The sequence below is a fragment of the Leopardus geoffroyi genome, chromosome C2 (genome assembly GCF_018350155.1).
Source record: "Leopardus geoffroyi isolate Oge1 chromosome C2, O.geoffroyi_Oge1_pat1.0, whole genome shotgun sequence".
In the NCBI taxonomy this organism is placed as follows: domain Eukaryota; kingdom Metazoa; phylum Chordata; class Mammalia; order Carnivora; family Felidae; genus Leopardus; species Leopardus geoffroyi.
In genome coordinates this window covers 39,807,309-39,951,487 of record NC_059333.1, presented here as the reverse complement: position 1 = coordinate 39,951,487, position 144,179 = coordinate 39,807,309, and the positions used below count along the sequence as shown (strand labels likewise).

General features: G+C 36.3%; 1 protein-coding gene and 2 long non-coding RNA genes across 3 annotated transcripts; 2 read left to right on the top strand and 1 right to left on the bottom strand.

Moving 5' to 3' along the window:
• Positions 1–45,409: 45,409 nt before the first annotated feature.
• Positions 45,410–122,414, bottom strand: LOC123610739. The gene is made up of 4 exons (XR_006718272.1): positions 122,334–122,414; positions 61,251–61,329; positions 46,722–46,876; positions 45,410–45,592 (listed from the first exon to the last, which is right to left on the bottom strand). It is a non-coding gene; the product is annotated as an uncharacterized LOC123610739 (long non-coding RNA).
• On the top strand, positions 66,989–68,172 carry LOC123610737 (40S ribosomal protein SA-like). Its single transcript, XM_045501684.1, has 2 exons — positions 66,989–67,762; positions 68,018–68,172. Exon 1 carries the CDS (start codon positions 67,126–67,128, stop codon positions 67,531–67,533), a length of 408 nt encoding a protein of 135 aa, XP_045357640.1. The 5' UTR covers positions 66,989–67,125; the 3' UTR covers positions 67,534–67,762; positions 68,018–68,172.
• Positions 105,407–130,111, top strand: LOC123610740. Its single transcript, XR_006718273.1, has 3 exons — positions 105,407–105,733; positions 124,959–125,032; positions 130,051–130,111. It is a non-coding gene; the product is annotated as an uncharacterized LOC123610740 (long non-coding RNA).
• The last annotated feature ends 14,068 nt before the right edge of the window (positions 130,112–144,179 follow it).

Sequence of the window (144,179 nt, the reverse complement as noted above, 5' to 3'; positions counted from 1 at the left end):
TCATCTTTGATGCTTTATGGAGGTGCTTTATGGAGACCAAGGAGTCTTTCTGTCTTTGCTGATTAATGAATCCCAAATACCTAGATAAGGGACTGTTTTGAATGAAGGAAGGAATGTTGTTAAAATATGTTTTGTAAAGTATTGGGAAAGCTTGTCCATCAGTGTTCTAATAAAAAAAAAAAAAAAAAAAAAGGAGATGTTGATTGATATATTTGTACCCTTAGTGAAATAGTAATTATGCTTAGAATATCTCCTCTAGCCTGGAGATCCAAGTTTGCCTATAGGGGTTTAGCTATAAGTCTAGGAAAAACCCACTGCTGTCCACCTTCAGTGCTCTTTAAACCCCCTAGGATCAAGGATCCTGCGATTCTTTGAAAAGTGACTGACTCTTATTTTCAGAGAGAAATCTGACAGCAGTGTGGGCACATGAGACAGTCCCAGTGTTGTTAAATTTATAAAGAAATAAACTAGCGTATAAAAACAAAAGTCTCCATTTTTGAGTGGGTGATAGAGTATCCATGTATTTCCTAACAATGGCTCTAGGCTTTAGAATATACCAGGTCTAATTGTGAGAAAAAAATGAAATAAAATAAAATCCATGTCAAAAGTCTAAGAACATTAGTAAAGCACAGTTAACAAAAAACCTAAATGCAAGAAGTTCCTGGGGCTTGTGTGTCAGTTGAAAAGACAAGTGGGTAAACATATGGTTGGTATAGTTGGCTGCTTTTTATTCAATATTATCTTAAAAAAAACTTTAATATACAAATGTATTTCAATCAGACTACAGAATTAAAGGGTTTGATTTTGTAGTTGAGACATTTTAGGTCACTCCCATTGGTGGGAATTTAATTGATAATCTCATGTCTACTTTTTCATCCTTAGTATAGGAATCCGGACTACATAAATAACCCCTGTCCTTGCACCACATTGCTGTTATTAATTTTATTTGCAGAAATCAATCCATTTCTGGTTCTGGAGATAGCAAATGGTACACAGCACTGCCTGCACGCCTACATTCCTAACATGTAGTGACTGCACCCTCTTCCTTTCACAGATGAGGACATCCCTGGCATTCTACAAAAATTTCAACTGGAATCAATCCTCAGTTGGCTCTCTATACTCCACTTTAGTAATACACCCTGATTTCAAAGAAATGCTGACATGTGGAAGATTAGCATGAAGGTGAGAGGGAGGAAAGAAATCATGCCAGTAAGCCCTAAACTTATGTATGTGTTGAATATTTCATGGGTAACTGCATATGGGATTGTGTTTTTTTTAAGTATGTGTAACATCTGGTTCTTTTTTTCACTGAAATCGTGTGCAGTGCTTTTTTTCTACTTAAGAGCAGATTTTCTATTGTTTCATAAATAATTTTGCTATTGTACCAAAGGCATTTGTATTAATTCAATATGGTGCATTAGAAGTGTTGTGTGGAATGGATCTGACCATATTGTTTATTGATCTCTCCACTTACTGGCTTTATGTTCATCTTCAGCCTGCTATCACATCATCTGGATGTGATATTCATCTATGATTGGTATTCATCTGGATGCAGAAATTAGATATAGAAGGAAATCTTTCTTTTCTTCTTTCTTTCTTTCTTTCTTTCTTTCTTTCTTTCTTTCTTTCTTTCTTTCTTTCTTTCTCCTTCCTTCCTTCCTTCCTTCCTTCCTTCCTTCCTTCCTTCCTTCCTTCCCTTTCCATCCTTCCTTCTTTTCCTTTTTTTGGAAGGCTGGAGGGGATGGGAAATAAAGATTTTAAGGCTGCTACATTCTGCAAGAAAGAAATATTTATATGTAAATTTTCTGCTGCTGCTCTCCACTTAACAAAGTAACAGCATTGGTGTGAGGATCTGAGACTTGCCAGTAAGTTCCACTGTGGTTTGCATTTTGCCACACAGATAGACGTAAAACACACCTGAAATCTTTCTGAGCATGTGGGAAGAAAAGCAGATTTAAAGCTCAACTTGTCAGTTTTACAAACCAGAAAGATCTAGAATTTTTTTCAATTTTGTGATAACTGTGACTTCTTTTTATAATCCCAGTCTTAACCTCCATTATGATGCAGGATGAAGACCTCACACCATGCTCAATGATCAAGCTGAGGGCACCCAGGAGATACCATTCTCTCTCTACCTGTAGGTGGAGACTGGAATGTGTCAGTCTTATATGCCAACCTTTATGCTAAATTTCTGTCTTGCCCCTTATTAACTCAAAATAAGCATGCCTAAGGGCACCAGGGTGGCTCACTTGGTTGGGTATCTGATTCTTGATTTCAGCTCAAGGCATGATCTCTCAGTTCATGAGATCGAGCCCCATGTTGGGCCCCGTGCTGACAGCGTGAAGCCTGTTTGGAATTCTCTCTCTCTGCCCCTCCCCTGCATATTTGCTTCCTTTCTCTCTCTCTCTTTCTCAAAATAAATGGATAAACATTAAAAAAAAAGCGTGCCAAAAACTGAAATTAATGGGCGTCCCCCCCCCCACTAAAGTAGTATTTTCTTCAGCCTCTCTTTAACAATGGACCCATCATTTCAATATTTCTGCTGCCACCACACTTTGTCTAAAGCACACGCCTTATAGTTTGACAAATTCAATAGTTTCTTCATTGATCTGCCTGCTCATGTCTTCTAATTGGATCTGATAACTGGTATATTGATTGTGAGATTTTAATACATAGTATCTGCATATATATATTTTTTTACACGTTTTGCCTCCTTAATTTTTTTCAGTGATTCTTTGTCTCTTGGAGGATGATGCATAAACCTTTAAGCCTGGCATGAATAGTCCTACCCAATCCAGGCATAATGTACCCAATAGCACAACTGCTACCACTATAAAGTGATTTTATAGAAGCTTCATGGTTGTGAAAGCAATTGCCACATTTGAGTTAAGTGATAGTCTAGTCTCTTCCAAATTTATGACCCTATAATTCACAACTCTTTGTCTTTAATTCTCACTTAGTCCCACTATTCTTGACACAAACCTTGTGTCTGTTTAATTATGCATGTTGGAGATAACAAATCTTTGGGGGTGTATTTTGTACATATCCAAGATCAGCTCACCAATTAAAGACCATTTTAAATTCCACCTCATGCATGCATTCCTTCTTGGCCAGCTAATCCCACTCTTCTGACTTTATGTTACACTTGCTGTCAGAATCTCTTATTTAGCATTATAATCTGTTGGGATGGATTGCTATTTATTTTTCTATTGATGTGTTTCTTATTAGATTGTGAAACCCTAAGTAAAAAGTGTGTATCTTATATTACTTTGTTTCCCCACATCTTGTACAATCACATTGCACTGTGCATATTACAGACACCCACTGAATATTAGTCGATGGTGTTAATGATCCTTTACCCAGGACTCCAAGTCAGTGCCCAGCTCCAATTTGCCTGTTGCACCAAACCTCACCTGACTATGAAGCCAAAGTCAGTTTTACAATCTCTGAGAGTTCTTTCATACTTTTAGCCAGTTTCTCCTTTTCCTATCACCAAAATTAGACTTATAAACAATCTCTTTCTTCCCCACCCACTCCCTCTCCTCTTCTTTTAAAGATTCTGGGCACATAGTAAGCTCTTATGATAAATACTTATGATTGACCAGTAACTCCTCTGAAAACACCTGAAGCTTTTTCCAATTCACAGATCTGTAGACTTATATAGAAGTGTTAGGCTGTTATACAACTGGATCATCAGTATACCTGGAACTTAACAGGAGTGTATATACAACCACAAAGTATTGTCTCTATCTTCCAACAAAGTATATGTGCATAAAAAGTCAAGCTAAAGGACTATGGGAAGAGCTCAATGAGAATTTGCTGGCCAGATGGCAGCTTGGGGTGACTTCTATGCATTTTAGTACACTACTTCATGCACTCTGCTCTTAAATGCACTGCTTCTGTGCATATAAAGTTTAGCATACATTTATCAGGCCAGCCAAAAACCTGTATAGAGAGGAGATAATTCAGAAACCATAGGACACACTGCCAGATTAACTGTCTCCATTATCACAGTCCCAGGCATCCCCAATGACTAGCCACACATTTTTGCATGACTTCATTCACTGGTTTGTGCCAAAGACAGACAACAGAAGGGAAAGGCCGGTGTAGACAGCTATGCCAAATGGAAATGGCGCCACCATACCCAGGAGTGTCAGCCTTAGTAAACCAGGGCTTAGGAGACAGCCAAGGGGTGGGGCAGCCCAATATAAATATAGATAATATTTGTGGTTTAACTCCCACACAGTTATGCAGAAGACATTATGGATTGGCTTACAATTTGATCTGGTATTTTTAAAAAACACTAAGGCATAAATAAAAACATGAGCTAAATGCATAAATAGGGGTCTCTGTCTACCATGTGCTAGAAAAATATGTCAGGGTCTTAGGACTAAAATAAACATGATTTCTACCATGTGCTAAAGCTATTAAATTTTTCCCAATTCAGAATGAAGCAAAACATGAGTATTAAGTAGGAAAATTAACTTTTCCTCTCTTTCTCATTATAACTATAGGCAAAGACAGGAAAAATGAGCAATTATACAGTACTTTGAATTGGTACATAAAGCCTATCAAGATAACTCATTATAGAAAACAAACTTCTCTCTTCTGCCCTGTACTTTTATGTTGAAGGAGTTTGTATTTGGGGATAATCACTTGAACTTTCCTTTATTTTTATTCTATAAAATCAAATCACCAGGCTTTCTTATTGTTTTAAGTAAAAAAAAAAAAAAAAAAAAAAAATGTTAAATAGAGGAAAAACAAGAAAAACAACTGTTGAAGAAAACAAAAATTCAACCAAATAAATTTGAAGATCGAATTGTCTTTGTGAAGCGATTTATAAATAGGGCAGCAAATAGAGTAAAGTTCCTCTGAGAAGCTGTCCAGTAAATGGGAGGTTTTTATAGGAAGGAGGGTGGGGCAAGAAGTTATTAGCAAAAGAAGAAAAAGAATTGTTTCAGGTAAGGTCACCTTCCCTTAGGGAGAAAAACAGGAAGTCTTACTGGGTGGAGCACTTCATCTTCCTTTGGGAGGAGTGAAGAAGGCCCAAGTGACAGATTACCTCATTGGTGCTAAACAGAAAATTCCAGACTGATTGGCTTAAAATTCCACCCTGGAGAAGTTGGAACTGCAATTAAGTCTTGTTTTGCTGTCCTGGAGGCAAATGACTCCATCTTGGGCTTGTGGCTTTCTTTTTAACAGAACAAATGTTTCCATGTAGGAACTGATTTCAAAAATTTTAAATCTTATTATTGTTTAAATGACCACGACTATTTTTTTTTTCCAAAAGAGAAACTAAGAATAAAAAATGGAATAAATTGAGGGATGAGTCATAGGTATTACTTCAGTATGGTTTTCCAATAGACTAAAGATAAGGATATCAGTATTTTTGAGTTTGTTTTGCTCAGAGGGAGTGAATAAATTCCTTTTCAGTAGGGAGAAATTCAAATTATATATGTGATTTCTCTAAAACAAAGTTACCTTTTCCTACAACATGTGTAAGTACTTGGATCGTGTATAATATGTCCATGGTTATTATTTTTCTCAATGAATCCTCATATTTAGATCTTTTCTACCTTAAAGAGATACCACTGTTTCTTTTGTGGTAACTAGTCTTCACACCTTATCTTTTCTAGGGCCTGAAACAGCACAGCTAATGTTGGTATTTTCATGTAACAGATTAATCACTTACCGCAAAATTGGTATAGTGAAAAAAGAACACGCTTTGCACCACAACAGATAAGAGTTCAAACCGTATGCTGTACCTGTTGGCTATACTTCATTATGCTGCATTATATTTTCTTTCTAATATACACTTCACATTGAGACAGGGAAACTAAAGGGACCCCATGGAAAAAAAAAACCCTTTTTGCTCCTTTTCCTGATTCTATTCTTGCTAGGAACCTGCATCGCCACCTTACACATGGCTTATAATTCAGATAATGTATGTCCTCCTTATACAGGTCAAGGAGTTAATGATTTCTTTGGAGTCTTCCAGGAGCACAATAGATAACATCTAGGGAGTGACCGGATGGGGTCATCGTGAATGTTTTCCAAGCCCACTGACTCACCAACAACCCTAGCTCCAGGGAATAAGTGACTTACGGAGGACATCTAAACACTCATCTTTGCTCCTGGATGCCTGAGAAGATGCGTGCACAGGACCGCAATCCTCAGTAAAAACCCCAGACCCCAAGCAAAGATGAGACTCATTCTTCTTACCTTTCCACATCTCCTAGACGCTCTGTCTGTATCTTCATTCTCTCTGTACATTCAGTAAACCTTGCTCTCACTTCCTCTTGGCTTGAGTTTGATTTCTGTCCTACACGAAGACAAGGACCCTCTTGGCAGGTCCTGTGGGATTCCCCACCGGGTCCTTGGACTCAGCCAGCTTGCGTCAATATTACTTCATTAATTTCGTCATTTGTAGAATGATGATAATTTGTAGTTTTGTTGAGATGATTTGTAAAGTGCCTGGCACATGGTAGTCCTAAATAACTATGAACTCTTATAATGGCCTTTTAACCAAAGTAACCTTAGTAAAATAACAACAACCCTAATTTCAGTTTTTACAACAACAACAAGAACAGAAAGATATTAATAACACCTGGAATACAAAGCTAATTGTAGCAATTCAGTAGGATTATGTTCAAATTCCCTGGCAAATAATCTTATTAATAATATCCAAAAAGGGAAAGGAAGCTAAATGACAAAAGTAGGAAGAGTAAGAAATCAATTATGAAGTTTAAGGCTAAGAATGCATTCTAGGGAGGGAGTAACCCAGTTTTTATATAATGCAATTGAAATATTGCAGAAAAGTGATCCACTTTTTTCTTCCTTGACTTTTCTACTGGTCTAAGATTCTCTCCTCATTTCTTAAGAAAAACAAAGGTGGGGGGGGCAGAGATTAGGATCATGATTATATAAGCAATGCTTGAGAACATTCCTTTCAGAAAAGAAGCAAAGTTTACATCATTGAGAGGAAAAGATGAAGCAGTTTATTTTAAAAAACATTTTTTTTAATGTTTATTTATTTCTGAGACACAGAGAGACCCAGCATGCGCGGGGGAGGGGCAGAGAGAGGGAGACACAGAATCTGAAGCAGGCTCCAGGCTCTGAGCTGTCAGCGCAGAGCCCGACGTGGGGCCGTGACTCACAAAACTTGAGATCATGACCTGAGCCGAAGTCGGTTGCTCAACCGACTGAGCCACCCAGGCGCCCCAAGATGAAGCAGTTTAGACTATCTGTATTGATTAGGGAGGTTTGGGTTTGCAACATGCTTCACCAAAATAAATTTAGAACCACAAAATCTAAGAGATCTTTATTTGCAGTTTCAGAACCAAAATCCCACAAGCAAAACATTAGAAATACAGGCTTCTCTTTCAAGATGAAAAAGATGACTTGCTTTCCTTTTTTCCCTCCCATTTTTCTCCACCAGATCGTGCCAGTATTTCTCTACTTTTATGTTTTGAAAATAGAATTCCATTGAGGCACACATGAGAAAAAGTCACTTGGTAACAATATTCCTTCTCTACGTGTTCAAATAACATGGGGAGAAATATATGAAAATACGGAAAGTGTTCCTAGACTTACAGAGATAAACGGATTGGAACAGTATCCACCCAGCACGAAAGCGCCTCTTAAGCTGAACAGATCATCTTCTAAGAGTGCCTGAGGGAATTCATTCTCCTCAGGACTCAGGCATGCTCTCATACCAATTAAGATGATGGACTGTTTATTTAATAAATTTTCCGATTGTAAAAGAAAGTATATATTATGAGACGACAAATTGCTAGGGCATGTTTTTATTATATTATAAAAAACTTTAAAACACTTAGTGACAATAGGAAATGGCTTTTTGCCATAATTATTTTGAAGTTGTGCTTACTTTATTCTTCTGGGCTGGCACACTGCAGTATTTATAAGAGACTTGCCTTAACCTGTGGGCAATTTATCAGCAGGAAGGGGCTTACAACAACAGTGAGTGCAGCCTTTTACAGGAAGAGATTACCAGCATCATTATTAGCAATACTTACAATATTACTTAGTGTAATAAATATGCTTATTTCCAAACTGATGTGAGCAAAGAGAATCCCTGCGCTGAGGATTCAGAGGTAGGATGCTGTTATTCGTTAGAGATCACATTTGCATGTGGTTTGGGCCAAGTCATGCAAATACTTCTTTGCTTATCTTTCTGGTTTTAAGTATTTTGTAGCCAATTACTTGACTGAAGTGAAAAAAGTCCACTCTTTCTGAATTACCCAAACTCAGTAAGAATGAGGGCTAATTCTGATTGTTTCTGAATTACCATAGTTAACCACTCTGAAAATTAACCATATGGTTCTTTGTCCAATCGAGGATAATGTTGAGAATCCCTGGGGACCTCAGTCAGAATTAACCTGGGAGAACTAAAAGTCATACTATTTCATGCAAACTAGGCCTTGTCCTTTTTTTTTTTTTTTTTAATTTGAGAGAGAAAGACAGTGCATGAGAGGTGGGGAGGAGTAGAGGGAAAGAGAGAGAGAATCTTAGGCAGGCTCCACGCTGAGCTTGGAGCTTGATCCCACCATCCTGGGATGATGACCTGAACCGAAATTAAGAGTAGTCCGTTCAACCGACTGAGCCACCCAGGTGCCCCTAGGTCTTTTGTTACTTTTGTTATGTGTGAAGCAACTTCATTTATATTTCCTTAACTGCCTCCTCTACCAGTTGATCATGTGAATAAAAATTAGGAACTTTCATCTCTATCACTTACTGTTTGTGCAACATTAAGCTCTCAAGTCCTCTAAGCATCTCTTTCCTCATCTTTAAAGTGGCCATAGTAACACAGTGGGTGTCATATAGAAAGGTCTGCTTGGGGTACCTGGGAAATTGCAAGTACTCTACTGATGACAGAGACTATTATCATCATTTACCTTGAGCATCTTCAATTTGGAGCTGTTGGTGATCTCATTGAGCAAACTAGTTTATGAAGGTTGCAGTCATAGCAGTTGGGCAGAAAGGTAGGAGGTAAAACGTGGATTGTGTCACCATAGGAAATGTTCTTATTTTTGCGTAACATTAAAATACTAGAGAAATTAAAAAGAAGAAAACCCTATCGATGCAAATAAAACACTGGGAAATTCCCATTGCTTTTCTTCACAGGCTTACTATCGATGTATTTCCAATACCTGTAGAGAGATAGCCCTTGATAACGCAGCAAGACAAGGCAATGTTTCACCATCACCAATACTAACACCTTTTCCCCCACTCCCAGGTGCTCAGCTTAGAGCCTCACTTCAGCCTGCCCTTTTCTTCTCTTCTGTTCTGAAATTTTTTTATACATTGGCAGTTTTGAATATCACCTTCTATTTTATATATGCTTTTCTTACATTTCCAGCCTCCAACATCGCCAGCTCTAAGGCCATGGACCTTAATATCCCTTCCCTACCCCCCACAAAACAAAAAACAAACAAAACAAAACAAAAGTTCTACTTTAGACCTTTTCTCATTTCTACCCTTTCCTGCTACTTCTACAGTAACAGAAAAATCTGTCAGAAGCAATAGCTTCATGGTTAAGAGCATGACCTCTGGAATCAGAGAGACCTGATTGTTATCTGAATCTAACATAGTCCACATGGTGATGTGGAAATTTATTTAACTCAAGTCTTATTTCTAGCCATAAAATGGAGCTGGTTAAAGTGCTTCATGATTAAGTAGAAAATGCATGACTTAACAAAATACGTAGTGTGTAATAAATGCTCAGAAAATATTAGCTATTTTTATTGTACTTGCTTTATGCTTTATCCTACTCGGTTCTCTGCTTAACAAAATGATGCCTACTATATTTCACATAATCAAAGATCCCACCAATTTCAAGATATATCATTACATTATATACTACTGAAGTGAAAAACACTTTCGTTTTCTGAAATATGAGACATTATAATACATAACCTAATTTTAAAGATGTTAAAATATAAATTAAAAATGTACATTTTAGAATCAGTAAATCTAAGGCAAACATGTCAATGTTTTGATGTGTTAATGGAAGCAAAGTAAAATATCCTTTCTTAAACTTTGACATGCATAAGAATCATTTTAGAATCTTTTTAAAATGCAGATTATGATTCAGAGAAATGAATTTCTGAATTAGATTCTCACTCTTTGATTGAGCCTGGGATTTTACACTTTTAACAAGCAGCCAGGTAATGCTGAGGAAACTGGTTTAGGGTCCACACTTGAACAACAAAGAAGTAAAATTCTGGCGTCCTAGCTAAAGGTCATTTTCTGAAGATAATGTTTTCAATCAGAATGATTAAGAAAAGTATTTCCAAACTACTTGTTCCCCATACCAGAAACTTCCCTCATTTTCCACTACTCATTTCTCTTTGTCTGTCTGTCTGTCTGTCTGCCTGTCTCTCTCTCTCTCTCTCTCTCTCTCTCACACACACACACACACACATATTCATACATGTGAAAACACAGTGAACCACGTTAACTTTAGTTACAAGATGAACTGTTTTTGTAGATCTCTTGATTTGTGTCAGGGTGCAAACATTCTCCCTTTCTTAGAACACACCGGGAAGGAACAATGCACAGAACAGAAAGGAGAAGTTTATTTGAACAATAGCCTCTTGTTTGGTATTCTAACAGAATACGAGGTTTATCTGGAACTAGTCCAGTGAGGGTTAGCAAGAGTCCTTAGCGTTTGGGGGGGAAGATTTTGCTGCTGGTGTTTTATTTGACCAACAGATGGCAGTAGTGGTCTCTCTCTCTCGCTCTCTCGCTCTCTCTCTCTCTCTCTCTCTTTTATTCCTTGTTGCAGTAATCAGAAAATTGAAGCTAACTTGCTCATAAGATCCTTCTAAGAGCACTCATCAACTTTTTCTAGGTTCCTTGCGTTCTTGGCTGATTTCAAAATGTTATCTCACTTTTTGAGCACTGGACCACTTAATCACTCTTATAAAATGTAACCCTATTTTCAGGAGACATGCTACCTACCAAATCCATATTTGCCTAATTCAAATGGAAAACCAGGAGACCGTGACTGTCTCATTTCCAATATGCATAATTTTTTATTTTACGCATCTGGATATTTTGGCTACACTAAAAATGCATTTATTTAAATTAAAAAAGAGAACTCAGAGTTTTGAAAATTACTTATGTTTGCAAATGAGCCAGAGTAAATCATCTTACCCATCTTCATCAAGATCCAATTTTTAAAGCCGTGCAGTTGTACATGTCAAGGATATCCAACATGTTTCTATCTATAGTGTCGCTGAGAATATTTATTTGGTTAGTAAATTTTGACATGATGTGTATCTGCCGAAGCCTGTTCAATACTCCTTTTTACAAACCTTCTATGTACTATTTGGCAGAACTATATTTGAGTATCTTTCTATGGAATTTCAGTTAAAGGATGTGAAAGAAAAATCCCTTGATCCTCATTGTTCTGTAAGAGGGTAAATGTGAAAAAAATTATAGTTTGCTTAGTATTCTTCTTTTTGCTTTTATTTTTTTTTCCATTTTATTTATTTATTTATTTATTTATTTTTATAATATATGAAATTTATTGTCAAATTGGATTTCCATAAAACACCCAGTGCTCATCCCAAAAGGTGCCCTCCTCAATACCCATCACCCACCCTCTCCTCCCTCCCACCCCCCATCAACCCTCAGTTTGTTCTCAGTTTTTAACAGTCTCTTATGCTTTGGCTCTCTCCCACTCTAACCTCTTTTTTTTTTTTCTTTTTTCCTCCCCCTCCCCCATGGGTTCCTGTTAAGTTTCTCAGGATCCACATAAGAGTGAAACCATATGGTATCTGTCTTTCTCTGTATGGCTTATTTCACTTAGCATCACACTCTCCAGTTCCATCCACGTTGCTACAAAAGGCCATATTTCATTTTTTCTCATTGCCACGTAGTATTCCATTGTGTATATAAACCACAATTTCTTTATCCATTCATCAGTTGATGGACATTTAGGCTCTTTCCATAATTTGGCTATTGTTGAGAGTGCTGCTATGAACATTGGGGTACAAGTGCCCCTATGCATCAGTACTCCTGTATCCCTTGGATAAATTCCTAGCAGTGCTATTGCTGGGTCATAGGGTAGGTCTATTTTTAATTTTCTGAGGAACCTCCACACTGCTTTCCAGAGCGGCTGCACCAATTTGCATTCCCACCAACAGTGCAAGAGGGTTCCCGTTTCTCCACATCCTCTCCAGCATCTATAGTCTCCTGATTTGTTCATTTTGGCCACTCTGACTGGTGTGAGGTGATACCTGAGTGTGGTTTTGATTTGTATTTCCCTGATAAGGAGCGACGCTGAACATCTTTTCATGTGCCTGTTGGCCATCCGGATGTCTTCTTGAGAGAAGTGTCTATTCATGTTTTCTGCCCATTTCTTCACTGGGTTATTTGTTTTTCGGGTGTGGAGTTTGGTGAGCTCTTTATAGATTCTGGATCCTAGCCCTTTGTCCGATATGTCATTTGCAAATATCTTTTCCCATTCCGTTGGTTGCCTTTTAGTTTTGTTGGTTGTTTCCTTTGCTTTGCAGAAGCTTTTTATCTTCATAAGGTCCCAGTAATTCACTTTTGCTTTTAATTCCCTTGCCTTTGGGGATGTGTCGAGTAAGAGATTACTACGGCTGAGGTCAGAGAGGTCTTTCCCTGCTTTCTCCTCTAAGGTTTTGATGGTTTCCTGTCTCACATTCAGGTCCTTTATCCATTTTGAGTTTATTTTTGTGAATGGTGTGAGAAAGTGGTCTAGTTTCAATCTTCTGCATGTTGCTGTCCAGTTCTCCCAGCACCATTTGTTAAAGAGGCTGTCTTTTTTCCATTGGATGTTCTTTCCTGCTTTGTCAAAGATGAGTTGACCATACGTTTGTGGGTCTAGTTCTGGGGTTTCTATTCTATTCCATTGGTCTATGTGTCTGTTTTTGTGCCAATACCATGCTGTCTTGATGATGACAGCTTTGTAGTAGAGGCTAAAGTCTGGGATTGTGATGCCTCCTGCTTTGGTCTTCTTCTTCAAAATTCCTTTGGCTATTCGGGGCCTTTTGTGGTTCCATATGAATTTTAGGATTGCTTGTTCTAGTTTCGAGAAGAATGCTGGTGCAATTTTGATTGGGATTGCATTGAATGTGTAGATAGCTTTGGGTAGTATTGACATTTTGACAATATTTATTTTTCCAATCCATGAGCACGGAACATCTTTCCATTTCTTTAAATCTTCTTCAATTTCCTTTGTAAGCTTTCTATAGTTTTCAGCATACAGATCCTTTACATCTTTGGTTAGATTTATTCCTAGGTATTTTATGCTTCTTGGTGCAATTGTGAATGGGATCAGTTTCTTTATTTGTCTTTCTGTTGCTTCCTTGTTAGTGTATAAGAATGCAACTGATTTCTGTACATTGATTTTGTATCCTGCGACTTTGCCGAATTCATGTATCAACTCTAGCAGACTTTTGGTGGAGTCTATTGGATTTTCCATGTATAATATCATGTCATCTGCAAAAAGCGAAAGCTTGACTTCATCTTTGCCAATTTTGATGCCTTTGATTTCCTTTTGTTGTCTGATTGCTGATGCTAGAACTTCCAGCACTATGTTAAACAACAGCGGTGAGAGTGGGCATCCCTGTCGTGTTCCTGATCTCAGGGAAAAAGCTCTCAGTTTTTCCCCGTTGAGGATGATGTTAGCTGTGGGCTTTTCATAAATGGCTTTTATGATCTTTAAGTATGTTCCTTCTATCCCAACTTTCTCAAGGGTTTTTATTAAGAAAGGGTGCTGGATTTTGTCAAAGGCCTTTTCTGCATCGATTGACAGGATCATATGGTTCTTCTCTTTTTTTTTGTTAATGTGATGTATCACGTTGATTGATTTGCGAATGTTGAACCAGCCCTGCATCCCAGGAATGAATCCCACTTGATCATGGTGAATAATTCTTTTTATATGCCGTTGAATTCGATTTGCTAGTATCTTATTGAGAATTTTTGCATCCATATTCATCAGGGATATTGGCCGGTAGTTCTCTTTTTTAACTGGGTCTCTGTCTGGTTTAGGAATCAAAGTAATACTGGCTTCATAGAATGAGTCTGGAAGTTTTCCTTCCCTTTCTATTTCTTGGAAAAGCTTGAGAAGGATAGGTATTATCTCTGCTTTAAACGTCTGGTAGAACTCCCCTGGGAAGCCATCTGGTCCTGGACTCTTATTTGTTGGGAGATTTTTGATAACCGATTCAATTTCTTCGCTGGTTATGGGTCTGTTCAAGCTTTCTATTTCCTCCTGATTGAGTTTTGGAAGAGTGTGGGTGTTCAGGAATTTGTCCATTTCTTCCAGGTTGTCCAATTTGTTGGCATATAATTTTTCATAGTATTCCCTGATAATTGTTTGTATCTCTGAGGGATTGGTTGTAATAATTCCATTTTCATTCATGATTTTATCTATTTGGGTCATCTCCCTTTTCTTTTTGAGAAGCCTGGCTAGAGGTTTGTCAATTTTGTTTATTTTTTCAAAAAACCAACTCTTGGTTTCGTTGATCTGCTCTACAGTTTTTTTAGACTCTATATTGTTTATTTCTGCTCTGATCTTTATTATTTCTCTTCTTCTGCTGGGTTTAGGCTGCCTTTGCTGTTCTGCTTCTATTTCCTTTAGGTGTGCTGTTAGATTTTGTATTTGGGATTTTTCTTGTTTCTTGAGATAGGCCTGGATTGCAATGTATTTTCCTCTCAGGACTGCCTTCGCTGCGTCCCAAAGCGTTTGGATTGTTGTATTTTCATTTTCGTTTGTTTCCATATATTTTTTAATTTCTTCTCTAATTGCCTGGTTGACCCACTCATTCGTTAGTAGGGTGCTCTTTAACCTCCATGCTTTTGGAGGTTTTCCAGACTTTTTTCTGTGGTTGATTTCAAGCTTCATAGCATTGTGGTCTGAAAGTATGCATGGTATAATTTCAATTCTGGTAAACTTATGAAGGGCTGTTTTGTGACCCAGTATATGATCTATCTTGGAGAATGTTCCATGTGCACTCGAGAAGAAAGTATATTCTGTTGCTTTGGGATGCAGAGTTCTAAATAGATCTGTCAAGTCCATCTGATCCAGTGTCTCATTCAGGGCCCTTGTTTCTTTATTGATCGTGTGTCTAGATGATCTATCCATTTCTGTAAGTGGGGTGTTAAAGTCCCCTGCAATTACCACATTCTTATCAATAAGGTTGCTTATGTTTATGAGTAGTTGTTTTATATATTTGGGGGCTCCGGTATTCGGCGCATAGACATTTATAATTGTTAGCTCTTCCTGATGAATAGACCCTGTAACTATTATATAATGTCCTTCTTCATCTCTTGTTACAGGCTTTAATTTAAAGTCTAGTTTGTCTGATATAAGTATGGCTACTCCAGCTTTCTTTTGGCTTCCAGTAGCATGATAAATAGTTCTCCATCCCCTCACTCTCAATCTAAAGGTGTCCTCAGGTCTAAAATGAGTCTCTTGTAGACAGCATATAGATGGGTCTTGTTTTTTTATCCATTCTGATACCCTATGTCTTTTGGTTGGCGCATTTAATCCATTTACATTCAGTGTTATTATAGAAAGATACGGGTTTAGAGTCATTGTGATGTCTGTATGTTTTATGCTTGTAGTAATGTCTCTGGTATTTTGTCTCACAGGGTCCCCCTTAGGATCTCTTGTAGGGCTGGTTTAGTGGTGACAAATTCCTTCAGTTTTTGTTTGTTTGGGAAGACCTTTATCTCTCCTTCTATTCTAAATGACAGACTTGCTGGATAAAGGATTCTCGGCTGCATGTTTTTTTCTGTCTAGCACACTGAAAATCTCGTGCCAATTCTTTCTGGCCTGCCAAGTTTCAAAAGAGAGATCAGTCACGAGTCTTATAGGTCTCCCTTTATATGTGAGGGCACGTTTACCCCTTGCTGCTTTCAGAATTTTCTCTTTATCCTTGTATTTTGCCAGTTTCACTATGATATGTCGTGCAGAAGATCGATTCAAGTTCCGTCTGAAGGGAGTTCTCTGTGCCTCTTGGATTTCAATGCCTTTTTCCTTCCCCAGTTCAGGGAAGTTCTCAGCTATTATTTCTTCAAGTACCCCTTCAGCACCTTTCCCTCTCTCTTCCTCCTCTGGGATACCAATTATGCGTATATTATTTCTTTTTAGTGTATCACTTAGTTCTCTAATTGTCCCCTCATACTCCTGGATTTTTTTATCTCTCTTTCTCTCAGCTTCCTCTTTTTCCATAACTTTATCTTCTAGTTCACCTATTCTCTCCTCTGCCTCTTCAATCCGAGCTGTGGTGGTTTCCATTTTGTTTTGCATTTCATTTAAAGCGTTTTTCAGCTCCTCGTGACTGTTCCTTAGTCCCTTGATCTCTGTAGCAAGGGATTCTCTGCTGTCCTGTATACTGTTTTCAAGCCCAGCAATTAATTTTATGACTATTATTCTAAATTCACTTTCTGTTATATTATTTAAATCCTTTTTGATCAGCTCATTAGCTGTTGTTATTTCCTGGAGATTCTTCTGAGGGGAATTCTTCCTCTTGGTCATTTTGGATAGTCCCTGGCGTGGTGAGGACCTGCAGGGCACTTCCCCTGTGCTGTGGTGTATAACTGGAGTTGGTGGGCGGGGCCGCAGTCCGACCTGATGTCTGCCCTCAGCCCACAGCTGGGGCCACAGTCAAACTGGTGTGTGCCTTCTCTTCCCCTCTCCTAGGGGCGGGATTCACTGTGGGGTGGCGTGGCCCGTCTGGGCTACTTGCACACTGCCAGGCTTGTGATGCTGGGGATCTGGCGTATTAGCTGGGGTGGGTAGGCAAGGTGCACAGGGGCAGGAGGGGCAGGCTTAGCTCGCTTCTCCTTAGGTGATCCACTTCGGGAGGGGCCCTGTGGCAGCGGGAGGGAGTCAGATCCGCTGCCGGAGGTTTGGCTCCGCAGAAGCACAGAGTTGGGTGTTTGCGCGGAGCGAGGAAGTTTCCTGGCAGGAACTGGTTCTCTTTGGGAATTTGGCTGGGGGATGGGCGGGGGAGATGGCGCTGGAGAGCACCTTTGTTCCCCACCAAACTGAGCTCTGTCGTCCGGGGGCTCAGCAGCTCTCCCTCCCTTTGTCCTCCAGCCTTCCTGCTTTCCGAGCAGAGCTGTTAACTTATGACCTCCCAGACGCTAAGTCGCGCTTGCTGTCGGAACACAGTCCGTCAGGCCCCTCCGCTTTTGCAGGCCAGACTCCGGGGCTCTGCTTGGCCGGCGAGCCGCCCCTCCACCCCGGCTCCCTCCCGCCAGTCCGTGGAGCCCGCACCGCCTCGCCGCCCTTCCTACCCTCTTCCGTGGGCCTCTCGTCTGCGCTTGGCTCCGGCGACTCCGTTCTGCTAATCCTCTGGCGGTTTTCTGGGTTATTTAGGCAGGTGTAGGTGGAATCTAATTGATCAGCAGGACGCGCGGTGAGCCCAGCGTCCTCCTACGCCGCCATCTTCCCCCGATCTCTCTTTTTGCTTTTAAAGATTTGATTTTTAAGTAATCTCTATACCCAACGTGGGGCTTGAACTCACGACCCTGAGACCAAGTCGCCTGCTCTTCCGACTGAGCCAGCCAGGTGTCCCAAGCATTCTAAAATTATAAACATTTATGTATGCATAACTATTTTCTATTTAACAGCTACCATTTAACTACCACATGTCTAGTCATCATAATTTACAGGTTAACCTTAAATTTAAACTCAGAATATCATTACTACACTTAGATGCATTTTTATCTCTCCCATAAGTAATCAAATGAATCTTTATAATTCACCTTGATACCTTTGCTCCTTGTTACTTGCTATAATTCCTGGTCAGAATTCAGAGTTAGAAGAATTTTCTTTCTTACATTTTCTATGGGTTCATTTCAGTCATCTGTTTTGCAGTCACATTTGCTTTTAGACTTAACTCAGAAATGCAGATAACAACATAATATTCATAGCCTGTAAATATTTAAAAATGGATGAATGGAAAAACTAAATACTCTTCCCGAAGTTATGACCTGGACAGAATCATGACAGGGGAGGGTGTTGTTACTCATCATTTCTCAATCAGAAAGCTGGTGACTCTGCTAATAGACAGTTTAGAGTTCCTACAGATCTGAAGATTGGATTGCCACTGATGGGGATAGAAAGGTCATTTATCAGCAGCTGTCACTAGAGGCCTCTGTAGTCACTTACAGGGCACCTTCTGGGCACCACACTTTGGCACAGTTCTTCAAGAATGGATCCTCGGCATGTGTGAGCTGAACCTAGCAGACTCTACACTTGTCCCTTCCCTCCTAAATTTCCCCAAATACGCAATCACACAAAAGGCTTATTCTCTTATTTTCTCCTGCAACAAGGTTAGGTGACCCATAAAGAAGAGCTCATTTGTTTATCAAATGTAAGCATTCAGTAATACAAAGCTCTGTATTTAAAAACACAGTTGACGTTTGGTCAAGAAGAGGACCAAGAAAACAGGAGAAATCTCCTTTTCATTCCTGCTCACATATAAAATTGCTAGATGTTAAAAACATTTACAAACTATACACCAAAACAATGTGGGGCAGTATTTTCACTTTAAGTTTAATTGCTTTTATATCAAGAAAAAATATGCTAATAGTAATTGGAATGTAAGAAATAACTGCTAAATAAACTTAGATAAGAGGAACAGCCTCCAAAAAGTATATCTATATTAAGTTCCTTTTACAAAGATATCAGACTATTTATTTATTGTTTTAAAAAAATTTTAATGTTTACTTTTGAGAGAGAGAGAGAGAGACAGAGTGTGAGCAGAGAAGGGGTAGAGAGAGAGAGAGACACAGAATCCAAAGCAGGCTCCAGGCTCTAAGCTGTCAGCACAGAGCGCGACGTGGGGCTCGAACTCAAAATCACGAACCCTGAGATCATGACCTGAGCCAAAGTCGGATGCTGAACCAACTGAGACACCCAGGTGCCCCAGATATCAGACATTTATTACGCATTATCATATTGATGTTGTGAACATGCCAAGAAATAAGTATAGAGTAACTCATAGTCAATGTAAAGTAACATAAGGAAAAAAAGTTTCTTCAACAAAAAATATCTCTCTACTATCCTGTAACTCTTCTGGCAATTTTATCATTCAGTTCATTAGTGTTAACTGTAGCACTGTGTCCTCCCCAAGAAAATAATGTTCTCAGAAATGTTACTTGTCCCCCAAGTTGCTATCACCTGGGAAGGGTATAAACCAGTATAAACCAGCAATTAATAAGTATTCTCAGAAGAATACTTCTGTATAAGAAAAAGAGTAGAATCTTAGAGAAATGATTCATAGGACAGGTAAGTTTGATTCAGAGAAGGAACTAAAAACCATCCATAAAGCAGAAGTGGAATGAACCAATGTGAAGACTTCAGATCTTTGATTCTTAAAATATTTTCCTCGGCTCAAAAAGTTTAAACCTTTTATTTGATTCATATAGGCCAATAGAGAGAAATTCTATAGAATTGCATTTGTTTGCACTACTAAGGGCAACATAGTTACTCTTAGGGACAATTAAAGGAGACCTGTTCAACTCAACAGAATAATTGCTAGTCTTGAAGGTAGGGTTACCAAACCATTTTGCAAAATGCCTATTACAGATACTCACAGATCTTTGGAATTATTGGTTTTCTAGAACTATACTTTGTTTCATGAATTATCTTGATCTTTAGTTGGCTAGGGTTCCTAATTTCTTATAGTTGTGTGTGTGTGTGTGTGTGTGTGTGTGTGTGTGTGTGTGCGTGTGATGATATAGACTATTGTAGATTGTTTTAATTTTAACAGTAGAGGGTAAGAGCTGCATAGTAATTAAAATTTAGGACATATACCTTATAGTTAAAATATAAAACATTCATATATCTACTGCTAGGACAAATATATACATCATGTCTTCTTTCCCTACCTCTCTGAATTTGAGTCACTTAACTAAAAATATACTATAAAGCTAGCCAGAATAAAATTCTTGAGTTATTTAAAAAATGTATACAGAACGTCATTTCAAAAAATGAAACCATGTTTGCAAACCCCAATTTTTCCCTTGTAAATTGAGTAATTAACTTATTGCAACTTCTTTATTTTTAATTTTATTTTTTCCTGGAAAATGAGAACATGTAGGGTAGACTGATCTCAGGGCCCTTTACTCCCCTTTGTTGAGTGGTGGTCAATCCTTCTGAGACCCCTCCGGTCCCAGGAAACCAGGCAGCAGAACAAAGGTATAAAGACTCAGAGAAATGAAAGACGTCCAAGAGGAAAGTGTGAACACAGTGCAGAAGGAAGGATTACCTAAGGCAAACATGGGTAATCTTCTAATCAGATATGGGGTGACTATGTTCCCCTCATTCTAAAATTTCATAAATTTGTTAGAATCTACATTTGGATTTTATTTAATGTTGCGCTTGTGCTTTAGAGTGTCAGATTATCTGTGGATTTAGAGAAAGGAGATTTACAGTTTAGGTCAGGAAAGTTAAAATGGACTTCGATGAAGAAGATGCTGTAAAACACATTTGGGATTGAACTACACAATAACATTAAAAAAAAAACTCTGTGCACATATACGTAAATAGCTCTAAAGCTTTATTTGTATACAGAGAGATGAACAGAATGGATGTTATTGAATGTTTAATTACTAGTTCTAAGAAATGCAGCACATTCTATCTCTGCGTGCATAGGGAAACTGAAGCCAGAAACTACAACATGACTGTTATTGACACCATCAATCCAAGAACTGTGTTGCTCAGGGCCACTAAGGACCTCCAGTTCTCAAGTATATTTTACATATAGTTTGACATTTATCTCCCACGGATAGTGAATCCCTTGGGCATGGATTGAGAAAGGAAGCATATGAAGCAAGGATTTTTCTTGTAAATTTTCCATTTGTCAAAGACAGAAACAACTGTGTGTTGTAAAATTTACCTTGCTTTAGAAACTAGTCAACAATGCTCTCATATAAGCATTTTAATATCTGCTGAGTGAAAATATAAGGCTTATTACCTTAATGAACAAGATTCAAAAAAAAATCTCTTTAAGTAAACGCTTATAGTATCGAGAAGTTTCTTGCTACAAATAGACTTGAACTTCAAGGCTTCAGCTATAACAAAGAATTTGCAAGAACAGTGCATTTTATTGATGATGTGAGAATTTAACTTTAATGTCAACTTAACATCTATAGTGGTAATTAGAAAATACAAAATGAAGGTAATTATGGAGAAAAAGGCCACACAGAGAAGTGGGTAGGCTGAGATGAAATTAAATCTTTCCCTGTCATTTTCTACCTTTTTTTTCTTTTTGGGGTAGGGAAAGTGATAGAAAGGAGAAAAGAAAAATTGCAACTCCTTATTCACTGACAGCTAATAGGTACTTTTATTCTAATTGCACATAAACCCAATTAATCTGGAAATATTAAAAGGTTTTTAATTTGTTAGGAGAATTCTAAAACTAAATGATTTCAGAAGAGCAGTTCTTTCAGAAGAACTTGTGTAACAGTTCATTAGGTTATTATTTGGAAAGGAAGGACTGAAGGGAGGGAAGAAAGGAGAGAAGGAGGGAAGGAGAGGGATGTCTAGTAGGAGACTAGGTGAGTGTGACAGCTTTCCCTGGAGTATTGTTTTCTCTCAGGCATAAATCTCCAGGACTAGAAGTGTGATTTTACACTATTTTGAACATACTACTGAAAAGACTCTTTCTGCATCACAAAATCAGTAAGAGCCAACTTCGAGTAAAGAGCAGGTGAGAGCGTTGTTTAATGATTTATCTTCAAGAGTGCAGTGCGAAACTGTATTGAGATAGGGGCTTTTATTGTGAGAGTATCTTATCAAAGGGATGTCCTGTTGGAAAGTAATTGATTTTCTCTTCCTGAGGGAAAGAGCACCCTCAGCATGAGCCCAAATGCTTCACCTTTGAGCAGATTATTATGGCCCTTATTAATTATGCCCATCTAGACAGGCAAACTTGCCCTAGAGTAAATTCATAACAGGATCTTTTGTTTGCCTTAGCAAACCAGCCTGAAATTATGGTAGTCAGAGCCTTGGGGATGAGGGCACTCAGCTGATATGAGGAACATGAAGATGAGTCCTCCCTCCTTCCCTCTTCCCCATCTCCATGCCCCTCCCCCCATAAACACCCAAAGAAGGCTGAGGGAGATGAGACTTAAGGCTTGGCCCTAGCACCAAATCAGAAGAGGCAGAAGCATGGACTGAACCCTCCTGATACCAGCCTGAATCCCAGAAGTAGCAGGGGCTGGTACCAAAAGTGTTCCTCTTCAGAAAGTTGCACACACAAAGGTGATTCATGACTTCAAGAGTCTTGAGCCAGCTTGACCTAACATAACTTACACACGTTAGTCTCTTTAATGACTATTGCAGCCTGACAAGGGTCTGCCCCTACCCCTCAGGTAGCTCAGACCACACAAGTGTGAGCAGTGGAATAAAAAGGCTTAGAGGATCCTGGCCTCTGGATGGGAGAGCTCTCCCCACAGAGAGTAGACACAGGGAGCATACAAGTTCCCCTAGATGGTGTGTTTTTAGGGCCAACATTTTGCCCCGGCCTCTGTACACTGGGAACAGGTTATAAAGAAGAGTGTGATGCTTTACATACCAAACTTAGAGAATTTATATCCATTTAGTTAACGTAACTAGAAAAGGCTGGATTGTACTTAGGAGCAACAAGAGATGGAATTGAAAGCCCTTGGGGGCTCTGACCTTTCTGCTTCCAGCTCTACTGCTTCTGTGCGACGGCTTCAGCCTCACTCTCTCCCATGAGGCAATTCCTTTATTCCATTTTCCAAGCTTTGTCACACAGGGAAACTGAACATCATTCTCCCATCTTTAAAATCTAAAAGACAAATTCAAAACTTTTTTTTTTTTGTACGTTGATTTTCCTTTGCTTCATTTAACTCCCTGTTAAATTCAAAACTCTTAAGAAAGAGCTCTGACTGACCTTGCTTGATTTGCTTGATTTGTCCTTGACCTAGGCACATTGATGTTCTGGGCCAGCAAATGGTGTATTGTGGATAGTTGCCCTGTGTATTCTATGAAGGTCTACCAACTAGGTATCAATAGCACCCCCTGTCCCTGTCCCCCAAATAGGCTGTGCAAACAAAAATGTCTCTAATATCACCAAATGCCCTCTGGTAGATATAAGTGTCCCCAGATTGAGAACCATTGCTTTAATCACTGTGGTCAGAAATATAGGATCACATTATATCAGAGTAAAGCAGTGAGGTAGGGTTGCGAGGGAATATCAAATCCTTAGTTTATTGTAAACTAGGCGCCACTCCAATTGTATACCTCAAGCATCGTTGCCCTGCTTTTATCATGTAGCTTCCTCTGAGCTCCTGTACTAATACGTTCCCTAGTCTTTGCTGTCCCTTGGTTATCTCATTACCATGGGCGGCTTTAAAAAATTTGGGTGGAGTGAACACTAACAACTAGGACTAGGCAACAATTTTCATAATATTTACTCAAATTGAAACACGATAGCATGCAAATTCAAGCAATTTATTTCAAATGTAACATAAGAAAAATCATTAGCCATAACTGGATTTATGTTTTAATGTTTTCCTTTGATAAGAGGAAGAACAAATTATTCATTGTTTTTCTATTTTCTTTATATCAAGGAAAATAAATTTTTCATTGGTTTAAAAGGGGAGCTTCATAAAGCCTACTTCTTCTTATAAATGTGAAGGCTAAGTAAATAATTGTGAATGTTTCATAGAATAAATAACGATATGGGTATCTATAACTAACTAAACATGCTCATATATTGTTTATATGTTATTTTACACGTTAGGACATATTTATTAAGTACATTTGCAATATTCTACCTGATTTCTTATTCACAGACACTGCAATTGAATCTTAGGAGTCTACACCATATCGTTTCACAGTGTCTATTCATTAGGCCTTGTGACTGTGAACATGATAAGGTATAGGACAAGGTAAGCATGAAAAGTCGGGATCATTGACTTTATAGAATCGAAGGGAAAAAAAAATCTAACCCACCCGAGAAGGACTCAAAAAATGATCAGAGCATGTGTTTTGTCCTTGAAATTTCTGCTATTCTTTTGATTTATAAGCAGTCCGAAGAAGAATCCTATAAATTAAAACATATACTCCTGCATCTTAATTTTCATACACACCCCAGAGGGAGATTTACAGTCAGTCAAAACCTACTCCATCATAATTAAATTGTACTTGTCAGCTTTTTATTGCTGTTCTTGGAGATAAATCCTTATCTTAGAGGTTCCCACAGTGATTATCATCATGGCCTCTTGCTTTTACCGTGGAGAGGGGATTCTGACAGGACCGTAACTCCTGGAGATTTTGTATGACTTACCTTCAGTTTCATCTCTTCATCACCAGACACTAGTGTTTCATTAACTAAAAAATAATCTGATTGCTTTTGTTTCTCCAGAGTTTTTTTTTTTTTCTCACTCTCTTTCCATCCCTCCCTCCCATTCATACTTCTCTCCTTCCTTGTAAGCAATAAAAATCACTGTTATTTCTTTCTTAAAAATAACTTAAGTATTATTGACCTTGTTTATAATCACACGGCTTCCTGTTCTACTGGAAGTTTAATGGAAGTTTGCCCCCATCTAACCTTATTTGAAAGTAATAAATATTCTTGCGATAAATGTGATGGTCTACAGGGAGGGAAAGCATCCTCAAATCTAACCTGCCCTTCACAGGAATAAAACTACCAATGCAATCCCTTAATTCTCTTGTTTCTCCCAACAGATTGTTCTTTTTAAACATAATTTAGATATAATTTCTTAGAGAATCTCATGCGAGAATTATCAAACGATCCTAATCCCAAAAAAGCTCATGTTCATAGATCCCACGAACGAGGACTTCAGCCTATCTTTTGGGTGGACACAATTTAACCCATAACAAACGTTATCTCATGCTGATAATTTAATAATGGCTTTCTGTAAATCTCCTTAGCAATACTCTTTCTTCTACTAATTTCTTGTGGGAATCCAGCTTGAGGAAAACAGAAATGTAAATTAAAGTTATTTGCAACATTATTAAAAGGATTATTTAGAAGGGATCTAAAAGTAAAAAAAAAAAAAAAAATGAGGACTGATTAAGTACTTTTGGTACTTCCCTAGGATGGAATATTATAAAGTCACTAAAAATGATATTTACCATTTTTAAATGTTCAGAATCATAGAGAGGTTGGGGAACATTAACAAATAGCAATTAGGTTACGTTTTCTACTATGAAATTAGCCCCAAATAAAAGAAAACAAACAAACAAACATATACTGGCAAAAACAAAGCACCATGGTGAGTGAATGAGGAAATGGGCTTTATGCTGCTGAGAGGAATGTCAGGTGTTAAAAAGCTTCATGGAAGGTCACTTGGCAATACATGTTGATGCTCTAGCAATATTCCTGTCTTCAGTTTATCAATTCCGTTTCTAAGAATTTATTTTACAGAAATAATCTTGGGTACTCGCAAAAAGTTACGCATGAGACTATCTACTGGAGTTAACTGTATTGAAAAATTATGATCTAAATATTTAGCAGCAGGATATAGGATAAATAAGTAATAAGACATCCAGATAACAAAATACTATGTACTCAATGACATGGGGAGATGTGAGGCATACAATTTGAAGAGAGAAAGAAGCAAATTACATTTTTATAACTGTAAATCCCACCTACGAGGGTCAAAAGGGCTATAAGCTCATCAAGCAAGTATTAAGAGTGGTGATATTGTAGGGCCTACTCAGTGCCCTTGTGGATCAAATAAATTAAAACAACTTTCTGGGCACTTGGGTGGCCCATTTGGGTAAGTGACCGACTTCAGCTCAGGTCATGATCTCACAGTATATGGGTTCGAGCCCTGCATCAAGCTCTGTGCTGATAGCTCAGAGCCTGGAGCCTACTTCTGTTTCTGTGTCTGCCTCTCTCTCTGTCCCATCCCTGCTTGTGCTCTGTCTCTCTGTCTCTCAAAAATAATAAACATTAAAAAAATTAAAAATAAATACAAATAAAAGATAAAACAACTTTCAGAAGTATATCATTTGCTTTCTTGAAGTAGTTCACTGACTCAAAATGGATCTTGTCACCATTTTAATGTTGGAGATATTTTTAGCATTGGAATAAATACTTGAAATATGTTGATACTCAGAAGTGTGGAGGACCTAGAAGGAAACTTTATTTTCTTTATTTTCTCCTGTGCTCTAAAAGACACATGGAATTCAGTCAGGAAATCAGAAATAGGATTTTTATCAGTTTAGTTTTTATACATAAAAATATATATAATAATACAATTCCAGCTGGCATTAAAAAAAAAAAGGAGATTTCTCAGTTGCTAAATATCTGAAAGCGTGAAAAAGGTATTTTAGAAATAAATGGAATCTGTAACAAAGTAAAAAAAAATTATATTTAAAATATGTGAGTTTAAAAATTGCAAAGGGTTTAGGGTTCGGAGTTTACTTGAGTAAAAAGTTGGTGACATGTGAAAACTGTTAGGATATTTTTCTTAGAAATAACCACAAATTGGGTACTGTGCAATATCATCACAATGTTGGAACTTCTTTTCTTGCTCTGTTGAATTTGTGACTCAATTATTATAATTCCCAATATTCTCTACTTTATTTTTATTCTACAGCCTTTTCTGTGTGGTCACGGTTTTAACACTGCTTTCTCATTCCAAGGCACGTGAGTGCCAAATGAACTTCAAGAACTCCTAAGAAGACACTGTTACACCCTTATTCTCTGTTCCTTGCTCTTAACTAATGCAACCCTTTGTATAAAATCAGGAAGCTGGCCATATATATTTCAGGACAAGCCAGAAAAGATCTCAGCAGATCCCTAATAGATTTTCACACTCACAAAGGTTTATCTTATTTTTTCCAACAATTTTTTTTGTGGGCACTTGCTGTACATTTAATGTGTGTTTTTTTTTTTTTTTCATTTGTACATCTCCTTTCATAAAATAAGAACTAGAGGTGAGCCGTTCTCATCGAGCTTGTTAACACTGATTCCTGGCTTAAATTGTCCAGTGAGATTTTTATGCTTACAAGAGGCTTATCACATTTCTCCCAACCATTTGTCTTATGGCAGTTGGTTCTTTGCCACATAGGCCTTTCCATAGGCTGCCTCACATCATGGCAGATGTGTGCTTCTGAGGTAAAGCAATCCCACAGAGAAAGTGGGGAGAAACGTTCCAAGGTAGGAGCCACGGTCTTATCATAACTTCATCTCAGAAGTGACATCCCATCACTTCTGCCATTTTCTGTTCATTAGAAGTAAAGCAGCAAGTCCAGCCAACAGTCAATAAGAAGGAATTATACAAATGCGTGAATTCTAGGAGAAAAGAATCATTGGGGTCTGCCTAAAATACCATCCAAAGTTTGAGAGCACTGTTGGGTGGTGTGCAAAAATCACACAGTCCAGGTAAATCTCTAAGGAGATATTTATGTGGAAGTATATGTTAAGACCCAGGCGGGGGACTGGCCCAAACCAGGTGTAACTGGTCACAGAATGGGCATTGGGAAGAAAGGCTCCTGTGTCTGGATGACTAGAGGAACACTAAAGAAAATACAAACCTAAGCCCAGGCCTAGAACCAGGCACAGAGAGGAGAAGCTGTGACCCAGAAGCCAGCTTAGAGTCCATTTGGATCTGCAAGGTAATCTTTGTTTTTTGGGGTTTTTTTTTGTTTGTTTGTTTTTTTAATGTTTATTTATTTTGGAGACAGAGAGAGACAGAGCATGAATGGGCGAGGGTCAGAGAGAGAGGGAGACATAGAATCTGAAGCAGGCTTCAGGCTCTGAGCTGTCAGCACAGAGCCTGACGCGGGGCTCGAACTCACAGACTGTGAGATCGTGACCTGAGCCGAAGTCGGAAGCCCAACCGACTGAGCCACCCAGGCGCTCCTGCAAGGTAATCTTTGTTAAACTCCATTGCTTTAGTTCAGGAGATGAGTGAAAAAGGAGACGTGAATCTGGGAAACTTCATGGGCTCAGCTCCGAGAACTAGAAAAAAGCAGGACTGAAATAAACCACAGAACAGTGGTTCTCGAACTTTGTTTGGTATCACAATCACTTGGTAACTTCACAAAAATGCAAAGACCCAGGCCTGTGTTACTTTAATAAGCCTAGCCTTTGTGTTTCCCTTTAATACTCTAGATCCTTCTGGTACATACCAAAGTTTGAGAGTCGCTGCCTTAGAAGGACTACTTGTGTTCCCCAAGGAGTGTGCCATTTACTTATTCATGCTAATTAATTCACTAAATTAACAGACTAGCATTACACTCTGACACAGTTCATGGTGAAAATATGAATGTGCATCCTTGTAGGCAGAAACAGAGAAAAAAGATGGTTATAAATAAAAGCATTCCAAGGAAAAGGCCTGTACTTTTATGCTGGAGGAACAAATCATGGCTGGCACTGATTAATAGATTCTGCTCTCTCAGGCTGACAAAATGCAAAAGAATTTTCTTTGCCAGAAATAACAAAATGGACACCAAAGCCAGCATCTGGAAGTCATTCTTAAAGAAATATGGTACTAGCTAAAATTGGACTGGCGGGTCAATTTCTATTTACCCATTTCACTGGTCCATGCCGACTAAAGGTTAATGCAACCTACACTAAAATCTTTATCCTGTTTTTCTTTCTCTTCCTTTTTCTTGTTACATCATGTTTATTTCCAAATTTGTCTGGCAAACCTATATTGGTGACAGCCTACAAAAACTTAGATGGACTGTGGACCCCAATTATTCTTTTATGAAATAGTCTTAACTGAAAGGGATCCTGGTAGAGTGTATATATAATCTTTAAATTTGGAGAGATCTGGTTTTAAATCCAGGTGATGCCATTGACCGGCTATGAAAACTTAAGCAAATGACTTATCTTCTCTGAGGTTCTTTATGTGTACATACATGGATCACATAATAACTTAGAAAGATATTGTTAGAAGTGATGTAGGTAAAATGCTCAACCCATAGTAGGTGGTCAGTAAACTGAACCATTATTACTATCAATGATTGATACTCTCTAACTCTGTAAATATCAAAAGCATTAGAATGACAATTTGTCAGGATCACATGCACTGTGTGCCCATCAAGCTGCATTTCTGATTTTCTGTTTTTAAGTAAAAAACTGCAGTGTAGTAATTAACACAGTTTCTGGATTCAGCCTACCAAGTTCAAATCTAGCTTTGAAGTTCACTAGCGATATATCCTTGGATGATTTACTAGAATTCACTTAACCTCTCTCTGCCTTGTTCTCTTCTTCTTTAAAATGTGCACAATCGTGATGCACCAACTGCATAGGAATTTGTAAGGATTAAATCAATATTTATAAAGCACTACAAGAAAAAGCACTGTATGTGTTAATTATTGTTATCATAATTCCTTTTTTAAAAAGTCCATTCTTTGTTCTGTTCTTTTTACCATATCTATCAATTATGGATGTTGTTTATCAAAGAAAATAATGGATTGAATTGCCTTTTTGTGCAAGTTTTCTCTTTTTGATGGGTTGATGATACCATATCTCTCTAGAGTTGTTAATAGGCCTTGATTATAGGATCCAGCTCCTATGAGAATGTGCACCGCTCATTAGGTGACAGTTACTTTTGGGAATTGCAATTAATCATCTGAGTTAAGGGAGCTCCATTCATAGAATTACTTTGCTGTCAGTAAGCTAATTAGTATCCATGTGATCTGAACCTGTGAAGGCACTACCCAAAATGCCTGACTGGCTCTCAGGGAGTAGCATTCCTTTCTTTTAAAGATTTTTTTTTTTTTTTTTTTTTAATGTTTAAGTGATCTCCACACCCAATATGGGCCTCAAACTCACAACTTGAGACCAACAGTCACACGTTTTACCAACTAAACTAGCCAGGTGCTCCAGGAAGTAGCATTCCTTATGAGAACTTTGCTCAGAGTTGAAGTAATGGGAGAGTGATGCAATTGTATTTTTCTCTCAATGGCGGCACATAGCAGAATGTTTTGTGCAATGGATCACCAACATATGCTATTAATGATAATAGTAAAAATAGAGCAGTATTTTCCCATATGTGTAAGAATTTCATATGAACTCACTTTTTTTTCATGTTGTGTAATAGAAGTGTTTACTTTAAAGATTGCCTTCTTCTTACAATGAAAGTTGTTATACACATATTGATGGGGAGAAAAGCTTATGGGATCATGACATTTGTTGCCATGGCCATTTGGGGAAAAAAAAAATCTCCTCAGGTGACCTCAGGAGTGTGATTTTTCCTGAGTATCCTATTGCTGATGTTCCTCCATTCTCTATGCTAGTGGACAAAGAATCTATGCTGCCTTGGGAAATTTCCCTGTGAAGGATTTTCCCCCTGTGTGTTTTTTGAGCATCCACTTCCTGAAACTTTTTAAAGACTCATGTGTAGCACAAATCCAGTTGATATTAAATATCAAAGTTTTTCTGATGTCTGCATAGCCTTAGGGATAGAGAGCCACTTTGATTTCATCTTGTAGCTGTGACCTGAGCATTTCCAATGAACACAGAAGGAAAGTATCATGTATAGAGAATTGTTTGGATTCCCAGGGAGAGCGCAGTTGTATTCTTGGTGGCTCTCAGAATTCAGAGACTTCTTTTCATGAACACGGTTTCCTAAGGTTGAGAACCTCCTGCAACGCACAGTATGAGAAAGTCTGAGCAAGGAAGTTGAACTGTGTGGGACACATAAGTCACCGAGTGGGAACAATACCTGGAGGTTTACCTGCTGGGGGGCATGTGGCTACAGAGAGTGAGGCATGAGTTAGGGCACAAGGAGGTCAAAAAAAAGTGATGACAGTGTGACAGAGACCAAATATGTGGAAAGAGAAGCTCAAAAGAGAGAAGCAGTAGAAATGTTTCACACTGTCCAGATGTGCAGCTGCAGAGAACAGAAACTATAAAAACAAAGGGAAGAGCAAGACACGAAAGTGTAGAACAAGGGAAGAAGCTTCTTTGGATTCACCTCCAAAACTGCAGGACCCTGGTGATATCCTCACTGGATTTTGAGGAAATACAGTGGATTCTTAATTCTCGGGGGGGGGGGGGGGGGGGACATGCACAGATTCAATAGGGAAGGAGAGTAGAAGACAGTGTTTCAAAAGCAGGAATGACATGTTGATTGGCGTCATCTCTGGCTAGACAAATATTTACAAGCTCTCTCTGTAAAGCCTTAGTGTTCAAAGCTAAATTCATACTTGCCAGATAGGCTTATAATTATATTTAAATCTTTTTTTTTTATTTTTTTTTAATTAAAAAAAAATTTTTTTTTTCAACTTTTTTTTAATTTATTTTTGGGACAGAGAGAGACAGAGCATGAACGGGGGAGGGGCAGAGAGAGAGGGAGACACAGAATCGGAAACAGGCTCCAGGCTCTGAGCCACCAGCCCAGAGCCTGACGCGGGGCTCGAACTCACGGACGCGAGATCGTGACCTGGCTGAAGTCGGATGCTTAACCGACTGCGCCACCCAGGCGCCCCTCTAAATCTTATGTAAAGTAAGCCAACGGTTTATCTTTAGTATATAATTGTCACTTTTTAACAAATCCCGTTTGTTTTAAAGGTCAAATAAACTACTTTATACAAAATGTGTGTCTAATACACCTCGTTTCTTCGTTAGTATGCTTGACCTGGTGGTTGTCAAATGTGCCTATGGTGTGACTAAATGTTAAAGTGTTAGGGTTTGCATGCATCAATCAGCATGAAATATCTGCATTTTTTAAACTTCTGAGGGGAAGTATTTTGAGGTAGAGCTGCTCAATATTACCACAACTGTGGGGGAAAAAATCATCCTTTGGATTATTTGTAGGTTTCCTTTTAATGATTCATCACATCATTTGCATATTGCGAAAAAAGTCCCTACAAAATGTATTATATTCACTATAGAGTCCGTTTTTGAGAGAATATTATTTACGACATTATAAACATTCTATTTATTGGAAACATTTTTCTCAGTACCTGGAAAAGTACTGAGTAACTTGTTCAATTCTATCGTGTGGACGATGAAATCTCATCATTTATTATGTTTCTCCCTTTTCTCGGCTTCTAGAGAGATTTAAGAGGCAAAATTGTGGTTCATCTAGATCAAATTCCCCAAATCCTACTGCGCATATTTCACATACTAACCTCATCTCTGGTTTCACTTTTTTCTGCCCTCATTTTTTTCTTTCTTCTAATTTCCTCTAATTAAAAAAAAAAATTTGGGGCGCCTGGGTGGCTCAGTCGGTTAAGCATCCGACTTCAGCTCAGGTCACGATCTTGCGGTCTGTGAGTTCGAGCCCCATGTCGGGCTCTGGGGTGATGACTCAGAGCCTGGAGTCTGCTTCCCATTCTGTGTCTCCCTCTCTCTCTGCCCTGCCCCCGTTCATGCTCTGTCTCTCTCTGTCTCAAAAATAAATAAACGTTAAAAAAAATAAAAAATAAATAAAAGTAAAAAAAATTTGTTGGGGACCTCTAATTCTTCTTTGAAAGTAAGCTAGGCAATAAAAGGAATTGGTAGATGTTTTTTTAAAAGTATTTAATATGCAGGATGCCTGGGTGGCTCAGTCAGGTTGAGCATTGGACTCTTGATTTCAGTAGAGGTCATGAACTCATGGTCTTGTGATCAAGCTCCACTTTAGGCTCATGCTCAGCGTGGAGCCTACTTCAGATTCTCTCTCTCTGTCTCTCTGTCTCTGTCTCTGTCTCTCTCCCTGTGCCCCTCTTCCCTGCATGCTTTCTCTCTCCCTCTCTAAAAAAAATAATATAAAATAAAATAAAACAAAATGAAATGAAATGAAATGAAATGAAATGAAACAGTATTTCCTATGCTTATTAAAGTCTACATGGGGCCTACCATCCTACCTGAAGGTTTCCTGGTATAGCCGAAGGTAAGGGTTAGGAGCTCAAAAGGGTCAGATCCACACGAATTCTAGTTGTTTTTAGAGCAAATTTTGCTGCTCTCTGGTTACTAGGAGATTGTGCTTCTTTCTAAAGTGAAATATAATTGTGTTTTGATTAGAGAGGCCCTTGATTTCATAGGCATTTGTTAGTGGAAGAGTTATGAAAAAAAAAAAATGAATGCTTCTCTACCCCCATCCTCACAATATATTTAAATACTACCAATGTAAAGTAAGCTTTCTTTTATTGATCAAACCTGAGCATTTAAATTTACCTAAATAGATGTGGATTTGACTTATGTCTTAAGTGAGGAAAAAGCAAAGATTCCTGGGCTTATAGAATAGGTAACTGGAAAAAATATATCTATATATAGCAATAAAATCCACTGGGTGAAGTTGTCCACAACAAATTAAATTAATAATATGGAGTTTAGGTACACATAGTTCAGCAAAAGAAAGTTTTACTTAACAGTAATAGATTTAATGGTAGAATTATTCTGAGAACTAAACAAAACTAGGTTGCTAAAGTATATATTTTTAAAGAAAAACAGAATTTCAATGTGTTCAATTTTACCCTACACAACACTTTTAGGATACTAAGAAAACATGTGCATATGTGTTTCCAGTTCTGGCCTACCACTGAAACTCTACCCTTTTATTTCTAAGACAAGATACAACTTTCTCAATATTAAAATGTACCTGATGGATTCAAGTCCATGTAGTTTTCTCTTGACAAGAAAAATCCTCTCCAGTTCCTTGAGGATACTTTTGTTGTCTACCATGGAGGACAGAAAAGATTGAACTGCAAACACACTCACATTTGGGACAGTACTTCCAGTGGCTTTATCAACAGATGTCTATTGTGTCTCTCAATCAAGTTACTCCCCCCATGTTTTCTGTCAGCGTCATCCGAAACAGAGAGGCTTTTCTGATCTGGCCATTAACAGCCAGGTAGTTGGGGGCTAGATAAGTAAGTTCTTGTTGAAAGCCTAAGGAAGCAACTTGACACTTATACTCTGATAAGTGTAGGCAGGGCCATTTTTAATATGGAGTCATAATCACTGATAGAAAAATGCCGGAGTAACAGGGATTGACTTAGGAATTCAGCAAGCTCGACATGAATTTAAGTTTCATATTTGAAAATATCTTTAAATACCAAATAAAACAAAATTCAAAAGTACTGGAAAATCTGGGTTTTTTTTTACATCCACGGAAAGAGAGGCAATCTTTGTGGAAAGGAGGAAGAGGAACTTTATCTGAGCCGTGTCACCTTCGACGAGTGTCCAAGTACAAGAATGAGAAGAAATGAAAGTACAAAACTATTCAAAACTTGGACAAAGCTATTTTTTTTCAAATTCAAAAACTATCAGTAATCTGATGGACTCTCCTCTGGAGATTTTTTCAGGTTTAATTCTGAGGCCAAGAAAAAAGCATGGATTAAAACCGCCATCTCTTCCCAAAAGCTATGTCCTGCAATAGATATACAGCAGTTGGATTCAGGCCTGGCCTGGATACAGACAGAGATGTCATAGGACAAATCTAAAACCAGGACAGATGTTAGAACCCTTCTTGATTTGATTGAAACTGGGATAAGAGAAAATAAGAACAGAGAAATTACAAGGGAAGGTATATATACAAGGAAGTTTGGGATGGTACCAGATTTATTCATTTGTTTTCCCTGGGGCCAATCCATCTTTATTAATTCAACAAATATTTATTGAACCAATACTATATGTCAGGCACAGTTGTAGGTACTTGTATACAACAAGAAAAACAGACTAAGTATCTCCTCTGATGTTGCTTATATGCCAGAAGGGGAGACAAACAATACACAAATGTTATGAAGAAAAACAAAGCAGAGAGGTAGATAGAAAATGAGGCAGTTAAAGTGGGTGTGGCAAGAAAATCTCTAATCAAGTAACTTCTGAGAAGAAATCAAAAGAAGGATCACACCTTGGGGATATGTGGTAGTAAGAATGTTTCAAGTGGGGAGCACGTTACTATCAGGGCACTATCAATCCTTCAGTAAAAACTGAGCACAGAGGTTTTGTTTGTTTGGGTTTTGTTTGTTTGTTCTTTCCTGTGGGATCATATATGGTCATACAGGTGACAAAACAAAACAAAGCAAAACAAAAATCTGAGAAATCTTGCACATATACATATTTGTATAGATTGTCAATCAAAAAATACAGTCAATTTGTTTTGTTTCTTTTTTAAGTGTATTTGTTTATTTTGAGTGTGTGTGTGTGTGTGTGTGTGTGTGTGTGTGTGTGTGTGTTCATGAGCAGGGGAGGGGCAGAGAGAGAGGGAGAGAGTGAATCCTATGCAGGATCCATACTGTCAGCACAGAGCCTGGTGCAGGGCTCGATCTCACAAACTGTGAGATCATGACCTACCAAGATCAAGAGTTGGATGCTTAACCAACTGAGCCAACCAGGTGCCCCAGCCAATTTGTTTTAAAAATGAAATTTCTTGAAAGACAATCTTATCTAAGATGCCATTTTATCTCTCCAATCAGCCTTTTTAGGTCCTGCATTTCCAAATGTATGAAGTGATAACACAATTTACAAAGATAGGAGCAGTAGGAAAGGAGAATTAGTACATGTGATATTCATGATTGAACATTCCCATTTTCAAATTCTGAATAAAATTAAAATTCTGAATAAAATTGAAATTCCGAATAGCAACATCACAAAATCTCAAAAGTAATCTTCAACTATCTTCATGAACATCAACTCTTTCAGTTGATCCTGGGGAATAGAACAAAGGCCCTATTTTCTTTCAGTGACAATGAACATGCAGAGCAAAGTCACACTGTACATGTTGTATAGAATAATGTAAAATGCAATTCGGTAAATCTAGAATTTATTTCTACAACTCATCCGATTCTTCCATTCTTCTTAAACCTAACTAGTTGAATGGGATTATCTGCAGGGGCAATGCATATATATATTATCGTTTGCACAGTGCATGCCTGGGGATAGGAAGAGGAAACCAAGCAACAGATATCCTTGTGTCATAACTTACTGACTTTGTTTTTCTGTTTCCAGGAAGACTGATGGCCATGTCTCTTTCATTCCTGAAAGTGGGGCTCCCACATTTCAACAAATCGGATATCCATCTGTCAAACTGAGTTGAAGCAGATTTCCATGATGTGGAAAAAAAAATGCTCAAGAGAATTGTAGATGAAGCCATCAAAATTACGTTCCACCTGTGGCCATAGCCAAGCAAAACCTGCCAATTTTATCCCACGGCAGATCTAGTGACAGCTCTCATCACTTGGCTTCGCCTGCTTAGTTCTGCCTTACTAAATTTCACTCCAAGCTAAGTTTCCTTCAAGACCTTATAGGCTCAAACTTCAGGTGAATCCAAATGATGGGAAATTCACTGAAAATAATCTGAGCCTATTTCACATGCATAATTCACATTTGTGATGGTTTCATTCAAGTGGCTTATTGAATTCTTCTTTTAAATATTTTAGGGTTTTTGTGTGTGCATGCCTTGACAAAATGGATTTATCTTACACTACATAAATACCCTGGATAACTACCAAAAATTGTCTCAAATTGTCAAAAATAATTTCTAAAAGATATATTGTTAAGTTTTGAGAGAATATAAAATTTTCAACTTGTGAATTTTGCTCTTTAATTTTATCTTTCTAGAGTAAATTTAGAGGTTTCATATTTTTTCTTTCTATCTCTCATACTATATTAATAACAACAGAAAGGTAAGAAAGTTCACTATAGTTGTTTTATAACATATTGAAAATTATAAGGATTCCAAAACTCTAAGGTTGGAAAATTAATTCAAATGCAGAACTCTTTTTATTAATGAAAGTATGTTATTTTATGTATATGTATTATATATAGAGAGATAAACATATACTCATATATATACATATATAATGTATATATAGTTATATGTGTGTGTGTGTGTGTGTGTGTGTGTGTGTGTGTGTGTGTGTGAGGTCAGTTTGGTTTGGCATGTGAAAAGGAGATAGACATCTTATCAGTATTTAATTCCATTTCTGTCTTTAACACTAAGCTTGCTATTGACATACCTTAACTGTCAATGCCTTATGTTCTTATTTTGTAAACCAGAACTAAAGAAATGGAGTGCTATTGTAGGGGACTTAGTAATTTTACATAGGCATAAAAGTTGATAAATATAGATGGGATATTTTACTCACTATATTATTATGTATGAAGTGCCTATTGATTATTCTACTGGTATGAGGCTGAATCTTAAAACTCCCAAGTTGAAGAAAATCCAAATGTCATCATTTGTTATCTTTAGGTAAGCTTCAGCTCACTAATATTGACAGATGCAATCTTAAACTCTGCTGGAACAAGGAAGAAAATAAATAAACACATTCACAGATAGAGATCTTACTGAACTTAAATGAATTTCAGGCAAGAGGCCAACTTGGGAATTGGACTGGAATTGACAATATGTCCCTGATAATGTTAATAACTAACATTTATTGAGCTCTTACTATGTGCCAGACACTGTTCTAAATGCCGCATCATGTTAATTCACTTAATCCAAATAAAAATGCCTATCCCTATTTTATAAATGAAGAAAGTATGGACTTGAGAGATTATGTAACCTAAGTTTGCCTTCCTAGAAAATAGCAGAGCTTTGGTTTAGAACTAGGGAGTCTGGGGCACCTGGGTGGCTCAGTCAGTTAAATGACTCTTGATTTGTCATGATCTCACAGTTTGCGAGTTTGCCCCCCACATTCTACACCCCTTTTGCTGCCAGCACAGAGCCTGCGTGGGATTCTCTCTCCCTCTCTCTCTGCTTCCCCTGTTCTCTGTATCTCTCAAAAATAAATAAAAAATAAAAACATTTTAGAACTAGGGAGTCTGAGTTCTAAGTACCATTCCTACTTCCAGGCTAGGTCATCATCTACGGCTAGATTTTAAATCTATATTTTTCTCTGTACTTCTAAGATGTTATACTTTTAGTCAAGCCGTTTGGCATCTAACTCTGAACTGAGTATGAAGATTTTGTGTAATATCCCTGAGGGCATATATTTTTGTTGCTTTTATTTTAACTCTTAAATTTTCAAGGACTGGTACATAATCAATGCATACTACAATATTTGTCTCATAAAAAGCTACTCACTGTGGTCATGTTTTCTATGCATGAGCTACAGTGTCTGGGTTCTAATCCTGAGCTTACAGCTTATTATACACACAGCCCTGCACAAATCACTTAATCTCTTTAACTTCGGTTTTCTTATCCATAAAATGGAAGGAAATCACAAGTCTTCTCTAAGATTTGAAAGAGATAATAAAGATTCAGGATTCTAAGGATTAAATAATACTTACAACCACTTAGCACAGGAAAAACAGTTTGAAAAGTTCCTAATATACGCTTACCATATGACCCGATGATCTCATTTTATGTATTTACCCAAGAGAAATGAAAATATAGCTTAACACAAAAACCTTACCCCAATAAGTGCTTTATTCGTAATCATTTAAAACTGGAAATAACCCAAAAGTGAATCGACAGGTAAATAGAGAAATCATACTATAGTAGTTCTTGCCAGTGAAAGGAACAAGCTATTGATAAATGCACTGATATGGAAGACAATCAAAACTGTTGCATTAAAGCAAAGAATTCTGACAGAAAGGCTACATATGTTGCAGAAAAGTTACATATGCATGAAATTCTAGAAAAACAAGAACCAATAAGTACAAAAGTCAGATCACTGCTTGCCAGGGTCTAGGTCTATGGTTTGGGGGAGGGAATTGATTACAAATGGGCACAAAGAAATTTTCTGGTGTGATGGAAATATTCTATACCTTAATTTTAGTGGTGGTAACATGACTATATATATTTCTCAAAACTTAGAACTTTATACCCAAACAGGTTGACTAATGCTCTATATAAATTAAAACTGAGGTTAAAAGAGAATATTTAGCAAAATTCTTAGTATATAATAAGTACAAATATAAATATATGTTAATTAGTTTTCTTTTATATTTGACCCTTCTTTTAAAAAACAATATACAAAGACTGGGTCTAACCAGAGTAAAACTGTTTTTTTAAATGAGTAGCTTTTTTTTTAATTTTTTTTTCAACGTATTTATTTATTTTTGGGACAGAGACAGAGCATGAACGGGGGAGGGGCAGAGAGAGAGGGAGACACAGAATCGGAAACAGGCTCCAGGCTCTGAGCCATCAGCCCAGAGCCCGACGCGGGGCTCGAACTCACGGACCGCGAGATCGTGACCTGGCTGAAGTCGGACGCTCAACCGACTGCGCCACCCAGGCGCCCCTAAATGAGTAGCTTTTAAATGGCAATGCTTTCTACGGCACTTAGTATACTTTCGACAAGCACAAATTGACTTCTGATTTGATTTATTGGAAGTTCGGCCTTCCCTCAGAATTTTTAACTGTATTGAATGGTCTCATTGCCTGATTTTTATCTTCAAATGATGAAGATGAGTGTTTTCTCAGACTGCACAACACATTGATATTCTTCAGAAAATCCTTCTTAATATTTCATTGAAATACATCTCTCTGTATTCTCTACTTGCTGCCATTGAGATTTTATTAATTCTCACCCATCTTTCAGACCTCCTGTATCAGTCCAGGGACTGGAGAAACTGCTTAGAGCATATAATACAAGGGGGGTAACAGTGCAACAGAACCATCATCACTGCTAGTTTTGAAGGGAGAGGGAGAAAAGTTAGTTCCTGGAACTCAGGGAGGACAGCCTAAGAGCAAATAGCTTGATTGGAGGGAATCTTTGGAAGAATTTCATAGCCACGCTAAATGACCCTGCAAGAAGGGAACTAGGGAACAAATATCTGACCTCACGCTCCTTTTTCCTTCTGGTGACTTTTATTGCCAGAGGAAAGAGAACCTGTTGGTGTGATGTATACAGGTAAGCATCCAAGACACAGGGTGAATATAAATGGAGAATGGAACCAGAAGGGCAATGAGAAGGTAGTTAGTGCATCACTCTTCAAATATTCAGAACCAGAAAATTCCTCTTTTTCCAAGGATTCTCTGTTTTGCAGATTTATTCCTCCCACTCCTATACTGTATGTTTCTGAGATTTCTCATTCTCCTTACTGTCTCTCATCAGATCTCTTTGCCAGTCTAAAAATGCAACTTTCTTGCCTAGCTGGCCTAGTCCAGGGCCTTTTCACTTTGGTCAAATGGCCTTAACCAAAGTACAGGTGGATCTAGAATGTTGTATGAGGCTGGCCATGGATTAAACAAGGAGGTTGGCCCTTGGAAAAAGGCACAGGACTTAGAATGAGGTGAATAGGACAAGAGAAGTGGAAATCTATGATGCTGAGAGAAACTAGAGCTTCCGGAGAGGTGGGGAACTGTTTGTCATAGTGGAAAATTTGGGGACTTGGAGTAAACCGTGTGGGCTTTGTTCTGCCTTGACAAAGATTTACTATATGGCTTTGTACACGTTATTTTAACCCAGTGGTCCTTGGCTCTCTTATCTACAAAAGGAGAACTACCCAATGCTCTATAGGGGGACAGTACAGTGTAGAGATTCAGCGTGTGTGTACAAAAGACAGTCTGCCTGGATTTAAATCTTGATTCTACAACTTACTAGTCCTGTGACCTAGTGCAAATTACTTAACCTCTCTAAATGTAAGTTGTTATCATAACATATCTATTTTCCATATGGAAAGTACTTTAATAAAGGTGAGTTGTTAATGTTGCAGGCTTAGAGTCCAGTTACAATCATTCTAATCCTTCAAATAATCACCAGCAACATAACTTAGACCAAAAATGCTCAACTACAAGTATTTGGTAAATTACCCTTAAAATTTGGTTATGAACTGTGTTCTACTATAGAGTATTTCTTACAAATAGGATAAAAATCTTCAAATATTCATGCGCTTAGCAATGGGAATTTCTGATAAAATGATGGCCTTTAATCTAAGAAAAATTATTTCCAACTGTCAAGGTTTGAGTGTGCTGTGGCTATTCTGTGAGATCTCTATTAGCAGTGAAGTATTTCCCTTTTATAATGGCATAAAATATTTGCAAATGACTTGCCATGTTTCTCACATATAATAAAAAAGGAATTTATTACAGTACCTGTTTTTCTGAGATGCTAAAGAGCTGAAAAACATGAACGAAGTCAAGAATATGTTTATAATCTTTATTTTAGGACTTTGTTCCCCCTTAGAAATATGGTCCATAAAAATATCTAAATTATGTTTTAAAAATTTGTATGGTTCATTATATAACTTTTGAATTTCATTTTAGTACTACTTATGTAATTGGCTGTTAACTTTGCTAATTATTAAATTATTAAAGTCTTTAAGTTATTAATTATATACATTCATTTTAAATGACTTAGAAAATTGTTGAACTATTTCCTCTGCTTCTAAATTAAATTATAGGTTAAACTATATTTTATGGAGTTGGCTTCATTTGTTTTTTTAATTAATTAACTAATTAATTAATGATGGAAACAATTCCAATGCACTTATCAGGAAGCATGAGTAAAATATTTACTTAAAAAAAATTTTTTTAATGCCTATTTATTCTTGAGTGAGAGAGAGTGTGAGTGGGAGAGGGGCAGAGAGAGAGGGAGACACAGATTCTGAAGCAGTCTCCAAGCCCCAAGCTGTCAGCACAGAGCCCTATGTGGGGCTCAAACTCATCAACTGTGAGATCATGACCTGAGCTGAAGTCGGATGCTTAACTGACTGAGCTACCCAGGTGCCCCATGAGTAAAATATTTCTAAGTTTCTTCTTTAACAAAAAAAAAATGACTCCTTCTTGAATATCTTCTTAAATTTCTCTCAAAATATTTATGGACCAACAAGATCTTCTTTACACATGGGATTGTAAGAGATGCAAAAAATTAATCCAGTTAGTATTATACTTTATGGAATTATTATTTATTGGTGCACTTGAATTCCTGGAAGTATTTGTTGGTGGTGGTGGTGGTCTTTTTTTAGTTTGACAATTTTAAATTTAGCAATGGGAAGAATCAACAAAACAAAGTAAATTCCATAATTGTCATCTACTGATTTATAGAACAAAAGTTTTTTCGCAAAATCTGATTTCAAAAGAAATATTATGTATTTGTCCTGAATAACAGTCTGAGTATATCTGACTATAAATATTTTTGAATTAACAAGTTTACTTTATTTGTTCTTCTCTTAATACACTAGCCACTGGAGTTTATTATTTTGAAGTTATGATATTAATTTAAAAGACTTTAATGTAGTATTTATAAATACCAATATTTGTTTTATTTACATTGGAAATTAAGTTCACTTTGCATGTGTTTTCTAAAATATACACTCAAAAATGTATTTGTAAGTTTCTTTAAATGACAACAGATGATCCACACCTGTTTTGCATTCTCTAAAACAAATTCCAAAAACAAAACAATAAAACTGTCTTTAGAAAACATCTATCTTGTTTTCTGGGTGCAGAAAAAAAAAGACGCAATTTCACATCAAGGATTAGTAAGTGAGATCATACATAAGTTAGAATATCACTTTATTTTTAAAGTAAACTGTTTATTATAGTGTTTCATGGAATTGTTTCAATTTCATTTATCAGAGTTTAACAACTTTGTTAATTATGAGAAAGAAAAAATTTTAAGCCAATTTATTAATGAACTGAGAATAAAAATATCCATTTGTTCATTCCTTTATTCATTCAATAGCCTTTTTTTTTTTTTTTTTTTTTGAGCACCCATTAAATGGCAAACGTTGTGTTAGGCACCGAGGTAAGGAGATGAATGATCTCATACTTGAAGTGTCCGTAGTCTAGCGAAGGAGACAGACAAAAATACAGATAGAGCTGTGAACAGGATCATAGGGTTCTCTAAGAATGGGCATTTATTTCAAACAAAGGAGTTAAGAACTGAGCCAGAATCTTGAAGTATAAAAAGGAAGATATAGTCCAAGAAATGAAACTTAGTATATTTTAGGAACTAGAAATGGGTTTCTTTTCTTTTCTTTTCTTTTCTTTTCTTTCCTTTCCTTTCTTTCTTTCTTTCTTTTTTTTTTTTTTTTTTTTTTTCCCACCAAAGTACCTTGTAATGCTCCTTAGCCCAAATACTGAATTCTAGCAACTGCTGTATGGTGTCCCATCTGATTTTCTAAACCCTGCCTTAAGGTTTAATGGCTTTTAACCCAGTCAGCCAAGATGGCCAAGTGGGATAAAAAGCCTTCATTTGGTTCCAGTATATTACCAACAATTAACCTAAAACAGAATCCCTATGAATCTTATGTATCATGTTGACTTCTCAGTATATGAGTACAAAACCCCTGATCTTTTCGTGTAAATGTTATAGCAAATAATGCCAAAAGCAATTAATGTGAAAGTAACACCTTAATATAAATATTAAAACATATGCCTAATTAATATAAAATCAGTGTGTCAATACATGAAACGTTATCTCCTTAATCTCATTAAAACTTCAGATATTTGTTCTTTTCCAGGAAAGCTTTCCTCCAAAATATAATGATACCACATTTAAAAATCTGATGCATATTGTATATTGATTGTTAAAAGTAAAATTATCTTTAATAAAATATTTGTATTAGTAATGTCACTTAAAGATTATAAGTTTCATATACATATACAGTATTTTTGTTTAGATAGTTGATTCAGCACCCTAAGTGTTAAAGTAAAATAATAATGTCAAACAAATAGGACACACTACATTTGCGCAAAAAAGTCACCCTACTAAGAAATAATAAAAGCAGTCCCTGACATCTAGGAACCAGTCTGACACTCATAGCAAGTCCTCTGTGTTCTTAGAAGCTGATCTGGCCTGCACAGCTGGGCCATGTTGTTCTCCTTTTGGACATAAACAAATCTCACAGTACACCAACATGAGACAAGTTCACTCTGAAACCATGATAAACTGAGACAAAAACAAGACCATTTCATAATTTTGTCTAAATGCCAACAAAAACGAGGTCATTGTGCAAACCACAAAATACCAAGCGTCTCTCTCTCCTGACTAACTTGAGTGACTGATACTTCTTTGCCAATTACAGCTTTATCATCACTCTAATCTGCACTTCTTATGTATAGGCTTTTTTGACTTACCCAATCATCGATTTGCTCCTGCTTTCTGACAGCATCTAATCTAGAACAAATCCCCACTTCCTTAAGCCATCCTCAAAGTCACCCCACCAAAGCCCAAACACTAAGGCTATTTCTAAAACTCTCTTACAGAGACACCTCATGTTTCCATGTTACGTGTTCTTTAACAGTGCAATGTGTAACATACTCAGCTTCTTCAAGTATAGGTATATTCCTGGTGGTTTTTGGCTGGAGGAAATTGACACTGCTTAAAATTCTGCCCTAAATTCCATTGCAGGGTAACATGACCTTATTACTAGTAACTGAGATACTGTGTCTAAGTACAGGACTTTGTGAGCAACTTTTATATTTAAGAGTATGAACTTGGGATTCATATTCCCTAGGGTCAAGTTGTAGCTTTGCCAGTCACCAGCTATGTGATTCTTAGCAAATTCTTAATCTCTGAATCCTTTCTCTAGTGATAAGTTTACAAAGTTGGAATAATAATTTTATTTATCTTACAGACTTGTTTAGGATTGACAATTTCTGGAACATTGTGAATGCTTAATAAATGCTAGCCATCATTATTTGAAGTGATCATTAATAAAAAAGAGAAAAATTTTTACCTAAAATGCAAATATTGCAGTAATAGGAATAATGTGAAAACTGATTTACAAACATATTTTTATTAACATATGATCATAAAGATGAAACTCAATGTAGTTGATTATTGTGTATAATAATCTTAGAGACACTGAATGAAATTAGACATTGACTATCAAATTGGGTCCTGAATCTCTAAATTCTTTAAATTTAAGTATTTTTCACATGTAGTATCCCTATGGATTTCCATAGAAAGTTTTAATTTGAGGTCTGGTAACTTATTTTCAAAGGGCCCCCCAATGAGACATGCCTCCTACGATTTGGGCCCTTGTGTGGTTTCTTCAAATTTAAGCTCACATTGTGGCTTACTTTTTGAACCGAAGAATATGACAGAAGTGATACCACATGACTTCTGATTTTGGGTCATAAGAAATTTTGTCTCTTATTGTCTGAGTATCATGGGACACTGCTCTTTGGATATTCCATCTTAAAACCAATCTACCAGGCATGAGAAACCCAAATCACATGGAGAGGTGGGTTGGGTCTAAGTGCTAATGTTTACAGTTCCAGCTGAGCTCCCAGCCAACAACTTTCATCAACTGCTAGCCATGAGTGAGCCATCATGATTATCTAGTCAAGTCCAGTCTACAGATGATTCTATCGTTAGCTATTGTGCGACTGTGTGAGGGACTGCAGCTGAGAAGGCTCCGCTGGGCTCAGTTGAGCTAGAGTTCTTAGCTTAATAAGAAAACGTAATTTCAAGCCAACAAATTTTGGGGTGTTTCGTTACATAGCAATAAATAACTGGAAACGAGGTATGGTTTTAACACTTTGTGCCCATTTGAATTTTTGAATAGAGTAACATAAAGGAAATTTTTTGCTAGCTAACGTACTTTTGATGTGATCACTAATTTAATAACAATAACAAAAAAGTCAAACACCTTTGAACATACTTCATAAGTATTTCCTCCATGGTCAGTGTTCAAAGAGTTTCATTCTTATTTCTCTTCTACTCTGATATTTTAGGTTCTGGTATTTATCTTTTCCATATGGCAGAAAAGGAGCATATTAGCTGTTGGAGAATAGGGAGAAAAATCCATGAGTTATGCAACACGAGAAGCTGCTTATCGTTCTCGATAGCTCTACAAGAAACAGATGTCACCACAGTGACTTTCTGCCAGAGCAAGTGAGAAGTGAAAGGAATTCTGGGAAATTACAAGCTCGCTGTGTTCACATAAGTGTGCTAATGAGTCAAGTGATAAGCCACATGTTCATTGCTAATAAATGGAACAAATTCTTACTCTTGTGGAATGATAGCTTTGATTGAGATTGAAATACTTCATGTCTGACAGCCTCAGTCAACTTCACGTGTGTCTTTAAGATATTATGGGGAAAAAAGTACTTTGCAGGGCTTTTCTTTTTTTTAAATGTTTATTTATTTTTGAGAGAGAGACAGAGTGCGAGACGGGGAGGGGCAGAAAGAGGGAAACACAGATTCCGAAGCAGGCTCCAGGCTCTGAGCTGTCAGCACAGAACCCGACGCGGGGCTCGAACTCACAAACTGCGAGATCATGACCTGAGCTGAAGTCGGCCATTCAACCGGCAGACCACCCAGGCACCCAACTTTGCAGATGTTTTTAAACACAACTGGACTTTCTCTGAAAACTACCTCTTAAGTTGTTGGTCTGATTCACTACCAAATTATATGAAATTCATATTGGCATTAGAGTTTACTTAATGTTACATAGATGGAAATCTGAATAAAAGCAATACAATACTAAAGAATCTGTAAAACCTTAGAATTTAGACAAACATGAATCAGTAAAACAAGAAAGAGATATTTAATAGAAGCATATTAGAGGGATTATAAAATATTTTCAGTTATCACCACAAAAGAAATGAACTCTAGGATGCCTCTCTCAATCTCTCTCTCTCTCTCAAAGAGACTTAATTTTTCACTTAAAGTTGTGATTTTTTAAATGTAGACCTTCCCCTCATTTTATTTTCTACATCTTTGTTATATTTATCAAAATTGATGATAACTCCCTCAGTTACTAAGCTTTTTCAAATAAGTAGCTTTTTCAGTATGATTCCATTGTTGCTACTATTTCTCCAAAATATTCCTCTCTCTTAGTATATCATATTGCTTTAATCTAGTTTGGTTCTGCCAGACCATATATTTATTATATTTTTTGGCTTACCTCTTGGATTTTCTACATCTGTGAAACACTTTCCTGTTTACAAGCCCGGAGTATAATTAAAGGAACCATGGGTACTTGCAAGGAATGCAGAGATTCTGGCTTCAGTTTCCAGTCATAGGTTCACTTCACAGTCACACTTGTTATTTGCCATGTTCCTGGAATGTTATATGAGAGTGATATGTCCTTTTAAAATGATCTTGGATTGAGAAATCTTATCGACTTGAAAATCAAGGTAAGGAAAACAATGATAAACTTAACTGCATTTCCTAAGAGCCATACTCGTGTGTTTTCAAATGAATGGCAGTTACTTGTTCTAAGAGCTGACAGCAACGACCCCTCTTTCTTAATTCTTTATTCCTTTAGTATCGCACAGTTGAGCTTGCTCACCTAGTCCCCAATTCCAGGCTATGGGCCACAGAGACAGACAGGACACTGCGTTTTCTAGTCTGTCCTGAGGAATTGCTCTTTCCTGTGGTGAGGGAAATCCCAACCCACACACCACTGGCAATTTGGCCAAGCTTACCGAGGCCTGATCTTTCTGAGTGTTTCAGGTCACACGTGGCCTTAATAATGAAACAATTCCTGGCTTGATACCTGACTTTAAAGATGATAGATTCAGTCTTGCTAGGGTTCACCCCATTTTCAACCCTTCTCCCCTTAATTTATGTCCAATGCCCACCGTATCTTTCAAGGCACGTGTTTATACTGCTTTGCATTTAGAAACTGTTAAGTTTTATAATTGCAATCCATACAACACACCATTGCCTGAGTTATCTTTATAAAGCACAGACCTTATTTTTTTCTGACTGTAGCACTTCCCAACTCAAAGTCTTCTGAGTAGTTATACCTCTAACCCTCTCACCTGGGCTGTTACCCCCGACATATTATAGCTATGGTAGATCTCTTTATTGTCCCAACGGGGACACATGTAAGAGAAAAGCAGGCACTATTGATTACTACAGTAGAGCAATGGATGTGAACCTAGAATTACAGGCATGCTGACTAGAGGCCACTCTGCTTCCCATCCTCTAGCACACTGAATTCCTCACTGTTCCACAACCAGGCATTTCCGTTACCCTAATAGCTGTTCTTTCCCTCAGAACAGCAATTATGATTCCTAATATTTATGTAACAACTCATTTCATCCTCACAACGACGCCATGGAAAAAGTGCTCTTATTATTCCAAAGGTACATATGGGAAAACCGAGGCACAAAGAAGTTAGGGGACTCAGCTAGTTAGTGACAGAGCCAGAATTCAAACAGGCACAAGACTGGCTCCAGAGCCCTTGCCTGCAAACACTACTCCATAGTGCTTTTCATTCATTTACTCCCTGAATTTCCATTAGGAAAAAGCGCATAAGAGGTGGGAGAAGAAGCCTTAAAGTCAGACTCCCTGGGTTCTAGCTTGAGCTCCCCCACCTGCTTGGCCGTGGAGAGTGAATTAATTTTTCTGTGACTCAGTTTATTCACTTGTAAAAAATAGATCATTGTAACAGCAACTTCAAGGGTCACTGTGATGAGTAAACAAGTAGACTCATGTAGAGATTCTAGCTCACGATGAATAGCTTTCATTAAATGCTACCTCTTCCTCAAAAAACTTTCTTTTCCTCATTGCCATAGCACTTTGCTTTACGGCTGTGAATTCTGGAGAGTCACTCACCTGAGGAACATTAAAGAATTCTGATGCAGCCCAGATTTAACAACAGCATTTCTGAGGGTGTGGCTGGCCATCAGCAGGTTTTTTAAACTCTCCAGGTGATTTCAATGTGTAGCCAGTGTTGAGAAAACTACATTAAAGCCTTTCTGAAATGAAAACCTCTTTATGTATGTGTTTGTCTCTTTCCACATAGTTCTAGCAACTTGATCGCAGATGCTACAAGGAATTCATTTTTGTATTTCCACTGGTAGCTAGCATGGTGCCTGATATGTAGTTGGTATGAGCAATTATTAATTCCTTTGAATTAAGTAGACATTCCTCAAATATGTACATTGTTACAGGATAAAATAGAAAAAAAATTGTCAACATTAGTAAACTCAAAGAGTATCTTACTCAGAGATTGGCAGGATGTAGGTAATAAGGATTGGATGAGCAAGTAGAAGCAACACCTAGTTGCTGATTTTAAACTAATGGTCTGAGAACTTGGCTGTACTTTACGATAACCTGGGTAGATTTTACCAAAAAAAAAAAAAAAAAAAAAAAAATCTGAGTGTCTCCATTTCCCAGGAGATTCCAATATGCAATCAAATTTGAGAAATACTGACTGAGATGGATGTTACACCCAGGATCTCCCTCCCTCTGCCATAAGATCTGAGAGTACACTTCTGCAGTTTTGCAGTTAGTTACCACTAATGAAAAGAATAGAGAACGTCTCCACATATATGGACATATACAAGAAACAGGATATTAAGACAGAGAAATACGTATATATGCATGTGCAGACATACGCACATAGACTTAAATATCTTTTTTAAAAATTTTTAATGTTTATTTTTTTAAATTTTTTTTTTTCAACGTTTATTTATTTTTGGGACAGAGAGAGACAGAGCATGAACGGGGGCGGGGCAGAGAGAGAGGGAGACACAGAATCGGAAACAGGCTCCAGGCTCTGAGCCATCAGCCCAGAGCCTGATGCGGGGCTCGAACTCACGGACCGCGAGATCGTGACCTGGCTGAAGTCGGACGCTTAACCGACTGCGCCACCCAGGCGCCCCATTAATGTTTATTTTTGAGAGAGAGAGAGAGAGAGAGAGAGAGAGAGAGAGTGCAAGTGGAGGAGGGCAAAGAAAGAGGGAGACACAGAATCCAAAGTAGGCTCCAGGCTCTGAGGTGTCAACACAAAGCCCAGTGTGGGGCTTGAACTCATGAACCATGAGATCATGACCTGAGCAGACACTGGACGCTTAACCAGCTGAGCCACCCAGGTGCCCCCATACACTTTAAATATCTTAAGTTACCCTTCAAAATTATGTAGTGAGAGAGAGAATATAGCATCAGTCTATAACAGTATGTTCTCAGATATTATTTGTATCTCAGAAGAAGTCAAGGAGATACTTTTGCCAACATTGTTACTAAGTAGGCAAAGTCATTTTTAAGAAAAATGTTGAGTCTAAGTGACTCTACAGTGGTATGGATTGAAATCAGACAATTATAATTTGTCACCATGCTTTAGAATGACCAAATCCAGTGTTGCGCAGTAGTGGGCACTATCATTACCATGTTTCTTTCAGTCACAATTAATTATCAGGTGGAAGGATTATAAATTATTATATTGTCCTTGTTCAATGCTCATGAGTAGTTTAGCAAATAGTAAGGACAAAAGATTAAAGATATAATACAAGTGTATAATGAAAATTTGAATACTTGTCCTATAATGTACAAATGGTTAGCATATTACATATTATTTCAAACTGAAATAAAACCAGTGCTCATACTATATTACTTATCTTTCTTTAAATTTTCTTCTAATATTTACTTTTGAGAGAGAGAGAGAGTGTGTGAGCTAGTGGGGAGGGGGGTGCAGAGAGAGAGGTACAGAATCTGTACCTCTCTGTACCAGAGAGGCAGGCTCCGGGCTCTGAGCTGTCAGCACAGAGCCCGATGTGGGGCTCAAACCCACAAATGACGAGATCATGACCTGAGCTGAATTTGGATGCCTAACTGAATGAGCCACCCAGGTGCCCCTATCTTTTTTAAATTTTTATAAACTTGCATAACTTGTCATACTATTTATCCAAATATCTTTCCACATAAATAATTCTTAAAGGTATTTCTTTCTCCTTTCTCCATAAGAGGAAGGAAAACAAGGGGGTTAAACATAATGGTTTAATAATACACCATAATAATTTTTGATTATAATTTTTCATTTATTTTCAAAAATATACAAATAATACATTTCAAATAATGTCGGCCTTAAAACAACATCTTTTGGTAGAGACCAACTGTGCTCTGTATAAGAAGATGATGTTATTGATCCATCTATAGGATAATACAACAACTATAATGTGTTGAGTGCTTATTATCCACCAGATACGTTTTACTGCTTTACCTGAATCAATGCCTTGAGTTCTTAAAACAGTCTTGTGAAAAAGATACCACATTAATATCCATTTTACAGGTGAGGAAATTGAGACATAGAGCATTTAAATCATTCACCCAAAGCTCAACTAAAAATTAAGGGATCCAAAATTTGAATCTAGGGAAACAGGACCCAGAGATATGAGCCAATGGCGTTGAATCTAAGCTGTATCTGCAAACCACCCCCCCCCCCAGTACTTGACTACAGAGGAATGGTTTGACCTACTTGATTCTCATCATTTCAGTAGACCCTCTTTCTGAACGTAAGACTTGGTTACATTTAACAGTCTGTGGCCATGAGGCCATTATCTACAGACACAGAGGGAGGGAAATGTCTAGTGTTCTTGTGATAACATCTGGCATTTGGAGTCATGAAGAGATAAATCTTTATCTCCTTCACTTTTCTCCTTTGCTCCCCTTTCTGAAGCTTATTCCAACTTGTCTTGTCCTATTTTGATTTTTTTAAAAAAATACTGTCATAAAAAATATAATAGAGGGTTTTGGGTTAAGGTTAGGCTCCAAAATGACTTAAGTGATGGGGATAGAGTACAAAAGAAATATTTGAAGTCAGATAATGATGATCTGTAGTGGAATATTCTTGTCACATTCTCATCACATCATCCATCCATTAAGAACAAAAGAAAACTGAGTAAAACATGATTCATAATCAACCTCCCAAAGTCATCTGCAATATCTTCTAAAATTTTTATTTAAATTTCAGTAACACAGTGTAATATTAGTTTCAGGTGTACAGTTTAGTGATTCAACACTTACATACAACACCTGGTGCTCATCACCAATGTCAACTGCAATATTTTCAACAAAAAAGTCTTTTCAACAAAAAATCACTATTTCTGTTTTTTTTCTTTTCTGTATCCCCAAATACTTTATTTATAATATTTTAGTCCTTAATCTTCCTAGGTGTCCTACTAAGTTATTACATTATAAACTCCTTGAAAAGAGAAAACATACCTTAATTATTGCTGGATTTCTTGCAATTCTCAACAGGATGATTTATACATACAATGTGTCCAGTAAATATTTTACTGAATTAAAGTGTAAAGCAGTTTTAGGGGCACCAGTTCTAGGGGTGGCTCAGTCGCTTAAGCATCCAAATCTTGGTTTTGGCTCAGGTCATGATCTTATGGTTTGTGGGACTGAGCCCTGTGACGGGGTTCCGTGCTGAGACTGCAGAGCCTGCTTGGGATTCTCTCTCTCCTTCTCTCTCTCTACCCCTCCCCTGTGCGTTCTCTCTCTCTCTCAAAATAAATAAGCATTAAACAAAACAAAGTATAAAGCTTTTTAAAAGACTGCCACGTTCTGATCTTTTATTAAAACAATTGTAATAAAAAATGTGGACCTTGGGTGGAAAGTATCTTCATACCTCTGAACTAGTTAGAAACACACGTTCTGTTCAATTAGAATCTCTGGGACAGGGCCCAGGAATCTATGGTTTTTTTTGTTTTTTTTTAATTTTTTTTTTCAACGTTTATTTATTTTTGGGACAGAGAGAGACAGAGCATGAACGGGGGAGGGGCAGAGAGAGAGGGAGACACAGAATCGGAAACAGGCTCCAGGCTCCGAGCCATCAGCCCAGAGCCCGACGCGGGGCTCGAACCCACGGACCGCGAGATCGTGACCTGGCTGAAGTCAGACGCTTAACTGACTGCGCCACCCAGGCGCCCCAGGAATCTATGTTTAACTAGCTCTTTAGGTGATCTTTATGCCCTCTAAAGCTAGAGAAAGATGGTTTAACAATATATTTCACATTGATTACTTATTATAAAAGGCAATGCATATCAAATCTACAGATGGCCCCAAAGCTAGGAATGATAACCAACAGACACAATATTATTTGAGAAGGAAAAAAAAAAATATAATTCTGCAAACTACAACAATTCATGTACCTAACAGAATAATTTTGTTTGTTTGTTTGTTTTCACATTTATTTTTGAGAGATGGAGACAGCATGAACAGGGGCGGGGCGGAGAGAGAGGGAGACACAGGATCTGAGGCAGGCTCCAGGCTCTGAGCTGTCAGCACAGCACCTGACACGGGGCTCGAACTCACGAACTGCGAGATCATGACCTGAGCCGAACTCGGATGCTTAACCGACTGAGCCACCAAGGCACCCCCAGAATCATATTTAACATGGATAAATATAAGGCCATTCTACCTTAACCATGCATTGATTCAACAGCACCTGTATATCAAATGTTATGCGGGATAATGGAATGGATACAAATATATTTCCTGCCTTACAGGAGGAAATTTTAGGCTAAAGAGACAGCTATCTACACAAATAATTGGAAACACAGTAAAATAAGTGTGCCAGTTACTAAGCTATTGTCTCTCAGTTTTAACGCCCACCCTTGTAATGCTTGGGCTGGGACTCTGCAGACCACATTTCTGGTTTGGCAGCTGGCTCCCTGTTAAACGCTTTGAGTGGAATGCTGAAGGAAGGTTGGAAGGCTAGAAAAAGAACGAACATGCTGTTTCCTCCTTGCTCCCATTGGCTTTCTGTTGCTGTCAGTGTCTTCCCATCTTCGTTACTTCACCCTACCGTGGCGGCGCGTTCCAGTAGCCGCAGCTGAATCCACTTTGCAGTTTTTCCAATACTTCTAGAAACAGCCTCTTTTACATCTCTCCAGAAACATCAAAATCCAGTGGGCTAGTGCCCTCTCCTCAGAGGTCTGAATTCCAGCCCCTCAAGGTCTCTCTTCTTGAGCTGAGAGCTGGCACTGAATCAGAGGCCCTCATCAAAGCTTCTATGTTGAGTTGACTGGCCTCTCTTCTGTTTCTCTAGCCAGCAGATGGTAGTTTCTTCAAGTAATTGCTACTTCCATGATGACTTTGTGTTCCATATTTGCCTTTATTCCTATATCAGCCTCAGGCCTAGTAACAATTTATTATATTAAGTTACCCCTGTTAGAATAACTGGTGAATATTTTCTCTCCCCACTGGACATTCACCAATCCAATAAGTGATAGTAGGATATTGACTATAAAATGGTTAAACAGCAACCCCCTAAATTGTTTAAATAAGGGAGTCTGTGTAACTGAATTGGCCTAAGACTCACAACAATTGAGTTTTGGGCCAGTTGAGAAGACACTTTCAGTTTTGACCTCAGTTTGGAAATTGCTTTTGTTTTCCAAATGTAGAAAACACCCATATGATAGTCAATGTATCACAGGTGAAACAAAGAGGCAGCTATTTGATGTTCTAATACATAAAGGGGAAATAAGAGAAGAAACAGGTTTATCTTGTGTTTTTTCACAGAGCTAACGCTGAATGAATGAGACTGGCTGGTTAGCTAAATTGGTTAGGGTGTGCTACTAATGAACTAACAAGCTGAAGTGAGAAGAAAGACCCTTCTAAAAGTCAACCCTATCTAAAGATAAAATGGACTTCTGAGGAAGGAGGAAATTTCTCATCATAAATGTTCCAGTACAGTTTGAGAAATTATTATTTTACACTATTGTATGGTGACATTCTTCAACAGGAAAGGTCATTGAATTGATGGCTTATTATACTAGTGTTCTATGACAGTGTAATTAGTGTATTAGTTTCATTATGCCCTTTGCCAGTAAAAAAAAAAAAAAAAAGTTTCTTAAAATGCATTGAAGATGCAAAAAGAAGTTAGGTAAGAGAGCAGATTGGACTAAATGCTTACTTCACCATAAAATTCATATGTTGAAACCTAATGTACAATGTCATGGTATTAGGAGGTGGGAACTTTGGGAGGTGATTAGGTCATGAGGGTGGCATCCTCATGAGTGAGATTACTGCCTTATAAAAGAGAGCCCAGAGAACTCACAGCTGTCCTGGAACCAGAAAGTGCGCTCTCATCATATGCTGAATTTGCTTGCTGGCACCCTAAGCTTGGACTTCTCAGGTTCCAGAACTGTGAGAAATAAATATCTGTTCCTTACAAATCATTTAACCTATGGTAATTTTTTATAAAGTAGTCTGAATAGACTAAGGGAGTAAGGTAAGAGAAGGGTTTTGGAACATGTAATTGACTGAAGCCTGCATTGGTGGTAAGGTACTAGAACAGGGCAATGTATTAGGAAACTAATTGTAAAGACTCAGGCAAATAGGCTGGAAAAAAATCATTCCTATCCCTGGCCCCTTTAATACTAGTACTAAGCAAGGTCAAAAACTCCTGCAGCTGAGATTCTGTCCTTGTCTCAGGTTTCATAGACCCTGTTGAAATACTGTTCCAAAACAGCATGTACAGATGAAAAGTGCTTATCTGCGAGATGGTTACATTTTCAATCTCATTTTTTTTTAAAGTTTGTTAAGATATTAGCGATAAATTTGAAACTTTGTGTTTTATTGGAACATGATACAAAAGGCTATTGACATTTCTAACAGGAATATTATAAAATTTTCTACAATATCATCATCAGCCATGACAACAGCACAGATTACTGGAATTCATCTCTTTAAAAATTTACCCAAACCTAATAAATAGACAGCAACAAGGGTTCTTCGTGTTTATGAGATATTAGAAACACATGGATCCAATCTCTGTAAATGATGTAAAAATTACAATTTTATATAAGATTGGCAAGTGGGATGAATTAGAAAAACCTGTTGAAGGTTTTGACACAGTAATTTTATAGTTTTCATGTGTAAATATAATAGAAAGGGTGGATTCATATTTATGGGAATTGTATTATTATTATTTTGCTTTATCTGGCCAATCCTAAAAAGTGTATATCAAAATGGGAGGGAGGAAATCATATTAACTCTTTGTCTAAACTATGCAAAATGTTCCATTATTTAGAATACATAGATGTTTAATGTCACTTAGATCCTAATGTTTAATGAACTAAGCTTTCGTTTCATATCTCATATTCATAAATATATGGTCATTGACACAAACATTTAGTTTTTTCAAAATTAGTGTGTATAGGTGGGATCGGATTACTTCTATGTGTAAGAAATAACAAAATTCCTATTGAGGCAGGACATAGATATGACAAGGACTCTGTTTTTTAAAATTACATTTAGCATTATTTTTATTGTAAAAATCTTGTCATCCTGCGATGCCTTTGCCTGTAGGTGGAGATCCGGCATGAACAATTACTTACTTAGATGCACATTTGACTATATTGGTCATTTTACCTTATATCATTCCCAATAAAATGATAGAATACAAATACTTTTCCAGACTTGTATAGAGAGCTAAATCATGGTAATAAGTGAGGAGCTTTTTAAATCTCCTATGTCAATGGTTAAAGTAGGCATCACTTAATAAGGTCTGTGTACTTCAGTGAATCTTAAAATGTCTATTCTCTTAAGACAATACAAGTACAATAAAAATGGATTGTTTTTCACTTTTTGATGGGTTCTGATTACAAAAGTATCAAACATGTTTACTTCTCAATGGGAGATCCGGTTTCCATGGGGACCAAAGCAACCTCATCTGCTGTTTTGCAGACCATGTACCACCTCCACTTTGGCAGGACTGGAGAGTGGCTGAACACAGTTACCCTGGCAAGTGTGCACAGCCATCTATACAGGTTCTCCTCATGTTCCACCCCCTTCCGACAACAGAACCCAGGAGGGGGCTTCAAGGATGTGCAGCTTTCCTCCCACTTTCAAGTTGCATCACTTGTGATGCTCTTTGAAACTGGAACATTCTACATGATGATGATAAACATCCGCCATGTGTCACAATGTTTCTTCAAGTTAAGTGTCAAATTATCTGGCAATACAAATAGGTGCCTATTATTTTTTTTTTTTTTTTTACTGTTGTAATGCCTTAATTACAGATTCAGCACAGATCAATGGTATTTATTACACGGATTGATCAAATATCTATCATGTACTGGCAATTTTCCCTATTTTGTATATGCCTACTACTGATTCATGTGTTCATAATACCCTTAATAGCAGTTTGCTATATGTCAAGCATTGTACTAAGCATGAGGGGTATAGAGATAAGTAAGACAGAGTTCTTAGTCTCAGAATGTTACTCTCTTATAGCTCAGAATCTAGAGGAGATAAATTACCAGAAGAGGTGTTTGCGAATCACTGTGATAAGTTTAATGGTTTGATACTTGCCATAGAAGGGACCCCAGTCTCATCCTGCAGCATTAAGGAAGCCAAAAGAAGGCTTCCTAAAGAGCTTGCTCAACGAATCAGTATAAATTAACATAGTGAAGAGGCAGCAGCTTGAAGCATCAAATGAAAGTAAGAAACTGCAGTTGCTGGTTTAGGAGCCAGAATCAATTCTGTGCCTGATGGAAACCTAGGATGGTAATGAATGGCAAAAGCAGTGATATGGAGTCTGGTCATCAGTCCTCCTTATGATATGTTAGAAACTGAAGTTTTATCCAAAGCCATTTAAGAAATATAAAGAGAATACATAAAGAGGACAATTTGTCAGTTTTGTGTTTTTGAGTAATTATTCTTTTTTTTTTTCAATTTTTTTTATGTTTATTTATTTTTGAGACAGAGAGAGACAGAGCATGAACGGGGGAGGGTCAGAGAGAGAGGGAGACACAGAATCCGAAACAGGCTCCAGGCTCTGAGCGGTCAGCACAGAGCCTGATGCGGGGCTCGAACTCACGGGCCGCGAGATCATGACCTGAGCCGAAGTCGGCCGCTTAACCGACTGAGCCACCCAGGCGCCCCAGAGTAATTATTCTTAAGACTTCATGGAATATGTATTTGAAGAAATGAGAAGGTTGAATAAATGAATAGTCTTTTTTTTTTTTTTTTCTGGGTCAAAACATAGCCTTGATGAATGTTGGAATCAAAACCTTTAACATCTAAAATTCAGTATTTCACTGACTGCAATTCATGTGCTGTCATTAAGATAGATGTTACATTTTTATTTATTTGTATTTAGCTTAGAAGAGAGAATAGGTGGAGAATGACATACTAGCAAGCCTGCTGATATGTAAAAGTCTCTGGTGTTTCTTGGGTCAGTGGCAGAAACTGAGCCAATGGACAAATGATACAGGGAGTCCAGAACCTTCTCCAAATTTAAGCTTTCCAGTAGATGACCAAAAATATGGTGAGTTACCCACTATTATTATTTTTTTTTAATTTTTTTTTCAACGTTTATTTATTTTTGGGACAGAGAGAGACAGAGCATGAACGGGGGAGGGGCAGAGAGAGAGGGAGACACAGAATCGGAAACAGGCTCCAGGCTCTGAGCCATCAGCCCAGAGCCCGACGCAGGGCTCGAACTCACGGACCGCGAGATCATGACCTGGCTGAAGTCGGACGCTTAACCGACTGCGCCACCCAGGAGCCCCGAGTTACCCACTATTAGAAATAGAAAGTTAGAAAAAAAAAGTAGGAGGGTAGAAACCTGAAGCTTTGAAGGAACTCAGAGATCATTAGTTCATTTCTCTTATTTTACAGAATGCAACTAAAAGTCAAAAAGGTGAAGTGATTTAATCTAAATCAAGCAGGGATCGGCATTGCTTTTTGTTCAGAGTGCTCTCCGCATAGTCACACAAAGTATGGGTAAGTACAACAGATGTAAAACGACAATTTTGGGTACTGAGAGTGAATATGAGTTATATGCTTTATGTGGTCCTATCTCAAGAATCAATGGTTTTTGTTTTTAAGAAAGTGTTCCATTCTGACTCCTCTCAAGGTGGAGTTAATACATTTGAAATAACCACATTTTTTCCACTACCTTATTCCTGTTACCTTTCTACACTCTACTATTTTTAGCTTATTGGAAGTTTAGAATTCTATTTAGTAAATACTGAGGGCCCATATTAAGATAGTTTCTCTTTTCTAGAGGAAGGTATAGATAAGTAATGTAATCATATATTATTAAAACAACTTAAAAGTTATTCCTTAGGAAATATAATTTAGACCACTCTGCTAGTCATTTACAGCAATATTTTGTAATAGTGCAAGTAACAATGCAAGCAGAACTATTAACTTAAAAACCAAGCCATTCATTAAGAGAATAAAAAAAAAAAACATGGATGAAAATATTAAGTTTCTTGAAAACTAAAAAAATATCTGATAAAATGAAAACCAGTGATCATGAGTTGTTTAAGAGAGAACCTTAAGAAGTGTTTTGGCAAATGTTAGAATTTAAATGAAAAAGTAAAGCATTTGTCTTTCATCTGAAATAGTAATAACCATTATTCAATATTTCAAGTTACAAAATGTGTGGACATTTGTGTGTGTGGGGGTGCCATTCAGTTCAGTCTTGGGCAATTGAAATGGCTAAATAACACCCATATGGTAAACAGCTTGGTACGCCCAGGATAAAGGAAAAGGTGTTGGCAGTGAATCTGTGAAGGAGGCATTATTATTTTCACTCATAGAGGTGATGTAAATATCTAGCTTCCAAGGCTTTATTTCTTTTCTCTAGTTTTTTTCCCTTCTTTTCTTTCTTTTTGTTAATATGTTAGACCTTGGCCGGGTTTTCATAGAATGAAATATTTTTCAATACTAAATGTTCATGCCCACCCCCTTTGTTTCAAATTAGTTGGCTTGGAGGGTGATGGAAGACAACCTAAATATTTAGTTTTATGTATCAAGAATCATTTGCCATTATAGAAGAGATGAAAAAAACATAAAATCTGATTTCTATTTGACAAAACTTTCCGTTCTTTGTAGGGCATCATGACATACGTGAAGCAAAGAGAATTTGATAATAGTAGTTATCATATTAACTGTTAACATATTATGAATATTTATTATCTGCCAGTGCTCCCTTTTAGTAATTTCCATACACTGTTGAATAGATTTTACTTCATTCCCATGATAAATCTATGAAATTAGCATTATGATTATGCTAATCTTACAGATGTAGAAATTGGAGAACAGAGAGTGTAAGTAATTTTAAATCCAAGCAAAATCTTGCTTCACAGCTTGTAACTGCAATGGTATGCCTTTATGTAGTAAGATAGCCATGTTTTTTATATTTTGTTCAACACTTCACAAGCTGTGGGACTAGGAAAGACATTAAAGACCATGATGTCTGTAATAGGCATGAAGAGCTCAGAATTTGGAGTCAGGATGAGTCAGCTTCAAATCTCCTTCTGCCAGTGGTGTGAAGTACATAGCTTCTGTAAGTCTCACTTCATCTATAAATGACCACCTCACTCCCCGGACAGTGTTATTTTGAGGATTAAAAGAGATTATACATGTAATGCACTTAGCTAATAGCAACCATGTGGTATGCTTTCAATAAATGCGTACTGTTGTTTTTTTTTTTTACAGCAAAGGTTTAGTGTCTAAAGAGAATATATTTTGACAGACCAATGATCTTCATTTAAACAGAAGGAAGTTTCATGTATCAAATAATTTTTGAGGCTTTCCTTTTGAAGTAAAAGATGAACATTAAAAAATGTTCATTTTGGAATTCAGTTGTACATGTACCTAACTCTGGTGCAATGTAATAATTTCAATTATAAATTTCTTAGGCTAGAGACTTCAGACTGAAGTTTATCAAAAAGAAACAGTGAATTATTTGTCTATGTTATATAAAGCAATGTTTTTGAACACACACCCTCAGACTAACTTGAGGGGCCATAAATATTAAACCTATGTGATATCTGTAACTCTTTTGTGTTTACATGGAACTTATTTGACTTTTCAATGGAACTTTTTTTTTCAATTAGATGTCAATCCTAGAAGAGATTCTTAATAATTTCCCTGTGATAGAAATACTTATGTTTTATTTTTATATACCAGGAATCAAAACTTTAAAAATCTCACAGAAAGTTGAGCTTACCTCTCCATTTTTAACATGTTTTGAAATATAACATGTTAATGTTATACACTTCAAAAGTAATACACTTTTTTTTTTTTTTCAACGTTTATTTATTTTTGGGACAGAGAGAGACAGAGCATGAACGGGGGAGGGGCAGAGAGAGAGGGAGACACAGAATCGGAAACAGGCTCCAGGCTCTGAGCCATCAGCCCAGAGCCTGACGCGGGGCTCGAACTCACGGACCGCGAGATCGTGACCTGGCTGAAGTCGGACGCTTAACCGACTGCGCCACCCAGGCGCCCCAAAAGTAATACACTTTTGAAGACAAGTAATATTCATTATTGAAAACTACTTAAATCACATGACACAATAACATCTTTAAAACATTGTCTTATATTTTTAATGAATTTTTAGACATTTTAAGAAAGCACATTTAAGGTGTAACAGGTAATGATGTCTGTAATACAGGAATAACTTCTAAAAATGTAACAAAGAAGTAAGCATTATATTTAATGGGAATAGTGTGTCATAGTCAATCTGAACATGAACCATCTCTAAAAAAGATAGTTCATAAATATGTTAAAAAAAATAAAAAAATTGAGAGTAGAGCCAATGCATTGCCTAAACAGAAAAAAATAAAACATTCCATTTTTGCTTTATTAGAGTATAGGCTTTTTAATACATTTTACATTTACAGAAAATAAGCTATCACTATCAAAACTATATTTAGACTTAAATATTTACCTTAAAAAGTCAGGGGCTTTCAGAATCCTCTTCCTTTCAACATAGATTTGGAAACTTCAGATAAGTTCTAGTTTCAAGTCTGTGGAAACAAGGGAACCATCACCACATGCAGAACTACCAATCTTATTTAACTAATCTTTTGGATGCATATAGGAGCAGCCTAGGATTTGGTTTGAGACAGCAAGATCCCATGTGTCTTGTTTTCAGTATTTATCACTGGGGTAGACAAGTCTCACCTTGAAATGTGGGCCGAATAGTCTCTTCACTCAGTGAGCAGAGAGGCTATGTGGCAGGGCTGAAATCATTATTTACACATGGCCTGTGAAATCAAGTCGGTTTGAAGTTTTCCCTTCATGATATTAGCAATGGTAAAGAATGATTTATCAAGCTCCATAACCACTTGGAATTCGTGAATTTCAAATTAAAATTTGAGTCTTATGTTGCAAACAACTATGTTTGGATTACTATAAAGTTCTCAATCTGGGGTGCATGGAAGGACTTCAGGGGACCAAGGAGCCAGGGACCACAGTGAGATCACCTTCTGTTTCATGTGTATGTGCTTTTTTTTTTCTAAGAAAAGTGTCCTTAGCTTTCATTACATTCTTAAAGAGATCCAAGAAGACAAAAAGGTAAGAGTCACTACATTGAGGAAGAAGGAATTCTGAATATTCATCACACATTTTAAAGTGGCTTGGAAGAACTGGCCTAAGTTTAAATTTTGTGTGTCAAAAGAAAAAAAAAGAAAGATTGTTTTGTAGAGGCTTTCTAAACAGTATTCGGAAATGCCCTGATAAGGTGATCTGGGAACCGTTCTAATTAAAAAAAAAAAAAAAAAAAAAATTTAATGTTTATTTATTTTTGACAGAGAGAGAGACCGAGCATGAGCGGGGGAGGGGCAGAGAGCATGAGCGGAGGAGGGGCACTTAATATAGTGCCTTTTTTTTAGAGAGAGTCTCAGAAGATTCTATATTTTAATTCTCTTCTGTCTTCTAACATGACTTTATCTTGAGATCAGTTTCGGTGTATATTTCTTAGAAATATATTTTATCTACAGATCACTTATTCAATTCATTCATTCATATGAATAGAGTAATCATTCATACATATGAACATTTGAAAATGTTCCCCCCAAAAATAAAACAAAAGAAGTATCCCTAAATTTATTGATAATCCTGTTATTAAAAAATGAACTGTATGTCTCCTCCTTTTGAATCTTGAAAGGTATGGAAAAGCTTCAACCAATAGAGTAAAAATGACATCAAATGATTTATGAGGCTGGTTCATAAAAGGGCATACAGCTTCCAACTTGTTTGCTGGAACTCTTCTGGAGCCCTGATACATCCTGTAAAAAGTCCAACAATCCAAGAGCCAGCATACTGTGAGGAAGCCAAGCCACATGGAGATGCCACACATGGACACTCAGTCACAGTCCTGTTCTTCAGAATGTCCTGTCCAGGCACCAGACAAGTAAATGAACAAGCCTCCAGATGATGCCGGCCCCCACTTATGAAATCATCCTAGCCTTCAAAACCTCTCAAATGAGGCTCCAGATATGGTAGAGCAGGAACAAGCCACTTCCTCTGTTCTCTGTCTGAATTCCTGAGCTACAAAATCCCTAAGAATAATGAAATGGTTCTTTTAAGCTGTAACTAAAGTTTAGATTCATGTGCTCTATAGCTATTGTAACTGGAACAACTCCAAACTGGGAGGGAAGGAAGGGAGGAAGGAGGGAAGGAGGGAAGGAGGGAAGGAGGGAAGGAAGGAAGGAAGGAAGGAAGGAAGGAAGGAAGGAAGAAAATGTGAAAAGGAAAGGAAAAGAAATCCCATGTATTGTATATGCCCTGGCTCCCACCTTCCTTCCAGCCTTCTGTCCAACAGTTCCTTGTTCTGTGGAATCATCCCAATCCTTTGGCAATTTCCCTTATTTATACTGCTGTTGTTTATTGAAAAGCTCTTATTTTCTTCACTCTATTAAGACTCAGTTTTGCATTGCTAACATGATACTTTATTATTTAATCCTTCAGTATCTCTAGCTATATAGTATATTCTTCTTCGGAAGTCTGATAGAACTTTTTACAAATTTTTAAAAATTATTTATTTTATTTGAGAGAGAGAGAGTGAGACAGAGCATGCACATGCAGGAGTGGAGGGGAGCAGAGGCAGAGGGGAAGACAGAGAATCCCAAGCAGTCTTCAAGCTCAGCATGCAGTCCAATGTGGCTTGATCTCATGATCCTGGGATCATGAGCTGAAATCAAGTTGGTTGCTCAACTGCCTGAGCCACCCAGGTGCCCCTGAATTCTGATAGAACTTTTTAACCCCACTTTGATATTTTAAACATTCACCAAACATACTTGTTCTTGTTTGTGTGCACACTGAATTTTTCCTAAGACAGAACTTACATGTGATTTAATACCTCACCTACAATAACTAATCCTTTGTAGGTGTTCCATGCTTTGCTAATAACCCAGCATTGCTCTAAATTAGAGTCGTGGCATTGAGGTACTTGTAGTCTTGAAAAGCTATTAGCAGCTACAATATATATGGAAGTCAAAATTCTCCTCTTGACTATTACCATGTTACTTCATTTGTCCTTTTATATTTCCTTGTATATCCTTGAATGTTCTCTGCACAAATATTTATTTAATAACATATTAGTTTGTGAGCCAGCATTGACCCCAACTCCATTTTGTTCCTAAGTTGTTTTTCTCCCAAAGATTCTCTAGCTTAGAACAAGAGTTGATTTGACCACCTACATCACCTGACATCAATGAGATACAATCATCATCAAGTTTTCACATAATGACAACACTATAAAACGGGACCACTCAGGCCCCAAAGAACCATATTCTCTGAGGTACATATTATGTTTTAAAATCTAAATTTTACTTTATTTTAGATATTATTTATTCCCTTCCTTTCAAAAATATTCAAAGGAACAGAGATCAGTTTAATTTTTTAAAATTAGTTATATTGTAGTTACAGTAAGTTTTTCTCCCCTTCCCTAAATGACATACATTTGGCCTTAGGGAGAAATGATAAAAGAGAAGGAAATTTGCATTTACTATATATGCCAGACATTGCTGAGCAAAATCCTATTACTGAATTTATTTGTTTACTGCATTCTTTTAAAGTAACTTTCCTTCCTTTAGGGCGCCTGGGTGGCGCAGTCAGTTAAGCGTCCGACTTCAGCCAGGTCACGATCTCGCGGTCCGTGAGTTCGAGCCCCGTGTCAGGCTCTGGGCTGATGGCTCAGAGCCTGGAGCCTGTTTCCGATTCTGTGTCTCCCTCTCTCTCTGCCCCTCCCCCGTTCATACTCTGTCTCTCTCTGTCCCAAAAATAAATAAACGTTGAAAAAAAAATTAAAAAAAAAAAATAATAAAGTAACTTTCCTTCAATTGAAAGAAAGGAGATGCTTAGATAATATCAGATGTTTTTGTGTCTAACCAAAATATATCAAATACTGTTCAAACAGCTGAATCAGTCTATGCATATTACACAAAATGTTGGCTAAATATATGTATTTGATAATTCCATAATTACTGAGAGATAGACACCCTAAGAAAGAAGTCCTATAACGAGTGTGGGATTAGGCCCTTAACAAGAATCCTTGATATTTGCAGACATCCTGCAGCTCTCTGAATTCCCATTATGTTTTTAATCATAATTGCTTCTCTACCACCCATCTGGGCTGCTATCAACAGAGCCTTATGACTTCCAGGGAGGAATAAATACAGAGACAAGTGAATTCTTTGGAAGCTCCAATTCTGCCTTGGTGCAGATTTCTACATAATAAAATAATGGAGTGAAGCATTTAAAAAAAGATTCAACTGAAGCAAGTATCTTTAAATAGATTATTTTCCACAAGGAATCAGTGGGTGCTAATGTTCCCTTGTTGGCTATAAAATCACTGGGGGAGAAATAATAATTATGGCAATCACAGCATAGTTTAACCCTATGAACTTAGAGACAAAGAAAAAAAAAAAAACTTTTAAAAGATCATCTTTAAGAAGGCAACACAATTAAGGTGACCATTACCAGGAGGTTTCCAGCCACTTCACTCTCTCTCCAGAAGGGGCTCCATAGCATCTATGGATACCCTTGAAGGCATAACAATATGTGTTTCTGTTCATGGATTTTAGGGATTGAATATGTTATTAATCAAAAGAGTCTCTGTAGTTTCATTGCTTCTAGAATCTCCTGGGGCATTGTATACAGCTGCATTCAAAGAAAATGAACTGTTATAAACTTGATCATATTCATCCCTTGGGCCCATCTGAGTACCAAATTGCCCAATGAGCTGTTACAGTGTTTTCAAGTAATTAGTTAACCCGTACATTGTGTTTCTTTCCTTTCTTATTTTTTCTTTCTTTCTTTCTTTCTTTCTTCTTCGTCTTCCTTTTTTTTTTTGCTTATATTTTACATATTTACTCTTTCTCTAACAGGTTATCTCAGTGTTTGTTGTGCTGCCCAAAACCTCAAATTACATCACTAAAATATGCTTTTTTCCCCCTACCACTTTTATTTTTTTTTATTTTTTAAAGTTTTTTTTTAAATGTTCATTTATTTTTGAGAGACAGAACATGAGTCGGGGAGGAAAAGAGACAGAGGGAGACATAGAATTCAAAGCAGACTCCTTCCAGGCTCTGAGCTGTCAGCACAGAGCTCAACGTGGGGCTCAAACTCATGGACTGTGAGATCATGACCTGAGCCGAAGTCGGAGGCTTAACCGACTTAGCCACCCAGGCGCCCCTCCCTATCACTTTTAATGTGAGGAAAACAAATGGTGCACATTTCTTTTGCCATGTTATTGATTTTAAATCAGAGACATTAAAGAACATCTCTGATTTTAAATCGGAGACATTAAAGTTCCTATTCAGGAACTCAGAAGCAACATTTGACTCTCAGATCATACAATTTCCTAAATTGGTGTGTGAAGATTCAAGGGTCTTTCTGAACAAAGATATACTCAAGAATAAAACAGATGCTGGGGTGCCTGGTGGTTTAGTCGGTTAAAAGACCAACTCTCGGTTTTAGCTTAGGTCATGACCTCACGGTTCATGAGTTTGAGCCCTGTATTAGGGTCTGTGCTGACCGCTTGGAGCCTGCTTAGGTTCTCTTTCACGCTCTCTCTCTGCCCCTCTCCTGACCCCACTCTCTCTCTCTCTCTCAAAATAAACAAATAAACATTAAAAAGAGAAACAGATACATTATCAGTAAAAGAGATTGTGTACATACAGAGGATTAAAGTGAATTCTTCAGAAGGTAGATTTCTGCCTTGTTGCTATTTTCTCCATAAAATCATTGAATAACTCATTAAAAAAAAAAAAAAAGGACAAGAGAAAAAAAAGTCAAAGAAAAAAGCCTTTCCTTGCTACCCGGAGAGGAGTCCATACAGTGTTGTTCTGGGTTCCCATCATAACATGAAGGGAAATTTCACGATATCCAAATCCCTGGATGTCCTGCAAAAAAAGGAAGTGGATGTCCTCAAAAAAAATTTTTTTTATTACTATTTATTTATTTTTTAGAGAGAGAGTTCAAGCGGGGAAGGGGCAGAGAGGGGGACACAAGATCGGAGTGGGCTCTGCACTGAGAGCGTGGAGCCAGATGTGGGATTCAAATTCACAACCATGAGATCATGACCTGAGCTGAAGGTGGACGCTCAACCCAGGCCACTCAGGCGCCCATGTCCTCAAATTTCTTACAGCAGGATCCCACCCGCGTGGCACCAACCTTGACATCCAAATGGAATAGTACATCTACCAAAGGGAAAGTGGTGGCATTTATATCATAAATCTGAAGAGAACCTGGGAGAAGCTGGTGCTAGCAGCTCCTGCCATGGTTAGTTGAACACACAGCCGGTGTCGGTGTGTAACATGCTCCGGGAATACTGGCCTGCGAGCTGTGCTGAACTTTTCTTTTGCCCCGGAGCCACTCTTGCTGCTGGCTGCTTCACTTCCGGAGCTTTCACTAAGCAGATCCAGGCTGCCTTCCGAGAGCGGAGATCTCCCGTGGTTACTGAGTCCAGGGCTGACCACCAGCCTTTCACAGCGGCGTCTCACATGCACCTGCCTACAACTGCTCTGTATAACACACCCTCCTCTGTGTTTTGTGTACACTGTCACCTCACGCAGCAACAGAGGGTGGGTTCACGGAGCGAATCTGACGTGCTGGACGCCAGCCCCGGGGAAGTTCTGCGCCTGCGCCTGCGCGCCACCATCTTCTGTGAGCAGCCGGGGGAGGTCACGCCCGGGCTCTACTTCTGCAGAGACACTGACGAATGAAAAAAAAAAAAAAAAAAAAAGAGAGTAAGCCTCTGTTGAGAAGGCTGTGACCAAGGAGGAGTTTCAGGGCGAATGGGCTGCTCCAGGTCCTGTGTTCTCTGCTAACGTAATCTGAGGTTGCCGGCTTGTGTAGAGGAGCACAGGTGTCCTCTGTGCTATTCAGCAGTTCCCCGAGGAAGACTGGAGCGAAGGCTGGTCTTCAGCTCCCACTATTCAGCCTACTGAATGGGTAAGAGCAACCACTGGTGGTCTTGAGCTGTTTCTCCACAGAGCAGAAAATGCAAATAAGGGTGATGAAAAATAAGCAGTCTCTTAAAAAAAAAAAAGGATTCAACAAACGCAAATGTTATGGACAGAACACCTTCGTGTCCGGCTTCATATGTTGAAGCCCTGTCTCCCCGTTGTGACTGTGTTTGGACACAAGGCCCTTAGGGAGGTAATCGAGGTTACATGAGGTCATAAAGGTGGAGTCCTTGTCTCCTAGGGCTGGCATCCTTATAAAAAGAGGAGGAGACACCAGAACTCACGGCCCTTTCCCACAAGAACAAAGAGAAGACGCCATCTGCAAGCCAGGAAGAGAATCCTCACCAGAAACCAACCCTGATGACACTTGATCTTGGACTTCTGACCTGCAGAACTGTGAGAAAATTAATTTCTGTTGTTTTAAGTCATCCAGTAGGTGGTATTTTGTTATGTCAGCCCTACCAGAGCGATATAACAGTAGGGGGTGAGGGGTAGAAGAAAATATGTACAGTTAACCCTTGAAAAACAAGGGTTTGAACTGCATGAGTCCACTTACATGGAGATATTTTTTGATAAATACAGTGGAGTATTGTAAGTGTATTTTCTCTTCCTTACAATTTTTTTTTAATTTATTTTTTTTTATTTTGAGAGAGAGATTTGCGGGGAGGGGCAGGGAGAGAAGGAGTGAGAGAATCCCAAGCAGGCTCCGCAGTCATCAGCATGTAACCTGACGTGGGGCTCGAACTCACCAACCGCAAGATCATGACCTGAGCTGAAATCAAGAGCCCTACACTTAACTGACTTAGCCACCCATGCGCCCCTCTTCCTTATGATTTCTTAGTGACATTTTCTTTTCTCTAGCCTACTTTATTGCAACACTACAGCATATATTACAGATACAAAAATATGTTAATTGACTTGTTACTAAGACTTCTGGTCAACAAGGCTATTAGTAGCTAAGTTTTTTGGAGAGTCAAAAGTTATATCAGAGTTTTGAAGGCATGTTGGGGGAGTTCTGTTGTCCCTAACTCCTGTGTTATTCAAGGGTCAATTCTAATTTAAAAATAAGTGAATAAAAGTGAGGTAAGAGTCATTAAGTCTTGTAAAAATTCCATTCTTGCCAGGATAATAATAAGAGCAGAGTGCTGCATATTACTGTCTGTTTGAAACAGATCTGCAGTAAAGCCAAAAGGTTGTGGTACTTACATGTCACAGAATTTTTCAGAACCCAGTAGACCTCTCAGGTGTCTTTTGACTACCTACAAATGACACCCTCTTTTTCTTTAATGTGCTTTGATTGAGATAGTACAATGCACAGTGTGAGAATGGCATAAAAGCTCATGGTACATTATGGCTGTTACTGGTTTGGAGAAACCTTGGGGTCTGGGAAGTCATAAGCCACGCAGGGATGATAGATGGTCACTTCATGATGTCACATGGAACAGCACTGTCTTCAATATCTTATCAGATGTTCAAGTGGATTTTTATCGAGAGTTAAAAACATTACAATAAATGTTGAGAGTGAGAGTTACAGAACTGTGGAAAAGTTAATAATATGATTGCTAGAGTCTGATTTAATAATATGCAATCCCAATAACATATATTTGAATTCATGGAAAAATGTCTTCTATATAAAGGAGTTTGGATATCAAGTAACTTAAGTTATGGAAATTCTGTTTGCAAAGTTCCCAAATGGTGATTATCATTGGCACAATTCAGAGAGTGCCTCGGTATTCTATTTTTTAGTTATATTTGTGTAACCCGAGTGTCCCAAAGCCCCCTCATCTCTTCCTTGACTACACATAAATCTCATTTCATGGGAGATGCAATATACATCACAGTGTTGTGGAAGACTCCTTAAGAGGAAGGCTGTTTGCTTTCTGTGCCTTCCCTACTACTTCAGATTCTTGCTTCTCTTTCACCATCTCATTTCCTTCAGCTGTTCTTCTCTGTGCATGTGGCTCCAGCTGCTGCCATAAATGGGCAGAAGCCATTTCTCCTATACTCACCAAAGTCAGTCTGACTTGAAACTGTCATGCAACACCGAATTTTTATTAAAAATCTGGAAGTAACAGAGGGAAATATCACCAAGAAAAGAAGAAAAACATCCAATCTGATATTTTTTGTTGGCTACGCTTGTATCAGGGAATTTTCACTGGTCTACCCCAAATACTGGGGTGTTTTTTGCAAGTCCTTCCTTCTGCCATCCCCTTTCCAAGTCTTCCAGTGTTTTACTTATGCATCCAGAAGACAATTCCATAATGTCAATTATTTTGTTATACAGAGCAATTTAGCTCTTACTTTGCTTTATTTGCTTCATTTACTTTGTTTGCTGTGAAACACATTTTTTAAACTGTTCAGTAAAATTACTTGTTTGTGTACTATGTTATGATTTTTAACACACATTTGTGTGACTGCTACCATGATCAGCATACACAACGGTTCTACCACCCGTTTGTAGACATACCCTCCCCCATTCCTAAGCCCTAAGAACTGATCTAGTGTTCTCCATCACTACAGCTTTTTGAGAATGTCATGTGAATGGAATCATAGGATATGTAATTATTTGACGCTGTTTTCTTTTACTCGGCGTAATGTCTTGAAATTTATCCAAGGTGTTGCGTATATCAATAGTTATAGCCTTTTTATTGCTGAATAATATTCCTTTGTGTGGATTTACTGTAGTTTATTTATCTGTTTATGTGCTAAAGGACATTTGAGTCGTTTCCAGTCTAAGTGGTTATAAACAGAACGGCTGTAACATTTTGTGTAGAGGTTTTTGTATGCATGTAAGTTTTTATTTCTCTAAGTTAAATACCCAGTAGTGGGACTAGTAGGTCACATGGTAAGTGCATATTTAACTTAAAAACAAAACCTGCCAAAGTGTTTTCCAAGATGGCTGTACTATTTTTGCATTCCTACCAGCTATATCTGAAAGTTTTAGTTCTCTGCATCCTCAATAGCACTTAGTATTATCAGAATATTTTTAGCAATTCTAACAGGTATGTGGTGGCATCTCTTCAGGGTTAAAATGTGTATCTCCCTAGTCGCTAATGATATTGAACATTTTTTTTTCATGTAGTTATTAGCCATCCTCGTATCCTCTTTGGTGAAGTATATGTTCAAATTTTAAATTTGTTCATTTTAAATTACATTGTTTGCTTTTGTAGTAAGTTTTGAGAGTTCTTTGTATATTAAAATTTGTCCCATCTACAATATTTTCTGAAGATTAATCTCCAAGAGACAGTGTTCTGATATTTTTTCCCATTTTTACTTTTTTAAAATTCCAGACTCAATAACAATATCCTTCCTCTTTGCCAAGACTAAAATCTGTACCTATGCTCTTTATCCCTTGATTGCTCTACCTCTATCATGCTCCTTTAATTATGGTTCATTTTGGAGTTTGCAAAACCTCTTTTTGCATGATCGATTTTTTTCTTTAATGATAAAGTCTTTATATCTAATTTAAAAAAGAAACTAATTCATGATTCTTCTCTAAATTACTATCTCCCTGCTTCTCATCACTGCTAGGCTTCTTGAAACATGTTTTGTATTTGCTACTGTCTTCTACCAAATTTATGCCACTCAAACTCTGCCTCATCATCATTCTGAAAATGGTCTTAGAGTAATAACCAATGATCAGTAGTTTTGTCTACTGGTGGCCTCCTTCTGTTTATTTACCTCTTCACAGCACATGACATTTTTGCCCACCACTTCTTTCTAGATAATGAAAATATCACAAAGAAATCAATCACTGTGATCACTGAGAAAAGTTAAAGTTAATAAATATTCTTGGAAGCAGAATCTTTTGTATGCTTTCAGGGAAAAAAAAATTATAGGAAAATTCAGGCAGATAAAGGATGCTGAAATGCTCAGAATTTAGCATATGCATATAATTTAACTGGGCATGTTTATATGTGAAAGGCATTTGTATTCATAGCATTTTTTTTTCATTTTAATTCACTTGTTCTACCATATTGAAACATATGAACTCAGTTTACTAATGTAATCTTCCAGCATTCTATTTTTCTGATTTGTAAAATGGAGATAAAAATAGTAGCTAACCCAAAGTTTTGTCAGTATTATGTGAGCTGATGAATGATTTAATAGAGTACCTGAAATATAGAAGGAAGTTAATAGGTAAACTATTTTTTTCTTTTCCCATATTTCTCTAATTCATTTCAAAATGAATTTTCAAGACAAAACAATTCATTCAGCTTGAATTATCATTCAGAATTAATCCTGGCAACCTATAGAATAAATTTTTAGAGTTTTGGACACAGGTTTTTTTTCTTTTCAATTGTGAATGTCTGAACACAGAGAAGATGATGTATATATGCCTTTTACTTAATCTGGGTGAGTAATGTCTGTCTATAGAGAACCTCTACATGAGCCAAATTTGTACAGTTGAACCAAGTCAATAGGAATTCTATCCTATGAATGCACTTGTACTGCTAGGGAATCATGAAGTAGTTGAAACATGATTTTGAGTGCTAGTTAACAGAAAGATAATACAAAATACTTCTGTTTATTTATCTTTCTTAAAAATTAGTTGTAACAAATTATTACATAAGTCTGTGCGTATAGTTCAGTCTCAAGATTTCTTTAATGCTTTTTTTCCATTAGTTCTACAAAACACTCTGCATTAATTTCTTAAGGAATGATTTATTTATTCTCTGTAAGACAGTATACACTCAAGGACTTTCATTTTGCCTGTTTTCTTCCATAGACCTTCTTGCTTAAATAATTCAGTTAAGAATCTCTTGTATAAACCATGCTGTCTTTGTTTATTTTTACTGTTGAATCCATCTATGCACTTATAATTCTGGTTTTGCAAAGAAGCAAGGGCTATTAATCAAATTTAACTAAAATGGCTCTTCTTTGGACCATCTCTTTCAGCAATAGCAAAGAAGTAAATCATGTAGAAGGAATCCATTAGAATCATTATACTTAGCAAACAACATGTTTATGGCTAATTATAATAATGTCTCTTGGTAATATCTTGATGTTATACTTGAACACACAGTAGAAAATTGCTCACTGTTCCTATGTCTCTTCATCCACTAAAGGTAGAACAGTTATTTTGAACCAACGTTTGTGTGCATGTGTAGTATGTGTGTGTGTTAGGGGAGTGGTGGGGGTTGTAATCTACTTTCTTCCTAAAAATATTAAATATTATCTAGCATATATTTATTTTAAAATTGTTTTTAATAAGTTTGGTTTTTCAAAGTTGCATAAGAATCTTTGTGATATAGGGTGTCACCTCTGTGTGATGTCAAAATTTTCAAGTTTTAATTTTTTTATGTTGGTCAAAATTTGCACAATGGAATATAATTTGTTGTTTCAATACAAATGTATTTGTTGATTTATTTAGTTTTAGGCATGCTTGTTATAAAACATTTCAAACAGTACAAAGTAGATGAAGCCAATCGTTTCTCATCACATCCATTGGAGATAATGAAATATGGCTTTATCTATGTTTACTCATTAAAGTTTATGAACTACAATATGACTTTTTAAATAACAATTTATCAACGCCCTTAGATAAAGGAAAGTGAGCTTGGTAATATTAATTTGAAACTGGGTGAGCAAGGTACTTCACTTACAGAGGGGGAATTTCAGGTCAAACCTCCTATAGCCCTCTACCTTTTCCTTCTCAAAGTTTAATATACATACTTGGGGTGCCTGGGTGGCTCAGTCAGTTAAGCGTCCGACTTCGGCTCAGGACGTGATCTCACGATCCGTGAGTTTGAGCCCTACGTTGGGCTCTGTGCTGACAGCTCAGAGCCTGGAGCCTGTTTCAGATTCTGTGTCTCCCTCTCTCTGACCTTCCCCCGTTCATGCTCTGTCTCCCTCTATCTCAAAAATAAATAAACGTTAAAAAAAATTAAAAAAAAGTTTAATATATATACTAATCAAGTATCTTGGTCTACTTGGACAGCTATGATAAAAATACTATAGACTGTGTGGCTTAAACAACAAATATTTATTTCCTACAGTTCTGGAGGCTAGGAAGTCCAATATCAAGGCACTTGATAGAATGGTTGTCTATTGAGAACCCACTTCCTGGTTCATTGACTTCCAGCTTCTCATTTCCTCACATAGCCAGTGAGCTCTCTGGGGTCTCTTTTATAAGGACATTTGTCCCATTCATAAGGGCTCCACTCTCATGACCTAAACACCTCCCAAAGACCCTACCTCCTCTAATACCATAACATTGGGGGTCAGAATTTCAACATATGAATTTTGGTAGGACCCAACATTTAGTCCATAACACCTAGGGAGTCTTTTTAAATGGCAGACTGTGATTCATTATATTTGGGGTAGGGCCTGAAATTCTGCATTTTCAGTAAGCTCCTGGGTAATTCTGATACTGCTCGTCCTGGAAGCACACTGCACAGTGAAATAGTCCATTCTTTTCCCCCACTCGCCTCTAGATTGGGTACTATTAAAAAATGATTAAAGAAGATAATTTAGGTTATACAAACAAACTTTTATTTAATACTCTGCTCACCCAGAGAACTGCAAAATGGGGCAAAAGGCAGGAAGCTTTTACAAGATAAAGAACAAGGAAGAGAAAAACAGAACTGTCTGATTGGCTGGGTCCACATAGTCAAGTCTGGGGTGAAAAGGAAAGGAAATGAGTATGGAGTCCAGGATTGGCTTGGTGTTTGGTGATTGGCTGACTGGATATACTGTGTGTGTTGTCAGCAGGACATTTAAGTGACACAAATATGTAAGTTTCAGTTTGCTGATGTGGTACCCCAGGAAGGAGCATCTCCATCTTGGGCCTAGAAATTTATTTCAACAGTATTGTTGACTATTCTCCAACTTAAAATTTCTCATGTGGAGTTAAGGCCATCTGGTAATAAGCAGCATACTCTATTACTGATAATGCTTGTTTTTTTTTTTTTTTTTCTTTTTCCTTTTGATGTGTAGAATTTGTAAACTTTTTGTTTTGGCCTTGAGTATTGATGGCAGAAATTGGGGAGGGAGGAGGTGTAAAGATCTACGATCCTTTGTACCAGGATACCAGCAATTCCCAGATCTGTTTGTATAGAACTTTCCTAGCTTATAATGAGTAGGTGCTGCCTGTCTTAAGATGTCAAATGGCCTTTCTGAGGGGGGGGTGTAAAGAGTTCAGTACTATTCCAATAATACCATTGAGTGGATTCTGGCATCCCTGAAATTCTAGGAAGTCATGATTACCAAAGGACTGAGAAGACACGGTTCTGCTTAAAAAAACAAACAAACAGGGGCTCCTGGGTGGCTCAGTCGGTTAAGCGTCCGACTTCTGCTCAGGTCATGATCTCGCGGTCTGTGAGTTTGAGCCCCGCGTTGGGCTCTGTGCTGACCGCTCAGAGCCTGGAGCCTGTTTCAGATTCTGTGTCTCCATCTCTCTCTGACCCTCCCCCGTTCATGCTCTGTCTCTCTCTGTCTCAAAAATAAATAAACGTTAAAAACAAACAAAAAGACATAAAAAAGTATTTTAGCATGTGTGGTTTTGATGACTTAAAGGAATATAACAATTCTGAATTTTTTTAGCAAAATATTTTGTTTGATTTTAATAATGTATTGATTTAACAAACATCCTGACATCATTTCTGGTCCTATATGTATTCCTAAATATATAAGTAGTGCAAGGACAGTATGCTTAATTCTTTCACTAACAGCTGGGCCTGGGTTTCCCTGTCACTTCTTTTAAGTTTAAAAAAAGAAACATACAGACAGAATATGAAATGTAATTCACAAGAGATGAGGGAAGGGACTTCCCTGACCTCTAATGAAAAATAAAAAGAAAGCAATTTTGAAAACTCCTAATGTTATTGCTATGTTTAAGATATCTCTTATATTTTTCTTGCTATTCCATTTTGCTTTGTTTTCCCAGAATGGCTTGTTATTTGTGGGCAATTGTCTGGAAATGGGAGGAAATTATTTTTAAATTGTAGATATCAATATACTATAAAGCTTTTGCATTAAGCACTGGCTTCTACAAATTTATAGAAAGAATTATATTGAAAAGGAGCTAACCTCAAAGAATTTGAATCATCCAAACATTTTCTATAGTTAGGAACTCAGAGATTCTTGTATTTGTAAACACAAAGACTGGTTTAACAACGGGCTTTGTTTTGCATGAGTTACTGCATAAATTACTCCCTACAAGAACTCACAGAAGATTGTTGCTCCACCCTTCCCTGCAGGAATATTGTGAAGGAAATCTAATTAACAGTACCTTTCACATACCACAAAGCTGCAGGACATCACAGTGTCATCATCTATGGCAACCATATGGCAACCGTATCCTGAAGTACTTCAGATGTTAAACTTACCTTTGGTTAGGAAAGAATTCAAGGTGCATCCTGCTTGGAATTCTTTATTAAAAGACTTGTGAGGGTTGTAACTAAACATTTAAAAAAAGAGGAGAGGGAGGCATGTGGGTGGCTCAGTCGGTTTAGTGTGCAACTTCGGCTCAGGTCATGATCTCATGGTTCCTGGGTTTGAGCCCCTTATAGGGCTCTGTGCTGACAGCTTGAACCTGGAGCCTGCTTTCGATTCTGTCTCCCTCTCTCTCTGCTCCTCCCTCGCTCATGCTCTGTCTCTCTCTCTCTCTTTCTCTGTCAAAAATTTTAAAAAACATTAAAAAAAAAAAAAAAAAGGTTTGTGAGGGACAATGTATTTGCCTTCCACAGGGCCATAGTTCTTGGGCCTTTGTATTTCAAAGATGAATAAATAGTACAGCAAAAAGAAAAACAAAACAAAACAGGGAAATGAGCACATATTGTATACAACTAATTTAACCAAAATAAATGCTTTAAATAAATCAGTAACTATAAATCACTGTCATTTCTACAATATAAAAATTTTAAGTAGGGAAAATCTCTGAGAAAATATAGTACTAAAGATCAACTAGGACAGCAGCTTTCATTTGTCAGTAAATTGTTCTCATTCTCAGACCATGTAATTGATGTATGTTTTCTCATTGCCTGTTTTTATTTGTGTGTTGTGTTTTCTAAACGGAATACAACTAACTGCAAGCTCATGAAAACTTTATTTCAGGTCATAGGTTAGGGAAAACATTGGGAATTTTTCCCTTGTCAGAGTGACTGGCTATGACTTCTTCATTCATCTTGGAATTAAGCCTATAGAAATCCAGTGAACTAGAATTTAGTGGAATTTGTTGTATAGTTTGTGGTTTCATAAGGGAAAGGAGTGACAGATTTTTATTCTTCTTTAAAAAATATGGGTCTCTTCATTATACTATTCTAAATTAATAATAAAAGTTTACATACATAAGATGTATATACAAAGATAGGCTACTATCTTCCTTTGAGCTGTATACATCATCTTGTTAGTGAAACCAAGAGTAACACTTACTTGGAGGATGGTAAGATGTTAACATTTCTCTAGTTAACCATGTACCTGAATTGCACTATGAAATATTAATGCTAAATCATGTTCTCAATTGCTGTGATACTCTCTCCTTCTTAAAACTTTTGCAGAGGATATAAGCACTTTAAAGAGGGAATAGAAATTGAGTCATTGAAATTTTTTCACTGATAAATGTATTGTATGTATATTTAATTAGTCATCATAATTTGAGATATCTGAAGCAATAATTATGCAATAATGCTTGGTTCATATAACAGTGGATCCCTTGAGAGCTCATAAAATATGATGCAATTTAAAGTATATTAAATATATTCATCTTCCTGGAATAAGAAAACATAATGCAAAATCCAAGCTAAAGCAAAGGCCAGTTCAAGAAATTAGTCTCTGGAATAAAATTCAACTTTATGTGTTCATTTTGAAAGATTACTAGAAATAAAACTTGGGGAAGAGAGATAAACAATATCATTTTCTTATAGCATAATCTACGTTGGGGGAAATAAGTAATATTAAAATATTTTAGATATAATATTATGCTTAAAGCACTCATTAAAAGAATTATAACCCATTTGGTTACATTTAATGAAACCTAAAAAATCAGTACATAACTGAATAAAAATGGGGTGGTGCAATAGCTGTTATTTGGCTGAATTAAGCATCTGGTGCAGTGCTGGGCACTTGGTAATATTTAGTAAATATATGCTTAATGAATGAATGAATGGATGAAGGAATATAAAGGCAGTTGTGTTCTTTTCTCATTTGTCTGATAGTGTTTCTGTGTTTGTGTATTATCTGTGTGTGTGTTATGTAAATGACCTGAGATTTAAAGTTTATTTTCAAAGTTTAAAGACAAGATGAACATACAGATATATTTACTTATAAGAAAAATAACTATACAAATTTTAAGTGTGGACTTCACAAAGCAGGGAAGTAAAGTCAAGTCTATGGTGCACTTTATATGGTAGGAAATGTTATGTTCTATGTTCACCAAGTTCTGTAAGAAAATAGAGTACAAACTTGAAAATTCAGAATTTATTTTAGAAAACTTAACCACAGGATAATTCCACACATCAAATGGGGGCAAAGGAAACAAACTGTGGCAGGAAAAGAAAACAAAAAACAAAAACAAAAAGAAAACAAAAAAACCCCTCCTCTGTCTTCTTGAGTGCAACAAGAAGTGAATGATTGCCAAAGGAAATATCAGTTGTGACAAGTATGTAATCCCCAGGATATATATTATAGATTGGTTTGCTAAAACAGCAATCATATAAGTCATCTTATGAAGCCCTTTATTATCAATAGTTTTTGCACTGTTGGTGGGAATGCAAACTGGTGCAGCCACTCTGGAAAACAGTGTGGAGGTTCCTCAAAAAATTAAAAATAGACCTACCCTATGACCCAGCAGCAGCACTGCTAGGAATTTACCCAAGGGATACAGGAGTACTGATGCATAGGGGCACTTGTACTCCAATATTTATAGCAGCACTCTCAACAATAGCTAAAGTATGGAAAGAGCCTAAATGTCCATCAACTGACGAATGGATAAAGAAATTGTGGTTTATATACACAATGGAGTACTACGTGGCAATGAGAAAGAATGAAATATGGCCCTTTGTAGCAACGTGGATGGAACTGGAGAGTGTTATGCTAAGTGAAATAAGTCATACAGAGAAAGACAGATACCATATGTTTTCACTCCTATGTGGATCCTGAGAAACTTAACAGAAGACCGTGGGGGAGGGGAAGGAAAAAAAAATGGTTAGAGAGGGAGGGAGCCAAAACATAAGAGACTCCTAAAAACTGAGAACAAACTGAGGGTTTATGGGGGAGTGGGAGGGTGGGGGGTGGGTGGGTGATGGGTATTGAGGAGGGCACCTGTTGGGATGAGCACTGGGTGTTGTAAGGAAACCAATTTGACAATAAATTTCATATTAAAAAAATAGTTTTTGAATGCAAAATAGGAGATTCTTTTCCATAAGAAAACAATAATTTTATCCTGGACAGCAGTTCCCTTTCCAAAGCAATTTTGTTACAATAATGTATATAGAAGACAGTTTTTCAGAGAACAGGAGGGCAGTTTGTCTCAATGCGATGATTTGGATTGATACTGCATTTTGGTGCACAGCCCACTAATGCATAGAATTGTATCTTAAACTTTAATTGGGAGAGAGTGAGCTAGAAATATAGTGGTCAGTTTTATAGAGTATTTCTATATGGCCCAGAGGAATACTGTAATATATGTCAATAATAATAGTAGATTTTACATCAGTTAATATTTTATTTGAAGCAACATTGTTTACTTTCACTTTTTTATTTTAAGTGGCCATGTATCTAATGCCAAATTCTTCAACTGAAGAATCTCTTTTATGCATTACTACTCTAATGGATGTTTCATAAGATTTATAAAACATTTTATTCATGATTATGTACAGCAGTCAAATAAGCAGTGTACGTTCACAGGAGATTCTGAAGAGTCAACATATGCTTACTAATTTTGTTTTCAACTAGATCAGAGGTCAGCAAATCTTTTCTGTAAAAGACCAGATAGTAAATATTTTAGGTTTTGTTGGCCAGGAGACAGAATTGAGCATTTTTTGAAGGCACTTACATAGCAAGAGAAAAAGCACATTTTTGCTAAATTTTATAGACTGAATTCAAAATATAATAATTAGCATAATTATAGAATTATTTTAATAATGTTTCATCTAAATGAGGTTAAAATTTCGTCTTCCCCATCATAAAAATTGATTGCAAATATTCATCTGTTAATGCTGATCTGAAATGAAATTTTACATATTTCATCTTTGAAAATGATTTTCAACTATAGAGACACTGCCAAATACTGATATCAGTCCATTAGCATATGATTTTAATTGCACATATGTATCCCTTAAAAAGAAGTTAGAATTCTATCAAATACTTCTCTTGATAATTGTCTCTTATCATGTCATTGTGTTGCAAAGTAATCATTCTCATCAAAAGTTTAGGTGGCAGCTTCTCAATTGTGAGGTTAAATGGATTTTGAAATAAGAAAATTTCCTTTATATTTTCGTTAAGATGAGAAACATACTATTGAAGCTACAGTTTGATCTTGGAAAATATACCTACTTTAAATATCTGTGGGAATGGAAATCTTGTTTTGATTTTTTTTTTTATTTATTTTTTTTCAACATTTATTTATTTTTGGGACAGAGAGAGACAGAGCATGAACGGGGGAGGGGCAGAGAGAGAGGGAGACACAGAATCGGAAACAGGCTTCAGGCTCTGAGCCATCAGCCCAGAGCCTGACGCGGGGCTCGAACTCCCGGACCGCGAGATCGCGACCTGGCTGAAGTCGGACGCTTAACCGACTGCGACACCCAGGCGCCCCAGATCTTGTTTTGATTTTTGACAAAGGAATAAATGAATAGAACAACTTGACATTGCTAATGATTCATGTAACATTAGTTAACTGAATGACATAGTTTAAGTTCCACATATAAGCCCAGTTTTGCCTTGTAATCGTAGGTTGAATTCATTAAGAAACATTTTCAAGCCTGCAGCAAAAGCTAATTTCTAAAGATATTCAGTAATCATTAATATTGTCCAGAAGCAACTCTTCTCATTGAGAAAAAGATTCCAATCTCATCTTTAAGGTGAAAAATTACAAAAAAAACACTCCCAATGTTAACCCATCAAACTGCCAGATAGTAGGACAAGTCAGGATATTCAGCTTCTATTTCTGACAAAAAAAAAAAAAAAAAAAAAATTGCAGAACTACCCACCAGAGTAAATGAAATTTATAGTGATGTTGCTGGTTAATAATGTGGTAGATGAAGATATTGTGTGGAAAGTACTTGCTGATTAATAATAAATAAATATAGACATAAACACATTATATTTTCATAAGCTTTCTAAATGTATCCAAATTTGCCTTTTTCTGTTTCACATCAGTTGATTTTTTCCAGCATCAGTTGAAATACATTTTAGCAGATTATACTTCAGATTGTACTGAATTGGCATTTATCAACTTCTTTAAAAATATTGTCACTTACAGTTATTCCAAGCAGATTATTCAGAGAGAATGATTATTCAGTCACCTCAAACTGTTTATTGACCAAGAATTATTATATAAATAACCAGGAATTATTAGTAACGTCTGTTGATTCATACAAAAACACTGGAAATGATTTACCTTGTTCTTTAGTTCATTATTGATGCTGTTCTCAGATCTCAAGCAACTGTTCTTACAGGAAGGATAACTGATTTATAATGGAAGTGTGTAATAGCCATACATTGGTCTCTGGCAGGGCAAAAACAGGTGGCAGGCTAGATTTGGCCCATTTGACATTGATTGCGAACATTTATACTACATGACGATTCTGACAGATGTCCAATTCTTTTTTTAATTAATTTTTTTTTAACATTTATTTATTTTTGAGAGATAGAGACAGAGCATGAGCAGGAGAGGGGCAGAGATAGAGGGAGACACAGAATCCAAATCAGGTTCGAGGCTCTGAGCTGTCAGCCCAGAGCCTGATGTGGGGCTTTAACTCACAAACTGCGAGATCATGACTTGAACCAAAGTTGGATGTTTAACTACTGAGTCACCACCCAGGCGCCCCTGAGAGATGTCCAATTCTTGACACAGAATGGGTCCTTGATAAATGACTATTAATTAAAAGTATGTGTGTGTGTATATGTGTGTATGTATATATATATATATATATATGTTATACACATGTTTATACATTCATGTGATATATACACATACAAAGGTATATATGTGATTAACATGTTAGTGCATGTTAACTTTTTTTTTGTATTTGAGTTACAGAAAATATGGATACAAATGGAAGTATAAATTATAATACCTCTCTTCTTGGGATAGGATTATGTTCTGGAGACAGTTTATACCAGCTAACTAGAGTCACTTGTTCAAATTACTGACATTTTTGAGCCCAAAGTACATTTTACCAGAAAGGTAACATACTGAATTTCATCTCTTCTTAATTATCCTACCACAGTTTTTGGTTTTCCATGTCCTTGAGGTTATTTATGTCTATTATATCTTTATGGTAGAAATACTATGTGAAGATGTGCAACTATGAATTTCTTCCCAAGCCTGTATTCAATGACTATACATTATACATACTAAAACTGGCTATGATGGGTATTTACACACAAGAATAGGCAAATACTACAGATCAGGACTTGACTTATAGTTCTGTTGATTATCTAGACTTAAGAAATTAATAGAGTAACTGCTAATAATGCAGATTAAATGTAAATGTGTGTTGGGTGTGTAGTTTTTACATTGTCAATAACAGACACACACACACACACACACACACACACACACACACACACACACAGATAATACTTGAAAACTGTTATCCAAATCAGCACAGACGTTGCTCAAGTCATATAGCAAGGTTTAATAGCCTCTTTCTCATTAATGTGTTTGAAAAATATCGGTGATCATTCCCAACTTACCACTGATCTCTGAGGCTGCCTGCTTGTCAGGCTGCTCCTAGCTTGGTCACCCACATACAGCATTTGAAGTCTCCAATGTGATGGGGGGATGAGGGGTGGAACCACAAAGGAGGAGACTTCCCAGAGCTGGCCCTTAGTCTTTGTCAGTCTTTATAGAGCAGTGTCCTCTGTAAATGCCAGTGTAACAGAAAGTGACAACAAAGAATTGAATTGCTTGGAGAGTTTAGAGGAACATGCAGTAGGGCTGGGGAAGGTCACGGGGCTTCCTGCACTCAGTCCTGAGGCCCTTGAAGGAAAATGTCTGGCTGTCATCTCTGACACTCCCTGTCCTGGTACAGATTGAGTGTGAAGCCCAGGTCCAGATCCCACTTTTGACCCTGAGGGTGTTCTGCATAGGCCTGGTGGAGCTCAGGAGTGGCTGGGTGAGGATCAGAGCCAGGAAGGAGCCTGCTACAGGCCCCTGGCTCACCCATGCTCCTCAGTTGCAGATAGAGAAGATTGATGGCTCATGCAGGCTCTGTTGGATAAGTGAAAAGGACATAAACCTCTCTGGCTAATAATTTGTGAAAATATGTAAAGAACTTTAAAAATACTTTTGCACTTGATCCATTCTTTTCAAGGATCTTTCAAAAAAAGTTATATGAAATTCTGATAATACACAAAACTCATCACAGTACTATTTAAAGAAGAAAAAGACGAAAACAATTTAAATCACCTACAACAAAGGACCAGTTAAATCAATTATAGTATGTTCATTTTATGGGACATAGGTTGTCCATAGAAAGGGTGATTAATCTTCCCATAAAAGAAAAGGGAAGAGATAAAACTATGTAAAACAAAACCAAACCAAAAATTCCATGTATAGTAATCACTGAAAATTTTGAAAAACAAGCTTGTAATAGGTTAATTTATATGTGACAAGAGAATCACAGATTTTTTACAGTGAAACTTAATGGAAAAATTGTTGAAAAACATGAATAGAGAATTCTCAAAAAAAAATTCAATATATGTACGAAAAAAGCACCCTCTTTGAAAATGTTAAATTAGGTACTTGTTTATGCTGATCAGATTAATATTAAAAAGTCCTTATATCAGTGCTAATAACACTAATAGCACTCACAAACACTGTGTACATCGTTAAAACCATTCTGGAGGACAATTTGTTAAATTTATTCACGAAACATTTAGTTTTTATTATCCGTCAGGCACTGAGGAGTGCTGTGTATAGGGGTTGGGGGAAGGTCAGAAGGGTTTTGCCATTAACCGCCTAAGAAGATGGCATCTACATTTAGGGTTTTTACAAATGGGGAGAATTGACATTCCTGCTCCATTGCCTTGGACCACACGACTTGCTTTGACTAGTGGAGTATGGGAAGACTAGGATATGCCAGTTCACCTGGAGTAAAGCTTTACAAGTCCTGTTGTGTTTGGGACATCCCCCATGAGGAGAAGGTGTCCATGTAGCTCCTTTACTCTGGGCCTTTGAATAAGAAACCGATCTGACTAAATGGAACAGACTTAGACTTCGGACTATAACCTAAAGTTATAAATCATTATTTTAACACTTATAATTGTATAAAACTTTCATTTACATCAATGTATAATCACTTAACTAATGACAATAAAACTAAGAGAAAAAATCAAAATAATTTTAGTAGAAAAGTGTCTTACTATGGTTCTGGATCTCTTAAGTAAGCATACTGGAAGGTAGAATCAACCCAAAAGCTGAAAAATTGGTTTTTAGGTTGAATGGAGAGAAAACTGAATTCAGCCCTACATGTAGAAACATTTGTTGCCAGTGAAGAATGCTCTGGGAAGTGGGAGTCCCTTGAAGGAGGAGATTTCTTGGGAGGTTTGTTCTTGCTTTCTAGAAGAGGAGGCAGGCCAGCAATTCTCTTCTTAGGAGTTTCCCTTTGGGTTCCCTCTGCAGCAAATGGCTTCTGCTGGTCGGATGAGGTGGGGGATCAGACTGTCCCTTCAGATGAGAGGTTTACGTCAAAGTGAGATCCTTCGTATCTTCCATGCAAGAGCTGCAAGACAATTTCTGTCTTTGTCTTGTGGAGGAGCCCCTGTATCTCTTTCGCTTGGGGTCCTGACCCCCTGTTGGTGGCATCTGGTTCCTACCAGCTACGAGACCCTGGATCACTGCCCCATACAGCATCATGTACCTCCTTCCTCAGGAGGGACCTATTCATACAGAGGATTCCCCGGTGGTCTTCTAGGAACTCTGCCAAATGTCTCATTTAGAACATAAGAGACATAAAGATACTTTTAAAACATTCACATTGAATGCTAACCCAACAAAGTTTTGTCTGAAGTCCCCCCCCCCGTTTTTTTTTTTTTTTCTTCGACTTCATCAAAGTTACTGTCCAACATCAGCATTCCCCACCTGTTATCATGAACTTTTCTCTCATGGGAAATTCCCTGACATTGATAATTGCCAATGACTATTTCCAATTCTTCTGAAAGATTTTGGCTTCTTTTTTATATGTGTCCAATTCTTCACATGCATGGCTGATCTTTTCAATTGCTTTGGAAAGATTCTCCCCCTTTTTTGTGTGTGTTAAATTTACTCTAAATTGGATATTTCATGAAAATGTATTTCTTGATGCAGTTCGGGGAGGACATAAGGTTTCTGCTGGAACTTTTGCTGTTTTACTTTTTCAGTTTGGAGATCTTTAATATGATCTTTAAGTGGGTTGATTATTTTGCCTTCTTTAGCTAATTTAGTGTACAGTTGGTTTCTTTTTCTTCAATACTTTTTTTTTTTAATTTTTTTTTTCAACGTTTATTTATTTTTGGGACAGAGAGAGACAGAGCATGAATGGGGGAGGGGCAGAGAGAGAGGGAGACACAGAATCGGAAACAGGCTCCAGGCTCCGAGCCATCAGCCCAGAGCCTGACGCGGGGCTGGAACTCACGGACCGCGAGATCGTGACCTGGCTGAAGTCGGAAGCTTAACCGACTGCGCCACCCAGGCGCCCCTCTTTTTCTTCAATACTTTTTAAGAAAGTGATTAGTTTCCTATGGCTGCTATCACAGATTACCACAAACTTAGTGGCTTTAAACAACACAAATTTATTATCTTACAGTATGGACATCAGAAGTCCAAAATCAGTTTCATCGAGCTAAGATTAGATGTCAGCAAGGCTACATTTCCTCTAGAGGCCCTAAGGAAGAGTCCTTTATCTGTCAGCTTCTGGAGGCTCCATATGTTCCTTGGTTTATGGCCACATCGCTTTGACCTCTGCTTCCATCATATCATTTCCTTTTCTGACTCTGACCCTCTTGCCTCTTTCTTAAAAGGATCTTTGTGATTGCATTGGGCCCACTCAGAAAATCCAGGACACTCTTTTCATTTTAAAATCCTTCACTTAGTCAAATCTATCAAGTCCCTTTTGCCATGTAAGTCTCGGGATTAAAATGTAGACACCTTTGGGGTGCCATTATTCAACCTACCACATCAACCCATTTCTTCTAAACTTCTACTAAGATGTCTCCAGTTTCTGATACATTTGTTTTATGGAATTACCAGTTCCTGCAATCCATGTTGTCTTCTTTAAGACCAGGATCGCTCAGCTTTAGCAAACGGTCCCCTAGTAATTTGATATATATATTTTTTTACTTTACAAACTTATCCCATACCACTTTAGAGTTTTATATTATTGCATTTCATTTAATGTTCACCCACTCTTCTTTTCCATCCTTCTACCTGTGAAAGCAGCTTTATGCTTTCTTCAAGATTGGAGTTTTCATTCAGAGCATTTTTTTTTTAATTTTTTTCAACGTTTATTTATTTTTGGGACAGAGAGAGACAGAGCATGAACGGGGGAGGGGCAGAGAGAGAGGGAGACACAGAATCGGAAACAGGCTCCAGGCTCTGAGCCATCAGCCCAGAGCCCGACGCGGGGCTTGAACTCACGGACCGCGAGATCGTGACCTGGCTGAAGTCGGATGCTTAACCGACTGCGCCACCCAGGCGCCCCTCATTCAGAGCATTTTTAATGTTGTCTGAACTTATACTTCATTTTTCTGGTGTAAATTGAAGGCCATTTTAGTTGCAGGTACTTGAAATTCTAAGTGTCTTGCACCATTTACCAATTAAAGACTGAATTTTTCTTGTTAAGTTTGTCATCAGCCCAATTTTTTCTAAATATTTTGATAACTCTTTAGTTTTTTTTTCTAAGTCTCTTAAGCACAAGTAAAGAGTTGGAGATTCTAGGTCCTTGTTTATGGCCTCCAACTTTTGTATTTCTGTTAAATTGTTCTCAAGTCTGGCTTTCATTAAACTTAATTTGATGCCTGGGAATTATTCTTTATGATGCTAAGCATCTAAAAAATGTGCTCTCTTTTCATTGGAAGGGCAGAAACTCCAATGGCCAGGTCTTTGTCTCTAACTGTATAACAGGGTTCTCAAGATTAAAGAATTCTAATATAACTAAAACTTCTGCTCTCCCTACAACAACCTGTAGAGATTTGGGTCTGGTCTGAGGTCCCTTGTCAGCAGTGCCTCTGCCTGCCTCAGTCTCTCAAGGATGAGAGTGATATAGAACTTAACAGCCATCAGCTGACTTATCTTGGCCCCAGAGGCCAAGCTAAGCGACATCATGTTGCCAAGCCAGAGAATTCTGTCACCATTCTTCCTGGAACCACACAAGTGCCTGATAACCAAGACCAAATTTAATGTGGTTGGGAAAGAAGGGGCAAGTACACTAGAAGACAATATCCCAACTTTCGTAATGTGTAACATGGTGACAGACATACAGAAGCATAGTATCGCATGATCCCAGGGGATATAAATTAGACCTGAAGGCCAGTGATAATGTTCAAGGGCTCTGGTCATTCTAGCCCTGTCTAGTTCCCAGAGTACCTTGGGAAATACGTGTCTTGTCTCACCTATAAACCATTCAAGGGCACTGATTGGGATGCTCCATTGGTTGTGAAGCATGGTTTGGGAAGATTTGCAGGTTGCCAATTCTGACCAATATTTCATCTTCTCTTAAATGAACTTTTTATTCTGTGTCCTGTGGTTCATCTAAGATTGTCAGATTTAGCCAGTAGAAATACAAAGTGTTCAGTTGAATTTGAATTTCATAAGCAATACATAATATTTTAGTATAAATATTTTCCATGCAATAGTTGTGACATATTAATGATAAAAAAGATATTTGTTGTTTATCTGCAATTCATGATTTAATAGGACATTCCTGTATTTATCTGGCAAACTTTTTTTCTTTAGAAGCATCATTCTGCCTACAGTGGTATCAGAAAACTCTCTGCTCTCAGTGCCTCTCCTTGTTTCATGCATGGCTAGCCTTAAATGTGTTTTGAGGGGAAGGTTATGAAGGGCTCAGCAAAGGATTTCAACCAGCAGTGTGCAGAAGCCAGATCCTACTAGCTGGTTAAAGCTGATTGTAAGCATCTTTTGCCCACTCTGTGCTCAGCAATGTCTTATTCATAGCTTGGAACAAGTTGGTATTTACATGAAAGAAATAGAGAAACACTAGGAATGAAAGTTGTCTTTAACCTCTGAATCCTCAGTCTCTAGGATGGCTGGTTGTTTTCACTTACACATGATTGATTATGATCGATCCTTTTTAACCAAAAATTTTGTCATTCTTAGAATATGGAAAAATCCCTGAAGTCAGTTTTCTCCCCTTTAGAGTAAGGTGAACAAGAAATACCATTGCCACCAGAGGTCACTCTTAACCTCCTGAATCCAAAAGCACCCACGCTATAAAAGGAATCCCTTGGTGCACAGAATTAGGAAAGACATTTTCTGTACCATAAAATATATGACCTAAAAGTCACTCTACATTTTAACCTATCACTATGGAATTTCCTTGGTTAAAGTACCAGTATTATGGATATTATTATTTAGTATCACTTTCCCATTGGTTGTCAAACACAAAAATGTTTTATTCATTTGAGGCTCCTCCTTTCAGTGCTACCAAAAGAAATAAAGAATATTAAGAGAGGAAAGAAACTATCTTTAATTAAGGTTTAGTTTTACATAAACAATCTTGGACATACTGTGAGTGTGTAGTACTAAGGAGAAGGCTTCTGTAGAGGTAAAACACTCCGAAGGCCACTTGATCAGTGAAAGGTAATGATTCATATCATTTGACTTAAAAGATAACACAATTAAAACATAGCTCCATTCGGCATGTATTTTCTTAAATATTATTTAACAAAACTAAAAGTTTTTACTGGGCGCTGTCTGTAAGTTGTGTGAAATGAATAAAATATTGCCATTTTCTGAGATGAGAATCTAGTGGAGGAATTATATATGTATATATTATTTCCAAATAGTAAACAGTTTAGTAGAGATTTCAACACCATGCTACAAGAATTCACAAGCAGAGCAAGTCATTGTAACTTGTCTCTTTTCTTTTAAATTTGTTGGCTAATTTGTGGCTTGATATCTTCTTGGTGTGAACAAGAGGCTCACATTCTATTGGGGGAAAGTATTAGAAAGTAAAGAAGTAAATAAACTATAAGATAACTCCAAATAGTTCCAAGCACTATGAAGAAACTAACCCAGTGTAATGAAATAGGGAGTGACTGGGGTACAATTACTGCAGTCAGATACGGCTTCCCCTGGGAGGAAACCTTTGGGTCCTGAAAGAGGAGTTCTGTGCAGATCTAAAGGAAGAACAGATCTAGGCAGAAGAATGGGAATTTAAAAAGCCCTATGATGAGAACTCAGGGATTGTTACAGAGCTAAGAATTAATGGAGTTAATGAAGTGGTTAAACTATAAGATTTATTGATAGGCATATTTGAAGGAATGCCCTTGCATATGTAATGGATGGACCAATTTAATGAACCTCCCTGAAATCTGAACTAGCTAGGTTACTTTGTTACTAGGTGACGTCCATCTCCTGCAGGCTCTGGGAAGAGCACCCAGACCTGCCACAGAGAGAAAAGGTTAAAACAGCCCTGCAGAGCAGCATGTTCCAAAGCATGCTGACCATCAGGTCTCACCTGGGAAGACTAACTTGTCCTCACACAACATGGAGAGCTTCAAACTGTGACACTGTGCCTAACAACTGGAGGAACGAGTCTAATGTTGTGCTGAAATTGAATGACACCAAGTTAGAAGTAGACTTTGTCCAATGTTGAACACGATGAAAGATTTTTAAATTTTGAAATCATGGTGAGTGTGATTATATAAATCTGCAAAACTGATAAGGGGATTTTTAAATGTTTATTTTTAAGAGAGAGAGAGAGAGAGAGAGAGGGAGAAAAAACACGAGTGGGGGGGGGCAGAGAGAGAGGGAGACAGAGGAAGCAAGCTCCGTGAGAACAGCAGAGAGGCCAATGTGGGGCTCAAACTCACAAGCCGTGAGATCATGATCTGAGCCAGAGTCCGACGCTTAACCGACTGAGCCACTCAGGTGCCCCTGATAAGGGGATTTTTTAAGGCATATAAAAAGATGAACTTAAACTTAGCAATCTTGTGAAAGTAGCTTTTAAAAATTTTATTTAAGGATGCATATAAATGAATTGTTGACTAGATTCAAGAAGCTGAAGGGGATCTTTTTAAAAAGAGGATGCAGTAAAATTTCCTTTTTGTTTACATCAGATTTCATGAATACCGCCTTCTGGAAAAAAAACTTTGTCCTTGTAGTCCCTTCCGTGCTGTGTGCATGGAAATGTCACTCATTTCTTCTCCCTAGGTCCTTGGCTGCTAGAATGTGGGCATGAGAGACATAGGCTGCACTGAGCATGTACACCTCAGAGGCAGAGATTAGGGACCATTGTAGGGTTTGAGAATTTCTCCTCTTGTGGATGTGTGGGAATAACTTGACTGAATAGCTCATCCATTTCATTCATTCAGTCATTCATTTATTCAGTTTGGAGTCAGGTTGACATGGGCTCAAGTTTTCTTTTTGTCATATATTTACTATATTATTCTATACTATTTGGGTTTCTGAAATTTGTCAATATCGAAAGGAAAATGAAAATAAATAAATAATTTATTGAGGTTAAATAAAAATGCATGTGAAATCCTTAACACAATGTGGTTGGCCAGTGCTCTCAGTAAGTGATAAAAAGCTCTTGGTATTGTTTTTATTATTCATTTACTAATTAAAAAACTAGTTATTACCTACATTTATTATTAGGAGAAGTTGTGCTAGATTCTGAGAATTAAGGACAACAAATAATAGTTACTTGTCAAATATATACATGTGTCTAATATATTGTCTAATTTATTATAGATGCACATGTATATGATTACAAATTAGATGTTGCATAGAACTGTGGGTTGAGAAATACATATAATAATATCTGTCATGAGGAAACCAAGGCCCAGAGAGAGTAATGAATTTCCCAGATGGTACAGCTCATAGCAGAGCCAGAGTTTCATGGCAGCTCTGCTCAGCCCATCCCTGTTCTCTTAACAAATGTCACCAAAGTGCTTATCTCTTTGGCACAATAAAGAATGGTTAGTTCCTCATGAAATGACTGTTGGTGGGTATTAAGAGAGGCTTAAAGAATAGTGTCTTTTAAGATGGCTTTGGAAAGAAAGGTATAATGTATGTGTTTATCAGATGTGGGGGAAGAGGGCAGATTGGAAGAATTAGAAGTAGAAAGGGAAGTTAAAATGTTCTTTCCATCAGAAATAGAAAATAAAAAGCCTAGTTCCAGTAGTAGCAATAACATAGTTTTTTAAAAAATGTTTATTTATTTATTTTGAGGGAGAGGAAGAGAGAGTCTCAAGCTGACTCCACAAGTCAGCATGGAGCCCCACTAGGGGATCAATCCCATGACCTTGAAATCAGGACCTGGGCTGAAATTAAGTTGGATGCTCAATCGACTGAACCACCCAGGTGCCCCAACATACAATATTTTTTAACAACAGATACTTTTAAATTAAAATCTCCTTAATTAAAGAAAAGCAGATGGGGTGCCTGGATGGCTTAGTTGGTTAAGCATCCGACACTTGGTTTTGGCTCAGTTCATGATCTCACAGTTTGTGAGTTCAAGCCCCACATTGGGCTCTGCACTGACACTGTGGAACCTGTTTGGGATCCTCTCTCTCTCTCTCTCTCTCTCTCTCCCCCCCCCTCCCCTTTCTGCCCGTCCTGCTCGCTCACTCTCTGTCTCTCTCTCCCTCTCAAAATAAGTAAATAAACTTAAGAAAGATAAAGAAAAGCAGAAAATTGTTAACTTTTGAAAGTCCACTATAAAGTTACTCCCTATACTTTTAAGAACCTTACGGAAGGTACACAATAAATTCTCATAACAAAAGACAAGCTCCTCTTTTTTAGTAACTTAGGAAAGGGAAGAGTTTTTTAAATTAGAATTCACTTAACACATTGGTTAATAAAGACAAAAACAGAGCTCATATTTTGTCCATTCTTAATGAATGCATTTTGTGTTGGTTGGGCTTGCAAAATAGGGGATTGCTGCCTAGTAGGTCAGTGTAACACATTACTGAATACTAATAAGTTATGTGAAAATTTGTAGGGAAAAAGGTGTTGCTGTTCCTGGTGAAAGGCATCAAATGGTTGTTCAAATAATAAGTGCATATGATTATGGTCCATTTTACAATGTAAAATATTTTGCATCAGAAATAATTTCAGTATTTCTGTAACCTCTAAGTCTATACTTGATTCCAACACAGCTGGAAATCCATGGCCAACTACTTTGATGCTTCCTCTTGTTATTTCCCCTTTGATTTTTCTGGGAACATCTTGAAAATACCAAGTCTGGCCTGCTGCCACCCCATGTCTCTCTCCTTTTGATGATAAATATTACCAGAGAGTACTGAGATATCCCCACAACTATACCTGCTAGTATTTCTTATTCCCTAATCACAGCCAAGTTTTCATTGTTGTCAGTAATTCCGATATATCTCTGCTTAATCCTAACCTGTTTTCCAAATTAATTCTTGCAGATTTGTCCTTTGAACTCAAGCTCCTTATTTCTCTTCTTCCCGTTTCTACTCCAATGTTATTGGTCTTACCCCATTGTTTTATTTACCAAAAACTTTTCAGAGTATGTTTCACCATCAACCACTTCCTCTCTAATGACCTATAATTTTGTTTCCATATATTCTCTAGCAAGTGGAGGGCTGTATGAAATAGAAACTAGACCTAGATGTTAATTGCAGCTACACCCTTTCTGGACCTAAGTTACCTCATGTATGGAATAGTAATAAGTAAAAATGCACCACACAGTTTTGTTGTGCAATCAGATACATCATGTAAAGGATATAGCATATGCTTGCTAGAAACAAGGTACAAAATAAATATTGAATTCTCTTTTTTCCTCTGACTTATTAACATATGTTTTGCCTCTCTCACCATTTCTTTTGTATCTCCCTTGGGGGTTTCAATGTTTTGTTGATAGCTTCCTCTTCATTGTTTCCTATAATTTATTCATGACCAAAACTTTAAGCCTCAAATAGATTTGTCCCAATTATATATTTTTGATTTATAAAAATTTGGATTTGCAAGTAGCCTTATTGATCACCTGACTGAACTTCACTATTACAACAGAGAACGAAGTCTCAGATTAAGTTACTTTTCCAGAAACAGGAATTAATGGTGATAGAATCTCCTTCTCACAATTAGCAGTGTTTCACACTTACCATCTCATTATCCCAAATTTGCCCTTGAGCACACTGAAGCTCAGTAAATTTAAACTTCCTTGGGTTGCATAACTAGTGGTAGAGCAAGAGCTCCAATACGTCATTTGTAAGAAATCTGGCTCAAGAACCCAGTTCATACTTACTGTTTCTTATCCATGGTTTAGCCACTGTTCTCAATGCTGAGGGAGTGATTTCTGAATACCACTCTGCCCAGCTGTAAATTAAAAATCTTAGACCAAAATCACATGTAAATTTATTATTAAAATATTTTAGGAGGCATAGGATTACAACCCATTGTCCACCCTACATACTCATATAAACTTTTTTTTTTTTCCTGTTTCTATTAAGAATCATTTTGTATGGGGTGACTGGCTGGCTCAGTTGGAAGAGCACATGACTCTTGATCTTGGGGTCATGAGTTTGAACCCCACATTGGATGTAGAGATTACTAAACAAAATGCATAACCTTAAAAAAAAATAATTTTATGTAATATAATCATGTCATTTTATTTTAAGTCAAAGGGACCAAGTTATTCTTTTTTTTTTTTTCTTTTGTCGAGATTATTTTGCATTCACTATAAACAATGAAGTGCTATGTGGTAAATTTTCTCAGGGATGATTTAACTACCTCATTCCCAGACACTCTCATGTAGCACTCAGATATATCTTAATGTGAAGCAGTAACAATGATATCTCTACACAGGCTATTATAGGCTGGTGCTAATAAAACATAGCTAACCATGGGGAGTACATTGGGATGTTTTATGACTAGGAGGTGATTGTGTGAATTGTAAGTAGGAGAACCTGGTTACACTGTGATAGACTAACCAACTTCAATAAAAAATTATTTCATATAAATATATACAGTGGGAATGTAACATTCATTAGCATCATGTTCTCCAAATACACCTGCTATTATATTCAGGATGGAAGTGTAGAGTCGTTTTCTTTGAAAACATCTTTATTCTCCACAAACTGAAGTTATATGTACTATATTTTCCAACATCTACATTTCAATAAACATGGTAAAATATTATGTAACTTCAGATTATTTTATCAAGTAGATTATGATATGATATGTATAATATATAAATATTATTAGAATTGTGATGTTAATAGAATGCACTTATACATTAGTAACAGTATAATTTATATGCAATTTATTAAAATTAACTTAATTAGTAACATTTAATATATAATTTCTATGGTTTATTGTTATATTTTACCTACGAGTTCATAAAATATATACTAATTACAATAATAGCATTCACATTAGGAAAATCATTCTAACATGTATTATGGTATATGCCAAGTAATGGTGTCTAGGTTCAAATATTAATTACATAAACACATATTGTGTCACAGCCAGTGAAGCAAACGTGATATTAAACTGCATTAATAAATGCATCACAAGTTTTAAATAAGGCAGATAGTAGTCCTACTACATATGGAACCTAGTTCATATCTGAAACCACATTTTAAGAGAAATATTTTCAAACTTTAATGATTCTGGGAGAAAGCAATGAGAATATAGACATTTGCCCCTCAAAAATGGTAGATGTAATGGAAGATACTAAGGTTAAGGAAAAAGTAATGCTGAATTGAGTGAGCAGTGAGGAGGCAGAATTGAGAGTTTGATAGTTTTAGTAAGCTTCAGAGATATGGAAGATGTAACTGAAAGAGAAATTAGCCTCATTCATACAGCACTGGAAAACAGATTTGGATCATGGGAGTTTAGGGGTTATTTTAGGGAGTCATATTACAGCTCAATCCAAGGAAGAACATTCTGATAACTAATGATGCCTAAAAAGACACTAGGTTGCTATGAGATACTTTTTTATTGTTGACTATTTTTGTCAACCATTGTTGACAGAGTTTATACAACATGGATTGAGACCAAGGTACACTGGATCCAAGTATAATGGAGTTTAATAAGGTGCCCGTATATGTTATAATCCCAGTAGGACATATTTAAAGGTAAAGAAAGGATGGTAATAATAAATAGTTTCAGATAGCAGTCTTAAACAGTGACTATATTGGACAAGCTGATCGTCTAAGACAAATTAATTCCATAATTCCTCAATGATTCCATGAATTATGAAATGCATAATCTTGATGATGATGATGATGATGATGATGATGATGATGATGATGATAGAAATCACTTAAAAACCACTTCTTACAGGCCAGGAGATGTTTTAAGTTATTTACATACGAGGTAGGGAAAACTTTCTACATTTTGTTGAGAAGGATAACTGAAGTCCAATTTTCTGTATCTATTTAAGGTCTTACAGCTGGTAAGAGAAGAAACTAGCTAGTAAGAGAAGAAACTAGCTAGTAAGAGGTAAAGCCAGGATTTGAATCTGGACAATCTGTTTCTAGAGCTCATGGACTTAAATTAAGTACTGTACTACCTCAGTAGATACATTTTTTAAACTTTATTCTGAAATAATTATAGATTTACAGGCATTTGTGAAAATAGTACAGAGAGGTTTTATATTCGCCTCGCCCAATTTTCTCCAATGGTTACATCTTATATAAGTAGAGTATATCAAATCCAGGAAATTGACACTGCTATTGTACCTATGGATAGTTTTTATGTGATATTATCACATGTGTAGATTCATGTAACCATCACTGCAATCAAGATGCAGATATAGTCAGTCCATCACCACAAAGATCTTTCTTTATTACCTCTTTATACCCTCACCTACCCTTCTTCCCCCAACATTTCTACCACCCGGAAACTACTAGCTTGTTCTCCATTTTTGTAATTTATAAACATTTTTGTAAATTACAAAACATTCACAAAATGGAATCACAGAGTAGGTGACCTTTTGTAATTGGCATTTTTTACTCAGCATAATGTTGAATAAATATGTTTGATGGGAAAATTTAAACATGCCAGCTATACAATTTCTGTGGACAAATATCCCTTTGATTTTACAATAAATGACTTGTTTAAATATTTCCATAAATAACATATAATGTAAAAGATGTGAGAATTGATAACCTTTTTGGGATAAATATTTGCAGAACATTGGATGAAAATATAAACATTTAATTGGGTTAATTATTTAAGAATTGACATTTTGGTTAGACTTATTTTCTAATGATTGGCTGTTTATTTTGTATAACATCTTAAATGATCTGTTTTGTTGCCTGTAAACAGAGAAACAACTTTATGTACTGATGGGAAAGAATAAAAGCCATCAACATTCAAATTTATTTTAAATTACATTCCCAGACATAGGGAAATATTAAAAAGGAATTAAGAATTTTTCTCCATTAGAGTTTTAGTTAGAACCACTTCATTAAATGACAGCTTCAAAGTAAATAGGCAGGCAATTATCTCTACTAATCACACTGGCTGGTAAAATTATTTCCTTGCTTCTTATTTCCAGTTAGCTCCACAAATGTTATCTATAAGATAATGCTTCTGATTGAAGAAAACAAGGAAGGCAAATAAGCAAACTAATTGCCAATAACATTTACATCTAAAACATTCTATTATAAAACAGCTTAAAAACTCAACAGCTAGCAGGATGAACACTGGTTTCATTTTCATTTCATTTCATTCATTTATGTTTGGTCGAAGGAATTGCTAATGCATTTAATGCTTTCATGCACATGTATGTGAAAATCAGTCAAACCACCTTTGGAAAGGCAGTTGAATAGACTGGAATGTGAGTGTTGCTCTGTAAAATGGAACAATGTAGTTTGTGCTCAGGGCATATTTGGACAACAGAATAGGCCAAAACACACAAGGACAAAAATACACAATTAACATTTCAGCTGAACATTTCATCTAAATTCCATAAATGAAAATTTAGCTACCTAGTTCTGGTACTCGGAATTCTGTTCCCCTCCCTAAATACACCAGAATGTAATCCATTTATACCCCCTGGCCTTCAGTGGGGCAAATTTTTCTTTAATTTCTAAATGAAATAATTTAAATTCCAATCACACTTTAGACTTCAAGAGATTCCCATTCCTTTCAAATATTTCTGAGAATTCCTGGAGATTGTGCTTACATGTCTGAGTGGTTATTTCTTGTCTTTTGTGCCAAATGTCTGGTTTTGGCTGGCTTCTCCCTGATCATTCTGGCCATCTCTCTCCACCTCCATATATTCCTTTACTCTTTGTGGTTGGTTTCACCTAAAATGTAAGTGTAGATTTTATTCCCCAAATAGGGGGAAGAGACATCATTACTAAGTTAACAGAGCTGTATTAAAGATTTTGGAGACCTGGGGTTAAGAAAATTATAGCATAGAATAGGAAACTGCCCTTTTTACACGTATTAATCACACACTATCTCAGGGAATGTTTAAATAATAGCCTTGTTTTTCATTTGGACTTGATCTGTACCTATACTGTTGGGACCTATTCTCTCTTTACAGTCTTTTCTAAGTATTCTTCTATATTCTCTATTGCTGACTACTCCATCTCTTCTCCATCTTCTAAAATCCCTACCCCCAGCAAAACTGTAAAAACAAAACAGCAAACCAACTCTATCCCCCAAACACACACAAAATTCCTACCTTTGAGGTTATCTTTTCAAAGCTAAACTTTATCTTTTTTTTTTTTTTAATGTTTATTTATTTTTGAGAGAGACAGAGACAGAATGCGAGTGGGTTACGGGCAGAGAGAGAGGGAGACACAAAATCTGAATCAGGCTCCAGGCTCTGAGCTGTCAGTACAGAGCCTGACACAGGGCTTGAACTCACAAGCTGTGAGATCATGAACTGAAGTCAGACGCTCAACCGACTGAGCCACCCAGGCGCCCCAAGCTAAAATTTATCTTAAAATTTTTTTTAATGTTTATTTATTGTTGAGAAAGAAAGAGCATGAGTGGGGCAAGGGCAGAAAGAGAGGGAAACACAGAATCTGAAGCAGACTCCAGGCTCTGAGCTGTCAGCACAGAGCGGACGTGGGGCTAAAACTCACCAGCTGTAAGATCATGACCTGAGTCAAAGTCGATGCTTAACTAACTGAGCCACCCGGGCTCCTCCAAAGCTCAACCTTATCTTAAAATTAACTCTCTATAGCAACAAGAGCAAATATTAACATTATTATGCAAAGCAATTAATTATGTTTCTTTATGTTTTCTCATTCCAGCTCTACCCTATGTCTTACCTTTCACAATGAAAAACATCTATATATTTTTTCAATGGAAAGAAGCCATTTTGCATCTAAGAGGATTTATTCAGGTTCCCACATAGAAAAGCCAGCAGTGTTTTTCTTTAAAATAGCAATATTTCCTTACACTCACAAATCAATGGTATATGCTCTTTCTTTTAACTCAGATTGTACCAGGAGTGAAGCAGAGAAACTGATATAGAAATGTGAGCACAGTATTTTCAATGATCCAGTTTAGGTTCCTTCAACACACTTTCAGAATTCAGAAAAATTCTCACTATTGGTTTCTCATGAGAATCACCTGGGAGCTTTTAAGAAATCCCAATGTTTGAGCCTTAAGCCAGACATGTTAAACAGAATCTCTGGAGGTGGGACCTAGACATCAGTAGTTTCAAAAGCTTCCCCGGATGATCCCAGTGTGCAGCTAAAGTTGAGAATGACTAGTCTAGAAAAAACTGGGATACTTAAAAGGATGGTTAGTTAGTGGTCAAGTGCCATCTTGTCATCCGCCTGTTACAAACTATACTAAAAGTAATTGAATAAGATGAGGAAGTTAGATGAGCTTTGCCCGTCCATGTTCTTTGGAAAAAGAAGTTATTTCTGAAAGAATATCTACTTATTTATGCAGTTTATAATATAAAAGAATAAGAATTCAGCAAGCCCATATAGTCAAAGTTGGGCTGTAGAAGTTTGGTAGGAGTCAAGTGGATAGCTGAACCATGTCAACATTTTCAAAGAATTTGATAAATAATGCTATTGCTTGTTTGGTTGTTTCCTTCCTTCCTTCCTGCCCATATACCTTCTTCCTTCCATCCTTCCATCCTTCCTTCCTTCCTTCCTTCCTTTTTTTTTTTTGTAAATTGAAGAGGAAGTCAAAATTATTTGATCTTAGATATCAATTCTGGAAAAGGCTGTCTCTATTAACTTGCCAATTCCTTCGTTTTGTAATAGTATGGAAATAGAATTTTAGCATATAAATGAAACTCTGTGCTAATATAATTCAACATTCCCACTTAACAGATGGATAAAATAAATAACTTTGCTCATATTAATACAAGTTAAAAATATAACTGGGATTAGAACCAGACTTGTTGGCTTGAGTATAATGTTCTATAACACATTCTTTCACTTTAAAATAACTTTTTCCCTTTCTCGGACTTAGACAGTCAATATAAATATCTGGTGAGTTTATACCAAGCCCTCTAAAATTATCTTTTCAACTCTGGCTTAATAATTTCCCATTATGATTATTATATAGAACTAGAAAGACTGTTAAGATTAATGCACCACAAGCTCCTTACCTCAATACCTGGCTGAGCAAGTATTAATCAAATCATTGGAAAGCAGAGTCATTTTCTGATTTTATTATGAATATGTAATGAAAAATAATGTTAAAAAGGAGAAGGATGTGTTGAGTCAATTATAACTGTATTTAGCTTTCTTGTTGGTCAATGTGCATTTCACCAGTAATATGGTATCCATAAAAGCTTATGCTTAGTATCCACAAATGGTAGAATCATTGATATCTATGTGGATAGGCTTAGGACAAAAGGACAAGGTTTTTGTTGAGGGCTTTCTTGTGGCAGATAGAGAATGGAATCACAAAAATTGTTATTCAACTGGCCTGACTAATAAAAGAAGAAATGGGGTAATGAGAGACACTAGAGAGAAGAGGAAGAGGAAGATTGTGACAGTACAGGATAAGGATCAAAGTTCTGTAATATGATTCTAGCCTAAAAGTATTTAGGTTTGCATAAAGGATTTGCAACTTACTAGCTCTGCAACTGTGGGTAAATTGCCCTTTCTCTCCGTGAAGGTTTCCTCCTTCTCTGTAAAACGGGGGTAAATTAACCCCTACTTTACAAGAGCTGATGTGATATTTAAATGAGGCTAAATATAAAAATCTCTTTTTATCTATCTATCTATCTATCTATCTATCTATCTATCATGCCAACAAGTTTAATAAATACTCAACTGACATTAGCTATTATTATAGGGTGATGAATTTGAGGTTGGATAGAATGATGCAAGGTAGTTAATAATATAGAGAAATTATCATGTCCATGTAAATAAAAATTTCATAATGTAGGTAGTAGAATATGATATGTATTTGCATATTAAATTTGAAATTTAGATGTGACAAAGTGCTGCTGCTGGTCATGTTACTGAAGCCTGGTGTTCAGGTTGTAGTTTGACATTTAAAATGGTACTTGGGTTTCTGTATTCTCTCTGTGACTCTTGTTCTCTCCTTTTCAAGATCTTTAGTTTGGGAGTGAAGAATATGTATGTGGAAATAAAGATTATTGTCTGCATGTTATGTATCCAAGCAACCATATGGAATTAGGTGCCAAGACCACTGGAGGTTTGTAGGGAATATCAGGAAAGAAGGATGACTAGTAAGACTATGTTTCTCACTTTTGAATCACCCTGAATCATAAATCTCCAAGGGGATGATTCTTTGGAAACTTTTATCAGCAAGCCTCTTTGGGGTTGTCTATATCTATATATCTATGTGATTAATCTATATCTATGTCTATATGTCTATATCTCTATGTCTGTATCTATATCTATCTGCCACAAGACAAAATCATCATTCCAACCAGAAAATAACTGAGAGTTTGAGTACTACTGGCAAAGAATTTAGCTGACTCTATTAGACCGCTATCTCAGAGCTTCACTTTCTATAACAATGGATGTGTGGCCCAACGTGAATCCTATTATTATTCCCAACAGTCTTGAAAGGCCACAGTGTGGAAGCTGAAGATAAAGGAAAGTAACTAAAAAAATGCTGACATAATAATGATAAGAACTGGAGAAAAGCACAATGAATTTATGGAAGATATTTCCCATAATTGCAAAATAGGAAAATATTTTTCCCATTTTTGACTGTGCTCCCACGGAAAATTAATATTTATGCTGCTAATGGTGTGTGTGTGTGTGTGTGTGTGTGTGTGTGTGTGTGTAAAGAACAGTCCAGTACCCTTATGGCTTGATCTCAAATTTCTTCTCAGTTTCTGCTCAAAGTGAGCTTATCATAAAGATCTTGTGTCTTCCTTTTTTAAGAGAGCTTCCCTATTGCTCCCTATTCTTCTTTACTTCATATTATTTAGCATTACTTGAAATATATATGCATTTATTTTTAATACCTTTAGTATTATTTCTAGAACCATATGACTTCATAAAATTGTCAGAAAACTTTTTTAGTTCATTTACTTTGAAACTAAAGCAACTAGCAGTTTTTTTCTAAGTTGGAAGTGATGTACCGATCAAGCATAATATTAATATGTAATACTGTAAAATGGTTTCATAGTTTAACATAATAATTAAGTGTTGTAGCTATAGTCATGTATTGAGGATTTTCCTGATGTTTATCTCAGTTATCCTACTTCCTTGGATTCATTCATTGATTTAAAAAATAAGTAACTGTGTACTTGTCATGTACTAGAAAATATGCCAAGCACTGCATTGGAAGTGAAAACAAGAATCACGGACTGCTGTCAAGTTGCTTATAACCTAGTATGGCAGACAAAGGTTAAATAAGTAATTATGCAAGCAGGTTTAATTGCAATTGCACTAAGTACTCAGAAGTAGAGAATTTTGGTAAGTGTATGTGGGGAGATAAAATCTGTTTTGTGAGATTAGGGAAGGTTTCTCTGACTAAGCAACATGGAAAAAACTGACTCATCAACCAGCAGTAGAGATGTAGGAATTTAGCAGATTTGTACCATTGACTTTCCTAGTATCTCAAGAACCAGTCTATCCAGGTCTCATGCAAGTAGGGACAAAGAATGAGGGGGTAAATTCAGGTGAATGGGTTGCAACCATAAAAATCGTAGAAGAGAGTACAGAGAATAATTTCTCTGACATTAGCTATAGGAACATTTTTCTTGATATGTCTCCTAAGGCAAGGGAAACAAAAGCAAAAAGAACTATTGGGAATACATCAGAAGAAAGAAAAATGCACAGTGAAGGAAACAATCAACAAAACTAAAAGACAACATAATGAATAGGAGAAGAGACTTGCAAATTTTATATTTGATAAGGGGTTAATATCCAAAATACATAAAAAAGAACTGATACAACTCAACACCTCAAAAAACAATAATACAATTAAAAATGGACAAAGAATCTGCATAGACATTTTCCCAAAGAAGACATACAGATGGCCAACAGAAACATGAAAAGATGCTCAATATCACTCATCATCAGGGAAATGCAAATCAAAACTATATTGAGATATTACATCATACCTGTCAAAATGGCTAAAATAAAAAAAAATATATAAGAAACAACAAGTGTTGGCAAGGATGTAGAGAAAAAGGAGCCCTTGTGCACTTTTGGTAGGAATGCAAACTGGTGTAGCCACTGTGGAAAACAGTATGAAGGGTCCTCAAAAAATTAAAAATAGAATTACCATATGATCCAATAATTCCACTACTGGGTATTTACCCAAAGGATATGAAAGCATTAATTTGAAAAGATATATGCACCCCTATATTTATTGCAACATTATTTACAATAGCCAAGAGAGGGAAGCAACCCAAGTGTCCATTGATAGATAAATGCATAAAAAAGATGTGGTATATATATATATGTACAATAGAATATTACTCATCCATAAAAAAGAATGAAATGTTGCCATTTGCAACACATGGATGGACCTAGAGGGTATAATGCTAAGTGAAATAAGTCAGACAGAGAAAGACAAATATTGTATGATATCACTCCTATGTGGAATTTAATAAACAAAACAAAGAAAAGGGAGACAAGACAATAGACTCTTAAATATAGAGAACTGTTGATTCCCAGATGTGAGGTGCATGGGGGGAATGTGTGAAATAGGTGAAGGAGATTAAGAGTACACTTATCATGATGAGCACTGAGTAATGTATAGACTATATGTTAATTATACTGGAATAAAAATAAAAATAGATCTAGAAGAATTTTTTAAAAAATAAATTTTAAAAATAAAAATAAAAGTCCTATAAAAATAAAAAATAAAAACCATGATTAAAACTTGAGAGATGAAAAAATATATAAACATGAAACAAGAACAGGATACTATTAAAGAATAACAAAAATATTAAAGAATACAAAAAACAAAAGAACTTGTAATATTAAAAGTAAAAGCAGAGCATAAATGAAAAACTTTAGTGTGTTTGGAAGGTAACTTAGGGTATATACTGCAGATAGTAAAGCAAAGTGGGTTATATTTCAGATAATGGAGCAAAAATATAAAAAAAAATATATAAGAAAATTAGAAGATAAGCCCATGAAGGCCAGCCAATATTCAAATATTGCCATTCCAGACAGGGAGAAGAGGGAAAATAAAAAACAGCATAAATGGAAAAATTTTACATTTTTCAAAGTCAGAAGAACATAAATTTTCATACTGCATATTCCACTAGTTGCCGCCAAAGTACACCATTATGAAATTTCAGAGGGCCAAAATTAAGAACCTACAAACTTCCAGAAAGAATAGAAAACAAAAACTAAAAACAAACAAAAAAAACCCCAAATAATGAAAAAAGTACATATATATAATACTGGCATCAAACTAGAGTTCTCAGTGACAACCCTGGATACTTAGCAGACAATGGCACAATGCTTTCCAATTCTGAAGGACAGCTATTTTCAATGTATGATATACTAGAGTCTTCCACTATCAATTAATTGCTAGAGTAATATAAAATGTACTGAGACATGAAAGATGCAGAAACTTACTTCCTAGTCAGAATTTCTCAGGAGACTACTATAGGAGGTGGTCTACTAAAACAAGGGAATAAACCAAGACATTGAAAGCCATGGAATATAAAAAAACACAAAACACAGCAAATTGAAAGGAATCCCCAAGAGGATTTTGAAAGGAGATGATAACTGGGTATGGAAATCAACCAATCAGACCAGAGCAAGTCAACAGGCTCTGAGAAATGGTCCAAGAATCAGAAACTGAAATAATATCCGATACATTGAACAACTTTAGATATAGACAGCAACTGGCAAAGATTTTAGATTAAATAGAAAAGTAATCAAATAGTAAAGCAAAAAAAAAAAAAAAAAATTAGACAATTATAAGCCCCAGGGAATGTAAAATGTTATGGAACAAATTAATGTTTCGCTTTGAATCAAGAAGTGAGAGCATCTGTTTATTTTGTAGAGTTTTAGAGGTAAATGCTAAAAGAATTAACTAATAGAATTGACAATGGTCAGAGATGGGAAATGAGGAAGATTCCAGGATACCATGTGTTTGTGTATGTGAGTATATGTATATATGTGTGTGTGTGTGTGTCTATGCTGCAAGCCTTGTATGTAGAACTATTTGACTATTTGATTCATGAAGAATTTATGCATGTATATATAAATTTGAAAAAAAAAACCCATAAACAACAACAACAACAACAACGTGACTATTGAATTAATCCAAGCAAGATGTCCTGGTGGTTTGGACTAGGGCAGTGATAGCAGAGATGGAAGAGAGTGGATAGATTTGATAAGGAGGATGAGGGATACTGAATTGTCAAGTTCAGCTTTTAGGTTTCTTCATGAGCAACAGTGTGATAAACATCACCAGAATAAAAAGAGCAAAAAGAAGCATACATTAAAAAAAACGTAGCCAGAGGTGACATGACTATATTGAGTAATGACTCAGTATAAGCATCTGAAACTCAAAGGAAAGTTTAATCTGGAGATAAAAACCAGGAGTTCTGGGCACTGATGTAACTCATTAATTATGCCTTTAGCATCTGGAATGGTGCACATAGTCAATTACCAGAAAAAAAAAATAAACAGCAAATAAAGAGTCTTTCCATTAGCTGTTCATGAACACATATGGTCTCTCTCTCCATTTTCTCCTTTCCTCTCACATTTCACCTGGTCTTTCTAAACCTCTGGCCTCTTCTCCAGGGCCCAGTTGTCTGCGGTCCTTAAAGTTAAAAAAAAAAAAAAAAAAAAAAAAAAAAGTGAATCCTGGCAACATCATAATGGTATAATCTTGCTGTCTTCACTATAAGAGAACACTTAGGTCTATGTTTCTTCAGCCTCCTGCATTATGGATTTAATAAGTTCTCTTGTCTCTTTACTCAGTTTTATTACATTCCCTTTCCACCAAAATGTCTATGGGATGGGATTGTGGGGACTCTCCCATGTTAAAATGACATGACAATATGACATTGAAGGCTGCCAGTTAACCTGAGACAAGACTGTACAGTGATAACTGAAGATTCAGGGCATAAAAATGAGTCCTGACTCACTCCAACATTAAAATGTTGCACAGAACAGAAGCAGGAAAATTTTGAAATAGTGGCCAAGGAAGAAAAGAGAAAATCCAGGAGGATTTAGTGTCACAGAAGCCAAGGTAAGAGAGTTTCTAGGAAGGAGAAACCAACTATGTGGAAAGTTCATGGATGTTGTTTTTACAGTGAGTCGCTAAGAGGGTCCATTAGATTTGACAAAATTGTGGTTAATTGGTGATTTTTTAGCATAAATTCAGTGGAGTGATTGGTGAGAGTGAAAAGTTGTTAGATGGAAACTGTGACTTCTCAATTTCTCTTTAGACATTTTAAAGTCTTGAAAAAATATTTCGTTAAAGCTTAGGATATCCAGGGGTCATGGTGAAGATTTGGCTTAAAATAAGTGATAACACTTTCATTTGAATTTTTTCCCTTTTGAAATTAAAGATATCTACCTTTTTCTGTGCCTTCATTTTAAATATATAAACATTCACATATGGAGATATGTGAAATACTTATAAAAATGAAATGCTTATTAAAAAAACAGACAAAAAGCTGCATTTTAAAAATATTTGACCAAATAAGTTTGCTTCATTTACACTTTGCTAGTGAAATGTCTGCTTTGCCCTGTGGCACTTAATATAGCACAGTAAACACAAGTTTAACTTAAGAATGATACAGCAATATATTTTGGTATAATAAAAATTGAATATTTCTTAAATTGCAGTATCTTACTATTTATTAACCTTCCTCTTTATGTAAGAACATTTGCCTTCAGTTATCTAACTTTATTTATGTAATAATCCTATAAATGCAAAATAGAATGTATTTATGAATGGAACTAGGGGAAAATGAAGTGGAATTGTTTTTGAATTTGAAGAGACCATTGCATAACATTTTGATTTGTAAGCCAACAATGGCAGAACCCATTCCTATTAGGGTCTGGAAGCATTCAGGTCACGTTGCTTTCAGGATCATTTGAGATCCTTCTATTTGAATAGTCTTGGCTTGTGTTAAAAGTCTTTATTCTTGCCTTGTGTACATTAGAGGGATGCTTAGCAACCTTGTGGTTGTAATATTTCTGAAACTCTTGGGTCACTTTCAGTGAATATCAATTCAAACAGCATTGGTCTTGAAAAGGTTGATTTACAGCTTTGCATTTAGAATAAGAACAGCACATGCCTTCTTGGGCTCAGGGAAGTCATCTCAATTCCTTCTGTCTCTGTTTTTCCTATTGTATTTCCTCCTGTCATATCTATCTAGAGTACTGGAGCAAAGGTAAGCAGCCTCAGAGTCCTGGAATATCATACCTTTCTCAATGGTCTGAAAGAGCCTTGCATCTTATTCTATTTGGAGCATCCCTGGAGATATTTTAATCTAGTCCTCTCAGCTGATTCAGAGGAGTCAAAGAGCCAATCTTTTATTCAGGGTCCTCACTTAACTATTGCCAACTCAGGCTTTACCACTACAGCATAAAATAAACAAAAGACTTGGGAAAAGGAGAGAGACATTGCCAAAATTTTGTTTGACTCAGTCAAAAACTGGAGTGTGTGTAATTTTTTACTCACAGCAGAATTGGAAGAAACAAAAATACTAACAGTATTAGACCAACTAAAACTGTGGTCCACAACCTCTACATCTTTATTTAAACCCAGGCTAAGGGGAAGGAGTGGTGGTAGAGTAGAAGCAGCAATGTGTTAGTGAAAGGCCAAATTTGTTACGATTTTTGTGTCATCTTGGACAAATCAGCTCTCTGTTGTGAGGTTTCCTAGTCAATAAAATGAGAAGGTTCTACCAAATGACTCCAAAGGATCTGTTGTGCTCTTATATTCAAATATTCATTCCTACCCTCTGGACAAGCCTTACGGGTGAGCTCTGAATATCTATTTGGTGAAAATATTACTCATAATTTCAGTGACTTACTGATGTAGGGCCTAAAGAATAGATTTTCAAAAACAGCTCTCCATGGTGTTTCAAGGTAGCACTATACTCATGACTCAACGTTTCTTTATTGAATGTTTGTGCAGATAGGCAGAAAGATAAAATAATTTGTTTTCCTTTCTGGAATATAATCATTTCAATTACGTGTCACATATCTCATGCTTTTAAAAAGATGAAGGACATTTGCTTCCCTTCCACAAATGTCATTTACTTTTCTGTCAAATATCACTGAATTTTAATAGTAGACATAAAGATACTCCTCCTTTAAATGTTAAGGTTTTAGGATTAAGCTGCAAATAATTGATTATGTAAAAAATGTTTTAAAAAGTTTTATTAAGTATCTATGTGAGACAAAAGAAATTTTTTTAATGAAACACAAAATGGTTGAATTTCTCATTTATAATATGTTAATGCTATGTGAGACACAGTATCTTATATAAGTCTTTCCAAACAGGGCTGTAGTAAAAATGTGTACAATGTGATTTCTTAAAAAGAAAAGTCTATATGTAATTGGTTCATGAAATTTACTCAGATATGTATGCAGCCTACACATTAATGAAATACTGTTTTTTTAGGCATTTTCAAAGATGATGGGCTAATAATCTCCCATTTGCAGCACCATGGATGGACTTGAGCACATTATGCTGAGAGATAAATGAGAGAAAAACAAATACTGTATGACATCACTTATATGTGGAATCTAAAAGAGTTAAACCTGTAAAAAAGCAGAGTAAAATTGTGGTTACCTGGGGATGTGGTAGGGGGGATAAGAGTGATGGTGTTTAAGGCTACAAATTTGTAACAAGTAGTAAATAAGCCATAGAAACCTAATGCATGGTATAATAAACATAGACATGAATATTGTACCACAATTAGATAAATATTGCTGTATCAGTAATCATATTGCAATGTATAAATGTATCAAAGTGACATGTATATCTTAAATTCACTCAATGTCATACGTCAAAATTATTCAGTGTAAAACAGTGATGGGATGGAGCTATATATAATGGTTGCTTCATAATATTATCTGCTGAAAAGCTGTTGTTTTGAGAGCTCTCCTGCTGTGTTAATAATAGTAGGATCTTAAATGGAGCTATTACCTCCACTCTATAAATCACAATTGTTTTTTTTTTTAACCTTATTTTTTATTTTTTAAAATTTACATCCAAATTAGTTAGCATATAGTGCAACAATGATTTAAGGAGTAGATTCCTTGGTGCCCCTTACCCATTTAGTCCATCCCCCCTCCCACAACCCCTCCAGCAACCCTCAGTTTGTTCTCCATATTTATGAGTCTCTTCTGTTTTGTGCCCCTCCCTGTTTTTATATTAGTTTTGTTTCCCTTCCGTTATGTTCATCTGTTTTGTCTCTTAAAGTCCTCATATGAGTGAAGTCATATGATTTTTGTCTTTCTCTAATTTCACTTAGCATAATACCCTCCAGTTCCATCCACATAGTTGCAAATGGCAAGATTTCATTCTTTTTGATTGCCAAGTAATACTCCATTGTATATATATACCACATTTTCTTTATCCATTCATCTATATAAATGACACTTGTTTTAAATCAAAGAACATTAACATGAGTTAGTTGCCACTGAGGGATTATTCAGGTTAAAAGGACCTACTTTGAGCAGTTAGATTTAGGGTAGAAACACACATTTTTTTTTTTTTTTAGGCAAAGATTTGGTTCATAAATCATATTGGGGAAAAGTAATTCCATTAGCCAAGTAAAAGAGAATGATTCTACTGGTATAGAAGGAGGAGAAAACACAATCTTGAGTGGAATATTGGTCCCATCTCTGCACTTGTACCAAGGGCACCCGCTTTATGAAGTTCAGTTCTGCTGCCCAGAATCCTGGGAAAAGAGTTCTGGGGAGGAAGATATTATCACCTAGTTACCAATTATACCTTTGAAGATTTCCAGTACTTTCGGCTACCTGATTTTTTTTTTTAAACCTCAAAATATTTCACCAACTTTCATGGATGGTAATTGTGTGTTTAGTGTCCATTACTTGTAAAAACACAGAAGGTCAAAAATCTATCATGAATTCAGAAACTCTGAAATGAAAACAGCACTTACATACTGAAATGTTGTAAACATTTGTGAGATATATGTGTGAGACAGAGTTTATTCTATCTGTAAGCAATCCCTGGAGCATTTACGGATTTGCACGCATTGGTGAGGCTTAGCCCTCAGATTTCTGAAGCCTGTGGTTCTCATACTTCCTGCAATGCAGTAGACACTGTGGATGAAATTCCTATGTGTCATATGCTGTGGAGTGTTAGACATATGAAATCGTGCCAGAGTTGTTTTAGGTGAGTCATTCTAAGAGCAGTTAATGATTATGTCAATAATTAACGCCCCTATTTAAAGATTTCACCAATATTATGAGTTATGCACAATCTTGGCTCAGTTAGTATATAACACCACCCCTTTTCTCTGGCTGAAGATGCAACCCATGCAAGCCTATGAAACTGATGCATTGTAGCCACTCTTGAATCTGCCATAATTTTTAAGTGTTAATCATACATTTTGTCCATTTTTATTTTTGAAAAATGACCCCAAATTTGGCTCACAACTGTAACTATCTCCCACTTGAAAACCGCTAATAGAGAATTGCTTTGCTTTTGATTGTATAGATAACCGTACATTCACATGCATGAGGCCTAGGTCAGGCTGCACCCAAAATTTCCTGCAACTTCTATGAATCTTGTGAAATTCTGTTAAGCAAAATATAAATATAACTTTTCTCTATATGACTGCATAGATAAAAATGACAGTATTCAGCCAAAGACTTAAAAGATTCGGTTACATCTGATTGACCTAACTGAAAAATGCTGGCATGAACTGCAAAGATATGCTCATCGATCAGCTCTTGCTCAGGGAGCATTTAGGAAAAGACATATGCTTATGTAGCAGCAGTTCAGTTCTCAGCATGCTGCTATAATTACATGCTTCAGTGTGTGTGCTTAATGGCAAGTGGCATGAAAACCAGAACTGCCTTAGTGAACACAAGGCTGATGGTTTAAAGATCTACACTTTCCTAGGTACTAAAGACTTGATCATTTTTAAAATAAGATGATACTCTTCTAAAAGATGTTTTCACGAATCCAATCACTGTTTCCTATCTCAGCATAGTCTTTATTTACTGAAAATCTACGTTTATTTATTTTCAAGACATATTTCATTGGGTTATTTGTTTTTTTTCGTCCTTAATTGTTGGGGCTAGAAATGCTAAGTTGACAGGCAACTGAAGAGCATCATTTTCTTTCTTTATGGCACCAATAATGAAGAGGCCCTAAAAGTAAAGGGGTAAATAATAAACTCTGAGTGAGGTTTGTCATTGATAACACCACCCCCTCCCCCAGTTGCCAGTATTTTCTGCTCAACATGTTATGCTGAAAATCTCATTATTCACAAAAACTCAATTTTTCCATCTTTTGTTTCAAAAATGCTCTTTGAGGGGTGCCTGGGTGGCTCAGTCAGTTGAGCATTTGACTTTGGCTTGGGTCATAATCTTGTGGTTTGCAGGTTCATGCACTGCATCAGGCTCTGCATTGACAGCTCGGAGCTTGAAGCCTGCTTCGGGTTCTGTGTCTCCCTCTCTCTCTGCCCTTCCCCCGCTTATGTTCTGTCTCTGTCTCTCAAAAAATAAAAAAATGTTAAAATTTTTTTTTTTTTTAATTTAAAAAAGTAAACAAAAATGCTCTTTGGAAAAGAGGTGAATTTACTAGTTCATGAAGTTTAAGCATCAGGTCACTTCTGTTGCCCATCCACCCTCCCACACCCTTTCTGGCAACTGCTAGGTTTTTTGGGTTTTTTTTTTTTTTTGTATTTATGAGTCTGTTTCTGTTTTTGTCTTGTTGTTATTTGTTTGTTTTATTTTTATATTCCACATGTAAGTGAAATTATATGGTATTTGTTTTTTCTGACTTATTTCATTTAATGTAATACTCTCTATGTCCATCCATGTTGTCACAAATGTCAAGATTCATTCTTTTTTATGGCTGAGTAATATTCCATTGTGTATATATACCACACCATCTGTATCCATCTATCTATTGATGGACACAATAGATAGTTGTGATAGTTTCAGTATCACAAAACTTGAATCAGCCCCCACTCATGCAGTTCAGTCCAGAGTTTCTTCCAAAGGCCTGGCATTTACACAGAGCCCAAAGCCTTAAAATAGAGACGAGGCTGTCACCAATGAGTTTCAGGTACACACCAATGAGGAACAAAAAAAACCTTTCCAGAATTTGGAATCAAGTATTTCTGCATTGATACATAGATATCTCCGTGGAGTATGGGGGTACTCTGATTCATTATCTCTTGTTTCGTGTGACATGGTTAGGCCTTCTTTTATTTGTGAAAAATTTGCAAATAATAATGGTAACAGAAAGAATAGTTAGCTCTTGTTGAATACTTGGTAATTCCTTTGCAAAACTGTGTCTTCCACTATAAACTTTGAATAAACTTAGTGAAGAACTTTCCTAAATACCAGATATGAATCAGAAAGTAAGAATAATTCAGGTTTTGGAGGTAGCTTTTGGGTTCAGGAAATGTAAGAGCAGTTTGTTTATTGCTTGTTCTTTAAGTCCCTGGAAAATTTAGTCAATGTTTTGAGCTAAATTTTTTTAAATTTCCTTTTAAATATGTAATAAAAAAATCTTCTTTCATCACTTTAAATTACCCCATTTCAGATAAAGAACAAAAAATCAGACTCTTCTAATTGGAAGTCATCTTGGATTACACATTTCAGCCTCTCATCTAATTTGCGAAGATCCTCTCTACCCATTTTAACAGACCATGTAGCTTCAGTTCCATTGTTTGTAAACATCTCCAGTTTTCAGCCAAATCTCTCTCTACAGCAAGAGGCAGCAAACTGTAGCCCTTGAGCCAAAGTCTATCCTGTGGCTTATTTTTCTATGACCCACAAGCTAAGAATGGATATTACTTTTGTATTTAATTAACTAATTATTATTATTTTTAATTTTAAACTTTTTATTGGTAATGACAGTGGGTTCTTGATGATTTTGAATTTAGGATAATTGTCTTCCTAGCTTTTTTTGTTTGTTTTTTTCAGAATAACTACACTAGAATTGAATAAGGATTAAACCTAGGATGGATTATTTCATTAAAATAGAATTTACTGCATACTTTCATATTTTATTTTTTTTATATTAACCATATTTTCTTTTTTAACTTTATTTTTTACTTTTTAAAATTTACATCCAAATCAGTTGGTATATAGTGAAACAATGATTTCAGTAGATTCCTTAATGCCCCTTACCCATTTAGCCCATCCCTGCTCCCACAATCCCTCCAGTAACCCTCAGTTTGTTCTCCATATTTATGAGTCTCTTTTGTCCCCCTCCCTGTTTTCATATTATTTTTGTTTCCCTTCCCTTATGTTCATCTGTTTCGTCTCTTAAAGTCCTCATATGAGTAAAGTCATATGATTTTTGTCTTTCTCTGACTAATTTCACTTAGCATAACGCCCTCCAGTTCCATCCATGTAGTTGCAAATAGCAAGATTTCATTCTTTTTGAGTGCCGAGTAATACTCCATTATATATATATATATATATATATATAATATATATATATATATATATAATATATATATATATATATATATATATACACCACATTTTCTTTATCCATTCATCCGTCGATGGACATTTGGGCTCTTTCCATACTTTGCCAATTTTGATAGTGCTGCTATAAACATGGGGGTGCATGTGTCCCTTCGAAACAGCACACCTGTATCCCTTGGATAAATGCCTAGTAGTGCAATTGCTGGGTCATAGGGTAGTTCTATTTTTAGTTTTTTGAGGAACCTCCATACTATTTTCCAGAGTGGCTGCATCAGCTTGCATTCCCAGCAATGCAAAAGAGATCCTCTTTCTTTGCATCCTTGCCAACGCCTGTTGTTGCCTGAGTTGTTAATGTTAGCCATTCTGACAGGTGTCAGGTGGTATCTCATTGTGGTTTTGATTTGTATTTCCCTGATGATGAGTGATGTTGAGCATTTTTTCATGTGTTGGTTGGTGACATGTTGAGTAAGAAATTGCTGCGGGCAAGATCAAAGAGGTTTTTGCCTGCTTTCTCCTTGAGGATTTTGATGGCTTCCTGTCTTACATTGAGGTCTTTCATCCACTTTGAGTTTATTTGTGTGTATTGTGTAAGAAAGTGGTCCAGGTTCATTCTTCTGCATGTCACTGTCCAGTTTTCCCAGCACCACTTGCTGAAGAGACTGTCTTTATTCCATTGTATATTCTTTCCTGCTTTGTCAAAGCTTAGTTGGCCATACGTTTGTGGGTCCATTTCTGGGTTCTCTATTCTGTTGCATTGATCTGAGTGTCTGTTCTTGTGCCAGTACCATACTGTCTTGATGATTACAGCTTTGTAGCATAGCTTGAAGTCTGGGATTGTGATGCCTCCTGCTTTGGTTTTCTTTTTCAAGATTGCTTTCGCTCTTCGGGGTCTTTTCTGGTTCCATACAAATTTTAGGATTATTTGTTGTAGCTCGGTGAAGAATGCTGCTGTTACTTTGATAGGGATCGCCTTGAATATGTAGATTGCTTTGGGTAGTATTGACATTTTAACAGTATTTGTTCTTCCTATCCAGGAGCATGGAATCTTTTTCCATTTCTTTGTGTCTTCTTCAATTTCTTTCATAAGCTTTCTATAGTTTTCAGTGTATAGATTTTTCACCTCTTTGATTAGATATATTCCTAGGTATTTTATGGTTTTTGGTGCAACTGTAAATGGGATCAATTCCTTGATTTCTCTTTCTGTCACTTCATTGTTGGTGTATAGGAATGCAACCAATTTCTGTGCATTGATTTTATATCCTGCAACTTTGCTGAATTCATGAAATCAGTTCTAGCAGTTTTTTGGTGGAATCTTTTGGGTTTTCCATATACAGTATCATGTCATCTGCGAAGAGTGAAAGGTTGACCTCCTCCTGGCCCATTTGGATGCCTTTTATTTCTTTGTGTTGTCTGATTGCAGAGTCTAAGACTTCCAATACTATGTTGAATAACAGCGGCGAGAGTGGACATCCCTGTCTTATTCCTGACCTTAGGGGGAAAGCTCTCAGTTTTTCCCCAGTGAGGATGATATTGGCGTTGGGTCACTCATATATGGCTTTTATGATCTCAAGGTATGATCCTTCTATCCCTACTTTCTTGAGGGTTTTTATCAAGAAAGGATGCTGTATTTTGTCAAATGCTTTCTCTGCATCTATTGAGAGGATCATATGGTTCTTGTCCTTTCTTTTATTCATGTGATGAATCATGTTAATTGTTTTGTGGAGATTGAACCAGCCCTGCATCCCAAGTATAAATCCCACTTGGTCGTGGTAAATAATTGTTTTTAATGTATTGTTGGATCCAGTTGGCTAATATCTTGTTGAGGATTTTTGCATCCATGTTCATCAGGGAAATTGGTCTATAGTTCTCATTTTTAGTGGGGTCTCTGTCTGGTTTTGGAATCAGGGTAATGCTGCCTTCATAGAAAGAGTTTGGAAGATTTCCTTCCATTTCTATTTTTTGGAACAGTTTCAAGAGAATAGGTGTTAACTCTTCCTTAAATGGTGGGTAGAATTCCCCTGGAAAGCCATCTGGCCCTGGACTCTTATTTTTTGGCAGATTTTTTATTACTAATTTGATTTCCTTACTGGTTATGGGTATGTTCAAATTTTCTATTTCTTCCTGTTTCAGTTTTGGTAGTGTACATGTTTCTAGGAATTTGTCCATTTCTTCCAGATTGCCCATTTTATTGGCATATAATTATTCATAATATTCTCTTATTATTGTTTTTATTTCTGTTGTGTTGGTTGTGATTTCTCCTCTTTCATTCTTGATTTTACTTATTTGGATCCTTTCCTTTTTCTTCTTGATCAAACTGGCTAGTGGTTTATCACTTTTGTTAATTCTTTCAAAGAACCAGTTTCTGGTTTCATTGATCTGTAATACTGTTTCTTTCATTTCGATACCATTAATTTCTGCTCTAATCTTTATTATTTCCTATCTTCTGCTGGTTTTGGGTTTTATTTGCTGTTCTTTTTCCAGCTCCTTATGGCGTAAAGTTAGGTTGTGTATCTGAGATCTTTCTTCCTTCTTTAGGAAGGCCTGGATTGCTATGTATTTTCCTCTTATGACCGCCTTTGCTGCGTCCCAGAGGTTTTGGGTTGTGGTGCTATCATTTTCATTTACTTCCATATACTTTTTAATTTCTTCTTTAACTGCTTTGGTTAGCCCATTCATTCTTTAGTAGGATATTCTTCGTTCTCCAAGTATTTGTTACCTTTCCAAACTTGTTCTTGTGGTTGATTTCGAGTTTCATAGCATTGTGGTCTGAAAATATGCATAGTATGATCTTGATCTTTTTGTACTTACTTATGGCTGATTTGTGTCCCAGTATATGGTCTATTCTGGAGAACGTTCCATGTGCACTGGAGAAGAATGTATATTCTGCTGCTTTAGAATGAAATGTTCTGAATATATCTGTTAAGTCTATCTGGTCCAATGTGTTATTCAAAGCCATTGTTTTCTTGTTGATTTTTTTTATTAGAAGGTCTGTCCATTGCTGTGAGTGGGGTGTTGAAGTCTCCTACTATTATGGTATTACTATTGATGAGTTTCTTGATGTTTGTGAGTAATTGATTTATATATTTGGGTTCTCCCACATTTGGCACATAAATGTTTACAATTGTTAGGTCTTCTTGGTCTATAGACCCCTTGATTATGATATAATGCCCTCTGCATCTCTTGATACAGTCTTTATTTTAAAGTCTAGATTGTCTGGTATAAGTATGACTACTCCGGCTTTCTTTTGTTGATCATTAGCATGATGGATGGTTCTCCATCTCCTTATTTTCAATCTGTAGGTGTCTTTAGGTCTAAAGTGGGTCTCTTGTAAACAGCATATAAATAAGTCTTGTTTTCTTATCCATTCTTTTACCCTATGTCTTTTGATTGGAGCATTGAGTCCATTGACGTTTAGAATGAGTACTGAAAGATATGAATTTATTGCCATTATGACACTTGTAGAGTTGGAGTTTCTGGCGGTGTTCTCTGGTCCTTTCTAATCTTTTGTTGCTTTTGGTATATATATATATATTTTTTTTTTTCATCTTTTCTCCCCTCAGAGAGTCCCCTTAAATTTCTTGCAGAGCTGGTTTAGTGGTCACAAACTCCTTTAATTTTTGTTTGGGAAACTTTTGATCTCTCCTATTTTGAATGACAGCCTTGCTGGATAGTTCTTGGCTGCATATTTTTCTGATTCAGCACACTGACTATATCCCGCCACTCCTTTCTGGCCTGCCAAGTTTCTGTGGATAGGTCTGCTGCAAACATGAATCTGTCTTCCCTTGTATGTTAGGGACTTTTTTTCCCTTGCTGCTTTCATGATTCTCTCCTTGCCTGAGTATTTTACCACATACAATTTTAAAAGTTTTCGATGAATTTGATTATTTCCTTAATGTTGCAGAACTGTAATTATGCTCATTTGCCTTGCTTTTAGCACAATTAAAGAAATTTTTTTAAATTTTTAATTGAAGTATAGTTGACACACAATATTATATTAGTTTCAGGGGTATAACATAGTGATTCAATAATTATAAACTTTATGAATTGCTTATCATGGTAAATGTAGTTATCATCTGTCACCAAACAATGGTATTATAATTTTATTAACTATATTCCCTTTGCTGTACTTTTTATCTCCATGACTTATTTATTTTATTTTTAATAATTTTTAAAATAATATTTTTAAAGTTTATTTAGTTTGAAAGCAGTGGAGGAAAGAGAGAGAAGAGAGAGAATCCCAAGTGGGCTCTATGCTGTCAGGAGAGTGTCCTCTCCTCTTATAATTTACCAAAAGCTTTGCATAATACCATATTGTATCTTCCTTAAATGCCTTATATAATTCATCAGTGAAGCTCTGTGTCTGGAAATTTTTTGTATTTTTCTTGAAAAATTTTACATTTTTCTTGTATTTTTCACATATTTTTCTTGACTAAAAAAATTCAACAACAGATATAAGGCTACTTTGGTTTTCTTTTTTTTATTCCAATTTGGTAAGCTGTGATTTTTAAGGAATATATGCATTTCACCTGTCAGTTTCATTGGCACAATGTTGTTATAACATTTTAAATATTAATATCATCTGTAGTGATATTCTCTCTTATCATGATATTGGTATTGTGTGTATTTCTCTCTTTTTTTATTTTTCATGATCAATCTTCCTAGGAATTTAACAATTTTATTAACCACATCAAAGAACTGATTTTGACTATTGATTTTAGTTACTGTTGCTGATCTGTTTTGTATTTCATTGATTCCCACTATTATCTTTAATAGTGTATTTCTTTTGTTAATTTCCTTTATAATTTTGCTTTTTGTAAAATGTATTTTAAAGTGGCAGCATAGATTTTGTATCTTTCCCTTTTAAAAAAAATAATTTCTATTTATTTTTGAGAGAGAGAGAGTACAGGGGAGGGGCAGAGAGAGAGGGGGAGAGAGATCTCAAGCAGGCTCTGTGCTGTCAGTGCAGAGTCTGACTTGGGGCTTGATCTTATGAACTGAGAGATCATGCTGGAGCTGAAATCAAGAGTCAGCTCTTGAAAGTGAAATCTTGAAGCATGAAATCATGCTTAACTGAATGAACCACCTAGGTGCCCCTTATTTATTTTATAACTGGAAGTTTGTGTCTCTTTTAATTCCCTTCACCTATTTTGCCCATCCACCCTCCCACACCCTTTCTGGCAACTGCTAGGTTTTTTGGTTTTTTTTTTTTTTTTTTTTTTTTTTTTTTTGTATTTATGAGTCTGTTTCTGTTTTTGTCTTGTTGTTATTTGTTTGTTTTATTTTTATATTCCACATGTAAGTGAAATTATATGGTATTTGTTTTTTCTGACTTATTTCATTTAATGTAATACTCTATATGTCCATCCATGTTGTCACAAATGTCAAGATTCATTCTTTTTTATGGCTGAGTAATATTCCATTGTGTATATATACCACACCATCTGTATCCATTTATCTATTGATAGACACAGGTTGCTTTTATATCTTGGGTATTGTAAATAATGCTGCAATAAACATAGGGGAACATATGTCTTTTCAAATTAGTGTTTTCATTTTCTTTGGGTCAATATCTAGAAGTGGAATTGCTAGGTCATATGGTATTTCTACTTTTAATTTTTTGAGCAAACTACATACTGTTTTCTATAATGGCTACACCAATTTACATTCCCACAAACAATGCATGAGAGTTCCCTCTTCTCCACATTCTCGTCAAAACTTGTTATTTCTTATCTCTTTTCTTTTTGATACTAGCCATTCTGATAGGTTGAGGTGGTACTTTTTTGTTAATGTTTATTTTTGAGAGAGAGAGAGAGAAAGAGAGAATCTGAAGCAGGCTCCAGGCTTCGAGCTGTTAGCACAGAGCCTCACGGGGGGCTCAAACCCACAAACTGTGAGATCATGACCTGAGCTGAAGTTGGATGCCAACCGAGCCACCCAGGCGCCCCTGGTGTGAGGTGGTATTGATTTGCATTTCCCTAATGATTAGTGATGTTGAACATCTTTTCATGTGCGTGTTGGCTTTCTGTATGTCTTCTTTGAAAAAAATTTGCAGGTCCTCTGCCCATTTTTAAATCAGTTTGTTTTTTTGGTGTTGAGTTGTAAGAGTTCTTTATATATTCTGGGTAATTAACCCTTCATTGAATATATAATTTGCAAATATCTTCTACCATTCACTAGGTTGTCTTTTTGTTTCATTATTTCTTTCTCTATGCAAAAACATTTTTATTTTGATGTAGTCCCAGTAGTTTATTTTTTCTTTTGTTTCCATTGCCTGAGGAGACACATCCAGAAAAATGTTGCTATGGTCGATGTCCATGAGTTTATTGCCTCTGTTTTCTTTGAAGAGTTTTATAACTTCAGGTCTTACTTTTAGCTTTTTAATCCATTGTGCTTTTATTTGTTTGTTTATTTATTTATTTATTTAGGTATGGTATGATACAAGAAAGTGGTGCAGTTTCATTCTTCTGCATATAGCTGTCCAGTCTTCCTACACCATTTATTGAAGATACTGTCTCTTCTCTTCTTCATTGTATATTCTTGATTCCTTTGTTGTAGATCAGTTGACCGTATAAATATGGCTTTATTTTGGACTCTTTTTTTTTTGTTCCATTGATACATACATAGGTCTATTTCTATGCCTATGACATATTATTTTCAGTACTATAGCTTTGTAGTTAGTTTGAAATATGGGATTGTGATACCTCCAGCTTTATTCCTCTTTCTCAAGATTGCTTTAGCTATTCAGTCTTTTGTGGTTCCATACAAATTTGGGGATTTTTTTGCTCTAGTTCTGTGAAGAATACTATTGGTATTTTGATGGGGATTGTGTTGAACCTATAGATGACTTTGAGTAGTATGAACATTTTAAGAATATTCATCCTAACAATTCATGAACATGCTATATCTTTCCATTTATTTATATCATCTTCTATTTCTTTCATCAGCATCTTATAGTTTTTAGAGTAGGTATTACTTACTTTTTATTTTATTTTATTTTATTTTATTTTATTTTATTTTGAGGGAGAGAGAGAGTTTGTGTGTGAGCAGGGGAGGGGCAGAAAGAGAGAGAATCCCAAGTAGGTTCTGTGCAGGGCCGGATCCCACAGACTCTGAGATCATGACCTGAACCAAAACCGAGTCGGATGCTTAACTGACTGAGTCATCCAGGTGCCCCACAGAATAGATATTACATTTTTAAATAATTGAGAAAAATCGAAGGAAGACTAATATTTAATTACATAGGACAATTAAACAAATTCAAATTAAGTGTCTATAAATACAGTTTTACTGGGACACAGCTATGCTCGTTATATTTATTCACAATGGCTGCTTTTGTGACACAGGCAGAGATGAGTAGTAACAGATAACTTATGGCCCACAAAGCCTAAAATATTTGCAGTCTGGCCTTTTATAGAAAAAAAATTCTTGACCAGGAAACACACAAAATAGATTTATTTTCTTTTCATTTCAGACTCCTCTTTCTGGCTCTCTGGCTCTCTTTTAAAATTGGAGAATATCTTTATTTTGCTTTCACATATTTTTCTTAATTGAAGTAACTATAGATTCATATGAAATTGTATGAAATAAAATGAGATATTCTTTGTATATTTTTCCCAGTTTCCCCCAATGGTAATATTTTGCAAAACTATAGTATAATATTACAATCAAAATATTGGCAGTGATAACCATCTATTGATTTAATTTAGATTGCCCCAGTTTTAGTTGTACTCATTATGCATATATATGTGCTATACAATTTTTCTCACCTGGGTATATCCATGTATGCAGCAACATAGTCTGAACAGAGTCTTTTATTCTTAAGCTTTCGTGCTTTTATTCATTCTTTCGTGGCATAGTTTGGAAGTTCTGTCCATCTTTACTAATTTCTGATAGCTTTGCAGTTTATCAATATCCCCTTTAAAGTATCTATGTTGCATTCAAGGAGTTGCAGTTTTCAAAAGAATTTAGAAAATATTACTAATGAAGGTTAAAGCAAGATAGGAGATATATAACTTTGGCAAATGTCAGAAGCTATTATGATATTCTTTAGGGACACACAATTGTGATGTGCCTGAGCAAAGTTGAAAAGTAACACAGTAGTCAAAATATCAATAGCCAAATCAAAATATACTTTATGCATTAGATATTCAGTCAAAGAATGTAAACAATCCAAATCATTAATAAAGAAAAAATTATAAACTCTTCTAGAATTTAGAAACTAGAATAGCAAAGGTTGGGGGGGATAGACAAAGGAGGAAAGGACAGAAAGAAAGAAAGAAAAAAAGAAGGAAGGAAGCAAGTAAGGAGGGGTCATGTATTACTAGATCTGAAGGATAGAGAACATAGATCCAACATATAAATGTTTCTAAAGAATAAACCAGGACAAACAAAACGTGAGCAACCATAGTATTTATGGAATGAAACTTCACTGTGATAAATAAAAGCATGTATCTAGAGATTAAAAGTATTCATTATTAATATGTCCCAAGTAACATTGATGATAATAATAATAATAATAATATAATAACAATAGTAAGAAGAGACATATACTAGATATATACTAGTAACATTTTAAATCTCTATGACCTAGATAGAATTCCAAAAGTTTATTGGCAGGAAAAAATAAATTAGGTAACTAAAAACAAACTTCAAAAATTTGAGGAAAGTATGTTTCAACTGATAATTATAAATTGATTTAGATATTTACTTACAAAGGCAAGAATAATTAATTTTCACGTAATTACAAGTTCAGAAAACATACTATCTACATGTATTTTCTAACAGAAAAAAATTAGATATCGGCACTAACTGAGCAATAATTCAAAATATAAAGAAAAAATTACAGTATTATCAAATTATGTGATGAAAGGTCTATGTGAAGCATACCCATATTACTTTGTTTTCTTTGATTAATTATTTTTGTTTCAATGGGCCAAACCAGCAGTTGTGATCCCTACTAAGGCTACACCTTAAATTAATAGAAAAAAAAGATCATGTTCTGCAGGATTTAAAAAACATACCCTAAGCATTTTCTAGCATCTCAGTTCTTGAGTCTTTCTTACTTTTCAGTACTTAGTCTTAGTACTCCTGATAATTATTTTTTCTAATTTATCATTCACTTTAACTCTGGAACATTGATTTTTAAAAACTTTTTTATTTTTAAATAGTTATAGACTTACAAAAACTTGCAAAAGCAGTAGAGTTCCGGGACACTTGGGTGACTCAGTCAGTTGAGAGTCTGTCTTTGATCCAGGTCATGATCTTGCAGTTTGTGAGTTTAAGCCCCACGTCAGGCTCGCTGCTGTCAAACTGTCAGTTGTGGGCCTGGTTCAAGTCCTCTGTCCCCTTCTGTCTGCCCCTCCCCTCTTGGCTCTCCCCCAAAATAAAAATACATTAAAAAAAATAGTAGACTTCCTTCATATTTGTCATCTCACTTCTATTAATAATAACCTCACATAACCATGATATAATGATCAAAACCAGGAAATTGGTATCACTATAATACTATTAACGAAAATACAGACATTCAGTTTCAGCTGTTGTCCTACTGTCTTTTTGTCTGCTCTAAGATTGGATCCAGGCTTTCACATTATCTTTAATTGTTATTTAGTTTACCCTTAGTTACAGTAGGAACAGTTCCTCAATTTTTTTTTTTCTTTTTTGGGCATTTGATTTGTGACCTTGGCCCTTTTGAAGAGTACTGGTTGGGTATTGTTTTTAACTCCAATAGGTAGCTCTCTGAGGTCAACTGGAATGAATACAGAAAAATAGGTGTCTTATTTTGAAAAATATGAAAGTGAGACCCATCTAGTGGACAAAATATTGTATCACACAATAACCAAATGCTACTTTATCTTTGTGTATAAATATAGGCACAATACAAATATAGTTATATATAGATACAGATATAGATATAGGTATATACATATGTAAAGTGTAAGTCAATCAAATAATTTCTTCTTGAATTATTTGCTGAAATAAAAATGGCAATAACCAATTTTATAATCCAAATTAGCTATTTTGTGAAATCAAGTGCATATCTAGAAAACTCTAAAGATGGTTTTGAAAATGCTAATTTGAACTCTTAGGAAAATTTAGATCTGGCATTTACTTATCTATATATCCCTAGTATCTTTCAGATAATGGACTTTCAGAATTTTGGAAATTATACTGAGTAAGGACCCTGGCATGTGTATGTATTTTGATAACTTTCATCACTCTGTGGCAAATATAATCTCTGCCTATTGGTCAGTGTCAAAAAATGAAGGAAAACTACCAGGAATAAATCAGGTTCTTTTTTTTTTTTTTTTTTTTTATTACAGGTAACTAGTTTTCTGAATGAATGGAATTTACTCATAATTTAATTTGTAAAGGGATTTAAATTCTCTTAAAGGTGGCAAGTAGAGCTAGTTAATGCCTTTCTTAAGTGTTGATGTTTTTGTCTTTTGAATTAAGAAGCTTCCAGTAGACAAGCAATGAACCAAAGGAAGAGAACATTTAATTATCTTAAGACATGGGGTTCTGAAAATTTTCAGTAGATGCACTACCTTAGCCATAAGTTAAAGGAAGGAAACCACAAAGCCTAGACAAAGTACGCAAATGGAATTGGAAGCTATTCAAGTCAAAATCAGATGAAAATAAAAAATGAATTTTATAAATAGATAAAATATTCCCTTTAAACACTGAAGTGCACCTTCTGGTTTTATTTCTATTTATATTTACCAAAAGTAGTTTTCTGTGATGAAAAACAACTTTTCCCCTTCCAGTGAAATCTGTAAAGTGTAAACTGTTAGATATCTGTAGGCTCTTCTAGAGTGCACAGCTGGAAAAACAAGGATATTTAAACCCTGAGATGGTTTGGGTCTATTTCAAGGTTTTGTTCTTGGCCTTATGCATGAACCAAAAAGTTGCCCTTGGCTTCTAAATTTGGGAATGACAATTTAAAACTTTCAAATATGTGTTTCATTGGTGCATATTACATATAGAAATTGTCCATTTAAAAATATTTAATATTTACCAAGTGTAATAAAGGACTAGAAATAATGTATTTAATAATAATAATAATAATAGGGGCGCCTGGGTGGCGCAGTCGGTTAAGCGTCCGACTTCAGCCAGGTCACGATCTCGCGGTCCGTGAGTTCGAGCCCCGCGTCGGGCTCTGGGCTGATGGCTCAGAGCCTGGAGCCTGTTTCCGATTCTGTGTCTCCCTCTCTCTCTGCCCCTCCCCCGTTCATGCTCTGTCTCTCTCTGTCCCAAAAATAAATAAACGTTGAAAAAAAAAAATTAAAAAAAAAAAAAAAAAAAGTTCTGCTTTAAAAAAAAAAAAAAAAAAAAAATAATAATAATTTGGCTTCTTTTCTATGAAAGTGACATTTTTTCCTAAGCCTGAGCATTATCTACAATCATCTTTAGGCACATTATTTTTTCTGAAAGTTGGTAATTTTTGGCTTAATATGCCCAGTATGGTTAAAAAGTAATGTTTTTATATATTTAGCATGTTTCATTGTACCCTGATAGTATAAAAACTCCTTATGCATAAACACTCATATGGGAATAATAAAAAAATATATTATCCTTTGTAACCATGTAAATCAAACCTGGCAGCTGGTGCTTGGCATATAGAGAAGACCCACAAAATTATTCTTCCAAATTATGATGAGTAAGTGAACCCAAAGTGACCCCTGGCACAACTAGATAACAAGTTGGTCAAAAAAAGAATTACTAGCAATTATGCTTTCTGATTGCCTACAAGCAGACAACGAAATTTGTGGCTGGTGTAATCTCATGTATGTCTGTTTTCATAGCTAGCTTCTTGGTCTGGCCCCTTGTGCACCATGGACAAAAGAGAAAGGATTTGTTTTTTTCCTTCAGAATCAGAGTACATATTCTTTCTTAACTCTCTCCCTGCCCCTCCCCACATTAGCTTATGCATGTAACTTCTGTAATGTGTATGAGATAACATGCAAAAATCAACTGTTGTGAATTTACTACTACTAAAGCTTTTATAATTAGTAGTAAATCACTGCTGAATGAGCCTTTCGTGGAAGCATATTTTGGTGGATTCAGGAGAAAACCAGCAAACCAAAATGAGAGGAGAGTTTATTGATGAGATGATGGAAGAGATATGATGTCCCAAGACCAACTTCTTCCACTTCACAATTTGTCCTTAAACAGCTTTGATAGAAATTAGTGGATTTGGACCCTGCCACTTGTCACTGTTTCATATCTTAGTTGTGCTGTTGAGCAGAATACTATTGTAAAGATAATTATGTTTCCTTTTGTGTTTCCCACCTGGATTTATTCCCACCTGGATTATTTCTGCTTGCAGAGTCAGCAGAAAGACTTTGTTGTCTTCATCACTTCCTGGAGGGGAGTGTCAAAACAAAAACACAGTGACCACAATAGGCACAACAACCAAAACAAAAATAATTTTAAAAGGAGAAAATGTTTGAGCTTCCTCTTAGCTTTGGTTTTCAGATACTTGAGGCCTTGAGGGTTATGGAGAAGATTTGAGATATAGATAAAAATATGTGAAGGGAAAATGATTCCGTTTTCCATGATTTCTCCCAAAAGGAGAGAAGGGAGATGGAGAAGATGTTATAAGAACAAAGGTTGGAAAGGTTGTGGAAATGGATAAAGAGATTGATCATGTACGTCTCGTCTATGGTTAGAGTTTTGGGATTATGACCTCTGGCCTAGAAACCATAGAAAACGTTGCAGCAATTTCTGTGATCTTAACATGTCATGGAAACAATTTATATTAATAGGCAATAACAAACTGATTTGCAAGGACTACAAGAGTAGGAATTTCAGCGTAGAGCTGAATGGTCTGATGACTAAGGATTACATGCAGCAATGCACGGATGGAAGAGTTAAAAATGTGGTTCCCCACCCCTAAGTACTTGGAATTATTTAACCTAAAACTTAAAACAACCCCAGGAAAGAGGCAGGGAGCCTGAACTGACTTAAAACAATTTTCTCCTGCATTGACAAAATGAGTGCTGAAAATAAAATTAAATTGTGTTACAAAAAAGTAATATATATTTCTTGCACACTGAGTTCTTGCATACTTAAATAAGATTCATACCAGTTATTAACACACACGTTACAAACATCTTGCAATAAGGGAAGACTCAGGCTATTTGCAAAGGTGGCAACATTTAGCACCGTCTGAAAGATGAATAAGAATGTGCCAGATGTATAATGGATGATGAGCACTTAGGAAAAGGGAGAGTAAATACAGTCCTGTAAAAGAATGAGAAAGAATTGTATGTTTGAGTAAGATCAAGAGATAATTTAGAGTACAGTCACCTAGGAATTAGCAGACAGAGAGCCATGAGGATGAAAAAGTAGACACAGCCGGAATATTAAAATCCTTGCTAAGAAGTGTTGGGTTAGTCCTGCAGTTGATATGGATCTGTTAAAGTAGTTTAACCAGAGGAGCGGTGTGAACAAATTTGAGTTTTATAAAGATAACTCAAGTAGAGTGTGTAGGATTCTTTCAAACATGTTGAAAATACAGGCAGACCGACCAGTTAGGAAGCTGGTGAGAAACTGTTATGGTTTAAACCATGGGAGTGCAGATAGAGGCAATTGAGATTTGCTTGGCATGTGCATTGATGAGACTTGGCAGGTTAGGCATTAGTTATGAGGGAGCGGTTGATGATATCTCCCAGTTTCTGAATGGAATGTTAGTGCAATTAATCAAGCAAGATAAGGAATACAGGGAGGAGATTGGTAGAGATGAACAGTTGACTATTGGAAAGAGATTCTTGGATTTCTGGAAGATTTCTGGACTAAAAGCAGATTAGGGAAATTCCATGACCACAAAACATGATTTGGATAAATTTGTATAGATTTTCAAATATTTGCCTTCCCTACTTCTCTGTCACTTTCCTTCTTCATTCAGGCAACAAAATCTGATATTTTCAATGCTGCTCAAAGTTGACATCTCCTATGCCTCTGACTTTATATTTGATTTCAATTTGACTTTTATTGCACTTTTTCTCTGTTGATTTAATTTTGAGATCTTGAATATACTCCTCTTGCCTCAGGAAGATTTAAAATAACTTTGCCCTGCTTTGTGGCAGGATATAGGCCATGAACCATTCCAATAAAACTGGAAAATAATAAACTAGGAGGCAATGTATTTCCATACTCTGTAGACAGAAAATCATCGTGCAGATGGACCAAGCAGGAATTCACTCACCTACTGAGCAGGTGGCAGCTACATAGAATCAACTTACTACTACATATACCAATCGCTCCAATTATTATAATAATTAATAATACTTACACAGCGATTTTTCATTCTAAACTCATAGTTTAGGTGCTTTACATATATTAGTTCATTTAGTTCCTGCTTTAACCCTATGAAGTAGTTACTATCATTATTCCCATTCTACAGACGAAGAAACTGAGATACATAAAAATTAAAATTAAATTGGTCAATGTTGCACAGTAATGTGGTTTCAAATGTAAGCTATGTAGCTCCAGAGATGCTCTCACTCAATATATAATGTTCATTTGCACTATTTTCCTATGCTGTTGTAACAAATTGCTACAGACCTAATGGCTTAAAACCACACAAATTTACTTTCTTCCAGTTCTGAAGTCCAGAAGCTCAAAAAGGACGAAAATGCATTAAAATCAAGGACTATGCTCCTGGAGGTTCTAGGGAAGAGTCCATTTGTTACCTTTTCCAGCTTCTAGAGGCACCCTGAATCCCTTGGCTTGTACCTCTTTCTTTCATCTTTGAAGTCAGCAATATAGCATCTTCAAATCTTTTTAAGTCCGCTACCATTGTCACATCTCCTTCTCTGACTTTGATCCTCCTGAATCCCCCTTATAAGAATACCTGTGATTCAGTTGGGCCCACCCAGTAATCCGGAATAATCTCCCTACGTCGAGATTCTAATCTTAATCATGTCTGCAAAGTTACTTTTGCCACATAAGGCAACATATTCACAGGTTTCAAGGATATTTCAAAGGACTATTCTGTCTACAACACCATTCTTGATATTTTCACTGATAGGGAGGATATCTTCTCCCTGGAAGACCTCAATATTAGCCTTCTGTGTTTCTACATTTCTGCAATTATTTTATTCGAAAACAACATCTTACTCCCTCATATGAACGTGTGCTCACCTGCACACGTGCACACACACACACACAGACACACACACACTTGCCCACTCCTATAACATAATTTTCCAATGTGGAAAAAGAAGGTTGCATTAAACACATGAAATGACATGGATAAGACCTGGTACTATGATGGTTAAGACCTATACTCTTGCCTAGACACTCAAGGAGCACCAGAAAATTCAGTCATCAAGAAGTATGGAGCACCAACTTCTTCAACTGTGTATGTACATATATTCACCACACAAAATCCCCTGAAGATGTTTTGGTTTATTTGTTGATTTTACACCACTCTGTTTTCCAAAGAATTTAAAGCCCCCATTGAAGCTGGGCCGGGATTATAATTTTCAATTATTCGGTGCTAATATATTTTCACCAAACATGTAGGAAGATACCAAATATGTAATGGTTTGGAGTGGCCTATGCTTCATTCCAGAATTCCTACACTTGAGTCAAGGGTAGGTTAACAAAACAAACCAATATATACAGTTATATATTTATTTATATATATGTATATATATGTACATATATATATATGTATATATATGTACATATATATATATATGTACATATATGTACATATATATGTCAGGAATCACTCCATGATTCTTTCAGATGGCATAAGGTTATGTTCTCTGGAGGGAGAATTGTTGATAGGAGATCAAGGTCAAGGATTTCTTGGTCTTTGTTGTATAATAGACTAAGCCTTTAGCTGTCATTCACTTTAATAACTCTTCCATAGTCCTTTACATTCCCAGGTGAACACAACATAGAATTATATATTTAAATAATGTGAGTAAAACTCCAATGTTGCAGTAGCATTGTTTTAAACTTTGCCTCTATTTTGGGAATAAAGAAGATTCAAGTGCTAAATCTTTTTATCTTTTTCATATAAAGTGGATGAATCTACCTTTGAGCTATTGTTCTATTTGGAGACAGCCCTGGATTATGGTTAGCTTTAAGTGGTCTTTAGCCCTGAGATTTTTTTTAATGTTTATTAATTTTTGAGAGAGAGAGAGCATGAGCAGGGGAAGGACAGAGATGGCTGGGGGGGGGGGGTGACAGAGGACCTGAAGCAGGTTCTGTGCTGACAGCAGACAGCACAATACAGGACTCGATCTCCCAAACAGTGAGATCATGAACTGAGCCAAGATCAAGGATCAGATAGATGCTTAACAGACTGAACCACCCAGGCATCCCAGTCCTAAGCCTTCTATTTATCAGTCTATAGGATTTTTATTCTTCCCACATATATATTACCTGCAATCTTCAGAAACAAGTAGAAACTATCTCTTTTCTTTTTCTTTTTATTCTTTGTGCTATTAGGATAAAAACAGCAAGTTTTTATAAATGAGTTGTATCTTGTTCATGTCTATTAAACTGGCAAATTGGCACAGTTCCACATTATTTTTAACTTCTTTTCCTAGAATCTATTTACCTATTTTGAAATATTTAGAAAATTATTCTTTTTTATGGATTAAAAATTCTGTTACATATTCATTTGCTAAGTACTTAGAAAAGTAAAATGTCAAATTTGAAACTTTTGTATTGTGTGGTACAGCCAGTTTTCCACATTCAGGAGAAAAACAGGTCATACCTACTAACTAAAAGAACACCTTCCCAAATTTTCATTTGATATAAAATACTTGGTTAATAAGCAAAGCATCTTTCTCTTTTCCCCCAAACTGCTTAGATTTAAAGGTATATCTTAAATACAGCTTTGAAAAATCATTGAAGTTACTTTCTTTTTAGCAGAAGAATGAATGTACCAGGGACTGTATTGATGTTTGAAGTCTGGAATTACAGGATAAGGCAAGTTGATTATTAAGACTGGCAGAAATGACTCTCTTAAATTCTTGCTCTTCTTCCAAGAGGTAACAAAACCTAATCCTAGAAATACAACATATTTGTTTTAGTTGAAAGTATGGTCTGGAGTTTCCTGGCCTTTTATAAACTTCCTCACCCAACTTGCCCAGACTCCAGTGTGTGAACAGGAAGGATTGTGAACACTGCAAATTAGTGCACATGTGACCAGATTCTCATTAAATGCTTGTTGACTGAGTTGCTAGCTCCAGTAAGAACTGGTACTGGAAGTGTGGTCTGGGAAAGGACTGGGGGAGGGGCGGGTGGTAAGGGAGCAAATACAGGCAGCCATTGGAAAGTATGCTGCTTAGAGCCGAAGGAAACCTCAGGTCCAAATGATCCTGGATTTATAGTCTAAGTGGGAGGAAGAACAGAAGAGCGTTGTGAGTTACTATAATCCCCCCGCCTCCACAGTTTTGCTCTTCATGATTTCAGTTTCCCGCAGTCAGGCAGATTGCAGAAGCAGAGATCCTCCTTCTGAGCGTTTTCAGAAGGTCAGCAGTAGCCTAATGTTGTATCCCAATACCTGTGTCATCCACTTGATTCCACCTCATCATGCAGGCATTTTATCATCCGTCATGATCCCAAGAAGAAGAAGGCTGAATATAGTATAATAAAATATTCTGAGAGAGAGAGAGAGAAAGAGAGAGAGAGAGGGAGAAACTACATTTACATAACTTCTATTACAGTTAGTGCTATAATTACTCTATTTTATTATTATTGTTGTTAATCTCTTACTGTGCCTATTTTATAAATTAAATTTTACCATAAATATGTATGAATAGGAAAAAAAAAAACAGAATATACAGGATTCAGTCCTATCCACTTTTTCAGGTATTCACTGGGAGGCTTGGAATGCATCCCCCACAGGTAAGGGACGACCAATGTATTTTTTTTCAAGAGGAATTTCGTATTGCAAAACCGGACCACAATCGGCACTAAAAGAAATTAACTGACCTGAGCATCAAGAGAACTGGATTTTAACAATTCTGAAACATGTGATATAATCTGGAGTAAAATTCTTCACCAGTGCTGTATCTGGCTTATACTTTGTACACTTGGGCATGTAGGTCAGGTTCTCTGGAATAACATCTGCCGATCCTTCAGGACCATGTTGATATTGGTCCCTTTGAGGATAAGTAGCTGACACTGCACTTTTCTGGGCATCAAATTCTCCATATTTAAAATGAAAAGGATGAAGCTGATGTGTTCTAAAGTTGTTCACAATCTGTTGGGAAACTGAGTAACTATAAATTAATCCTGATATCCTGTTTAATCAGTTTACCAGAGAATGTGTTCTTCCAGTCATTTATTTCATAAATATTCATCAAGCAACTATTGTGCGCCAGACATTTCAGTGGGCAGTGGGAAATATCCATGGGCCAAAAACAAAGAGTTCCTCTCATTTGTTGTAAAAATCAAAACCTTACATTCTAACATGTTTTAGTAAGACTCTGAGAATTTTAGCAAACATGTGTGTAACATCCCTGTTTTCCTGCTTCAGGCAGCCAGACTCCAGACACTGTCCCTACCCTGAAGAGTGACTTTATTGCTTTTGGGCCAGGTAACCAGGAACAATAAAGTTTGTAATAATTTAGAAGTATGGACCTGTTAAAACAATGTATACACTTTTCCTAAAGAAATTCTGGACTAGAATGAGCTGACATCCTTTATGCTTCTTACCTATAATTCTTCAGTATGTTGCTATGGATTTTGCTAGTTAATTTATAGGGGAGGGAGAGGTGGGGGCAGAATGTGTTTCTTCACGTAAGTTGTAAAAGTCCTTTATGGGACTAATTTCAAAGTAGCTGTTGCATCCCAGCTGGGACTTACCTCTATTTTAAAAGGAAATGACAGTTTCTCTCTTTAGTAGCAAAACATAGATATCCAGGTACTGCCACACTGGCAAATACTTCTAGAAGAGCATAAAATGATAACATATTAGTGCAAAGATGTAGAATATTCGAGGAGATATGTATGGTGACAACAAATATATATGTTGTTTTATTCCTTTACTCTTTCCTTCAAGATTAGCGGACATAATTTTAGTAATCATTTGGGTTTAGGAGGGATTTTACCACAGCCACAGGTTTCTGGGTTTGTCTTGCATCCCCAAAATTGCCTTTGCTCTGCTATCCTCATTTAGCGTGACCCAGGAGGGAATTCAAAGTTCTGCTCATTACTTTTTTGGCTCATCACAGAATTTCATAGGGATAGCAAAACTCCTGAGCCAGGAATCCCAATCTACTGAAGAGCTCAACTCCAGGAGGGGTGTGGTATTCCGTGTTTTAAGTCTTTATAGTCCACAAGTGAAATGGTCAACACTGTGAGGCAAAAACCAAGTGTGGTTATATGCTGATGCCTTTTCCATGGCGTGATCTTGTCAAACTCATCCCCAGCCTCTAGAAAGGTGGTTTTAAGAGGAGGAAGAGACTGTGTTTGTGTTCATGTGCTGAGTGTTTGGAGATGTAGTTGAGGAGCATTTATTAAAGTGGTAGGAAAGTGAAGAAAGGAAAAGAAATCTGGACAATATGGGTCTTACAACATCTTACACAAAATAAACTCTGATTATCAGACTTTAGATTTTCATTACCGTCAGTAGAATGAACATATCTTAAGTGAATCGAATCCTGAAAGATGCTGAAAGTAAAGAATACTGAAAAGAATGAATGACTTTTCATCAGAGCTATGTAAGGATTTTTCTTTGTAGTAGTCTAGGATCTTAGGCCATAGCATTTGATTTATTAACATTATAAAAAATCAATCAAAACATTTTCTTAAAAGAGCCAAACCACAAAATCTTGGGTAGGTGTAAGGGTAAAAGTAGAGAGTGTATCTTGGAATAGTAATAATGATTACAATGATTTATAAAACTTATTCAATATATTGTATATTATGTAAAGTTCTTTATTCAGTCATTGATCCATTGTATTCATCTTCAGTCATTGACTCAACAAACATTATACAAACCTCCTCTGTTTAAGGCACGGTGGGCACTGGAACTATAGAATAAACAAAACAAAATGGCTTTCTGGAACCCATAGTTCTGGAACTAAATGTCATATTCCATTTATCTCTCATACAAATCTATGAAGCAGATAATTATCAATACCTACATTTGTAAACATGGAATCAGAGGCTTCTAGAAGGGAGGTAATTCTCCAAGGATACCAGCTGGTTGGCTGACTACTAGGAGTTTGAACTCAATTTGTCAAATCACAAATCTGTTCTTAATGGTCTCAGGGCTTTTTAAACCTTGGTATATGATTAAGGAGCATGATTCAGATTTCAGTATGAAAATAGGACTGCTTTATTATTAGTTAGCATGAATAAAAGTGGAGATCCGAAGTGTTTTGGATAAGTATTATAAATCAAAAACTAATAACATCTTCATTCTCTGCCAACACAGAGTCTAGTTAGAAAAAGCAAAAGTTTTATAACTAATGGCAAGAGAGGATGTGATTTATTGATAAGCAACTAAAGGATTTTCCCATAGAAAATGTATTTTTCAAATTTGACATTATAAAACTTTCTGAATAAAATTAAAAAACATCAGCCATCTTTTGATTTTTCAATCTATTCAAATGACTGGTCTCTCAAATTAGAAACATATGGATGCCTGAATTTTTAAAATATTTATTTGGATTGTTTTGACATTTGTCTAACTTTCTGATGATAGCTTTAAAGTTGGAAAATATATTTTAAAAATTTCTCTAATATTAAAAAGCATTACCATATAACTCATGAAATCGTGAAGATGTATTACAGCAGAGAAGGGAAAAATTAGCCACATTTCATGGAAAGAGGAATGACTTGGAAAATAATATATACAAACACTGCATTTTTAGTAAAATTAAGTCCATGTGCAACACTGTTTTCCAAAATATAGAAACTAAACCATCTTTTCTGACTATAAATTAAATGCAGAAGAGGAAAATAGTTCCCATTCTACCCCATTCTCTTTATGGTTTACATAAAACTAATTTTGAAGTCTTTTTATTTTATTGTAATTGCTTACTGACATTAAATAGAAGCACATTTTAATGCTTCAAATGTTGTTGATAGTTTTAAAATAACTCTTATATAGTACATATTAATGTAATAGATTTTTGGAAACCATAACTTTTATGACCAGACTTTAGACTTGTATTCAAGTGTGTATCTTCTATTAAATAAAATAGAATCATGAAATGTGAAGGTTGAACTTCAGAAAGACTATGTTATACTGTGGTACAACTCCAAAGTCTGAGAAAAAAGTTTTTCACTCCTGTTACTTATCCAGTATAGGCCATCATAGTGCACAGTTTTCTTTCAACCCCTGCTTTTAGTCATTACAAGGAAGGGATGGAGAAGAAAGAAGCAGGCAGTGCAGGGTCTCACTTTGGTAAGGAGCATGTGTCATTTCCACTAAAGTCACTTGACCATGTCATACTTTAGCCCAACATAGGTCTGATAGGTGAAGGATGAGAATATTCACTGAATAGGAACAGCCCTAATGACTCTAGGAGCTACCATAGAAAGAATCTTTGAGATCATCTAGTTTATACCCATTTTACAGATGTAGAAACTTATTCCTAGCAAAATGAAGAAATCTGCTCAAAATCATAACCTAATTAATTAAAAACTGGTTATAGACAAATTTCTTGTATTCCATTCTAAAAAACGTATGTATCAAATAGCTTCTATGTGCAGCTTTGAGCAAGGATTTTGGAATTAAAGGAAAGTAAGGATGTGTTATTGAAACCATTTTTACAGAAGACGTAACTTCAGAATCACATCTTGGAGAAAAAGTGGTTTCAGAAGGTAAACAGGAGAGAAAAAGACCCTTTACATGGGCTTAGAGAATTAGAAGAGAAGCATGAAAGAGCATTGTGTTTTCATTGAGCTACAGATAGGTTAGTATGGATGGATCATAAGGTACAAATGAAGATTTGATCAACCAGAAAATAAGAAGGAACCTGATGTGAGAGAAATATGAAGGAGCTGGAATGTATGCAGTGATCTACTAGGAGGGAGGAGGGTCTTCTGACTTCTGACTTCTGAACATTATTTCCAAACTTCATTTTGCTACTGGTACAGCGTATAAGTTAATGACCCCATTCTTCCCAAGGGAGAAGTCTCTTTCAAGGGCTGTGTTTTGGGGTCATCTGCCTGTGTTTGAGATGAGAGAGGTGGGGTTAAATTACCATCTTCCACAATTAGATTTTCCGGTGTTTCATAGCCTAGAAGAATTAATAAATGCTTCAGGTCAACAAAGATCAATCCAAATTCCCAGTCCCCAAGTAGGATTCAGCAGCACAGGAATGGACATCCTTGAGATTACGCTACAGGCTTTGCAGGCTCTACTGCATTCCAGAGCCAGAGGAAATGCATACATGCACTTAATGTGTGCTTAGGAGGCTTCTCTCTCCCAACAGGGTGGCCAGTGCTTGATGACAAGTGGGGAGTTGGGTTTGATTTTCCTCAGCAGCGACTGACCCCAGTTGGATTAGAGAATGTAGTAGCACACTGAAAGGAAACCCTCTCCATTTTACCTTGTATGCCTGGAGAGATGTTATTGATTTTCTTGACCAACAAGGGAAGTAAGTACACAGAAAAATATTAAGTCAGAGAAGCAGGAAAATTGGTTTAAAGGATAGCATGAGTGAATCTAACTCTGTACAAATCAATATTTAGAGAAGTATTGCCCATGTCTTTGTTTTCTTTCATACCTGCAACTTTCCTTATAGTAGGCAGTTTTATGCATTTGATGATAAACTACTAATAAGCATGGTTGAAAACTTAAAAAAAAAAAAAGAAAACTTTCTGCAGAAGCCAAAACACCCCAGACTAAAACAAACTTTAGCTCTGACCACATGCGGAGTATGTTGCTTAGAAACCCAAAGCAGAGAGTTCGCCCAGCAACTGTAGATTCTACAAACTGCCCCTGTCTACAAACTGACATTGGTGACTATAGCTTAAAGAAGTATGGAAATATAAGTCATCTGTAAAAGATAAAAACAGGAACATAAATAGGCCTAAACATTTTAGCTTTCTTGTGATGTTTAAGAAATATAAAACCTGAAACCCGATTTTTATTGTTTGGGTTTCAGATCAAAATCCATGCTGGTTATGAGGGTGATATCCCATGAGCTATGGCTTCCTGCTTCTCTGGTCAAAAACTGTTCACCCATGATGTTAATTTATAGTCAAGTTGTTGCTATGCTTAAATATTTTCGGTTTAAAACAATCTGACAATCCTATATGTATTAAATTTCCCTGTTCTTTCCCATTAGGAATAACTACCATAGATGTAATAATTCCAGATTATGGATTATGTAGCTAATAATCTCTTAACTAGATTATTGCTCTAGTTGTCTTCCTGTTTTTATTCTGCTCAATCCTCATATAGTTCACACTAACATCAGAGAAGAATTTTTTAAAAAATTTTTAATGTTTATTTTTGAGAGAGAGACAGAGAGAGAGAGAGAACAAGGAGGGGCAGAGAGAGAGAGGGAGACACAGAATCTGAAGCAGGCTTCAGGCTCCAAGCTGTCAGCACAGAGCCTGACGTGGGGCTTGAACTCACCAACTGCGAGATCATGACCTGAGCCGAAGTCGGATGCTCAGCCTACTGAACCACCCAGGTGCCCCGCAGAGAAGAATTTCTAAAAAGTAAATCTGATCTTGTCACAGTGCTACATGAAAACCACTGCTGGTTCACCACTAAAAACAATGGAATCTAAACTCTTTAGTATGATATACAACAATGCCACTACTGTTTCCTAATAATCCATTCTATTTTCTTTTTCTGTCCTCTGAACATGCAGTGCTCTTTAATACCTTCGTGGGTTTATTCCAGTTGTTCTATAGCCCTGGAATGTTCATTTGCCTCCTCTCAATCTGATGAGCATCTATTCACACTTGAAAACCTGGCAAAAACATTCTTTGGGGAAACCTTCCTGATTTCCCCCAGAGAAGTCACTATTATGATAAACTCAAAGCCCTGGATCTAGCCCAAATGAAGAATTTAGTAACATTTTGTTGAGTTATGAATCAGAGTTCTTTTCCATTACACATTTGGCTTTCCTATATAAGTAATCTTCTGCTCATAACTTCAACTTCATTACATCTGAGTTACAGTCCTAAAGCAGTAGTATTCAAAGAAACTTAACGTGATAGCACTATATAAAATCATATCTGTTCATTAACTCGCGTTTAAGTTTTGGAGCTCTGATCTTCCTAAAGAAGTTACATAATACTCCCCCCCCCCCCCACCAATTGGTGAAAACAGTAGATTTCAGAATATACATTTTTCCTTCAAGGAGAATTCTGTTTTAATCCAGGCATAATATAGATAACTACAATTTTCCACAATTTTATATGAGAGGCTAATCAAATAAACACACATGGGAAATTCATTTTTAGTTAAAAATATAACAGACCAAATGATTATCGAGTAATTTTTATTTTATTTGAAGTAGCAGTGCTAGGTTTTTAGATTTTTTTTTTTTTGATTCATCCTCATTCCCCATTCAGTCTAATGCACATTGATAGGACCAACTAAACCTTCTTTAAAGAATTGTATAAATGAAAATAATGGTTACTTAGTTAATATGTATCTTCTTTAGAATGCAAAATGCATGAAAATAGGAACTTGGATCCTTAGGGTTTGCCCAAAGTTTGAACTGTAGTAGTTTTTTAACAAATATTTATCAAAGGAATGAATTTAAGAATTGAATGCTTCATACACATATTAGTGTTTTCCATTTTTCCAAGTATTCAGCACAGAGTTTTTATATAAGGGGTCCTATGGGTATTTATTTTAATTAAAAAAAGATATAACTTAACAATGACCAGTGCCACCCTCTCAAACACTGTTTTCCTACAAAAGAGAGTTTCAAGCACTAATTATTTGTTAACAACATTTATAGTAGAGAATATACCAACAAGGAGATATTGTTGCAATTACCATAAGCAGCTACTTGTGGATCCATAATCAGTTTTGCAGATCATGAAGACTTCCAAAGTTTATTTTGTGGCAAAATATCTGCTGCTTCAAGTACTGACACAATTTTAAAGATGCAGACATAGGAAACTCTACCTAATGAGAATGCAAATATGGGCTTTTACAAGTCTCCCTGGTGTGGAGATACATGGATGTCTCCCATGTCTACACACTACTACTACTACTACTATTACTACTACTACTAGGAAGGGAAAATTAGTTTTTGTGTCCTAAGAAAATGATGCATTATGCACAATGAGGTCTGAGGACAGAGAAAGTGAGAAAGACAGAGAGATAGAGAGAGAGAGAGAGAGAGAGAGATACTGTTGATCTGAGTAATTTATCCCAGGTCTGATGCAATTTCTATTGAGATATGAATGAATAAACAATATTCCTGTCAGGTTGAAAAAAAAATGGCAGGCAGGCTGGTGGTGTGGCATTCAACCAGGAAGAAAGAGAATTAATATATTTCTCACTGGGGAGCACTGAAGTTCTACCATACTTTGCAGAACCCAATGATAATGGTATGAACAAAATGAAAACTATTTGCTCCAATTTTCTATTCTAAATCAGGAGAGAATTTTATACTAGGAGAGTATACTTTTGATAATTTAAGCAAATTAATACATTTATTTTACTTTTTGGAGGCTGTACTCAAGGACAAGTCCAGTCCAGTTAGAGTACTGGCATGTGGGGGATGGGTAGAAGTGAGCAAAGTTGGCAATATGTGCTGCTCTGTGTTTTTCACTGATATTGCCAAATTTAATAGCTTTCCTTTGGTGCATTTTGAAATCTAAAAAGAATACCAGTTTATTGGTAGGAAAATTGAGAGGAGAGATTTGAGTGTAGTCTAATAGACACAAACTGGGACTTTTGTTTACGAAGTATGTTATTCACATTTTGCTGCCATGAAATGATAATAACAATGATCGGTTAACATTTTGACTCCTTACTCTTTACCTATGATCTTCATGCATTATCCACTTAATATTTGCAACAACCCTAAGAGGTTGGTGCTACTATTATTGTGGTTTTTCAAGTGAATACATTGAAAGAGAGAATGATTAAATACTTAGCTCTAGTCACACAGCTAATAAATGGATCTGGGATTTAAACTCAAGTCTGTCTGACTCAAGAGCCTGTATACTGTCTTTATATTATTGTCACCACATCAGAGAAAGAGGCAGCTTATCCCTGGGTGTACTGAGTGACAAGATCTCATGGGAGTGGTGTGAAGAGGGTCAGAAAGAATGAGGGAGCTAAGTTAAATAAACCAGGGAGAGAACATGTATAGGCTCGGTGTGGGACATAGCCATTTTAAATCTGTGTCTAAGACCCACAGCTTGGCGAAAGTTATCCAGTGATGAAGGAACAGAGATTTACTTTGTATGAAACCTGAGGAGTCTCATTTTCTTGAAAGAATATGGTAAAAAAGGATGATTGAATGCACAACACCTTTAAGGATCAACATTCTTGATATATGATATTCTTTGAAATTTCTTCCTTACCATCTTTGAAGCTAATATTTAAACTCTGCACAAGAATCACTTAATCCATCAATTTGCTCAAGTTGCCTTTTGGATAGAACTCAGGAACTATTTTAAGTTACCTCACAGTTCAATTTAAAGAGAGGCAAATTGGAATTAATACTTACAAAAGAGATACAAAAGTAGAAACATAAAAAAAAGACTGGACCCATTTACATAGTATTTACATGATTACACTAGGAAGCACTGGGTGGTCCATTAATATTGAAAGTTACCACTAAAAAAAAACAGTGACTATAGTGTAAATCTTTATAAATCTTCAAAGAAAACTTGATTTTGGAGATGTTTTGTCACCAGGAGAGATATCCATTACATTGACCTTAGGACATAACATTATATCTAGATTTTTTTCTATGTCATAGAAAACTCTTTAAAAGTTAACTCATGGGCAATAATAGACCCAATGTAATAGGTTACAGAGACAGTGATATGTAGCACATTCATGTAAATTCAGAATCCATATAGTGGCTGAAATTTCTTAGACGATGTCAGAAATTCATTTGCTGTTTCACAAATCTAATTCTGGGTCTTATGTTGGGATCTTTGGATTACCATAGTTATAAAATACTCAGAGTACTCAATGACAAAACTTTGTTGTCTCTGAAGTTGCCTGGCATATGTTCAATAGCTTAGATAATGTAAGATGATGTGGCGTATTACAGTGACTATGAGTGTAGACTTCGAGTTCTTAAATACCTTGAGAGATATATCTATAAGACTTGCCATTTAATAGTTGTGTAACTCTGAGCAAGGTCTTTATTCTGTGCCTTAGCTTCTCCATGTGTTCAAAATGAATGTTCATAGGACCTACTCATTTGGTTGTAAAGATGAAATAAAATCATCAATAGACAGCACTTGATGCTCTGTGTGATTAACAATCAGCACTCAATGGAAAACAACAATTATCATTTCAAGGAGTATCATTGTTAGGGTTGCCAGACTAAGCAAATAAAAATCCTGAGCTTTAGATAAACCACAGATTACTTTTAGTATAATTCTGCCCTCTACAATATTGGGGACATACAATAAAAAAATTATTCATGATTGAAATTTTATCTGGCAACCTTAATCATGGTGCTGATGATAGTAGGCGTTCAGTGGTTTTATTTAAACAGTTTTGTTTGAATATGTAAATGAACTGGACTAAAATTTTTGGAAGTGGCTGCATCTTGATAGTAATTTTGCTACATCGACTGACCTTCAATCTAATAGTATTCATATTTGAGAGTAACCAGAGATTATTCATTTATTCAACTAACAGCATAGAACTCACTAAGTGTCTGTGTCTGTTGGTACAGTGATGAGACATGCAAACAAGAAGAAATGCCAATACAGAGTGATACAGATCTAAATTACAAATTAATGCAAGACTACAAATCAGTATAGTAGAGATACCAAGTGAAGACTCCACATACCATGGGCTGCTGGACTTTGAGGAACATCCAGCAAAAAATACACAAATTTTGTTCCATGGGTGATATGAGTCTATAATGCTGAAGCCCAAACAGGTAGATGATGTAATAATCACACAAATAAATGTAAAATTTTAAGTGTGGTAAGTAGGTTGAGGCAAGGTAGGTAAATGGTACTATAAAAGCATATATTAAGAAGTTTGGACCTCCTTGGAGAAGTCAGGGAAGGCTTCTCTGAAAAAGTAATAACAGGGCTGAGATATGAAGGATAGGAAGGAGTTAACTAGAAGGGAGATGAAAGAATAACATTCTAGGCAGAGAGAATAGCAAGCCCAAAGATCCCACAGCGGGAGGGAGCACCATGTTCAGTGGAACTAAAAAGAGAACCTGAACAGCCAGAATGCTAGAGAGGGAAGGGCAGAGGCTGAAAGGTAGGGAGGGACAATCCCTTTAGTTCTAAAGATTTCAGTATTTATCCTAACTGCCAGTGAAATAATTTTAAGTAGGGTAGAGAGAAGGGAAGATAAATATGTGCTTTTAAAGTTCCTTTTGGCTGTTTTGTGGAGCATGGCTTAGAGGACCTGATGGTAACTGAGTGGAGTTAGTAGAAAGTTTTTCTACAATAATGGAATTTAAGATGTCCTGGAGAATTTTGAATGATGGGGAAAAAATAGGGCACAAAGTAGATAGAAATAATCTGCTGTAAATCCTGGAGCAAGGGGTATACCTATATGATTGGAAGAGAGATTCATTCAGTAGAGTATCAGAAGATGTTTGTAATGGTAAAAGTGACGGAGGAGGGAGTTCAAGAGCCAACAAAAAGTACCTCGTAAGCAAAGGTAAGATGGTCAGATTAACCCTACAATTAGTGAGTAGTCACTGGAGGTTTTTAGACAAAACATAATATTAGGAGAGTTTTATTGTTTTTTTGTTTTAAGGTTCATATAGTTATCATGAATACATCATCTAGGTTAGGAGATTATAAATTCAAAACTGTGAGACTAGTTGAACATCTGCTATAGCACATTAGTATGAAGATGTAGATTTGCAATTTAAAGACTCGGTTTTGGAGGGAATGGCAGCAGGAAGACAACCCAATCAAAATAATAATGACGAAGTAAAGAAGTTGGAAACGAAAGGCAGTCCTGTATCAGGCTCAAGGGAGTGAAGACAGAAGTTCAAGGAACTAGATTTCAAATGTTAGATGAAGTTAAGCAAGGTAGAAAGAAGCAGTTTCTGAGGTTTAGCAGTTTGTCCTAGCTTATGCTGAGGTAACAAACTCAAAACTTCCATTTCATACAACAGCAAATGTTCATTTCTCACTCAGGTAGACTGCAGGTTGACTGTGAATCTGCTTCATGTGTCTTCTTTCTAGATCTCGGCTGAAGGGGCAGCCCTATTGGGGACATGCATTTTTCATGGTGGAGGGAAAAACATGAAGAAGAATCATGAATTGTTCCTTAAAGCTTTTATTCAGAAGCTGTACAAGTACTTCTGCTCACATTTTATTGAAGAATCCTGATATCAAAGGGAGAAAAATATAATCTTCTTATAGGGAGAGGCAGTAAATAAATATCTATTGACAACGATCCTCAAGAATGGAAACAATCCAAATGTGTATCAACTGGTGAATGGAAAAACATATTGTGGTACATCCATACAATAAAATAATAGGAATAAAAAAATCAGCGAACTACTAATGTTACATGCAACAACATGGATGAATATCAAAGGCATTATGCTAAGAAGCCAGATTTGAATGGTTACATACCATATTATTTCATTTATAAGACATTCTGCAAAGGACAAAACTTAGAAAACAAAGTGGTGGTTGGTAGAGACTGGTGGTGGGAGGGGGCACTGACCACAAATGCAAATCAGGGAATTTCGGAAGGATGACAGGAACATTCTCTATATTAAGTGTGATGGTGGTTACATAGCTGTATATGTTTCTCAAACGTATCCCTAAAAAAAAAAAAAGGGTATGTACATAAATCATGCCTTAATAAATTATAACCTCATACTTACTTAATACACACACTTAAAAAACTAATTGATACATAAAAATATGTAACCAAATTAATAGACTAGGCATATTAAGTATTCATTTATATATAGTCTTTGGGGGGACAGTAATTCATAAATGTAGATACAACTTCTGATAATTACAACTATTTATTAAATTTTACAAATAACAAATTTTATTTTTATTTTAAGGAAATGACCCTCAGAATATAATGCCTATCTTGGAGTTTATGACTTGCATGTTTTACAAGAGAAGTAGGCCTCAGTAAATAACTATAAAATGTTTTTAAGTCATTCCCATTCCCTAAGAAATACTGCATAATCTAAATAAGGAATGTACATTTTAATGGGCATAATATTTTAATTTGTTAGTTGCACAAAACTGTGTATTGGCAGTTATAAATTATGTAAACATGTGCAAATTCAACTGACATGCATTATTCAAGAATGAATAATTATCCAGAAAGATGAGTATAGAAAAAAGAATGAAATACAACCTCTCTGTCTCTCTCTGTTTCTCTCTGTTTCTCTCTTTTTCTCCAAGATAGCATAGTAAGTACAGAAAAAGAAGGAAGGGATTATTTCATTATTTCCACTAATGATCCAGTAAATAGTAAAAAAAAATAAGCTAAAATAGTATGGGGGAAAATAATGTAAATTGTCTCTGTCTAAAATAGTCTTGCGTGATTAAATAATTTAGCTGAAGAACTGGTGAATTAAGAGAAATATCCAGATTAATTTTTAACTAAATATTTTAAAACAAAGCCAAACCAAATCACATTGATTGCTTATGGGTATTTTCTGGGAGGGTGATGGGAGGTTAAACTTACCAAGGACTAATATGTGTTATACACTTCCACATTCTCATCTACTAAAGATCTTTTTTTACATAAATAGCTTATTGTTAATCACTTTTCTTAATCTCTCCTTGTGAACCCCAAGATACCAGAGTAAAACTTCAGCTCTGTCCTCTTGATTGCTAAAGACTGTAGACAGTCAGAGGGGATGCATTTTATGCTCTGGCTTCCCTATCTGGTGTCTATAATC

Excerpts from the sequence above, each read along its gene's own strand:
- LOC123610737 (XM_045501684.1), top strand. The coding sequence starts at position 67,126 with ATGCTCCGGGAATACTGGCCTGCGAGCTGTGCTGAACTTTTCTTTTGC.